General features: G+C 47.3%; 1 protein-coding gene and 1 non-coding gene across 3 annotated transcripts; one reads left to right on the top strand and one right to left on the bottom strand.

Annotated features, from left to right (window-relative positions):
• The first annotated feature begins 21,681 nt into the window (after window positions 1-21,681).
• On the top strand, window positions 21,682-119,096 carry SPNS2 (SPNS lysolipid transporter 2, sphingosine-1-phosphate). 2 transcript variants are annotated; one of them, XR_008327759.1, is made up of 14 exons: window positions 21,682-22,031; window positions 59,049-59,114; window positions 73,657-73,793; window positions 83,630-83,781; window positions 86,518-86,584; window positions 88,786-88,928; window positions 90,456-90,608; window positions 93,487-93,676; window positions 94,695-94,760; window positions 96,356-96,454; window positions 97,414-97,577; window positions 101,093-101,168; window positions 113,188-113,234; window positions 117,317-119,096. XR_008327759.1 is itself a non-coding variant. In XM_053366985.1 (13 exons), exons 1-12 carry the CDS (start codon window positions 21,698-21,700, stop codon window positions 113,228-113,230), a joined length of 1,614 nt encoding a protein of 537 aa, XP_053222960.1. In that variant the 5' UTR covers window positions 21,683-21,697; the 3' UTR covers window positions 113,231-113,234; window positions 117,317-119,096. The 2 variants fall into 2 exon arrangements, 1 of the variants encoding a protein (XP_053222960.1); XM_053366985.1 differs by lacking the exon at window positions 101,093-101,168 and having other exon boundaries at window positions 21,683-22,031.
• Window positions 108,601-108,673, bottom strand: TRNAK-CUU (transfer RNA lysine (anticodon CUU)). The gene has a single exon. It is a non-coding gene; the product is annotated as a tRNA-Lys (tRNA).
• Window positions 119,097-123,997: the final 4,901 nt, after the last annotated feature.

Here is a 123,997-nt window from a genome sequence, read left to right as displayed (position 1 = left end):
TCCTCCTGGTAGACAAATCATTTGTTTATTCCATTTATATGGAGGGCAGACCTAGATGATTAAGGGTCTGGAAGCAAAGCCTTATGAGGGACAGTTGAGGGAGCTGGGTATGTTTAGCCTGGAAAAGAGGAGATGGAGAGGAGATAGGCTAGCCATCTTCAAATATCTTAAGGGCTGTCACGTGGAAGATGGAGAAAGCTTGTTTTCTCCTGCTCCTGAGGATGGGACACAAACTAATGACTTCAAGTTACAGGAAAGGAGATTCCAATTAAACATCAGTAAGAGCTGTTAGACATTGGGACGGACTCCCTTGGAAGGTTGTGGACCTCAGAGGTTTTTAAGCAGAGGTTGGATAGACACCTGTTAGAGATGCCACCTGAGATGGGGGGGGGGGAGGTGGGACCTCTGAAACCTGCCAGTTTGAATTGAGAAGCCGCATTGAGAGATGGTACTCTTGACCCTTTCCCCACTGCCCCCCTTTTTTTGCAATTAAACTCCCACCGCTCTCCCCTGCTCCACTTGGAAAATTAATAATAATAATAATAATTCCATTCTCCTTATGGCCCTTCTATGTATATGGGGAAAGATGCAAAAGTTTGCAATGGCAAGAAAGTAACAGATGAAGCATTTCCTTCCACGTTGCTTTTCTTCACCTGAATCCAGCCTTCGAGGCTGCTTTTCCGTTAAAAATACCCCCAAATCCTTGGGAGACTATTCACAATTCAATAGGCAATTTGTTTTAAAAGGTAAAGGGACCTCTGACCATTAGGTCCAGTCGTGGTCGACTCTGGGGTTGGGGCGCTCATCTTGCTTTATTGGCCGAGGGAGCTGGCGTACAGCTTCCGGGTCATGTGGCCAGCATGACTAAGCCGCTTCTGGCGAACCAGAGCAGAAACGCCATTTACCTTCCTGCCAGAGCAGTACCTATTTATCTACTTGCACTTTGACGTGCTTTCGAACTGCTAGGTTGGCAGGAGCGGGGACCGAGCAACGGGAGCTCACCCCGTCCCGGGGATTCAAATCACAGATCTTCTGATCGGCAAGTCCTAGGCTCTGTGGTTTAACCCACAGCGCCATCCGCGTCCCAATTTGTTTTAATGTGCATCTATTTATTTAAACCAACTTCTTTGGTGACGTGCATGTCTTCTGGCCCTCATATTCAAAATATCCAGTCTCCCTAGGTGAGCAATAATGTTTGCCCCAACTAGACAGAGAACTGAGCTTAGAAGCCTGAACTCTGCTGGGAGTCTCCCGACCAGTCTATATCTCGCCCCCCTTTCAATTGTCAAAATACCCACACCCTAATTTATTTGCTTCCAAAGTTTTCGTGGGTTGCTCTGATCCTGAAAACTGCTACACACTTGATGAGAACACTTTCTTTTCCCTCCCTTTGAAATGCCTTTGCCTTTCAATGTCATGCAGAGAGTTGTTCATTTTGGTGGCGCTCAGGAGTGTTCTTGCGCTCTCTCTCTCTTTTCCCCACAGAGGCATCAAACCTGCTTTTAAAAATTGCTGTAATGTCTTAGCAGGCATAATCAGACCGTGAGGACAAAAGAAACTCGGCGACGCTAATGCTGGAGCAACTTGGCTATTAGGAAACCACCAGGAGTCTGCGATACGGAACAAACCTACGTGGTTTCATTAAGGCGCAGTTCTTGAAAGGAACCCTGAGAGGTTCAGTGCGATGAATTTGGGGGATTATTGTTGCAACCGTCAGGAATGGCATAATCACAGACCAAGTGATTTTTAAAACATTGTGGAGGCTTAAAGGTGTGGGTAGGGAGAGAAATGATGTAAAGGAGGAGTAATGGCCCACCATGGGGTAAGTGAGGCGAATTTGGTAGCTGGTCCCTTTTATAAGCTCACACCAGGATGGGCGCTGCAGCAAAATGTCGTAGCGTGGAGGGCTCAGGGCTCCAGCAGCCAGCCTTGTCCCCATCTGTGATACTCCATTCCACTTCTTTTCCCTCTCCAGCTAAATAGCACTAGGGGGTGGGGAGGGGGAATTCAACAGAACCGCAGGGCAGGGCAGCTCATTTTGAACTGGCAGGGAGCGGTGAGGGAGAAATTGAACTCATTTCACCTTGAAAGGCAAACTTGTCCAATTTGCCCTTTCCAGAACAATCCAGGGATCGAAACACAGCAACCGGCTGACATTTTTTACTTCTCTGAATTTCATAAGGCAGTTCTCCGTTCAAGAAATGCATAGGGGGGAAATGCGCATGTGTTTAAATCCATTCATTCATGAAAATAACAGAAGAATGCGTTCTTTTACGGGAAACGACTTTGCAAAAGTGTGTATATTAGGCAGAATTGTGCACCAAAATGACAAATTTGCAGAGGTGGAGGTGTCATTCTGGTACGCCTCTGAAATGAAGAATGCCTGGGGTAACCAGGAGTGGATTTCAGAGCAGAAGGACGGAGATTTCCATCCAGTTCTAATACCCAAAACAAATTCCTGGGTGTGTGATTTTTGCACCAGGTTGGTGGGGTCTCACAGAGAGCAATACTGACCCTGCACATCTGGAGTTGCCTCACCTCTGTCTTAGGACTCCTCTGTACCAAATTTGGAGGTTTCTAGGTGGTGTGCGAGTCCCCTGGGAGTGTGTGAGGCCTGGGCCCCTTTTTTGTGCATGCTTTGCATTAGCAAGACTGAGTGATGGGGACCCCTTTCCGCACAACAAACGTTATTAATGAACAGCCGGAAAGTGGGTCAACGTAATGCAAAATGGAGCAGATGATCTGGAGAGTTTAATTGCAGAGGTGTCCACAAATAAGACGTGAGGCAAATGCTGATGTTGACTGACTGAGCTTCTGGACCCAGCTGTGTGGTTCTTCCCCTTAGGATGAGGAATAACAAAAGCTGAAAAGATGGACACTAAAAAAGGAGGGGGGGAATTATTATTATTTGCTTCAGATGGGGATACAGTTGTTACATTCCGTAAACTATTGTGCCTGCTCCAGTGCTAAAAATGAAACATGACAGCAAAGACGTACATAAAATGAGATGTCTCTTTTTTTGCCACTACCCAATCTATTATTTAGGGTGTGCATAAATATTTCAGCACAGCCCTATTTGGATCCGGCAAGATGCCTTTCTTTGGACTGTCAGTCTTTGCGATTGCATGCATGTTTTACTCAGAAGAAAGCCCCACTGTGTTCAACAGTGCTTATGGTCAAGGAACTGCATCCAGAATTGCCTTTCCAGGCACTTTAGAGAAGAACACAAAGAGTGTTTTCTGATGCGCTGATTCTAGTATCAGGTGCAGAATGCAGCATGAGGAAAACCATGGCTTGCTTGCTTTAAAAAAGGTAAAGGACCCCTGGACAGTTAAGTCCAGTCAAAGGCAACTATGGGGTTGCGGCGCTCATCTCGTTTTCAGGCTGAGGGAGCTGGTGTTTGTCCACAGACAGCTTTCTGGGTCATGTGGCCAGGATGACTAAACCACTTCTGGCACAATGTGATGAGCCAGAGAGCACGGAAACACTGTTTACTTTCCCACCGCAGCAGTACCTATTTATCTACTTGCACTGGCGTGCTTTCAAACTGCTAGGTTGGCAGAAGTTGGGACAGAGCAACAGGAGCTCACCCCATTGCAGGGATTTGAACCGCCACCCTTCTGATGAGCAAGTCCAAGAGGCTCAGTGGCACTGAGTGGGTGGCGTTGTGGCCTAAACCACTGCTTTAGAAAACAACCATCACTCATGTTCCTAGTCCTTAAGCAAAGAAATGCCTGGAAGTGTGTGGGCAGAAGTCTTACACTTCATACAAACAGGGGTGGACCTTGGTAATATGGCGCCCTGTGCAAGGCTGAAATTTGATGCCCGCCCCCAGCCCTCGTGCTGCCTTCCCAAAGTCGGGTAAGCAAGGCACGGCTCTGGGAAGGAGCCACGAGGCTCTGGCTGGGTCCTATATATCCATCCCAGCCCCTTCCCAAAGCTGGACAAGTACTTACAGTGGTACCTCAGGTTACATACGCTTCAGGTTACAGACTCCGCTAACCCAGAAATAGTGCTTCAGGTTAAGAACTTTGCTTCAGGATGAGAACAGAAATCGTGCTCTGGTGGCGCAGCGGCAGCTGGAGGCCCCATTAGCTAAAGTGGTGCTTCAGATTAAGAACAGTTTCAGGTTAAGAACAGACCTCTGGAACGAATTACGGTAAGTACTTAACCTGAGGTACCACTGTACAGGGAAGGAGAAGGGAGGACTCCAGGACCCTGTCAGAGCCCTCAGGCCTCCTTCCTAAAGTAAGTACTGACTAGGCTTTGGGAAAGAGTAGGAAAGGCGCTCCCTCAGCTGGGAGCCCTGTGTGGGGCAACTGATCACACTGCCCTAAATCTGCCTTTGATACAAATAGGAGCTAATTAGGGTTGCCAGACCTCCAGGTCTGACCTGAATTTTCTAGGTTTGCCCGGCCACCCTCCAGGCGGCAGGTGGAGGGCTTGAATTTCCAAGTGGGCAAGAGTCACAACAACAACAACAACAACAACATTTTAAGAAGACTACACACAGCTTGCAAGTTTCAGCTTTGTAGGAGTTGGCTGCAAATTATAGCATAGAAACTCTGGGTGTGGGGGTCTATCCTCCTCTGCTCCATTCTCCCAATTAACATCCATCTCCAGGGTCCTTCCCTGTGACATCATCAGGGGCCTCTCTTATGACATCACAAGGGTCTGAGATGCTCCTGACTTGGCAACCCTAGAGGCAATGGTGGATCTTTCTGCTATGTGGGATGACTTCTCCTGATCTCCATGACTTTGCTCCTGTAATAAGTCTCACAGAGTCTCTGGTCACCTTTCCCATGTGCCAGTAGGGCTGTCTGCTGCTTCCCCCACCCCCAAGTTTGCTCAAATGTTTGCTCGGTGTTTTATTACCATCGTAATGCTCTGAGATGATATGGGGTGGGTAGGTGGCTTCATAATGGACACAAGGGCTAGCCAATCAACACCATGCAAACCCATCTCAAGGAAGGAAGGTGTGGCTTTGTGCAACCAGCACAAAAGTGTTAACCAGAGGGTGCTTCCAGATAGCCTGTTTATTGAGCGTTCATCCTGATTTGCTTTGCAGGGAGACTAGACAGCATTGGCCATTTATTGAACTTTCATTCTGATTCGTTTGCAGGGATGTTAGATGACGTTGTTTCAAAGCCAGGATTATTCCACCCGTCCCATCACTGTCCTTGTTGCAAAGTGTTTGTTCTTTGGGGGAAATTGACTTTGCTGCACCAGACCTGTTCTCCTTTTTATGTTGTGGACTGCCCTGTGAGAGCCAGCTTGGTGTAGTGGTTAAGAGCAGTAGACTCGTAATCTGGTGAACTGGGTTCACGTCCCTGCTCCTCCACATGCAGCTGCTGGGTGACCTTGGGCTAGTCACACTTCTCTGAAGTCTCTCAGCCCCACTCACCTCACAGAGTGTTTGTTGTGGGGGAGGAAGGGAAAGGAGAATGTTAGCTGCTTTGAGACTCCTTCAGGTAGTGATAAAGCGGGATATCAAATCCAAACTCTTCTTCTTCTTCTTCAGATGAAGGGCAATATACAAATTTAATAAATAGTAATAATAAGTTAATCTATAATGATGTAACCTGAATTTGCTGGTGTGTGATTGACAGAAAATTGCTCCTTTTGCTTGTAGAAATGGTGTTCAAGTTCTGAAAAGGCTGAGTATCTTCTACTCAAAGTTTTGAGAGAAACTGCTTTAATTAGCTGATGAGATATGGCCATCCCCACACAACGTCATCCCACAGATTCCTGTTCTGTTATTTATGCCTGCTTTCCCCCTTTCAGCCAAGTAGACGTTTTTCAATAAGTATCCATTAGCTTAATTAATTTAGTTGCTAAAGGCCCATTGGCAGAAGTGTAAATTGCTTCTCTCTGAGGGAATGTAGCCAGGCCTGTTAGCACGGTACAGATGTTTCCCGCCAGGAAAGGGCCAGGAGTGGCAAAAATACTCTGTTTCATGTCTATCCTTTGGAGTTCGAGCCTGAAAGTCCCTAGAAGAAGGTGCTTATTTACGCTTGAAAATCAAATGATATGGATTCCTTCGAATGTCAGGTTCCGGGATGATCAGATTTAGAGTGGACGGCAGTACCAACCCAAAACAAGTACCGTATGTTTTGCTCTATTAGACTCACTTTTCCCTCCTAAAAAGTAAGGGGAAATGTGTGTGTGTGTTATGGAGCAAATGCAAGCTGCGCAGCTATCACAGAAGCCAGAACAGCAAGAGGGATTGCTGCTTTCACTGTGCAGCAATCCCTCTTGCTGTTCTGGCTTCTGAGTTTCAGAATTCCCCCCCCGCCCTTGTTTTCCTCCTTCAAAAACTATGTGCATCTTGTGGTCTGGTGTGTCTTACAGAGCGAAAAATACGGTAGTTTCTGCGTATTTGGGAGCTTACCAACCCTGGAGAAGTGCGTTAGGCTGCATACACATCATGCATTTAAATCAGCGGTTCTCAACCTGTGGGTCCCCAAATGTTGTTGGACTACAACTCCCACCATCCCTGAGCCTTAGCCTTGCTAGCTAGGGGCGATGGGAGTTGTAGTTCAACAACATCTGGGGACCCACAGGTTGAGAAAGGCTGATTTAAACTAGGCACACATCCCCTAAAGCAGGGGTAGGCAACCCAAGGCCCGGGGGCTGGATGCGGCCCAATAGCCTTCTCAATCCAGCCTGCAGACGGTCCGGAAATCAGCGTGTTTTTACATGAGTAGAATGTGTCCTTTTATTTAAAATGCATCTCTGGGTTATTTGTGGGGCATAGGAATTCATTCATTCCCCCCCCCAAATTATAGTCCGGTCCACCACAAGGTCTGAGGGACGGTGGACTGGCCCATGACTGAAAAAGTTTGCTGACCCCTTCCCTAAAGAATCATGGGAACTGTAGTTTGTTAGGCTTTCTAGGAACTGTAGCACTGTGAGGGGCAAACAGTTCCTAGGATTCTTTGGAGAAGAGGAATGTGCTTTAATTGTACCCCGTGTATGCTCACTTAATTTGCCATTTTTTGAGGCACGGCCACCCATTGCTCCAAAAGTTCAGCTCGGAGCACAAGCTCAGGGAGGGGTTCCAGCCACCTAGGCCCAGAAGCGCTTGTGTGTGAGAGAGCCAGTGTGGTGTAGTGGTTAAGAGTGGTGGACTCATAATCTGGTGAACTGGGTTCGCTTCCCCGCTCCTCCACATGCAGCTGCTGGGTGACCTTGGGCTAGTCACACTTCTCTGAAGTCTCTCAGCCCCACTCACCTTACAGTGTGTTTGTTGTGGGGGAGGAAGGAAAAGGAGAATGTTAGCCGCTTTGAGACTCCTTAGGGATAAAGCGGGATATAAAATCCAAACTACTACTACTACTCTTCTTCTTCTTCTTCTTCTTCTTCTTCTTCTTCTTCTTCTTCTTCATGCACCTCAATGGACCAGCCTCTGCTGTAGTTGTCTGACTATTCTGGTAGCAAGAGCAGTTGGACCATGGAACAGACTCCTATAGGAGGTTGTGCATTCTGCTTCATTGGAGCTTTTTAAGCAGAGGTTGGATGGCCATCTGTCATGGATGATTTGGTTTGAGATTCCTGCATTGCAGGGGGTTGGACTAGATGTCCCTTGGGGTCCCTTCCCACTCCACAATTCTAGGTGGCACAGAAGACAACTCATTGGGGCTGAGGTCCCTTGGGCCCCCCAACAAAGCATTTAAAGGGCCAGCACCCCCTCCAGCTGATAGAATCATAGAATCATAGAGTTGGAAGAGACCACAAGGGCCATCGAGTCCAACCCCCTGCCAAGCAGGAAACACCATCAGAGCACTCCTGACATATGGTTGTCAAGCCTCTGCTTAAAGACCTCCAAAGAAGGAGACTCCACCACACTCCTTGGCAGCAAATTCCACTGTCGAACAGCTCTTACTGTCAGGAAGTTCTTCCTAATGTTTAGGTGGAATCTTCTTTCTTGTAGTTTGGATCCATTGCTCCGTGTCCGCTTCTCTGGAGCAGCAGAAAACAACCTTTCTCCCTCCTCTATGTGACATCCTTTTATATATTTGAACATGGCTATCATATCACCCCTTAACCTCCTCTTCTCCAGGCTAAACATGCCCAGCTCCCTTAGCCGTTCCTCATAAGGCATCGTTTCCAGGCCTTTGACCATTTTGGTTGCCCTCCTCTGGACACGTTCCAGTTTGTCAGTGTCCTTCTTGAACTGTGGTGCCCAGAACTGGACACAATACTCCAGGTGAGGTCTGACCAGAGCAGAATACAGTGGCACTATTACTTCCCTTGATCTAGATGCTATACTCCTATTGATGCAGCCCAGAATTGCATTGGCTTTTTTAGCTGCCGCGTCACACTGTTGGCTCATGTCAAGTTTGTGGTCAACCAAGACTCCTAGATCCTTTTCACATGTAGTGCTCTCAAGCCAGGTGTCACCCATCTTGTATTTGTGCCTCTCATTTTTTTTGCCCAAGTGCAATACTTTACATTTCTCCCTGTTAAAATTCATCCTGTTTGTTTTGGCCCAGTTCTCTAATCTGTCAAGGTCGTTTTGAAGTGTGATCCTGTCCTCTGGGGTGTTAGCCACCCCTCCCAGTTTGGTGTCATCTGCAAATTTGATCAGGATGCCCTGATCAAACTGCCCTGATTAGCATTGCCATTCAAATAGTGTGCATATATATAAAACATTTTATTAATTTTCCAAAAATAACAAAAATAAACCAATAACAATATCAAGATAAAACAAAGCAAAACAAATTCACTTCCTCCTGGTCCCTTCCTTGGTTCCATTGTTTATCAACACACTGCAAGTCCATTGTAAAGTTATAAACCATTGAATTACTTATTGTCCATTGAATTACTTATTGTCCATTCAAAATAAAATTACAAGTAGTCTTAAAACCCTTCTAATGTATTAACCTGAGTACATTGCTTCTGAATATATGCAATAAAGTCCTTCCAATCTTCCTCAAATTCGTTATCGTCTCTTCCTCTTAGTTTCATTGTCAGTTTTGCCATTTCAGCATATTCCATTAATTTAACTTGCCAAAATTCTTTAACTAGGACACCTTCTTCCTTCCAGTGTTGTGCTAATAATGTTCGTGCAGCCATAGTTGCATATATAAATTCTTTAGTGATCTTCCATTCAAATAGTGTATTTTGAGCAGTTATGAGGGGTGGGGCTTACCTGGCCCCCTCCCCTATATTTTATTCAAGTTGGCCCCCTTGGAAGAAGGCCTGAACTGAGAGAAAGTACGCAGCCCATGGTCACACAGTCTGCTGCCAGGGAACCTGTTGTCACTCTCCCTTGCTGCAAATGTTTGAGAAGGGTCTCGACACAACAGTCTGCTGGTTGAATGAAGGCAGACCTTTCTCTGACCCAGTGTGACAACTCTTACGCTTCCACAGGAGAGGGGATCATAGCGTGTGGGTCTGTGTATTGCAGGACAGAGAGGCTCTCAAAGCAAGTGAAATTGCATCGGAGCAATGCTAGCAAGCTGCTTCTCACTCTGCTATGACATTTGGCAAAGGGATGTCAAAACATCACCATGCGTCAGCTGGAGGGCACAGAGACAGGGGACGCTTCAAACCACCAAGGAACTCTGCATGAACTCCTGGAGTATGGGGGACACATAAAAAATTTCACCAAGACCTGCCAGAAAAATATATGGAATACCTAGCAAAACTGGAGTTATACTTCATACAAGGGCGGACTTAATCTTTCATAATGTGTGGTGTCCCCAAATTGTTGTTGTTGTTTAGTCATTTAGTCGTGTCTGACTCTTCATGACCCCATGGACCAGAGCACGCCAGGCACTCCTGTCTTCCACTGCCTCCCACGGTTTGGTCAAACTCATGCTGGTAGCTTCGAGAACACTGTCCAACCGTCTCATCCTCTGTCATCCCCGTCTCCTTGTGCCCTCCATCGTTCCCAACATCAGGGTATTTTCCAGGGAGTCTTCTCTTCTCATGAGGTGGCCAAAGTATTGGAGCCTCAGCTTCAGGACCTGTCCTTCCAGTGAGCACTCAGGGCTGATTTCCTTCAGAATGGATAGGTTTGATCTTCTTGCAGTCCATGGGACTCTCAAGAGTCTCCTCCAGCACCATAATTCAAAAGCATCAATTCTTCGGCAATCAGCCTTCTTTATGGTCCAGTTCTCACTTCCATACATCACTACTGGGAAAACCATAGCTTTAACTATACGGACCTTTGTTGGCAAGGTGATGTCTCTGCTTTTTAGGATGCTGTCTAGTGCCCCCAAATGGATCTTCTCAATTATGGATCTTTTGTGCCCTCTCGGCTCGCCAAGGGAACCGCCCTAAATGCAATGTGCTTGATAACCAAATAATGCTAATATTCTTCACTTGCTGGCAGGCGAATCTCCCTAGGAAGAGCATTCCTCAAATGGGGAGCCACTGCAGAAATTGCCCGTTCTCGTGTTGCCACCATCTGGACCCCGAAGAAGGGTCTCAGATGATGACCGCAGAGTCCAGGGAGGTTCATATGGAGAGAAGCGGTCCTTGGTGTTTTGCAATGTTAGGTTTAAGGAAGGTGGACCAAGATGATCCTAGAGGCCAAAGAGGAAGGCCCTGTAGGTCAGAGGTTCTCCAGCACTGGGGACCTCAGTGACTGGGCGATTGTGACTTGGGCATCAGCGAACTAGGTCCCCTGACACCACAGCATTGAACCCGTGCCAGAAGTCAAACTCAGCCTGCCATGATTGGCAGCAAAGAGGAGGAAGGAGCTCGAAGGATGGAGGGAGCAGCTCTGCGGAGAATCCCACAGCAACAGAAGAGAAGCTGGAAGATCTCCAACCTACGTCATTTGCTAAAGAGAGAGAAAAATCACACATATGGCAGAATTCACACTCCTGCTTTCGGCTGCCTGCCCCTTCTTTAGTTTGTTGGAGAGGGGAGAGGCTCTCCTTTTCCCTGGCTGTGATTTTCGCTCTTTCTTCGTTCTATTTTCACCTCGGTAATAAAGTGCATTAAAAATAACACCTAGCAAATGAGGTCTGCAGTCAGGGACCTAACAGAATGCTGCAGTAATTCATGGGTTTTTTGTGTGTGCCATTCATAAACTCCTCGCCGTGATGCAACACACACACTTGCCACCGCAAATTCCTCTCTCTGAATCACCTGAGACAAAAGCAGGAAATGGAAAAGGCTCCACCTTTTGCATCCAGGAGAATTCAGCGGGGAGAAGGCTGCATCTTGAGGCTCTGTAGGGCGACTGTCCCCTTTCTTGGAGGATAAATCCTGGAGCACCAATTCTTGCATGACTGGGAAACGTTCAGCTGGGGCAGCCTCCCACTGTGGGCCAAAGAAATTCCTTCTGCTGCTATTGCAACTGCAACGTGCACAGCTGTTTACAGATAAATGAAGTTAGGTCCCTGCCCTGAGGATCTTACAGTTAGACATGAGACCCCCCCCCCCAGGGTTGGAGTCAACACATGGCATTCTCAGGCAGCTATGGGTTGTGCCCAATGAAGCTCTACTCAGAGGAGACCCATTGAAATTCACAAACCTAGTCATGCCCATTAAGTCCAATGGGTCTACTCTAAGTAGGACTAGCATTGGATACAACCCTGTACTGAAACTTGCCCTGTTGCCTGCCCTGTGTGGCATCAGCTCTCCAGGGTTTCAGCCAGTTGACAGTGCTACCTGGTGTGGGAATGTTGAGGATAGTAGGAGTGGATATATATTGATGAAATATTATCCTTCCTGACTCACGCTGGTGAGCTAGTAGCAGAGCACATTCCATTCTACATAGCGTGAAGCTAGTTGATAGTTTCGTTAGAATCATTTGAGTTAAACAATCCAGTCTGGCTTGTCCAGATTGGATTGTTCCTGGTAAATCCCCTCTTAAAACAATAGCAACACAACAGTCTTCTTTTAGAAAGCAATGGTAAGGTATACTTACATTCAGTTCACGGTATAATCCTGAAGGCGGGCTTTAGCTTTTAGTTACAGTTACAGAGTTACAGTTACGTCCTCTTGTGAGGGATGAGCCCATGTGCTGCTAGCTGAGATCCAGCACACAGCAAAAGCACCGAGAAGAGATGGGATCAAGAGAGTCAGGAGGAAGGTGGCTGCATGACTGGCCCCTTTATAGGGTCTGCCAGGGTCACGCCCATCTACCTGGTCACACACAAGGGGAGGATGCGCCAGACCAGGTGTGACAGGAAGTCCTCCTGGCTGGAGCAACATTCCCCTGTGAGTCCACTCTGGGCAAACAGGAAATGTAGTACAGGGTTACAGACGCTTCAGGTTACATACGCTTCAGGTTACAGACTCCGCTAACCCAGAAATAGTACCTCGGGTTAAGAACTTTGCTTCAGGCTGAGAACAGAAATTGCACGGCTGTGGCAGTAGCGGGAGGCCCCATTAGCCAAAGTGGTACCTCAGGTTAAGAACAGTTTCAGGTTAAGAATGGACCTCCATAATGAATGAAGTTTTTAACCCAAGGTACAGTGGTACCTCGCAAGACGAATGCCTCACAAGACGGAAAACTCGCAAGAAGAAAGAGTTTTCCGTTTTTCGAGGTGCTTCGCCAGACGAATTTCCCTATGGGCTTCCTTCGCAAGACGAAAGCCCATAGGGAAATCTCCGGGGACAGCGGGGAAGCGCAGCGCGTCTTCCCCACTGTCCTCGGACCTCCTCCGAAGGCTGGTGGTGGGGCGGAGAGACCTCCTCCCCCCGCCAGGCTTCGGAAGGCTCCTCCGAAGGCTAGCGGTGGGGCGGAGAGACCTCCTCCCCCCGCCAGGCTTCGGAAGGCTCCTCCGAAGGCTGGCGGTGGGGCGGAGAGCCCTTCTCCCTGCGCCAGCCTTCGGATGGCTGTTCTGAAGGCTGGCGGTGGACCACCAGCCTTCAGAACAGGTCCGGGGACAGAGGAGAAGCGCAACGCGCCTTCCCCTCTGTTCCCGGACCTGTCCTGAAGACTTGCTGTGGGAGGAGGGTTTTCCTTCCCACCGCCAACATTCAGAATGCTGTTCTGAATGTTGGCGGTGGGGAGGAAAGCCCTTCTCCTCACCGCAAGCCCAGCAAGCTCCGGGAACAGAGGAGAAGCGCAGCGCGCCTTCCCCTCTGTTCCCGGACCTGTCCTGAAGGCTTGTGGTGGGGAGAAAAGCCCTTCTCCGCACTGCCAGCCCGGCAAGCGGTTTCCATAGGAACACATTAATTGATTTTCAATGCATTCCTATGGGAAACCGTGCTTCGCAAGACGAAAAACTCGCAAGAAGAAAAAACTTGCGGAACAAATTAATTTCGTCTTGCGAGGTACCACTGTACCACTGTATTTGACTGCTTTTGTGATTCGAACCACCAACCTTCTGATTGGCAAGTCCTAGGCTCTGATTTAACCCACAGCACCACCCTTGCAGTGGGTGTGGGAGTTATTTTTTCAAAAACACATATTTTTACCATTTTGTCACCGCCCTCAGTGATGACACCTGGGGCAGCCCACACCCACCGCACCCCCCTTCCTACACCACTGTGCGGAAGCCCCTGGCCCTTCACTTGCCTGACCTGCCTCTTCTTCTGAGCCACGCTGTGTTCCACCCTCCAGCTCTGAAGCTCCCCCTGCCTCTGATTCTTGCCTCCTGGATGGAACTGTTCCCCACAAATTGCTGCCCCTCCTCCTGAGTCAGACTCCAGTCCCCCTGCCCCTGGTGCACATTCATCTGTGTCCTGCCAGTTCAGGACATCTACCTCCCTGAATTTATCTATTCCTTTTTAAAAATCATCCAGATTGGTGGCCCTCACTGCCTCCTGTCAGAGTAAGTTCCATAGCTTAGCCATTACCCCTGAAATTTCTATGTTTGCATGTATATGTATTAATTAGTATATTCAACATTACTGTTATATTTGTACATCACCCTATCCCTGTAGGTCTCAAGGCTGTTCATAACACAAAGTTACAATATACAAAGCAAAAACAAATAATCAAAACAATTAACCATACTAAACAATACACTCCTCAACAAAAATCCCCTAAACCAGCTGTTCTCAACCTGTGGGTCCCCAGATGTTGTTGGACTACAACTCCCATCACCCCTGAGCTCTGGCCTTGCTAGCTAGGGGTGATGGGAGTTGTAGTTCCACAACATCTGGGGACCCACAGGTTGAGAAAGGCTGCCCTAAACAATACTCCAGCCTGCAAATACAAATACAAGCATCCAAATTATAACATATTTGTCAACAATTTTAAACAACCCATTCCTCCAAATAAAATAGCACCATCCCAAGTTTAAACCCCATCCCCGTTAAAACAATAATTTTAACACAAGGGGGTGGCCCATGTCCTTGTCCCTCCCCCTTTATTAAGCACACATCCCAAAAAGCCTGTCCAAAATGTCCCAAACTCACACACTGCTCAGACATGCCTTTATTTTCAATCTTTTTCCAAACTGAAAGCAAAAAAACCCCTCCACCCTAATCTAAACCTGGCAGTGACTCTTTTATAAATCTGGGCTCATGTTTCCCACGGCAAAGAGGTTCTTGGTTTTATGAGCTTCTTTCTGAAACGCCGGTTATGGGACTTTGCTGCAAAGCTTTTCCAAACCAAAGGAATTGACTGAGCACTGCCAAGCCGTTAAAACATTTTATTTTTTTGGTGAATTTTATTTTTTTAAAATACAAAACATCAGCCCGCAGGACTTTCAATCAAATAGAGTAGCCTGCCCTTGGAAGCCACAGAGACATTCCGAGGTTTTTCCTCTAACCTCTGGCTGTAGCCTTAGCATTCAGGGCATTTTCTAGCAAGTTGGCCTCCTTAGTTCTCCGGGAAGCGGATGATTCGCTGCAATTTCCAGAGCTTCCTTTCATAAGCTTACCTTCCCCACATCTGAGCACTGTGGGAGTCAACAGAACTGAAGAACATCGTCCGGCGCTGAGTTGAGCAAAGGTCTCTTCACCTCCCTTCGCCCATTTCAGCGAGCTTCTGTAGACCAGCGCTTAGGTCCCATCCGCACAGCACATTTAAAGCGGTATCAAACCACTTTAGAAGTCACGGCCTTCCCCAACATGTAGAAGGGATGTTGCTCTGAGGGAGTAGCAGTCTTGGAGGTAGCATCTGCACCATCCATTTAAAGCACTACGATACTGCTTTAAACAGCCATGACTTCCCACCCACCCCCAAAGTTCTGGGAGCTGTAGTTTGTTACGGGTGCTGAAAGTTGTTAGGAGGTCCCTGTTCCCCTCACAGAGGTACAATTCCATACCCTCCGATTGTTCCTATTTTCCAGGGACACTCCTGGATTTACAGAAGCCGTACTGGTTTCTGATTTGATCCCAGAATGCCCCAATTTTCCTTAGGATGTCCCTATTTTCATCGGAGAAATGTTGGAGGGTATGGAATAGGAAGCTGGAACTCAGTTTCGGCATCTCTCAGGTGGGCTTCATTGGCATTCTAAGAAAATGAGAGAGGTGGTGAGTTCCGGCACCTCTTTTTCTAGAAAAATAGCACTGGCCATGCCCATAATTTTTATTGGATAAATGTTGGAGGATATGGATAGGATGTCCCTATTTTCATTGGATAAATGTTGGAGGGTATGCAACTCCCATAGTTCCCTGGGGAAAGGGCTTGCTGGGAACTGTAGTTCTGTGAGGGGAGCAGGGGGCCTACTAACAACTCTCAGCACTCTCAACTGACTACAGTTCCCAGGATTCTTTGGGGGAAGCCATGACTGTTTAAAGTGGCATGATGGTGCTTAAAATGGATGGGCCTTCCACCATGATGGATTCTGCCTTCAGGACAAGAGGCAGAATGCATCTGAATGCAGTGGGAAAGGACAATCATTCTCATGTTCTGCTTGTGGGCATCCCATAGGGCAGAGGCGGGGAACCAACCTCAGGCTGGGGTCTGAACAGGGCCCTCCCCAGGCCACACAGTCTCCGTCCAGGCCATGTCCCCTGATAGGGATGAGGTCGACTCGTTCTGCAAAATGGTTCATAAAAACTTACCAGTTTGCAAAAATAACCTACTTGGCTTCAATTCTTCAAAGAACTATTTGTAAATCCACTAGTACTTTGTGTCCACTAGTACTTTGTGTGCGACATGGGTGGCGCTGTGGGTTAAACCACAGAGCCTAGGACTTGCGGATCAGAAGGTTGGCGGTTTGAATTCCCCCGACAGGGTGAGCTCCTGTTGCTCGGTCCCTGCTCCTGCCAACCTAGCAGTTCGAAAGCACATCAAAGTGCAAGTAGATAAATAGGTACCGCTCTGGCGGGAAGGTAAATGGCGTTTCCATGCGCTGCTCTGGTTTTCCAGAAGCGGCTTAGTCGTGCTGGCCACATGACCCGGAAGCTGTCTGTGGATAAACACCAGCTCCCTCGGCCAGTAAAGTGAGATGATCACCGCAACCTTAGAGTCGGTCACGACTGGACCTAATGGTCAGGGGTCACTTTACCTTTACCTAGTACTTTGTATGCCTCCCCGGGGTATTCAAATTCATTTTGAGGTGGGTGCAACGTGACATCATCACAACACAACATCTAGTTTAAGTTACTTGCCACAGAAAGATTGGGAAAAGCCATCAATGGCTATACTCTGCTCTCACGGTCTGGTATGCTTCTGAATACCAGTTGCTGGAACCCACAGGAGGGGAGAAGGGTCTTGTGTTCAAGTCCTGATTGCGGGCCTCCCTTAGGCATTTGGCTGGCTACTGTGAGAACAGGATGGTAGACAAGGTGGACTGATCCTACACGCTCGTCTTAAGTTATTTCTGCATGAGATTCCTAAACGGTAGTTTACCAGACCTCCAAGAAATTGGCAGCTGTTTGAAGAGGTGGAACGCTCTGGGTTGTAGTTAAAATACACGCTGTCCCTCTTGGGAAATCTTAAGCCATCAGCATTTTGAAGACCAGCCGCCCTGTTTTCTTTCCAGGCAGAAGCGGGGTGTGTGTGTGTGCGCGCACACTCATGTGCCAAGATGTGGTTCAGAGGAGAGCACAGTCTCTGCTGAGAACTGCAGGGAGACCGCAAAAGTAATTTCACTTGGAACATGGATATCCTGCTGGGGACAGGGATTTTTTCATAGAAACATCAAATCAACCCATGGTGACCAATGATAGCTTGGTGAATTTCAGTATGCTAGTCCAGAAGGAAAGGTTATTTGTTTGCTGGTGGGGTGGCAGTTTTTTACAGATGGCAATTTAGGTCCAGTAAGGAGTGGGGCTGGCTTGAGAGTATCAGTGTGGAAATGGTTAGTAAAAGGTAAAGGTAAAGGTAACCATTAGGTCCAGTCGTGACCGACTCTGGGGTTGCGGCGCTCATCTCGCTTTATTGGCCAAGGGAGCCGGCGTACAGCTTCTGGGTCATGTGGCCAGCATGACTAAGCCGCTTCTGGCGAACCAGAGCAGTGCACGGAAACGCCATTTACCTTCCCGCTGGAGCGGTACCTATTTATCTACTTGCACCTTGATGTGCTTTCAAACCGCTAGGTTGGCAGGAGCAGGGACCGAGCAACGGGAGCTCACCCTATCGTGGGGATTCGAACTGCCTACCTTCTGATCGGCAAGTCCTAGGCTCTGTGGTTTAACCCACAGCGCCACCCGCATCCCTTTGGAAATGGTTAGTACGTACTCGGCCACAATTCCCTGATCTGAGAAATGAGTACAATGATGATAATGCTGTGCATGGACACACAACTCCAGGGAAGTATATTCTGAACCACAAAAACTTCTGTCTTCCAAGTGGGTTCAAGCGGTTTTGCCTTTGCCGTACCACCTTTCCCTAGGAAACCTGCTCCTTAGTGCTAAATTGGAACAAACAGCAATCTGCAGAAAACCCAATGGCTATTTGTCCCGATTCTGGTCTAAACCACAGGTTTTCCCCAAGGAAAGTAGTGGGGCAAACAGAAGAGAAGTTGAGCCCTAAGTGCCAGTCTTCAGAGCAGCCTCCCCCAACCTGGCGCCCTGAATTCCATATATTTAGGACTATAACTCCCATCAGCCCCAGCTAGCAATGAATGTATCTGTTTTAATTTCTCTCGGTACCTTGTTTTTCCCATTTTAAGTACAGTTTGCCTTTATTTTCTCATCAGTTTTTTTTAAAGTCCTCGGTAAATTTCATCCCTATTATAGCGTGCATTTTTAATATGCAATTTTGTCAAATATGGAAATGTGTTTTGTCTAATACATACACACACAGCTCTACAGCTTCCAGCGAATGTTGAGTACACAGCTTTTTAACCTGGCTTTTTACACCTGCGACGTGTGTTTTCAGGACCCACCCTACTCTGGTGACAGAGATCTGCTTTAACTGTTCTTCATACTGAACTATAAATAGCTGGTGAATAAATATAATAATATAAATATTATTCTTGATAATTAATAATATTAATGTTTGCAAGCAACCTCCCCTAATATATTACATTTTTTTGGTATGCTGTTTTCACTAATATATGCATTTTTGGCACACCTCCCCCAAAATATGTATTTTCGTACATCGCATTGCAAGTGGAAAGGATAACTGTGTTTCGGGGCACATCTTGCTTTGGGAATTAGGTTTGTATTAAAATGAGAACCGGACTGAATTTCATCCCTATTCCTAGCCCTTAGCCACAATGACTATGCTGGCTAGGGCTGATGGGAGCCTGAGGATGCTTTAGGGTGGCAGAGAAGCCTCTGTTGCTTTTTTGCTGCGACAAACTAAGTAAGACAGCAGGCCCTCTGAGGTTGTAAATTAGATAATGTGGATGCTGCTCAGGCGACGCTTTGCTCCTTTGATCTCAATTTCTATTTTAACACTCGCCTTGCAGTTACCTCACTTATTGTGTTTCTCTGCGCCCGTTCTTTTGGCTAAAACAAATAAAACTGAAGCGGACTTCGAAATAATAAATCACTATCAATATCACCACCACTTATGTCCCCACTGTGGAAGGACGTGTCGGTCCAGAATTGGCCTCCACAGGCACTTACGAAGTCACTGTTAAGATCATGCTCATGGAAGACAATCTTACTCGGCTACGAGTGATCGCCAGAGACGAAGAAGACATGTTAGAAAGGCGAAAAATCTACAAAATGAAGCATAAGAAGAAGCTGGGTGGTGTTTAGAAAGTGGGGAGGGTAAGGATAACTTCAGCTCTCGATTACAGAAATCTAATAATCCCTGGTCATTGGACAATTAGCCAAACTGGCAGAGGCTGATGGGAGTTGGGAGTCCAACAGCATCTGAAGGGTCACAGGTTCCCCATCCCAGGTATAGACAATACAGTGGTACCTCGGGTTACAGACGCTTCAGGTTACAGACTCCCCAAACCCAGAAATAGTACCTTGGGTTAAGAACTTTGCTTCAGGATGAGAACAGAAATCGTGTGGTGGCAGCACAGCAGCAGCGGGAGGCCCCATTAGCTAAAGTGGTGCTTCAGGTTAAGAACAGTTTCAGGTTAAGAACAGACCTCCAGAATGAATTAAGTTCTTAACCCGAGGTACCACTGTATATACCTGCCAATGGGGTGTATGGGGTGTTAGGGAGGGGTAGTAATTCTGGTGGGGGATACATGGTGCTCCCTCTGGGGTAGTTTGTCCATCTTTGGTCCCCACCGAATACTCAACTCTTACCTGCAGCTCCTGGCAGGTGGTAGTGTGTGACAGCGGCTACACTCTGAAAAACAGCTTCAACTCGCCGGCTGAACCAGGTGAGGGTAGCCAATGGGTCTCAAACCCTCAGGGAGTTAGGGGCTTCCCCTACATGCAAAGACAGTCTCCTATGCATTGAGCAGAGGAGACCAATGGTCAAGAAGGTGGTTTCTGCACATGCCGTAGAGGAAAAGTGGGGCGGATGGGGCTTGTCAACCTGTGAAGGTAGCCCATCTAGGAGAAGGCAAACTCTGATCCTAAACCTCCACTGCCTTGTGGGATATCTTTGGGGGAAGGAAAGGCTGAAGAATAAACCCTATACAAATCTGGAGTGTAGCCCCTAAAACAACTGGATGGCATGTTGTACACCTCCTTCCAGCAACTCCTGCAGCCAAGCTGGTGCCAAATCTGCTTTCCTTTGGACCACAACAGCGAGGCCAAGAGGGGAGTCCAGGACCTCCAGACACACTGCTCAGACTTGTGCTCTGGGGAGGTCAGTTCGGTGCTATAAAAACAGTGGCTTCACTTCACCTCCCAAGGCACCCTCTGTTGTCTCTCGAGACAGGCATGGATGCCAACAACGTGTCAATCATCAGATGGCCACGGATTATAGGAGTTCTATCACAGGCGGGCTCCTGTGTTCCTTGAGACTGTGTGGGGCTCTAAAGGGGGAAGTGCTTGAAATAAACAAACACTAGCGGTGTAGTGACATATTTGCCCCATTGCACATGCCTTTAGTCATGCTATTTGTGATGTGGGAAAACATGATTAAGATTGTGTGTGGATATTATATATAAATATAGATAGATTGTGTGTGTGTGTATAATTGGTTTTACGAAATATGCGATAAATCATTGTTGAAAACGCGAAAGTACAAAAGCATACATTTATTTATATTTTTTTAAGATGCCACAGGGCGGAGTGATTCAGATCCAAACCACAGTGCTGGGGAAGGTTTTTAACCCCGACCCCGGGTCTTTTCTGCTTATGTACAGAAAACATTTCCAGCTTGTGTTCCTCCAGGGCAAGCAGTGGGGGAATGAATAGCCAAAGTGGCTCTGAGGGCTATAATCCATAGCCAATGTCGGACTTTTCGGGGGAGCCAACACCATGGAACCAACTGACGTTTACTTCTAAGTAAACACGAAATAGTTATTGGGGGCCAGCGCTCTTATCCTGCTCAACTTTCTTCAGAAGCAAGTTCCCCTCCTGAATGCTAGGTTGAGTCCCTTCATCAGCCTCTCCAGATAACCCTGTGGCCACATCCCCTACCTGAAACCCCCAAAGCGCCGCTGCCATGTTGCCCCGACAGACCCAAGGCCTGACTCTGCATAAGGCAGCTTCTTTTTTTTTTTAATATGATATTTTATTAGGTTTAACAATAGAAAAGTAGAACAATAAAAACACAGAGAAACACAGAGAAAATATGAAAGGCAACAATACAAACTTTCACAATACATAAAATACAAACATTTAGCAAGAGGGGGAAAAAACAATCGTCACACAAAAAATAAAATAAGAAAAACACAAAGCACTCTTTTCTAAATATTCATCTTCACTTAACTTATTTTCCTGACTTCCTCACGCCTCCCTTTTTTATATCCCTTTTAAACAATTAGTTCAGCAAATTCATATCCTACTACTTTGTCCTTATATATTTTACCTCCCAAATTTATAATTTCAAATTTTTATCTCTTATTACTAGAACCCCTTCATAAGGCAGCTTCAGCCTAGCGCGCCTGAAGAAGAACCAGAGGCTAAAATCCGTCCATTGCCCCCACTGTGCGCCATGGCTGATTTCTAACTGGGTGGAAGCCCGTCGGGGAACGTAGCTGGGCAGTTTTACGCCACCGGACTTGGGTACGCGTCTCCTCGGGAGTAAGTCCCACTGACTTGAGGAAGGGGCAAGTCAGAGGTGGCCCCCGCCACAGAGCGCGAGGGACAGAGCGCGCGCGTATCTGCGATCCTCCGCCCGGCTCCCCTTTGCGCGCCGTCGGGCAGGGGCGGAGGATCGGTGGGCGGAGCCGAGGCGGCGCAGCCAATCCTGGCGGCCGGGCGGGGCCGGTGGAAGATGCGGCGCTGCTGGCGCTGAGCGGCGGCCGGCCGGGCGGCAGGTGCGCGTCTAGTGGCAGCGCGGCCGCGGCGGCTCATGATGTGCCTGGAGAGCGACGGCTCGTCGAGCGGCGGCCCGCCGGGCTGCAGCGGGCGCCTCCGGGTCTCGGCCGCGGCCGGCGCGGGCGACGACGACGACGAGGACGACGGAGGAGGAGGAGGAAGCAGCGGCGACCGCGGCTGCTGCGGGCGGAGCGGCGAGGTGCAGACCCTGTCGGGCGCCGTCCACGCGCCCCAGGGCGGCGCCGACAAGGCAGCGGCGGCGGCCGCGGGCGCCGCGCCTCCCAGCCTGGGCAGAGCGCGCGTGGCGGCCGCCGCCATCCTCAGCGTGGGGAACGTCCTCAACTACCTGGACAGGTACACCGTGGCAGGTGAGGCGGCGCTTCGGGAGATCCCCGGCAGGCGGGCCGAGAAGGGGCTCTCTGCCCCCGAGGGGGGAAAACCCACGCGCTCGCCCTTCTCTACCTTCTCCCTTCATTCATTCATTCATTCATTCATTCTCTCTCTCCATCTGATCTTTTCCTTCGGTCGCTTTCTCTCTCTTTTGACTCCCTCCTCTTCTCCCCTGTTCTCATTTCTTCTTTTCCCATTTATTCGCCTTCTTTCCTTCCCTGTTTCTCCATCCTGCGCTTCCCTCCCCCCACGCCCTCTTTCTTATTTCCCTCCTCGTCTAATTTTTTCTCCTTCCCTTTTTCTTCCGTTTATATCCTTTTCTTCCTCCTGTTCCCCCCATTCATTCGCTTCCTCTTCCCTCTCTCTCTTTCCCCCTTCCTCCCCATCTCCAGCCTTTCTCTTCTTCCTCTGTTCTTCTCCCTTTCCTCTTTCCTATTCGCTTCCTCTCCCCGTCTCTCTTTTCCCCATCCTCTTCTCCATCCGTCCCCAGTGATCTGCTCGCCCTCCTTCTTCCATCTGCGCTTCTCTCTCTCTCTCTCTCTCTCTCTCTCTCTGCCGCATGCTGTTTAGCTGTCCTATTGGAATAAAAGCAGCTCTCTGGTTTGCCATGGGGATGTGCATACAAAAGGCTGAGCAGAGCTGCGTGGCGGGAGGTGAGGGGCGCCCACCGCTAGGCACCTTGGAAAAGCAGGGGTCCTCTCCTGGATTTGGGTATGCTGGAGGCAGCCGGTGCCATTGGCATGGATGGATAGATGGATGGATGTTTTGGTCCGCATCTCTCCGCTGCAAACATGCTTCGCATACCCAGAAGGAATCCATTGTGGTGGTTTGACAGCCTTCGCTGTTTTCGCTGGCTTGGTGCGAGAATTTGAAGCCTTTCTCTTAATTCCAGGCAGGTCAGCTGGAGGTGGTTTCAGAGCTAGGCTTATCTCTCTGTGTGTCATTTAAAAATGATAAAGAATTTAAAACTACTCAGGTCAATAGATGCCCACGCTAGACGACCCACTCTCTCTCCCCACACCCATGTTTACGATGGCTGAATTGCAGCGCTTTGGGTTTTAATAAATAAATAAATCGGGGCCCGTGCAACGTAATTAACTAAACACTCCTTGTGTGGAGGCTTGCGGCATTGTCTTCCGCTCTGTCTTTTAATTGTGCTCCCCAGTAAACGAAGGAAGGTTCTGTTGTCCCTTCCCCTGTTGAATTTTGCGATAAAATAAGTCGTTTGGGGTCCCAGCTCAGAGATGTTTGCTTCCCAGCCCTGATTGGGGTCCCGAAAGTAACTCCTCTGTGTTTGCACATCCCAGATCCCTGACACTGTGTGTGGGGGTGTGTGTGTGTGTGATAGAGAGAGAGAGAGAGAGAGAGAGAGAGAGAGAGAGAGGCTGTGAGGGAAATATGGGATGCCTCTCTGCATTCTGCATGGATGACAGGTACAGCTGTTAGACCTGAGATAAGATGTACTTTGAAAATGAATTGGGTCGGAAGGATAGGTATTTTCCAGTTAGTTTAAAAATATTGCTGTGTGTGTGTGTACTGCCCAAGCAAGTCATTGTGCGTGCTTGTGTGTGTATATTATATCCTGGATTTTCTGGAGCACAAGAAGAGGGCAATCTTGGCTTCTGTTTCAACACTGCTCTTTGCAGCAGCACATGGAGAGATTTGTAGGGGAGCTTTCTTCTTCTGGGTGAGAAAATGGGCTATGATTTCTCCCCCCCCTTTTTTTTTTTTTTGCCTGGAGGGGAAAACATGCTGGAAGGGGAACTGGCAGCCAGCAAAAATGAGCTGCTGTGTGTTTTCCCTTGAAATGCTGAACGCTTTGAAAATGCTGCATTTCCAACAGACACAAGTACTGTCCTCAGCTGTGCAAGGTGCCATGGCTCAGAATTCAATGCCTCTTTCTTGGAACCAGTTCAGCAGGCAGAACTCATGGTCCTCGGGCTTGTTCCATTTTGTAGCATATTTTCCTACCTTGCAAGTCTGTTGTGCCTGGGGTGAAACGGGACAAGGGAAGCTTGAGTTTCCCCCCGTGCATGTAAACAATGGTTGTCTGCCTTTGAATTCTGCCTTTTCTCCAGGGACCTGGAAAACATATTTAATCATCACGACAACCCTCTGAGGTAGCTTAAACTAAGATGTAGTAACTAGCTGTAGGACATTCATGGTTGAGCAGAGGGATATGAATCTGTACTTCCCATATCCAAAGCCAGTGCTGGCTACTATGCTATATTGCCTCTGTAATCATGTTTAGATAGTGCTTATATAAGGCCACAGAGTGTCTTCTGATTGGGAAAGGCACTTTATAATTCCTGCTGGGAACTGCTACACTCTCAAATAGGGATGGAAGGACCTGACACTGCCATTGTTCTCAGTTTCTTATTTCTTTCCCGGTCTTAAATTCAATCCTCCACATTTCTGCAGCAATTAATGCTTAAAAAAAGAACATTCTTCAGCAGTTTGATTTCCCCCCCTAATAAGCACATATTTGTATGTAGATATTGTTGGACTACAATTCCCATTATCCCTGAGCACTGGTCCTGGTAGCTACGGATGATGGGAGTTGTAGTACAACAACACCTAGGGGCCCAAGTTTGAGAAAGGCTGGACTAGGACCTGGGAGACCAGAGTTCAAACGCCTACTCAGCTATGAAGCCCACAGAGCCGCTTTATACTGGGTTGGACTGTTTGTCCCTACAGGCTAGTGCTGTTGGCTCTGACCGGCAGCAGCTCTCCAAAGTCTCTGCTAGGAGAGGTCCTTTCCCTTCACTTCCTGCGCAATCCTCCTTAACTGGAGATGTCAGGGATTGAACCTGCAAAGCATGCACTCTGCTACTGAGCCACGTTCTCTCCATTCTTTATGTGGGCAGGTTCAGAAAGCCCCTTACTGTGTTTGAAATTGGACCCATTTTCTCTACAGAGCTAGCAAGGGGTTCAGATTAGCTACTGCAGTGTGTGGTGGGGGCCGCTGGCTACAGGCAAACTCTCCTGACACAAGTGGTGCTTCCACGGAGTATACACAACAGGGCGAGGCTTTTTTAAAATGTATTTTATTTGCCAATTTCCCAGAAGCACTTTTCCAGCCACGGGGATAAATGAGAGGCGGTGTTTTGGAGACAGTGGGGGCTTTTGTTTGCCATATTTTTTTTGGGGGGGGGGGACAAAGCTGTTGAGGGTTGGTTTTTTAAAAAAATGAAATTCACCAAAATCTACACTTCCGACATGGGCTGCCATTCATTTTCCCGGACATGTCAGCTACAAAAGAGGGCCAAATACCGTCTGTGTCCAGGAAATTCCAGATGTATAGCAACTCTAGTTATGCCGAGAAGGAAGCAGCAGGGCTCTGTGTTTGAGCAATGCATGCAGAAATTCCCAATTTCAATCCCCAACAACTCCAGGTAGGTTTAGGGAAGTGGATCCTGGAAATCCACTGCCTGTCAGTGTTGAGACCGTACTGATGGCCCAGTGGCATGGCTCTGTATAGCTTCCTATGTCCCTGTGACCACCTCAGGGTGTTTGACAAGGCAACGAGAAGCCTGACTGTTGGATCATTGGACCAAATTCTAGGCCCATCTAGGCCCCATTCATACCATAAGGTACCTCTCCAAGCAACCATGGCTTCCCCCAAGGAATTCTGGGAGTTGTGGTTTCTTAAGGGTGCTGAGCGTAGTTTTCTCTCCCATGTAGCTGCAATTCCCAGAGTGGTTTAACAACAATCCCTCTCAGTGCCCATAACAAACCATAGCTCCCTCGATTTTTTGGGGGGAAAGCCACAGCTTTCCAAAGTGGTATCGTAATGCTCAAAACGTGTGGTGCGAAGATGCTCACAGTCTAGCATCTTTTCCTCACAGTGACCCACAAGATGCCTGTGTGGAGCCTGCAAGTCGTATAGACCTGACTTTTGGGTGGCTGAGGGGAAGGCTCCCAATTTTTTGACGGTTGTCTATTTTCCTTAATCTTTCCTAGGGTAAGGCCCTTTCGAGCTGGCTTACGTAAACAGCTGTAAAATGCAATATGACATTTCAGTGAAAATCAAACTGCGGAAAAACAGCTCGCAGGCCGGCAGTGACACGCTATTATTGTGAGAAATGGTGTCAGGGACAGCCAGAGTTGTTGGGGGTGGGGAGGGGAAGAAGAGGGAGGGAACTTCCTCCTGGGCTGGATGGGAAACCAAGCACATTTTGTATTCCTAGCATTTGGTCAAATCAGCTTACGTCGCAGAAAACCACCGCTGTTCACTCTGGGAAGGGGAGAATACAAACGAGATCCTTCTTTGCAACCCCACCCTGGTCCCTCACATCCATTTTGTCAGGGAAGAGACCCCAGGACGAGGCGGTGGCGAGAGACCTTCTTGATAGGGCGCGGAGCGATGGCAGGCCACCATTTTTCAGGAAATCCAGGAAACGCCTGTGTAAACAAAAGCCTGGGCAAATGTCAGCTGGCCTTGTGGAATGGGTGACTTCCTCAGCCCTAACACATTCCTTTGTATGGTCCTTTTTTCTGTTTGGCTTCTGGTTCTGAAGATGGCTATAAGGCTTAAGCCCTCCTTAATGGGCCAAAAAGCTGGCCAGGACGTTAGATGTGGGTTGCGGGTGGCATTACTCATAGCAGCACATTCTGGGTATAGAGAGGCAGGAACTAACTTTACTTAACCCACCTCCAAGTGGAAAAGGGATAAGGGCGATGGTTTCAAACTCACCACCAAGCTGTGCTCCAAACTGAGAAACCGCATCAGATGAGGAACTATTGAAAGTGTCTGTGTGTGTGATTTGGAGAAGAGAACGTTCAAGGGGAGGCATGGAAGCTGTTTACAAATCTATGAAGGAAGGACAAATGGAAGATGGACTAGATGAGCCACTGGCCTGATCCAACAAGGCACTCCTTGTGTGCTCCGTTGCTCCAGAGATCAGCATTAGAAATTGCAGGGTGGGCAGATTTTGGGAACATAGGTAGCTGCTTCATAGGGACATAGGTAGACCGTTGCTCTGTCAAGAACAGTATTGTCTACACTGACTGGAAGCCGCTGTGCAAAAGAGTTCAGGCAGAGACAGTCCCAGTCCTACCTGGATCTGCCAGGGATTGGACATGAGACCTTCTGCTTCCAAAACAGATGCTCTGCCACTGAGATGCGGCTCCCAAATTTCTAAATTAATGGTCTGTTTGACCGTGGAACATACTGCACTGGGAGGTGGTGGGGTCTCCATCGCTGGAGATATTTAAGCAGAAAGTAGATGGACATCTCTCAGGGATGCTGGCAGATACAGAATTCCTTCATTGAGCCTTGGCTTGGGCTAGGTGACATTCAAGGTTTCTTGCAACTCTAAATTTCTATTACAGTATTATTACTACTACTATTACTGTTATTATTATTCCAAAGTTTATTGGGGTTCCTCAGTAACACCCGTAATTGTGGATAAGATTGTGGATAAGCCTGTACAGTGGTACCTCTGGATGTGAACGGGATCTGTTCCCGAGGCCCGTCCACATCCTGAAGGGAACGCAACCAGCGTCTGCGCGTACGTGGGTTGCGATCCGCCACTTCCGTGCATGTGCATGATGTCATTTTGAGCATCTACGCATGCGCGAGCGGCAAAACCTGAAAGTAACGCTCCATTACTTCCGGGTCACCGCAGAGCACAATCCGAAAACACTCAACCTGAAGCATAGTCAACCTGAGGTATGACTGTAGTGGTTAGAGTGTTGACCTAGGGCCTGGGAGACCAGGGTTCAAATCCCCACTTGATCATGAAGCCCATTGGGTGACCTTGGGCCAGTTGTGAACTCTCAGCTTAACCTACCTCACAAGGTTGTTGTGAGCATAAAACAGAGAGAGGGAGAGCCATGTACCCCACCTTGACCTCCCTGGAGAAAAATATGTGATATAAAGGGGATAAATGAAGCTGACATGTGCCTTGCTTGCCACTCCTGCTTCCCCTCTCTAATGTGCTGTTACCTTAGTATTCAAGATATGTTTGCATTGGGACAGATGTGCCCAGAACTCCGTGTGACTTGAGTGGGTGCCTTAAAAATAATAATCCACAGGTCACTGAAATATGCAGGATTTTTCATTGTGGACGTGCTTTTCAAAAGTCATGGGGTGTGGCTGAAATGGCATGTGAAAAATGAGGACTAGAGCCTTGAAGCTAGTGCGGCAGAGCAGCAGTGTAATTGAAATGTAGCCTGCGTACGAATTCTGGGTTGCTAACTCTGCAAATGGAAAGGCAGCAGCCCAAGGTAATGAAAAGATTAGCTGAGGTTAATTACTCTGCCTGTGCTATATTTGTGCAAATGTGTTTCCCGCCCCCTTCCCCCCCACCCTGTCCGGCTCTAATTTGGAATCGGTGATTCAGCAATCTGGGTGCACATCCAGCCCCAGACAGGTGCCAGCAATGTATGTGTGTGTTTGTGTGCGAATCAGGTCATCAGGTGAAAAATCCGGTTTGTGTCTCAGGGCAGGTGGCAATTAGCACTACCTGCTCTTTAATGCAGCCAAAGCATCGTGTGCTCATTAAAGAACGCAGCAGCTTTGGAAATTTGGCCCCGGCCCAGTTGCAAGGGAGGAGCTGGACCCAGAGGGATATCCGCAAGGTGACAGATTTCGGTGTGTGTGTGTGTCAGAGGATAAGGTGCAGTTTCTGCCTTGGTCACATCCTTATGCTTGGCTGCTAAGTCATAAGCCAAACCTTAGGTGCTCATTTCCTGATACCTGGTTAGCAATATGTGGCTTCTCTGTTGACTTCCGGCTCTGCAGTGAGTAAGCTGTTAAGCTCTCGGTTGGTTTTCTTTGAAAAAACAAACAAAACAAAACTCTTCTGAAGGGGTGGGCAAATAAATGCATAAATATTTGTGGTCATCTCCACCTTCGAGTATAGCTTGCAAGTTTTTGTTTAGAATCTCAGGAATTCATTCTTAGATCCAGCACAGACCAGCGGTTAAGGTGTTTCACTAGGCCGGGGAGACCCAGGTTCAAATTCTCATTCGGTGGAGGAATGTAGGACCATCATGTTCTCAGTCCAGCCTGCCTCACAGGGTTGTTGTGAGGGTATAGCTGTAGGTTGTGGTGCAGAGAACCAGCTATAAAAAATAATGAGTTTTGTTGCCTGGCATTTTGTCGTCACTGACTCATTCACTTGCTGATGGGAAAAATCAGCTGTAAGACTTCCCCAACAGACAGCTGAAATTTGGTGTGTGTGTGCATTTGCTCAAGAGACTAGCTTACTCAGGTGACTCCCATTGTCTCTGGCCATGTTGGCTTAATGTCTAATGAAGCAGCCCCACGTTCATAGAATCACAGAACTGCAGAGTTCTAAGGGACCCTGCGGATCATCTGATCCAACCCCCTGCAGTTGCAGGAATATGCAGCTGTCCTATATGGGGATCGAATCTGCAACCTTGATATTATCAGCACCACACTCTAACCGAGTTATCCAGTAGTGATTCGCTGCTTTGCAAATTGGCACTGTGTGACCCTCCAGAGTTTATGATGGCAGGCTTTCAAAGTGTCTGAGAGGGTCCAGAACAGACTGTCCGTTGGCCAGGGTGGGTTGTCAACTGACCAGGATGAAACCTGTGCAGCTGGCTCCTCTGCCTTTAAGCAGCAAGTTCAACTTGCAGATAACCACGACAGAAGTTTCTGCAGCCTTCATCTGCCACCAAAGGCTTGCGTGGAAGATGTTAGCTACCCTCCATCCGCCTGGAGTTAGGAGTTGGCTTTCTCTTATTCTGCCTGCACACATGGCTTTTCCTGGAGAAGAAGAAAATTGTGTGCCTCTTGTCACTAAGGAAGGGAAGTGGTTGAGGATATGAGAGCGAGCTCTGTCATCGGAGGCAATTGCAGTGCCACGGTGAGAATTGTCGGAGCGGCATTCCAGAGACACCTGTTGGCACGGTGTCCGCCCCTCCTTCAAGATGACGTTTCCGCAAAAGTCACGTGGATTCTAGATTCGGAGGCTTTGGAATGTTGTTTTGCCTTTGCCTCTGACTCATCCTTCGCATCTCCTTTTAGTAACTCTTTGCCTTCTTTCTGATCTTCGCTTCCTCTTTCCTGATCCCTCTTTATGGTTTCTGTAACCGCAGGAGAGTTTCCTTCCAATATCTTGCAGAGGGGCCTCCTGATCGCAACACACCTCCATACTCGGAGGAAGGGTCACTGCCCGAATAAAGCAATTCTGTAAAGGCAGGGCTGTAGCTCAATTGCAGTGCATCTTCCTTTGGATGCAAAAATCCCCAGATTCAATCTTTTGCATCTCCAGGTAGGGCTGGGAGTGGAATTCTGGACAGCTGCTGCCAGTTGGTGTAGACACTATTGAGCTAGATGGACCCACCGGTCTGGCTTGGTTAAGGTAACTTTGTATGTTCTACTCTGCCTGATGTATAGGCTCACAAGGGTGCCAACTTGAATAAAATATGGGGTGTGTGTGTCAGGTGAGCTCTGCCCTGCATAATCGATCACATGCACACCATCTGAATGGCAATGCCCATCAACTTTGTGTGGGCCTGCCCCCCTTAAATATTTTATTTAGGGGGTTGAAGGGACCTCGGCCCCTAGAAGTTAGCTTCTATGGTTCACGCCAGTGTTAGGAACTCAGACATATAAACTAGGTGCCAAAAAGCTAGGTTGCCACAACCAAATGTCTGTTTTGGCCAGGGGGTTGGGCTGGATGACCCTTGGGGTCCCTTCCAATGCTATAATCCTACGATTCAATTATCTCAGCTTACATTCCTTGACTGCAGCTTGCTCTTATAACAGTTCACTTGTTCCAGTATGGAAGAAGGAGAAACACACACACACACACACACAGTGGAAATGGAAATGGCATTGACTATGGACAAAGGCAGAAGTTTTTAAACTGCAATCGCCAACCTAGTGCCCAGGAACCTTCACACAGTCGCAATGGGATCCGGGCCAGTAGCAAAACATGCCTGGAGAGTTCCTGACACTGGTTCACACGATCCCCACTGGATCAGACTTAAGGCTCATTTAGTCTCATACTGGCCAGACAGAAGCCTATGAAAGCCTGAATGTGGGCTGTGAGCTCAGTTACCCCTCTGCCACTCAGAGGCAGATTTAGGAGAGCACAACTGGTTCACCCACACTGGGTGCTACCAGGGGCGCCACAACAATGATGAACAGTGGAAGGTGCTGAATATTGGCGCTGCACAGGCCCTGCTGGAATTTGAAAGCCCAAAGTCCACTGTTCCGAGCACAATTCAAAGTGTTGGTGTTGACTTTTAAAGCCCTAAACGGCCTCGGCACAGTATACCTGAAGGAGCGTCTCCACCCCCATCATTCTGCCCAGACTCTGAGGTCCAGTGCAGGGGCCTTCTGGCAGTTCCCTCACTGCGAGAAGCAAAGCTACAGGGAACCAGGCAGAGGGCCTTCTCAGTAGTGGCACCCGCCCTGTGGAACACCCTCCCATCAGATGTCAAAGAGATAAACATCTACCTGACACTTCGAAAACATCTGAAGGCTCAGGGAAGTTGTGTGACATTTTGATGTATTTTTAATCTTTGTTGGAAGCCGCCCAGAGTGGCTGGGGATACCCAGCCAGATGGGCGGGGTACAAATAATAAATTATTATTATTATTATTATTATTCCCACTCATGTCCCTCAGCAACTGGTCGGAGGCCTCCTGTCTCTGAGGCTGCAGTTGATATAGCAATCCTGATTAGCGACCACTGATATCTTCCTCCAATTTGTCTTAATTCCCTTTTCAAGCCGTTAGTGGCCGTCACTTGCGGCTTCAAATCCCCCAAGTTAACTATGAGCTGTTGCGTAAAGAAGTTTGTTGTTTTGTCTGTGCTGTATCTTCCAATATTGAGGCTTCATGGAATGACCCCATTGGGTTCTAAGCTTATGAGAAAGGAGATAAGCCCCTTGCAGTTAAGGACAGAGAGTCAACTGTGTTTTACCCTAAGTAGACCCATTGAAATGAACGGACCTCACTCAGTCATTAATCAGAATCTGTAGAACTTGGTGGGATACTACCCACTTTATTCTGCCTTCTAAAGACAGAATTGTCACTTGCAAGGCAAGAGGATCTATTTTTAGGCAGAATGCTTTCCCTTCCTCTCTTTAGAGTCTGGTTTACCACTGCAAAATTTGCTTCCATGCGCCTTTTTTATTTTTATTTTTTATCCATGCTTCGTAAATGAGGTCAAGAGAAGCTGCACCAGAACGGAGGTTGCAGCAGAGGACATTGCAAGACCTCAGCTGCCTCCATGAGTCGGGGTCAGTCAGATACATATCGCTAAACCTGAGATGTACACACCCAACACTGCTCTGTTCTCAGGCCTTTTCTCCCTCTGTAACTTCGCTTCCAGAGGCTTGCTTGCAAAGCCAGCCTGTGTAACTTTTTCCTCTGGCTCCAGAGTTTGACGAGGTGAAGCATGCAAATATGTTTTGCTCTTGACATTCTTTTTTTTAAAAAATGCGATCCCAACGGATGCAGATTTTTTAAAAAATAATTAGCCTGCTTTTCCAGTCTACATCCTTCAAGCTATGATGGCAAAGTCGGCGTGTGTGTTTGTGTGTGAACTGGGGACTTGGAAGCCTAAATTGTGAATACGGTTGAAAGAGTAGACATTGATTCATGTCTTGGGGCTGTATTAGGTACTGCATGGGAGATTTACTTCAAGTTTCCCCCTGTTGCTGGGTTGTTTTAATCATTTCTTTCATTTGAGGGGGTGTCTGTGTGCTTGTGAAGGGGAGGGTTCAGATTTGATTAAAGCAACAACACAGAGAAGGGGGTGTCTCAACGCATCCCCCAGAGGTCATCCTTCTGATCAAATCACCATTTTTCTCAGCGGCAGGAGGGAATATACTAGATCTGTGAATCTTTCTCTATACTGAAAGAAAAGCCACAGCAAAAGGGGAGTGGAGTGGTAGATTTTACTGGCCAGTAGAGAAAGGGTTGGGAGGGACGCAGGTGGCGCTGTGGGTTAAACCACAGAGTCTAGGACTTGCCGATCAGAAGGTCGGCGGTTCGAATCCCCGTGACGGGGTGAGCTCCCGTTGCTTGGTCCCTGCTCCTGCCAACCTAGCAGTTCGAAAGCATGTCAAAGTGCAAGTAGATAAATAGGTACCGCTCCGGCAGGAAGGTAAACGGCGTTTCCGTGCGTTGCTCTGGTTCTTCAGAAGCGGCTTAATCATGCTGGCCACATGACCTGGAAGCTGTAATCCGGCTCCCTCGGCCAGTAAAGCGAGATGAGCACCGTAACCCCAGAGTCAGCCACGACTGTACCTAATGGTCAGGAGTCCCTTTACCTTTACCTAGAGAAAGGGTTAAGTGCACACATGCAAACAGAGGCAGGGCCAGATTCTCTCAGCCTAATGTACCATACAGGGCTGGCATATGCAATCCATTTATATGAAAAGGTCCTTTAAATCCCATGCTTAAAGCACCCCTTCTGCAAGAATCCTGGGAACTATAGTTTACCCCTCACAAAGCTACGATTCTCGCAAATTGCAGTTTCTAGGATTCTTTTGGCGAGGAGCATAGGAGGAGAAGTCTGTGCTTTAAATGTATGGCATGTTCACAGCCTTATTCTCTTGAGCTTTTGGTGCATAATAACATGATCTTTTAATCATTTCTCCCCCTGGCTATTTTTCTGCCGGTGGTTCTGCGGCCGTCTGTGTGCTTAGTTTTAATTTATTGTGGATTTCATTTGACTTTAAAACAAGAAAGGAATTGTAAGTCACCTTGGAAAGGCAGAGTGTAAGAGTTTTAAATGAGTGCAATATGGCTGGGATTAGAGATTTGCATGAATTTGAACTGCACATAATTTATTTCACCGCAGTTGCTCAGGATTCCTGCTCCGTCTCTGTCTCTACCTCCAGTGGGCAGGCATTATTATGTGACCAGCAAGTAAACACAGCCCACGTTGGGCTGTTTTGGGGTTGCCGCCTCCTGGCCAGGGTTTTTAATAAAAACACTTTGGGGCGTACTACTCCAAACTCTATGGTTGCTCCGAGCCTGCTGTTATGAAGATAGCGCTGGCTTTTATTTGTCTACAAAATGGTTGGCACTCGCACTCTGTACTTTGGAAATAGAAGGAACGTTGCCAAAGAGAATACAATTTGTGCTTGGGGACTACTTGTTCAAACACTCTTTCAAAATCCCACTTAGTTGATGCTATTGTTGCTGTGTTGCGTTATGCAGAGATGGATGGCACTGGGAATAGGTTGTCAACGGACCAAACTTCCTTGGAAGGCTGTGGAATTTCCTTCCTGCCTTTCGGGTTTTTGGGATGCTTCGGAAATGGGAAATCTTGCTGCTTCTGGACAGGAGATTGGAGGTGAGGATAGAGAAGAAATTCAACTCAGTGCTCATTTAAAGGCAAACCTACCTGAATCACACTTTCCGAAGCAAGACGGGAGCTGAAATACTACCATCCTCTAAAATGTGCCCTCATCTTAATCTTGTAGTGCCACATGACATGCATAAAAATTACAGATATTAGTGAAAATAACATCAACATGCATTATTTTGGAGGAAAACGCTTTGCAGAAATGTTTATATTAGACAGAATTGCATGCAAAGGTACATAAGGTAAAGGTAAAGGGACCCCTTACCATTAGGTCCAGTCGTGACCGACTCTGGGGTTGCGGCGCTCATCTCACTTTATTGCCCAAGTACAGCATCCGGGTCATGTGGCCAGAATGACTAAGCCACTTCTGGCGAACCAGAGCAGCGCACGGAAATGCCGTTTACCTTCCTGCCGGAGCGGTATCTATTTATCTACTTGCACTTTGACGTGCTTTCGAACTGCTAGGTTGGCAGGAGCAGGGACCGAGCATCGGGAGCTCACCCCGTCGCAGGGATTTGAACCGCCAACCTTCTGATCGACAAGTCCTAGGCTCTGTGGTTTAACCCACAGCGCCGCCTGCGTCCCTGCAAAGGTACATAATTTGCACTAAAATGCTGATGAATTTTCATGTACCCCCCTTTTTTTAATGGTTCTCGAACTCATGTTCTTAAGGGTGCTGAGAGTTGTTAGGAGAACCCCTGTTCCCTTTGCAGAGTTCCCTGGGAAGATTATTACACCACTCTGAGAATTGTAGTTTTGGGAAGGGACTAGCACCCCTGGCAAACTACAGTTCCTAGGATTCTTTGGCGGGGGAACCATGACGGTTCAAAGCGATATAATATAGGGTTGCCATATTTCAAAAAGTAAAAGCCAGGGCAATAATGCCCCAAACGCCAAAAGTACATTTTTCCCAACTGACGCCTAAGATCCAGGACTAGGCACCGTCTTTTGGAATTTCCCCATGGACATTAATTCTGCCTATATATATATATATATATATATATATATATATATATGCAGGTACTGCAGATGACAAGTTGGAGTCTGCCACTTTTAATATTAGAAAAAGGAGAATGTTTGCTTCTTCAGACTGAGTTGGACAGGCATGTGCACAGAGAGAGAGAGAGAAATGTTTCCTGTAAGACGGCTTCTATGGAGACATATGGATGCATCTTTTGAAACAGGAACGCCTCTGCACATCCCACGCAGGAACTGTTGCTTTTAAGTTGCATCCAGTTAACTGCTTCATCCTTGGAGAAAAAAGATGGGAAATAAATACAATAAAGACATAAATAACGTAAGATGTTTTCTCAGAAATTAGTAGGGATGGACAAATTAGAATTGGTCCGATCTGGACATTTGCAAAATTCCTCCTCTGTCCCTAAAAAAAAAAAAAAAGTCTCAATCAAACAGAGTTAGTTCTGGGTTGGTCTTAAATTTAAGGGGGGAAATCCAAAATCCATATTCGGATGCTCCCTTTTAATAGGGAAACTAAAACGTCACAAAATAGTGTGCAAGCATTCACGTTCTTTAGAACATTTCACAGGCAAGCTCAGATCTGGGGGCCAAATCTATCCCTTAAAGCAGGCATGGCCAAACTTGGCTCTCCAGCTGTTTTGGGACTACAACTCCCATCATCCCTAGCTAACAGGACCAGTGGTCAGGGATGATGGGAATTGTAGTCCGAAAACAGCTGGTGGGCCAAGTCTGGCCATGCCTGCCTTAAACCATCTCTGTCTGGCCCTCTGAACTCTCCTCAGGCCAGAATGTGTGAGCGTCTGTAGAAACTATTCTGTTGTACAGAGGTGAAATTTGCTACAGGACACGCGGTTCGATGGGTTCATTTGAAAAGCCATCAGTATGAAAAAGTGACAATTCCCCTCACACAGCTACAATGGCCAGAGTGGTTTAGCAAGCAATCCATCTTCCCAGAGAGCTCTGGGAACTGTAGCTCTGTGAGGAGAATGGGTTGGTGGTGGTCTCCTAACACCTCCCTTTATCCTTAACAAACTACAATTCCCAGGATGCTTTGGGGCGGGGAGCCATTACTGTTTAAAGTAGTCTGATCCTGTAGTTGGGGCCTCAGACCCTGTGGTGGTTTTGCCACAGAGTGTCTGCTACTTTTGCCAAATCGTGCATTGGTTTGCTGGATCGCCCGGCTTCCTTTCGGTGACAAAGTCCTGTTCACTTATGCGGATCTTAGTATGTAATGTATTACTATTAAACGTCCTGAAATTCTGCCTCAGAATGCCTGTTTTATTTCTTCACACGCCCCAGAGGCTTGGGGTCAGGCATGCGCACCGTAGCCTTCCAGCTATGCACAGAGGTTACCTGAGGGAAAGAGCAGAGCGGGAAGTGAAAGGCTCCTGCAATCTGGGCCTCAATGAACGAGTTTGCAAAACAGGCATTTTGCAGACGATTGGGTCCTCTTATGTGTCTGTTTTTAAACTTGATGTCAGCCATGAAGTCTCCAGTTTTAGGAACATAACAACAACAACAACAACAACAACAACAACAACAACAACAACAACAACAACACAATAATAATAATATTTTATTTATATCCCGCCCTCCCCAACCGAAGCCGGGCTCAGAGTGGCTAAAAGCAATAAAAGTAACACAGCATTCTAAAATCAGTATTCTAAAATCAGTTCAAAATCAAATGACAACCACTGGACCAGAGTTCTACGAGGATCACCAAAGGAGGGGGGAAGAAGAAGAAGAAGAAGAAGAAGAGGAGGAGGAGGAGGAGGAGGAGTCCTGCCAGATCAGCTCGGTGGCATACCTAGTCCAGCATCCCGTTCTCACAGTGACCAGCCAGATGCCTCTTCTAAAAAGCCTGCAAGCATGTGTAGAGCGCAACAACACCCTCTCACCTCATGTGGTTTCCAGAAGCTGGCATTCAGAAGCATTACTGCCTCTGACCGTGGAGGCAGAGCGTAGCCATCATGGAGCCTTCTCCTCCGTGAATTTGCCCAGCTCTCTTTAAATAAAGCCATCCAAGGTGGAGGCCGTTGATGCCTCTTGTGGCAATGAGTTCCAGAGTTCAGCTCTTCTGCACTTTATTTCTTTTTCTGCCCAGAATCTTCCAACGTCCTCCTTCATTGGGTGTACCTGAGTTCCAGTATTACGAGAGAGGGAGGAAAAGCATTTCTCTGCCCACTTTTATCCACACCACGTAGAATGGAGTCTCGTTTTGATTGGCGCATCTGGTGTAGTGGTTAGAGCAGGGATGTGAGGACTCTCGGGCTGCGTGTCTCCCTCCAGGCCTCTCTCGCTGGCCTGTGACACTCTCCCCAGGCCTCAAACTTTGTCTCCCCTGTTCCCTTTTTCAAGGACGCATGCTGAGCTGGTGGGTGCACTTGAATTTTGATAATCCCCCTTGCTTACCTGGATGAAGAGATATCATGGGAGGGGGGCATTTGGGGGGGCATAGCCGGAATAGAGCCACATCCATTGCACTGCCAGCCACTGGCTTTCTCCTAGGCTGAATAAAATGTTGCCACCTCCACACCATGCATTGAAAGCACATCTAATGTTAAATGGGGGAGCCTGCGAGCCTCTGCAGTGACATGAATTTTCATGCACTTTCCCAAGACTCAAGCCCTCGTTCTTCTCTGCAGCTGAAACGGCTGGCTGACTTTCCCGGGTAATCTTTCCCATAAGCATCTGCTGACGTTTACATCCTGCAGATGTAACATTCATATTATTATTATTATTATTATTATTATTATTATTATTATTATTATTTTCTCTTCCACCAAAGGCTGAACAAGCAGGATTGCCTGCAGATTTGCAGCCTTTGGAAACTCTGGTTCTCCCTGCAATGGAGTGGTAGACAAGTAATATATAGATATAGATATATAGATATATAGATATATAGATATATAGATATAGATATAGATAGCCTCAAGAGATTAGCTTTCTTTTCATGTCCAAATGCGATGCAGCGGGGTCATTGTTCACCTGGTTGCCCCATCCACATATAAAACACAGGAGGACGAATTCCTTTATTGTTTACCCATGGCTCTTGCAACAGATTCTTGCCGTGTGAAGTTCTCCTGTACAGTGCGCCTGCTAGCCATGCCATCTCCATTCAATCTCCCGTCCCCCGGCTTTCTTTATTAAAATACATATTTATTTTATTGATTTTAACAGCTGAACAATCAACAAGAGAGCATGGGCAGAACAATACAATTCTGTAGGGCTTCCCATTTCCTCCCCAAAGTAAACAATCCTTCCCCGCTGAGCATGCTCAGCCTTCGGCGGGCTGTTTCAGTGTGAGTATTTGGGGAGGGGGATGTATTTGTGTCCAATCCCAGATACATCAAAATACTGGATTTCTCAATTGATTTCTCTTGGCCCCTTTGTTCAGCCTGTGAGCTAGTCTTGGCCTGCCGTGGTATCCAACTTGGCTCATGGGACCATGCCCCCCCCAAACCCCCACTCCTACCAGCTGGCATCACTGGGCAGGAGGACAGGGTTTAATCCTGCATTGACTACACTGCCTTGTTCCTGCCTCCTGCACACTTGAAGGAGAAGCACAGGTGATTTGAGGGAAGTTCCTGTGTGTCTGACAGAAGCACAGAAGACTTCCTTGAAGTGCTTGGCTGCAAAGCACCATATGAAACTGCCCCCCCCACCCTAGTTAAAGGAGGGGGTTAGGTTGCTTCAAAACGTGCTTTGCAGAGCTGTCAAAGGCATTTTGACAAGTGGGCAGACCTGCCCATCAGTCGAATTCAGTCTGTGATGCGAATTGTGATAAAATTCTGACCCATGGAACCAAAAAAATTCCCTGCCCCTGCCATATAATATTTTGAGAATCCAGTCCATGTTTTAATGCCTTCCAGTTCATCAGAGTTTGGAGCAGATCTAGTCCAAGTTTTAAAGGTAGGAGCTCAAGGTACTAGACCCTAAGACTGTTGCAGATGAGGGACAGAGAGAGAGAGAGAGAAAGTGTGTTTGTGGGCTTTTCTCTTGCTTAATAGATGTTATAGTTTATTCTTGAATAATGTACTTTGGTCACCATCCTTAAGCTCTGTTTAACTCGCTTGGACTTCTTTTGAGGTAGATGTGTATCAGAGTGACCTGTAAATGTGGTCTCAGCGGAAGATTTCTATGTTTATTGGAACACTTGTAAATATTTTGAGACATGTCATTTGGGTCACATGAGCTTTGCTTAGAAATAGTTTAGATTCTAAGAGAACGGAGGCGTCGAAGTCTGCTGGCATATTAATTTAAGCAGACCCAAGCGTTATCAATTCAACACACACACTTTCCTTTCCCTGACACTAGGTTATTAGGAGGATAAAACGTGTGTGTAGGGAAGAACCATATATTTTGGGGGAAGATCTAAATATAATGAAAAATATTATGATATTTATATAATATGATTTTTAGCAGAACAGTTGTGTGGATGCAGCCATTGCCGATGGCTACAGGAGGGTTGAGTTGCATGCACTCTTACTCACCTGTAGTATGGGCCCTTAATAAACTACACTCTTACCTCTGGGGTCAGTGTTATGTTGGTTAGACAGAGTAAAAAAACTCTAACCAAAAGCTTTTAAGATGGAGTCTCGCTCTTCAAGATTTTGATTTTGACATAGTTCATATAAAAAGGACGTGTTAACAAGTTGCTGGCTGTTTATCTAGAATCTATGTGGATTATGAGGATTAAAATCAATTTTAAATGGTGTATTTTAGTCTTGCAGTATGCATTATGGATATTTTTTCATGTATATTTCCCATTTTGTAATTTATTTACTCTGTTATCGTTGGCTGTAGAATGGTTTTAATAAATATATACAAACTTGGAAGTCAAACGCCTTGCAAGTTGAACGTTTTGGCTCCCGAATGCCACAAACCTGGAAGTGAGTGTTCCGGATTGCAAACATTCTTTGCAACCTGAACGTCCGACGCAGCTTCCGATTGGCTGCAGGAGCTTCCTGCAGCCAATGAGAAGCTGCGCCTTGGTTTCTGAACGTTTTGGAAGTTGAACGGACTTTCGGAATGGATTCCACTTGACTTCCAAGGTACGGCTGTCCATTGTATGTATGTGGTCCAGGTCCATTTGAAGATGAAGCGTCAGTCTGAACTATGAAAGGCTTCTTTGGATCAGGTGCCAGTAACATTTGACACTGCAGTAAAGCTTTTTTTAAGGCATTAAAAGCATTTTGACAGATATCATTCCATGCGCTCAGGTGTAAAGGCTTGCCATGGTTCTAGAGCCCTGGTTTCGTGAGAGAAGGCAGGACAGTGCTGTTAGTTCACTGTTCTGACGTCAGTAAAGTCATCCTCACCCCTCAGAATAGCCCCAGCCATCTCATTAGAAAGCGGCTTCTGATTACACCGGCGCAGCTGAAATCCTGGAAATAGAATCTGTTTGCCTCGTGGCTCCCTCGTGTTAGCTGTCAAAAGAGGCGGGAGCAGGCCTGTGTGACTTTTGCCTTTGGCTCATGCCAAAAAACCCGCTTCTATTTTTGAAAGAAGGACCAGAGGGGTAAAGGAGGGGGAGGGCAACAGCTCGGAAAGAATGCTTTTTTTTATTTTAGGCTGGTTTTTTCTCTCTCTCAAAGGGAGTCATGGTAGGTTATAAGAGTATGCTGTAATTACACCCATTCTTTACGATGACATCCGCGGCGTATTAATGTATATAATTTAGAAGATATAATTTAGATTCTACTGCAGTGTTGTAACAGTTTTAACGGGAGGATGCAGGGCAGGACATGCTGTGACTAAGCAATGGTCTTGCTTTTCAAAGCTGGCTCCAGGGTGTTGTGATTTTTTTTGGGGGGGGGGGGACACACGCAAAGCAGCCCTGATGAGTCCCCTCTTAATGTGGAAGATCTGGGACTTGCAAAAAGAGAGTTCTCCAAAGCTGCATCCGAACATCTTGCTTTCTCTGTGCAAAGGGGAAATGGCAGCGCTGTTAGGCCCCTCTGCTGGTGGGGGCAAATGCCCCCCTCTGGGAAACACCCTATTGCTTTTTGAAAAAAAGTGATGCTCCAGAGATGGAAAAGTGGGGCGGTTTTCAGATGCTCCCCACACAATGCCTTGATACTGAACATTACACTCAAACAACTGGGCTTTTTTCCTACTGTGTTCTATCTTTTAAACACATTTTCCCCCCCTCCTGTGTAGTGTAGAGTCTGCACTGTGAATAGAGAAGTTGCTTGTAGGAATCTTCCCTCTCCCAAAGAGCAGCCCGTTGGTCTCACGGGAGCCGTTCCTCCTTTGCCTTGACTCTCCTGCCTCTTACCCTCCAACGTACCACAGAGGAAAATCGGGATGAGAGTGTTTTGGGACTGCACTGTTGCAGGAGCCAAAAGGGGGCATCCTGGGATCACAGAAGCCCAAGATGGCTTCTGTCGTTCCAGTATGTCCCACTTAAAGCAGGAAAACAGAGTAGTATGCTATCTGCAGAAAGGACACAGTAATATTGGCCTGCCTTACGAGTGGTCATAAAGAACACAGGGAAAATATGCAAGAGGGATAAGCAATCTGGATCCAGCAGGTAGACATGTCCCCTCAGAGACGTTGCCGGGGCCCACAGTCTCCCACCTCCTCAATTTAGACTTGAGACTAGGGCCTCATCCTCACATTTGAAGCAGTATCATATAACTGTAAAATTCATGGCTTCTGGCAAAGAATCCTGGGAGCTGTGGCTTGTTAAGGATGCTGAGAGTTGTTGGGGAGACCCTTATTCCCCTCACAAAGCTGCAATTCCCTGAAAGAGGGATCAAACATTAAACCACTCCGAAAATTGTAGCTCTGTGGGGGTAATAAAGGTCTCCTCACAACTCTCGGCTTCCTTAACAAACCACAGCTCCCAGGATTCTTCGCCGGAAGCCATCATGGTTTAAAGTGGTATGATGCTGCTTTAAATTTATAGTGCAGACGAAGTCTAGCGTTTTGTTGTAGCGTTTGGTTACAGCTAGGGTATAGTCCCCAAGGCAGTTTTCTGACTTGCAGGTGCATACCCTCCAACACCTTGAAGCCAAAATCCGGGATGCCGTCTTCCTGGACACCGTGATCTCACGTGATTTTGCACTATAGTTCCCAACAAAGTGATTTTTTTCCAGGCACAGCATCCAAAAACATGAGTTCATGGCCCGTTTTTTTCAAAGGAAACTTTTGTGAGATCACAGCAACCAAAATGGCCGCTGATCTCTCGCAGTAAAAAATGGGATGGACACCTCTGACATTGACAAAGCACTTTTGAACATTGACCTAATCTGTTACGGGTTGGAGTGGGGCTTTCCAAACTGGCAGACTTACCCGCTTTTTTTTTTTTTTGGAAAGTTTCCCCAGATAAGAATTCTGACATACTGACTGCCATTGTTCGAGACAAACCTACATTGAACACCACTAGGCTAGCCTTCCTTCATCTGATTCCATGGGGCTGTAGCTCATCCGTGACCAATGAGCTTGCTGGCTAGGGCTGGTGGTGTTGTGGTGCTAAACACATGGGGGAATTTTAACAACCCGGTCCAAAGGACATGGAACCCAGTGGAACTATGTGGACATTTCCTTTGAAGACGATGTGTAGCTTAGCAACTGTGCAGTCCAGCGCACAGGGAAGGTTTTAGCGAGAAATTTCAGAGAAGTAACTTTTTAAACCAATGAAATCTTGTTGCTCTCAAGGTGGAAAAAAACTACAGAAAATTATCCAGCTTCCCCTTCCCACCCCGCCGCCCGCCCTCTCTGGTGTGTCATGGGATCTCCTTTTAAGAAGTGAGGCTAGCATCTTGCAAATGGGTGCGCGGAACAGCCCTCTGTTTTTGTACTGCAAATTACCGAATCCAATTGCCAAGCTGCTGTTTGCCCGGTGCCCCCTGTAATTTAGCTGTGGCTCTGTTGCTCGAAGTTTTCGGCCTGTTGACAATTAAGTGGATGAGCTCGCCGCAAGATTATGACTTGGGCTTGCCTCTCGCTGGTGGTGTGTGTTTTTGTAAGATAGTAGCTCTCAAGTTGCTCTGACTTAAATAGCCTTCAGGCCCCGACGAGGGTGCCTGTTGCATAAATGCACCTTCCCACGCAGGAAGTTGTGCTCTGAAATCCTTGAAAGCGTTGCTTTTAGGGGAAAAGAGCTCCTCCTAAAATCTAGGGAGGTCCAGGGGATGGTATAAGCTCTGTGGAGACTAGGCACGGTGCTCTGTCTTGCCATTCTGCACGGTGCTTCACAAAATATTTGGTGCCCATATGCATAACTTAGCATTGTAAAATCATTTTTTTCTTTCCTTAAACTTTATTATTCATGTAAAAATTTACAAATGCTTTCAGAAGAAAAACTCATGACACATCCCTTTTCTTTTTTTACAAATACAACTTTAATTTTTTAAAAACCCCTATATTTAAGCAAGCTTCTCCTGAACGCCAGGAAGACTTCCTATTAGGATGAGGGAATATAGAAAGCTGCTTTATATCAACTCAGATCATGTGCCCAAATTTAATATTGTTTACAGTGAACTGGCTGGCAGCAACTCTCCAGAGTTTCGAAGGACTTTCTCAGCCCTACCTGAAGCTGCAGGAATTGGACCTGAGACCTTCTGAACACACATGTTCTACTGTCACAGGTGGGGATCCTTTGGCCCTCTGTATGTTGCTAGAGTATAACGTCCATCATCCTTCACTATTGGCCACAGGTTCCCCATCCTGACTCTACCATCATGGGAACAAATTCCACAAAACGATGTGTTTAAAACATACACTTTTCTGCAGTCTACGCTGACTCTTCTGCACATCAGTTTCATACCTGCCAACTGTCCTGCTTTGAGCAGGACATCCTTGATTTACAAAAGCCACCCTGGCTTCTGTTAGAAATCCCGGGTGTCTCGCTTCCTCTGCTGCCGCTGCAGTGAGGCCAAGACCTCCACCGCGATGGTGAAGGCTCCTGCTCTGTGAGGCCGCCACTGAAGCCACTGACATACTTCAGGAAGCTGGTGCTAGCTTCTGGAAGTACATCTGCAGCCATGGCAGGCCTCGGAGGAAGCCTTACAGTGGACAAGGCCTTGCCTCAGCAGCGGAGGCTTCAACCTCACAGCAGCCTTGGTCTTGCGGCAGCAGAGATCAGATGTGGTGTGGCCGAAAGAGCACAGAGACAGGCAGGCAGTGGCTGAAAGAGTTTGGAGATCGCATGGGTGGGAAGGAGAAAGAGATCAGAGATCAGGTGGGCTGGATGGCAGGATGTGTGTATGTCCTACTTTGCTCTCCTGAAATGTTGGATGGTGTGCAATTTGATGGATGGATGACTCTAGGGCCTAGTCTTACAGAAAAGGTCAAAAAGTATCTGTACATTTTCTCTGCACAATGCATAAGTTTATAAACTTCTGTCACCGGTGTGGGGAACCTTTGGCCCTCAAGATGTCGCTGAACCACAACTCCCATTGGCCATCCCTACTGGGGCGGGTGGGAGCTGCAGCTCAGCAATATCTAGAAGGCCAAAGATTCCCTATACCTGCTCTTATCTTATCCCCTCTTGGTCTCCCCCCATAATGTGTGCCATGTCAACAGCAACTAGGCCTCAGCAGGCCTGGCCATTTCCCATAACCCTTTGCAGGGTGCAAGACTTCTGCGACACACAGGAGTCCTGCAACAGACAAGGTCTTTTTTGGGGTGGTGGGAATTCCCCAAAGCAAGGAGACTTTTCGACACCGCTGATCTTTCCGACTGGCAGACACGAGGAGGGCTCTAGCTGCTTGGAGAGAAGCCTCTCTCTCCTCTCTCCCACGAGCACGTTGGGCTAATTTTGTGCTGCCCAAGAAGTGAGAGCTAATTACGGGGAAGGGTGGTTGCTATCTGCCCCAATTTCATGGAAACTTGAACAACTCATCAACAAACAAAACACTCTCCCTTTTCCCGGCTTCATCTCCATTCCCGACCTCAGAAAGAATGATGCTTAAATAGAGCCCTGTCTAATTCTCTCTCTGCGTGTTTCCCCCCCTTTCTTCATTGTGGCCTTAATTTGTTTTCTCCCTGGTAGTTCGAATTCTTTGCAGATTACAGGTTTGCCTGTGGAACGGCAGTTCCCGCAACGCTGTAATTTGGCCCTCGTTCCGACCGGCGGCCGTCTCTGGCGCCTTGCTCGCTTCCAACCAGCTCCAGAGCGTGCGCTTTGATGAATGCCAAAACGGAGGGTCAAGAAATTGAGGTGTGTTCATTCCTGGGGGGGTGGGGAGAGGCTTGACACGTGCAACAGCAACAATATCCTTCCTTAGCATGCCCTCTTCCGAAATTTTAGGCTGTAAACAAACCTCCTGGGGCAGAGGCCTATCCTTCCTTGCCTATATTGCAGGCCACTAATGTGCATTGACAGTGCTACATAAATAATAATTTGCACTGTTGTATCATTCCTGCTAACAGTCGGCTCAGGTGGTGAGTGGTGGACAAGGCTGGAGCCAAAATAGGCAATCGGAAGCAAAATGGGTGGTTGTTGTTGTGTTCAAATTGAAGTGCAACACATTACAGACTACCGAGGGCTTCATCAGCTCTGTATGCTTAAAACTGTGTCAAACCACTTTAAACAGGCATGGCTTTCCCCCCAGAATTGTGGGAGCTGTAGTTTGTTAAGGGTGCTGTTAGGAAACCAGTATTCTCTTTCAGAGCTTCAATTCCCAGACCCAATATTCCCCTCAGGGAGGGAATTGATTCTTAAACTGTTCTCAGAACTGTAGCTGGGGAACAGGGGCTCTCCTAACAACTTCCAGCAGCCCCTTTAACAAACCACATTTCCCAGTATACACACACACACACACACACACACACACACATATTTGGGGGAGGGGGAGGTGCAGATAGGGCCTAACATCTCCAGCCTTCAGTGCCCAGAAAATGGTGCAGTTCTGCTGTTGAAGCTAAGCAGGTCTGCTGGTGGCCCAGTTACCCCTTGAGAATCGCAAGCCAGCGGATTTTTGAGTGTGTGTGTGAGAGAAGTGAAAGTTGCCAGTAAGTAAATGGAGTGCGGGGCAGTTGTTTCCTGTGGCGAGTTCCTCACTACAGGTCTTTGACCCCCCTCCCAAGACTCAGATCTTCCTGGTCCACATGCATCTTCCCCTCCTTACACACTCTGGCCACATCCGCACCTGACATTTAAAGCAGTATCATACCACTTTGAACGGCCAAGCTTTCTATGGGATGTGTTGCTAGTGTGTGAAAACAGTCGAGATGCGGGGATCCCCAGGCATGCACCTCCAGATGGTGGAGACGTCAGGCGCCATCCTTGCACCTGGGCCTCTTCCCTGGGTTGCAAGTGGCCGATTGCCAGGTGCAAAATGCACCTGGCAAATTTCGAATGCTGGTTCTCACAGTGGCCAACCACAAGTCTGTGGGAAACCCGCAAGCAGGACCTGAGTGCAATAGGACTCGTGGCCATTGGCGAGAGTAGCTGCTGACTTTAACCCTAGCATTCACCTCTTCGGAAAGACACCTACGCTGGTGTTTTAGCAACGTGCACATTTATTTATTGGTTAGAGTACGATTAAATTCAATTAACGATGAAATTAAAATTCTGTTTGAGTTCTTAATTAAATTAGTCAACCAATTTAAACCACCAGCCCTCCAGCAGATTAACATTTTAAATGAGTATGCATAGGGCAGAAACTTCAGAAAGAGTAAACCTCAAGTGGGTGTTCACCTCTGAGAATGATCTCCTTGGCCCCCAGTCTTCTAGATCCACAAGCTCAGTTTCAGATCCTTGGAATGGCTGGCTGGTTTGGATCCCAAGTCGCAGCGTCCGCCATACTGCCAATCCCGGCCATTTGTTTGGTCCTTTCTGCAACAGGAAATGTCAACAGCCCATATGGCTCAGGCCAATGGCCCATCTAGTCCAGCATCCTGTTCTCACAGTGGCCAATCAGATGCCCATGGGAAGCCTGTAAGGGGGACCTGAGTGCAACATCACTCTCCTCATTTGTGATTCAGAAGCATATTGACAGTGGAGCTACCATTGATAGTCTGCTCCGTGAATTTAATCAATCCTTTTTTAAGGCCATCCAAGTTGCTGGCCATCATTGCCTCTTGTGGGAGTGAGTACCATCTTTTAGCTATGTGCTGTGTGAAGAAATTCTTGCTTCCCAAACCTTCCAGCATTCAGATCCAATGGATGTCCACAAATTATATGTTGCCAGAGAACTGGTTTCGTAACCACTGGGAGAAATTAGGGCTGCAATCGAATGCACACTTAGCTTGGAGCAGGTAAAAGGTAAAAAAGGTAAAGGACCCCTGGACGGTTAAGTCCAATCAAAGGCTACTGTGGGGTTGCAGTGCTCATCTCGCTTTCAAGGTCACGGAAGCCGGTGTGTCCACAGACAGCTTTCTGGGTCATGTGGCCATTATATCTAAACCGCTTCTGGAGCAACGGAACACTGTGACAAAAACCAGAGCATACAGAAATGCTGTTTACCTTACCACCGCAGCAGTACCTATTTATCTACTTGCACTGGTGTGCTTTGGAACTGCTAGGTTGGCAGGAGCTGGGGCAGAGCAACGGGAGCTCACCCTGTCGCGGGGATTCGAACTGCTGACCTGATCGGCAAGCCCAAGACGCTCAGTGGTTTAGATCACAGTGGTTTAGATCACCTGCATCCCTTAGCTTGGAGTAAGGATGGGGGAAGGTGGGAATTGGTTCACTTTAACGTGAACCTGCCTAATTAGTGTTTCCCAAATAAATACACAAACGGAAAATGCAGCTAGCCTTTAACAATCATATTCCTCTGAATTTTGCAATCCATCAAAAAAAAAAAGTACAAAAAATTCGCACCTTGAGGCACAAAAATTCTCAAGCACTCAGACTTTCTCCTTTTAAACCTTCAGGAAGGACATCAATTTCCACATAATATTCTCCCCAAACGCCATGCTCCTTGCTTTGTTTCCTGTGAGTAAGGATGGATCTGCCAGTTTTGTTTTTCCTCTTCTCTCATTTTTCCAATTTTAAATTTAGATCTCCACATTTGTGCAGCCATTTGCAGTCCATTGTTTTGGGGTTGTTGTTTTTAAGTGTCATGAAAATTCACAGCATTTTAGCGCAAATTTCTCTCAGTGAACACATTTTTGTCTAATGTAGTGGGTTAGTTTTTTTGCAAGTGGTTTCCCCTCATATAGAGGCGGCTTTGTGTGCTATTTTTAATAAAGTCTTTGCTTTTATGCGCAGTTTCCCTTAATATTTTCAAACGTTGTTTGGCTGGCGAGTGGTTTTGCAGAATTCGGATAAATGCAAGTTCCCATGGGTTGCTATGTTTCAGTTCGCAGATTGTTTCGGTAGGCCGGCCTTTAAAAAGGGAAACTGAATTGAATTTCTCTGCCATCCCTTGCCTGTGCGGTTTCTTGCCCTCCTCTCGACCCGTCAGGAACTTCTGCTTCCCAGGCAATCCACCGATGAGAACAGGGTTGGCTTTGTGTGGTTTCTTTTAATTAGCAAGATCAAAGGCTTGATTAGGGTGTAGCTTCGCTGCCAGATGTTTGCACGATCCAGGTTAGCATTCCACACTCTTGTGGGCGAGATGTCTCTAGATAGAGCCACACACGTTTCCCCGACTGCAATGGGATCATTCCACAAGGGTTGACGCAAACCCAAGATTGCGTCAGGCTTCCTGGGGGAAAGTTTCGATCGGAATTCATCTCTCGCTCCTGATGAAGTTGTTCGCACATCGCATTCAATGCCGGGACGAGCCGTCTCTACACGTGTACACATGTTGGTGTGAAAGAGGGCACGCTTGTTCACTTGTACAACCCGGTTGTGGTACTTACAGATACATAGATCACGTGTGGGTTGAACAGTACGTGTGAACTGCTGAACTGTTGTGCGGCTCAATGATTTGTGAACAGCTCATGCCCTCGCTGAATTATGTACTGTGTGAACATCACTTGAATGGTGGTGCAGTAGGTCTCTCAGACCCCCCCATGTTTTAAAAGGATATGTGAGGGGTCCTAAGGTCATTCTAGCCAGCCCAACCCCTCACCATCCATGTACTCAGGGTCCCGATCCCCCCTTCACGCCTTTGAAACAGTACATATGTTAGAGTATGGACCAAAATTTATCAAAAGAATGGGATTGCGTTAAAGAATATATGAAAAAAACGTTGTGGAGTAAGTATATCGGTATGTAATGAATGAAGCTTTGCAGGGTTAAAGAAACTGGAAAACGGTGCAAAAGGTATAAAGATAGAGGTAATGTACATTAGACACAACAATTCAGAAAGATTACAAATTTTGAGGTCTCAAAACAGAGGAAGGAAGTCAATATATGTATATGTACCTAAAGTTTATTAGGGACGTGGGTGGCGCTGTGGGTTAAACTACTGAGCCTAGGACTTGCCAATTATGATGGCATGGTTTTCTTTGTAGGTGTGTTTTTCTTTCTTTTTTTGGTTTCTGTTTGTTTTGCTTTGTTTTGTTTGTTTGGGATTGTATGTTTGTAATTTTTGTTGTACTTTTGCATTGAAAATAACAACTTTTTTTTAAAGAATTAGCATGGTTCAGAGAAACTACCCCCCCTCCCCCAAAAAGTGGTATAGCAGTGCTTTAAAGATATGGTGCCAATGGGGCCTTAGCGATAGGGGAGGGGATCCAAAGACTATTGATCTCCTTGGCAGGCTGTCCCCGAAATCCAATGCTGGCATAGCTCCATTGCATCAGAGACGACTGCAGCTGAGTGTTGTGTACCTGACAGCATGCGAAAGGACCGCAGTTCGATCCTTCGGATTTCCAGATAGCTCTAGGAGAGACCGCTCTGTCTGAAACTCTGGAGAATCTCTGCCAGTAGTGAGCTGGATGACCCAACAGTCTGAACTTGGTATAAAGCCTCTTCCGACAATCTTTCACTTCTGGAATTGTTTCCAGAAGTTCTCCTATAGTGAAAGTATTATTTGAGATGAGTGAACCCATATTACAATAAGGAGGCAGAATGAGCTGATCCCTTTTTCTTTGCCCTGCACATTGTATTACCGGGAAGCACTTCATTTATTCAAGGCATTTACATACCACTTACTCACTCGCATTTCTCAGCGGTGACACTTGCAACAGCAAGACACTGTATTACACACCTTCACCCTTGGGGCGTTTTCCCCAAGTAGAAAAATGTTTTGCTTGGAGAACTCTAAAAATAGGAGACCCCACGCCCCTCTTGCCACAAACCCACAGGAGAAGCCAGACCTCGAGGGAATGTGAAGTAAATGCATTTGTGGCACACGAAAATTGGATTGCATTAAAAGGCTCTTTGGGTTTTCCGTGCAGGACACTTGCCCTATCCTGTCATCGGTTCCTGAGAAATCGTGGCTCAGCCACCTCCACGGCGAAAGGAATTTTTAACTTTATTTTCCGGAGCTGTTTTCTCCTCTATCTCTCTTCCCCCGAGCTAATTGCATGGCCTTCTCCCCCTCTGATGTTTATAATTACCTGTTGCGCGTTCTGGAGGTGAGCCAGAACCCCTTGAGGGAGGAAGGAATAGTGCAGAGATTTTTCTTCCCACAGGGATGATAACAAAGGGAAGGAGAAGCTGATTGGGCGAAAAGGGATAGTTTTGGGAAGGGCGGCCAACATGGCGCCCAGCGAAACTCTTGCTCTCCTTCTGAGACTGGGAAGGTTTCCAGAAGAGGTATCCCTTGCAAAGCATCTGAGAGTTCGGATGTGTAGCTAACTCTGCTGAACGATCCTGGGGGCGCGTGGTGTTTTCTGGGAGTCACTGGGGCATAGCAGATCAGGGTGCTGGGGTTGTATGTTGGAGAGCCGGGTTCAAATCAAGATTGTATTCTCCTGCTCTGGAGGGGAGCACCCAAACCAAATGGCTTCAATCTCTTTTATATATAAATATACATTTTTATTATTTTTTTAGCATATCAGTTCCAACAGTCATACAACGTAACTTCTCATCTTATACAATGTTTTAGACTTCCGTCAACACCTCTGATAATTTTCCGTTTTTATCACTTATTCTGCATTTCTTAGTTTCTATATTGCATTTAATTGTCCTTAACTAATAATTCTTTTCATATCCTTTCTTGTAATATTTCAGAAAATCCACCTTACAATACTTCTTGCAGTCCTACTAGCGTAATCTGTTCATCACAATTACTTTTCAAATAGTTCATATATTTACTCCAGTCCTCTTAGAATCTCTGATTCCGCAGGTTTTGAATCCTTCCTGTTAATTTTTCTAGTTCTCCAATGGCTTCAATCTCAGATTCCTGCACTGCAGGGGTTGGACTAGATGACCCCTGGGGTCCCTTCCAAATCTACAATTTTTGATTCTAAGTCTTTTCTTTTCCCTGAGCCTGCTACTAACTAGTGGCTATGACCTCCCTCCCCTGTCGGAGGCAGTATGCTTCTTCACATTGCTGGAAACAGCAGGAGGGGAGAGTGCTGTCGCATTGGGTCATCTGGTTGATCATTGTTAGAACAGGACGCTGGACTAGATGGTGTGATCTGGGAGGCTCTTCTTGTTGTTCTGATGATCTCTTCTCCTTTTTGAGTGGATTGCATTGTCTTGGTTGAGAGCCAGTGTGGTGTAGTGGTTAAGAGCGATAGACTCGTAATCTGGTGAACCGAATTCGCGTCTCTGCTCCTCCACATGCAGCTTCTGGGTGACCTTGGGCCAGTCACACTTCTTTGAAGCCTCTCAGCCTCACTCACCTCACAGAGTGTTTGTTGTGGGGGAGGAAGGGAAAGGAGAATGTTAGCAGCTTTGAGACTCCTTCGGGTAGTGATAAAGTGGGATATCAAATCCAAACCCTTCTTCTTGGTTATGTAGCTAGTGGGTGCTCAGTCCTGAACTGCAGAACTAGAATACTGAGTCTGGAGATGGAAGTTCCCTTTCACCATCTCAGCTGATGGCTATACAGAAACCCCGTCCCTCTCAATGAATTCTAGGTTCGCCTTGAAAATGAACGTAAGTCGTAGCCATTGCTGTCTATGGTGACTCTGGATTCCAGTAATTTGACCTATTCTCAGAAGAACCATATAAACTGTTAGTTACGTTTTGTGCTTGGCTGCTTTTGAACGATAAGGAATGTTGCCCTAACTTCTTAAAAACAGAGAGCTTGCTTTCTGCTAATCAGCAGCCTTCCAGGTTGTGCCACTCATGGGCTGGGTTGGGCAGATCTGCCTGCTTCTGATACGTGTCACTGTTAATTATCTCACAAACGCCATGATGTTTGTATTAACATCATCACGGCTTTGTTAATTGGCCGCTGTGAGGGCTTTGCATATAGCCTGTCTTTTATGAAATTGTCACAGTCTGTAATTCCCGCATCTTATACTCCTCTTAACCTCACACCTCCCCATTTCTTACCATATAATAAAACTGTAAGGCTGTCGTCACGCTGCATGGCCAACAGGCGGCCATGCCAACTCCAGTGGGGTGACAGACCAGCAGGCAGGCAGGCAGGTGAGCAAGTAAGGAGCATTTGGGAGGTGCAGTTGGCCCAGGCAAGCAGTTTAATGGCAGGGAGAGGACGCTTCAGAGAGCAGTTTGCCAAACTGCGCTCTGAAGTGCCTCCCACTGGAGGAGGGGCTTGCGGCAAGTTGTGAGGGGAAGAGAGACCTGTGGTGGGGAGGTTAAGTTTGGGCAACCTGTGAGGGGATAGGCGAGAGAGTGGGTGAGGTGGAAAGGGAGGAGGGAAAGCAGAATGGCAAAGCAGTAGGTGGAACTGGCGAATGGAACGAGCAGGAGCAGCAGTCCCTAGTTCATATACACATAGGTCCCAGGATGATCTGACAGCAGCATAGGACCACTCCCTTGCTGATGCTCAGCCGGCCTGATCCTGGTCAATGCCTGAAGGGGAGACTTGCATTAGATTCCAGGAAAGAAGCAAAGTGGGATATAAATAGTAATAAATAAACAAATAGATGATTTGTGCCAGCTTAAATAGACTGGCATAAAAAAAACCCTCCCTAAATCAGTTCTGGACCAAAAACTTCCATCAGCCCCAGGCGACTGGCTTCTGCCATGATACATAAATCTGTTAATCTTTAAGGAACAGGAATTCCTTTTATTGCATCTTGTTGCAACGGAAAAGCACGGCCCTCACCCATCACTTAGTTCCATCTCCACATTTGTCTCTGAACCTGCGAAACATTTGGAGGCATGAGAAACCCAGTGGAGAGGTCCTAGGTTCCGATCGAATAATAATAATAGCAATAGTTTTATTATTTGTACCCAGTCCATCTGGCTGGGTTGCCCCGGCCACTCTGAGCGGCTTCCGACAGATGTAAAAACCTAATAAAACAGCAAACGTTAAAAAGTTCCCAACACAGGGCTGCCTTCAGGTGTCTTCTAAAAGTTGCGCAGTTTTTTTATCTCCTTGACATCTGGTGGGAGGGTGTTCCACAGGGCGGGCGCCACTACTGAGAAGGCCCTCTGCCTGGTTCCCTGTAACTGTGCATTAGTCCGATAAGTGCCAATCGGCTTGTTTTGTCTGGGGCAGGACCTGCAACTATCACCTTCTGACAGCATCTCTGTCTGTGGGTAATTGCGTCTCTCTCTCGCTCTCTCCTAAGCCTTTTTGCAGAGGGGGCTTCAAGGCCTCTGTCGGGCACTGGTGAACCTGGTGCATGCAGCCTGCAGCCCCAGCCGTCGCTAAATGGAAACCAGCTAATTATACACGAAGCATTATATCCCCATCATCGTTTTCCTGTATTATGGGTTCTCTCTTGCTCTGTCTCCGTCTCTCTCGGTCAAGGCTCTGGTACATTGGCTGGCTGCATCTTCCTTTTGTCTCGTTTGGCATTGTTCAATGCTACTGCGGCTTAAATCACCCAGGTGCTATGCTGATGGCTCAGGTGGGTGGCTTGCTTAATGCAGAGCCGGAGCCACAAATCCTGGGAGGTGTTTTTGTGCAGCAAGCACTAGAGGTGTGCATAATGATACAGGCCCACGAAGGTGGTGATTAGGCAGCTTGAGCGTGTCGTAAGTTTCTCTCTCTCCTGCGTGGCGATTGCCAAATCCCCGCCATTTCTCATGGAAGGGTGTTGGCTGCTCACTCCTGTCACTCTGCCGCTTCTCCGGAGACACGTTGATGAATGTTCTGATTAGCACAAACTTTTGTCTGCCACTGGCGACTACTTCGCTTATCCACGGCTGCATCAGGTGCTCCTTCTTTCTTTCGCTCCAGCATGGAGACAGGGGATGTGCCGTTTCCAGCTGCTTAAAAGCACCTTCCATCCCTTTCGCTGCTAGTCTTGGTGACTCTGCTCTCAGGGCCACAGCCCATCCTCTGGTGCTGCCGTGGTAAAAAATTGCCCGAGTAAAATAGTTGGGTTGTATGCAACTTAGTCCTACTCAGAGCACACCTGCCGAAATGAATGCCCTGTTTAATTTCAGCGGGCCTGCTCTGAATAGGCATAGCTGTCAATTTACAGATTTGAAAATAAGGGACCAGCAGCCAAAATAAGGGATTTTAGTCAACCAGTTAAAAGGGACCAGATAATTTTGGAGAGCAGCGCCGGTTTTTAGCCCTTCGTTTCCAGAGGTTGCTGCTCAAGACACCAGCCAATGAAACACTGCAATTAAATAACTACAAGCAGCAACCACTTTTCGCGCAAAACAAAGTCCAAGCTACAAAGATGCTGCTGCAGTTCTGTATCTTTTCTCTCGTGCTCCATCTGCAGCTCTCAATTCCATCAGGTGGGGCGGGAGGAAGGGGGGGGGGGAGATAGCGCCCGAAGTAAACCTGCAGATCAGACCATCTATGCTAGTCTACCACTACAGATCTATGGGAGAAGCGCTTGCAGTCCTTCCCTTGTAGCCCTTGGAACACCTGCCCGCGCCTCCGCCTCCTCCTCTTCCTCCTCTCTCGGAACTGCTTTCTCTGTGGTTGCCCTCGCTCTCCTCTCAAGGCTCCTCATCAATTCATCGACCATGCCAGGCTGTCCATCTCATTCGGGTTCTTCGGCGGCATAGCGCAGTACGGCCTAGCGGGAGCGGCAGTGATGGGCAGAGGGGAGGCCCCAGGCAGAGACGCTCAGTTTGGCGGCTGCGAGGAGGATGGTGGCGGAAGGGCCCGAGGCTCCCACCAGTCCCAGCGGGGAGGGGTTCCCGGGGGCCGAGGCTGGTGAGAGGAGGCCGGAGGGGGGCGGGCCGGGCAGCCAAGCAACACAGTTGGAGCCTCCCTTCTCCCTGGCCAGCAAGGAGGGAGGGAGAGGAGCTGCTTCCTTTGAAACCAAGGAAATTTAAGGGACATCATCAATAAGGGACAGCAGCGGGACATGGCACTGGGATAAGGGACTGTCCCTCCAAATAAGGGACGCTTGACAGCTATGTGAATAGGATACAGCCCATGGAGTTGGAGGGACCTCAGAGGTCTTCTAGTCTCACCCCTGTGCAATGCAGGATGCAACCACAGCATCCTTAACAGATGTCAATCCAGCCTCTGTTAAATGTCTCCAGTGAAAGAGAGCCCACTGTAAAGCTGCTCTCACTGTTGAGAAGTGTCTCTTAATGCTTAGCCAAAATTGATTTCTCTCTCATTTCCAATCACTGATTACAGTCCTCTGGTACGATGGAGAACAAGTCTCTTCATCTCCCTCACGGCAGCCCTTCAGATATTCAAAGGCTGCTAGCATGTCTTTCCTTAACCTGTTGTTCTCCAGAATCACCTGGCAGGAGCGGGTGTCAGGAAAGGGTCAGCAGTAATCAAGTGAAGTTAACTCCTTAGTAGAAGAAATTAGGGCTGCTGAGTAGTGCCAGGCCTAATGAGCACAGCAACTCCTCCCGGTAGATCTTGCCCCTATGAGATAGTTGTGAGGACTGACGGTCCCCATCTTCCCACAGCTGCCTAAACCTCCTCTTCTCCCGGTTCCTTCCCAAGCAATCTGAGACTCTGCCGGTGCATCCGTCTCTACTCCTCCCTCTTCATACCTCTTCTGGTTCTGGGAGACCAGCAGGGAGGGGAGCTTGTCATAGCAGGAGGAGGAGATACTCTGGCTTCTTCACCAGCCTGATTCCTCTCTGCCTCTTGGTCTCCCTCCTCTCCTGCTTCCACTGCTGCTTCTGAACTGCTCTCTGCCATAGACTCTCCCCACTCACTAAACCCTGTTTCCTCTTCATCTTCCAGCACTTCTTCCTAGGCTTCTCCCTCTCATTGCCGTCCCACCACCAATCCCGGGGCTCCGGGCCTTCTTCCCTTGGGGGTTCCCCAGCTGGTTCCTCCCACCAATACTCTGCGTCCAGCCAGTCCATGACAGCAGCCCTTCAGATATTTGAAGACTGCTACCATGTCTCTCCTTAACCTGTCGTTCTCCAGGCCCAGCACATCGTTCCCAGGCTAGAACTACATCTCTGAAATGTCCATAGACCCTAGTAGAGCAGCTGCTTGGGATGCAGAAGGCTGTTGGTTCAATGCCCAGTGATCTCTCACTGGGCCAGTGTGGTGTAGTGGTTAAGAGTGGTGGACTCGTAATCTGGTGAACCGGGTTTGATTCCCCGCTCCTCCACATGCAGCTGCTGGGTGACCTTGGGCCAGTCACACTTCTCTGAAGTCTCTCAGCCTCACTCACCTCACAGGGTGTTTGTTGTGGGGGAGGAAGGGAAAGGAGAATGTTAGCCGCTTTGAGACTCCTTTGGGTAGTGATAAAGCGGGATATCAAATCCAAACTCTTCTTCTTCTCTCCAGGCAGGGCTGGGAGAGAGACTTCTGCCTGAAACCCCACAAAGTCGCTGCCTGTCAGTGTTGACAATATTGAACTAGATGGGACCAAAGGCTGGATGTGGGATAAAGCAGTTTTCTAAGTACCTAATTGTTCCTTGTGGGGACTCGGTTTACAGATCCCTCACCACCCTGGGATATGTGGCAGTTTGTCAGTGCACCTCCTTGAAAAAAGGACTTGCGGGCATTTAAGGGGTGAGAGAGAGTTTGGAGGAGACGAAGGGAGAAAGGGGCCTGTTGAAATGCAATCGAGGAAACCTGGCAATTGCAGCAACTCCCCCCAAAGGAGGTTTCAGGGCAGAAAGTCATGCATGGAAGAAAGGAGGCTCTCCTTCCCTCGGGTGCCCCTTACATCATCAATGTGGTCTCCCCGGCTGCCTCTCCAATTTAATTCTTCCGAAACTGTAGAAAAACACTCTCAGGGCCCAGTGGACGTCCCACATGGGCTTGTGTGTGAAATAGGAAATTGGCTCCAATTAGCACGGCAGATCTTGGCTGACCCGGGAGATTACTTTCCCGAGTATTCACGCTGGAATTGGGACAATGTGGTGCGGATCCCTCCCGTGGTAGCAAAGGCTGATTTAAGCATTGCATGGAGGAGTAAGGTTTTTCTTCTTCTTCTTCTTTCTCTTCTTTATTTTTAAAAAAGCATGCCTAAAGCCAGACTTTGCCAACCTGGTGCTCTCCAGGTGTTTGGGGCTACAACTCCCGTCAACAGCAATAAAGAATCAGCATAATATCCTGCTCTCCTGCTAAAAGTTTGCAGAGCGGCATAACCAACGGCACAACGATAAAACCATTTAATAGCAAAAGTGCAACTAAAGCTCGTTTTCTAAAAGCAGTAGCAAAGAACACTTTTTCGGGGGGGGGGGACACGACCCGAAATCTGAGAGCACTAAGAATAAAAAAGATGTTGAAGCTGGCAGCTAAGCCTAGGTGTTACTAGGCACTTCTGATAAAAGAGCCTTGGATTTCTTGTGAAATAAGTTCCTCCTTTTTGCCCTTTCGGAACTTGTCAATCAACTTTGTTGGGCCCCGACTGATTAATCAACTGACACTTATGTTGGTTAATCTGATTAATGTAATTGCAAATGTGCTGCATTTAAGCTAGACCTTGTATACTTTGTGGCCGTTTGTCCTTTGGTAGGTGTCTTGCCTCTTTGCTAGGCTGGAAATGGTTTACATTCCCTCCCATTTTATCCACACAACAACCCTTTGAGGTAGGTTAGTCTGAGAGGCAGTGACTGGTCCAAGACCACCCAGTGAGCTTCATGGGCAAGTGGGGGGGTATTTGAACCCTGGTCTCCCAGGTCCTAGTCTGGCACTCTAACCATTACACCACACTGTCTCTCCTACTAACTAGCTGGAATGGAAATACTGTATTTTCTGGCGTATAAGACTACTTTTTAACCCAGGAAAATCTTCTCAAAAGTCGGAGGTCGTCTCCCCACCAAAGGATAAAACGACAGCAAATTAAATCAGAGGATACCAATCTCTCTAAATGAAGCAGAAATACGCTTGAAAATTGGCCCCAGAAGCCCCCGGCCACTGGGAAGTGGAGCAGATTTCTGAGCCGGACTGGAGACTGGTTTTTTAAATTTTTATTTGGTGTGCGTTGGAAGAGGGGTAGTCTTATACGGCGAGTATATCCCAAACTCTATATTTTACCTGGGAAAGTTGGGGGGTCGTCTTATAAGCCCAGTCGTCTTATACGCCGGAAAATATGGTATTTATTCCTGATCTTCCAGCAAAGTGAATGAAGAGGTCCTGCAGTTCCAACTCCCTCAATCTTATATCTAGTCTGAGGAAATGACTGTTTAGCTGCAGCTTACTGTGTTGATTTATAATTTTACTTTTAAAAAACAACAGTGCTAACGTTTGAAAATGGGAAGCTGGTATTTGATGATGCCACCCCCTTCTAAAAAAATAATAATCAGGCCTGTCTTTAGTAAATGGGGACAGCAGGTTCTCTTGAACATGCCTTGAGGATTGCTGCTTTTCACAGGTATTCAGAATCCAACTTCATTCATCCGATGTTATTCTCTGCCCTGCAGGTGTTTTGCTAGACATTCAGCAACATTTCGGAGTCAAGGACAGCGGAGCCGGCTTGCTGCAGACAGGTAAGAGAACTGTTGAGCGTGTTTTCCCTCCTCTTCTGTGCGGCTTCTTAATCCAAGGTCGCAGTGCCCTTGCGAGTGAGCGCTGGCTTGGTTTTAAATCGCAGCTGGCTGGCAAACGCCTGTTTTTACATCCTTCGCCCTGCTTTGACTCAGCTCAGCTGCAGCTTGGCCTTCAGCGTCCATGCAAAGCAGAGCAAGGCAGGTGATGGGTGTGAGGAATGACACAGATGCTTGTAGCATCTTTTTTTTCCCATTGCCAAAGAGCATCTCGGTATCCCAGGTAAAACAGACAACGTCTCCTGTTTTGTGTAGCTTTGGGGAGCTGAACTGAGCCTAAGGCAGTGCTGAGCCTTAGGAAACAGATGACAGTCATAATAATCGCCATCACTTCACAGTGGTACCTCGAGTTACATACGCTTCAGGTTACAGACGCTTCAGGTTGCAGACTCCGCTAACCCAGAAATAGTACCTTGGGTTAAGAACTTTGCTTCAGGATGAGAACAGAAATTGTGCTCTGGCGGCGCAGCAGCAGAAGGAGGCCCCATTAGCTAAAGTGGTGCTTCAGGTTAAGAACAGTTTCAGATTAAGAACGGACCTCCGGAACGAATTAAGTATTTAACCCGAGGTACCACTGTATTAAGGGACACTGGTGGCACTGTGGGTTAAAACACAGAGTCTAGGACTTGCCGATCAGAAGGTCGGCGGTTCGAATCCCCGCGACGGGGTGAGCTCCCGTTGTTCGGTCCCTGCTCCTGCCAACCTAGCAGTTCCAAAGCACGTCAAAGTGCAAGTAGATAAATAGGTACCGCTCCGGCGGGAAGGTAAACGGCGTTTCCGTGTGCTGCTTTGGTTCACCAGAAGCGGCTTAGTCATGCTGGCCACATGACCCGGAAGCTGTACCCGGAAGCTCCCTTGGCCAATAAAGGGAGATGAGTGCCACAACCCCAGAGTCGGTCACGACTGGACCTAATGGTCAGGGGTCCCTTTACCCTTTACTTTACCACTTTATTACCATAAGCAGATCATCCTGATGGCTTTTCACTGGTGGTTTCCCGTTGGTGGGAATGCTCTCCCCAGGGAGAGCACCGTCGTTACATATCTTCAGGTGCCAGGCAAAAACATTCCTTTTTTAACCAGGTCTTTGGCTTTTAACTATCTGTGGCGTATTAGAATGTGTGGGATGCTTTAAGGCATTTCCCCCCTAGTTTTAATGTATGTGGGTGTTGTGGTTTTTTTTTGTAAGCCGCTTTGAGTTGCCACAGAAAAAAGAGTGGCTAATAAATTTAATAAATGAATGATTCAATCTTGGGTTCTCCAACACTGTAGGACTGCAACCCCAATAATCCCCAACCAGTTTATAAAATTAGGGGGTGGGTGCTTTGATAGGGTTTCGGCGCATTTAGCCCATCACAGGAGGGTTCTAAGACGGGTCACGAAACAAGACAGTTTTGATGCTGTACATCAAATGGTTGCAGCATTTGGGAATTTTGAATTTAGAGAAAAGGCAAGAGATGACACAGTAGAAGCTTACAAAATTATGCATGACGTGAAGAAAGTAGACTGAAAAACCTTCTCTCTAACACGAGAACTTGTAGACTTCCAATGAAGCTGAATGTTGGAAGGTTCAGGAGAGATAAAAAAAGTCCTTCACACAGTGCCTAGTTAAACTATGGAACTCAAGTCCACATGAGGCAGTGATAGCCAGCAACTTGGAGGGCTTCTAAAGAGGGTTGGGCCAATTCATGGAGGATCAGCCTGTCAATGGCTACTAACCATTACTGGAAGGAGAAGGAGTTCAAAATACCAAGGCCAAGCCCTGAGATTCTAGCTCAACCATTGCCAACTGCATGCCCTCCAGATGTGCCCCACTGGATGGAGCTGGTGGGAGTTGTAGTCCAACATCTGGAGGGGTGCTGGCTGCTCCAGCTCAGGTAGAATCTCTGCCCCATTTTGTTTTTTCTTCTGCAGCTTAGAGAGTTCGGTTCCAGTTGAGTGGTTAGCCTGTCCTCCCCTAAACACTTGCAAAACGCAGGCCCTATTCTCGTGCGTCCCTAAGTCCACGCAAGGGATTTTCGCAGGTGGGTTGGATGACCCACCTGCCAGTCACGGCACATCGTGATGGCACCACGTGATCGACCGGTCTGTTGTCCCGCCCACCTTCCAAAGTAGATCTGGAGCCAAACGGGTTCTCCACCCCGGCTGCAGAGCTGTCTGAATCTTCTGCCAGCCAATCCTGGCTCGTAAAACACGTGGCCAGATGGTGCTCTTTTGTAAAGGCGGCGTTTGGTGAAGCTGCTGCACGCGGCACATATTGCAGACAGACGGCCTTGGCTTTTTCCAAGCCCGGCTAGAAAGAAGCCGCATCACTTGGTTGCATCCAACGCAGCGTAGGCGTGTGTGCATCAGGGACCTTATTAATTCATTCCGCTCCTTGCTGTACGGTGGATATTATTCATATAAAACCTAGAACCCGACTGTATTTCTGTCCTCCCTCTGCTCTCCCACCCCAGAGTACCAAAATTAGTAGTTTGTTCCTGTAGAGCCAGGAAGATGGTATTTACAGTTGGTTCAGGTGTCGCACCAAACCATGGTTTTCACTAAATGAAGTCTGGATCCCAAACCACAATGTGGTAAAAATGTGCATGTGAATCACCGATTTGCGCATCCTCACCCCATATCCTGAGTATCCTCAGCAGGGTGGAGCAATGTCCCCAAACCAGAGCTTCTTGGTTTGGATGTAACACTAAACCTTGGTTTGCACCAATTTGTGGCTTTTGGTATATTTACTGTCTGAGCAAAAGCAACCGTTAGACTTAGTGGCAGAAACTTGGATAGGCTAAAGTTGGCCACTGTGGGAACAGGATGCTAGACTACATGGGCCATTGGCTTCATCCAGCAGGCTCATCTTATGTTCTTATGTTGTTGGTGGTGACCCTGAAGAGAGAAGTTTGCATAAAGCCCAAGAGCCAAATACAGAAACACAAAGCCCAGCGATGAGCAAGGACTGTAAACCAAGGCTGGTTAATTTAGCATTCCTTGAGCGACTTCCCTCTGCAAGTACACTCCCCCCCTTCTTGAATTCCAATATAATTTGACAAATGTCTCTCTGACTCTTAAAGAATGAGGATCGGCAGAGGCTACTGCCAGCCTCATTTTGCTGTGCGTCTTCAGATGTTTTCAGGGATTTGAATTAACCTTGGCACAGGAAAGAAGTAAAAGGCAGGCATGGCTTTCAGCTCTGCGTCTGCATTTTAACCGATACGCACACCTTCCCTGCGTGGAGCGGAGAATGGTGACATTTCAGCTCTTGCCTACTTTGCTCTGCCGGTGCATGTTCAAATGTGCATTTGGGGGGGAAAGGTCTGGATTTTTACACGAGAGCGACATCAAAGCAACAATGCTTTCCCAAGCCACTGGTGTGGTTTTTTGATCTGGTTTTAGGAAGCTGGTGGTGTGACTTGCTTCCCCTTTCCATTGGAATAACCCATGGTTCAATTTCTCTGGCTTGCCTAGAAGCCACAGGGCAGACGGGATACCATTTTACCTTTGTGCTGAGAAACCACAGCCCATCTCCCATGCCTTTTCAGGGTTAGGGAGCACCGCTGCCCAACCAGGTTGACTGTTGGCCCCTTTCTTTGTCAGCAGCGCTGGCTCTACTATTAGGCAGAGTAAGGCACTTGCCTCGGGCGGCAGATGCAAAGAGTGGTGGCAGTACTGGATCTACATTTGGGGGGGGCTGAAGCTTGAACTGTTATGGGGGCCCCTTCACAAACAACAATGAGGTCTGGGTAACCACTGTTATCATCTTCAGTGGGGTTGCTCCACAACAGATGGCTGCATTTTTTTAACGACTGCATTTCAGATTTTGATTAAAATTGCTGTCCTGCATTACCACACATGCCAAAGTCAATAAAGTGAGTGAAAATTTCCCATGCCTTATAGTTTTTGAGCTCCTGCCAACCTAGCAGTTCGAAAGCATGTCAAGGTGCAAGTAGATAAATAGGTACCGCTCCGGCGGGAAGGTAAACAGTGTTTCCGCGCGCTGCTCTGGTTCTCCAGAAGCGGCTTAGTCATGCTGGCCACATGACCCGGAAGCTGTACGCCAGCTCCCTTGACCAATAAAGGGAGATGAGCGCCGCAACCCCAGAGTCGGTCACGACTGGACCTAATGGTCAGGGGTCCCTTTACCTTTACCTATAGTTTTAGAGTTATGCAGGGGGATGGAAATTAGGGAAATGTTCTATACAAGCATGATGCATCACAGAATGATGAAATCGGGTCTACTAGACCCATTTTTTCTAAAGCAGTGTGGACTAAAGTTGCTTCTGGGGGCCCTGAAGCTTAAGCTTTATTAGTTTCATAGTTGATCCACCCTTGGGTGGTGGCCCTGGAGGAGAGATCTGTGTGCTGCCAGTGGTGGCCGGTGCTTATTGCGACTGATAAGTCAGAAGGAAGGGAGGCCAACTGGGGGTGAAGCCAGAGGCAAATGATAGGCAGGGGCAGCTAGGCCTTGTTTTGTCTCCATCCTTCTCCATGTGGGCAACACTAAGGCTGGAGAGGAGAAGAAAGAAGGTGTCAACAGTCAGTGCCACCCCCTTGCTGTGCTTGTTAAGCAAGGAGGCAGGCAGGTGAGGACTAGCGAAGGATTAGGCTGAGCTTGGTGCCCCAGTTTTCCTAATGGACTGGCACCCACTTGGCCTTCTCTGTGGCCCCATCAGCAGTGCTGAACTAAAATTTAATTATCAGTTGCCTTCAAGTGTGTGTGGGGGGGTGTGTGTCAGTTTATTCTTTGCCTCAGACCACGAAGTGTCTCAGGCTGTTCCTGATTGTGATGCCCTATTAAAGGCAGAATAGTTCTCAGCAAGGCACCCCATGGTTGGAGCAAATGGAAAGGGATTGGGTGCTCTCTGAGCGTTAGTGGACTCCAGTTCCCATCATCCCTGACCCTTGGCCATACCGGCCGGAGCTGACGAGAGCTGGAGCCCCAGAACGGCTAGAAGGCGACAAATTTCTCTGCCCCGTAGATTTCTAAATATGCGCTACTAGGGGTTGACTGAATCCTCTCTATAAAAGGATAGAAAGGAGCAAATCAAACATAGCATAAACAAGACAAAACCTAAAAACAAAACCAAGCAAGGGAAAGAATGGTATATAAACAGTTCAAGGTAATTGCTCGCCTCCTCTGCAAATTTGTCTTCATTCTCCATTTCCATCTATAGTTCTGTTTTCAGCTGCGGTCAAGGCTGGGGCTTAGAAATGTGAGCATGATTATGGCTTCTAAAAATTTGAAGTTGAAGGTTTTGGGCCTTTGAATAGCTGTTCCTGCGGAGTTTTGCAACGAAGGAAGAGGTGTGTTGGGATGGGAGAAGCTCAAACTAGGGGCAAGGGCGACAGGGACCACAGGGGCCAAACGTGTGACATCATTTGATGGTTTCATGCCCCTGGGCTATTTTGCCACTACAGTGCCACCTCTCCGTGTGGCCAGAAAAGGCACTGCAGCTTTCAGGCCCAGCAGCTCAGGTGACCTGAGGAGCCAATAAGATCCCTCCTGGCCCTATATAACTGCAGCCTCTAGCCCAGTTCTGCAGTTCAAGCTGATGGCTTCAGGCTTCCGGGACCCGCTCAACTGCCTCCTTGCCAGAAGCGTCATCTTCACAAGTTGTTTGAGGGGGCCCAATGCGACAGCCTGACGTCACGCGTGTGACATCACAAGGAGCCAGGGGGTGGAGCCAAATGCCACCTGAACATTGAGAGGGTACAGCCCCCTCAAAAAAAACATTTGGGTCCCCAAAACTGCCTCGGCTCCAGAAGTTGGTGTGTATGCTCCTTGCCATGAGCGAGAGACATGGAAGCCCATATTACTGTTAAATGGGGGGGGGGATCTTAACATTGGGTGGGTGTGTCCAACAGAAGCCCTTCACATGTGATTCTCAGCTGCCTTATCTGTCCTATACAGGCCGGTGTTTCTGGCTAAAGATATTAATTTGCATGCTTCTTTCTTGTTCCTTAAAGGTAATTAGCAGACTTTGTTCTTCTCCTTTTATTTTTTTAAAAGACCTTGGGAACCCCGGGTTGCTGAATGCAGAAATTTTTGTTGTTGCCGCATGAACTTTCATGGGGGGGGGGGAATAGAAGAATCAGCAAACAGCATAATCTCATGTGTGGCACAACACGACCTAAACGTTGTGGCATGCAGCCAATTCTCCCTACTTAACTTGACTGGAAAACTGGGGCATCTCTCCTTCTGGTGCCAGACTTGGGTGGGGAGAGCCGGTCAAAATGGAGCCAAATGGAAACCGCTGAGAAATAAAAGAGGGGGGCATTGGCATGCTCTGAATAACCCAGGGCAGTGAGAATTAGACAAATTAATGGAGGATAGTGACTACCAGCTGTTTTTGGACTACAAAACCCATCGTCCCCAGCTAGTAGGACCAGTGATCAGGGGTGACGGGATCTGTAGACCAAAAACAGCTGGAGACCCAAGTTTGGGAAACCGTGCCCCAAGCAGAGAGTCTCTTCCCAGCCTAGCTAACGCTGATCCCTTTTAAATTGGAAGTGCTTGGGGTGGAAGCGGAGAGCAGGGTAGCATGATGGTTAGAGTGTTGGGCCAGGACGTGGGTTCAAATCCCTGCTCAGCTGTGAAGCTCACTTGGTAGCCTTGGGCCACTCACAGACTGTGTACACACAACATTTTGTCCTAGAATCAGTGGAGACCGAGTATTTGTTTTTTCTACGTACACCACGCACAAACTAGATCGGTTGCATATCTTCTGACCCCGAAAAGCTCTTCTTGAGAAACTGGTTTCATTCTGAAAACAAAAGTTTATTGTAGATTGATTTTTGCATTATCCTGCCCTGCAAGCAGGACCTGGGCATAAGGCCTCTCCCCTCCTGAGTTTTCAAGCAACTGATATTCAGAAACATTGCTGCCTCTGACAGGGAATGCAAATTTTGCCCGATTTCCACATTTTTGAAGGACTCTCCCCTAGCACAGTGCATTTCACAAGTTATTTCCGCAAATACATCCATTTTCATTTGGCTAGGGAACTGCAGCCCTAACCTCTGAGAAACGCACACTTCGAACGATGGTTGTGTCTCGTTATTTTTCCAGGAAGGGTGAATTTTAAGCAAGTAAATCCATACTGAACCAAATTTCTCCTGCGTCTCTGGTTGTGAGGGGGATATCTTGAAATCCAAAGCCCATTTGAGGGCTTTCGGTTTCCCTCGGTTAATCTCCTTATTCTGACATTGCGGAGGAACTTTCAAAACACCACAGCACGTTTAATGATATTAATCTCCTACAGCACCCAGGTTTTGTATTTGAAAATAAATCAAATTTGTGCGTCCTGCTTATCCCCTGTGTTGGTTTTATTTTATTTTATTTCTTCAAATCAAGAAAATCAGCAGCACCTCACATTTCCTGTCAGAGAGCCAAGTTGTCGGTTGAATGGCTTCTCCCGAGTCGGAATAACTGAGCAGGACACTCATGGGTAGCAGTGCGTGAAGGAAGCTATGGAGCCGGAGAGGATGAACTGCTTTTTCCCTCTTCACATAATTGAGAGAGAGAGAGAGATAGAGCGAAGAATCCAACCACATACCAAAAAAGAACTGGGACATATTTGAGAGAAACAACGGCCCACCTGTATCGGGGTGGGTCAGGCAACTGAAGGCAGAAATAGATACTGAACTGCCCATCCTGTCTCGTTAATTCAGCCTTTCCTCTGATTTTGGTTTTTTTTTTAGCATAATTATAGCAAAACAAATGCATTTTTCCTGTGTGTGTGTGTTGTAGTTCCAAAATATCACCCCAAATCCGCCTCCCTTAGGAAGGAACTTAAATGGAAAGGGCGTATGTTCTGTTCCTTTTTTCGCCTCTTGTTTCCCCCACTCCCACCAAAAACAACATTTTAATGAATTTATAGATTCGTAGAATGAAACACGGGGTGCGATGCAGAAGCGCTATCTGCCATAAATGCTCAGCATCCATGCCATGCAGAAACTGACATTAGTTTTCGTTCAGCGGCATTACGGAAAGCTAATTTCTGTTCTTTCGCTGAAAAAGCATGTTTATCTCCTTTTTTTAAAAAAAAAATCTTTTCTTTTTAAAAAAATATTTTTAATTTTATTAGTTTTCAAAGAAACGGGATAGAAGCTCGTATGCTCTGTTTCTTCGTGTTTACTTTCCCCTTTCAGCCGGCAGTTTAGCATTTGCCAGAACGCCCTCAGTGGTGTCTGCGGACTGGGACTTGGTAGCTTAACCAGCGCCATTTTAAATGGCTCTGGTGTGGCTCGCCTCTGAAAGCGGTCCTTTTCTGCTCCTCCTTCCTGGTCTACAAAATGGCTGCCCAAACCAAGACCACCCCTCACGCCATGCCTTTAAAGTGCTGTGATGCTGCTTTGAACAGTCAAGGGTACCCCCACCCCCCAACACACAATCCTGTGAAACGTAGTTTGTTTAAGGTGCTGAGATTTGTCAGGAGAGCTCTTTTCCCCTCCCAGAACTTAGAAGTCTCAAAGTCCCCCATGAAGAGGGATTGATTGTTGAACCATTCTGGAAACTGTAGCTCCCTTTGTGGGCTGGAGGTTCCCCATATGCTCGTGGTGTATCCTCCGTAAACAGCTATGTCTTCCCAGTTAGCAACTTCAATGGAGGCAGGCCTCTGGGGGCTGCTGGGGGAGGGGTCTGTACCCTCGCAGGACCCCCCCTGTGGTGCCTCCCCCAAGCATCCTTTAAGATCAGACACCAAACCCTCCACTCCATCAGGCTCCAGGTGGCCAACATCTTGGTTTTCCATGACACCATGGAAGATGGTTCAACTTCTAGCAGTGTTTCTCAACCTGTGGGTCCCCAGATGTTGTTGGACTACAACTCCCATCATTCCTAGTCACTATGACCAGTGGTCAGGGATGATGGGAGTTGTAATCCAACAACATTTGGGGACCCACAGATTGAGAACCACTGTTCTTGGGCATTGTGGAAATGGCCACTGTCTGGAGCTGCCGGTGCCATCGTTGAAAGACCTCCAGAAACCACATGGGGTTCCACCAGATCCCACTTTGCCGAGGTCCCTTTCAACCCAGCCTTGTGGGAGCACCAGGTCCAAGGCCTGCCCGCCCCTTCAGATGGGCTTTCTTACCTACTTCTGTCTCCTGCGTCCTGCATCTATTCCTTCCTCTACATCAGAGGGTTCTTCAGATGTTGTCGGGCAGGTCTGCAACCCCAGCATCCCCTGAACCAACATGGCCAATGGCCAGGAGTTGTCCTTCAACCACACCTGCGTTGCTAGAGGTTCCCCATCCCTGGGTTTTGGCCCAGTGTCTGCCTGTCAACTATCCTTGGTATGCGCTCACCTGCATTCAGTTGTTCTGGAGGGTAAGCTAGGTGGACAAAGACCTGTCGCCGGAGCTCGGAAGCCCCATCCATCAGATGCAAACACGTCACAGGAATTGATTTGTGCCTAACAAGACTCCCTGGCAAGCAATCTGTCTGATAGGCTAAGAGTCGTTTTCTGAATTTGTTTACAAGTCAATCAGTGTTTGGATGTCTCACGTAATTCGAGGCTCCTGTAAATGTATAGCTGTGACAGGCTTGGCCTCGTTATTGTGCCATCTGGGCTCTGTCATCTCTTTGTTCTTGGCAATGAATTTATTCCTTTGTCCGCCTCTATGCATCTCTTCCCCTCTCCGGTCATGTTGCACATCAGCATCAGTCTTCTAATTGTTGGCTTTTAAATGTAACTTGCTAATACAAGGAGGGAAAATGGAAAATATTAGCAAGGCGCATTGCACAACGCAGGGTGACATCTGCTTTTAGCCAACAAATTATTTGTAATGGGAGAAAATGTATGCAGAACTGAATGCTGCTCAGATCTCACATTTCCTGATGGGTTGCTGTTTCCTGATGAGCAAGTTAGTTTGCTGTTCATTTTTATTCGAATTATTAACAGCTTCTCCAACATCTTAGAGTAATAATTAAGTGTGTGCATGGAAGATTGTTTCCTGTCGTGCGTTTAATAACACTCCCAACTTCCATCGCAAAAAAAATCCAAGACAGTGATTTTGTAAGGCTGTGACACTAATGGTTGCAATCCTACACTCACTTACTTTGGGAGTAAGTCAAAGTCTGTGCAGATCAGTGAGACTTATTTCTTAGTGTGTGTCTATAGGATTCCACTATAGGTTTACCAGTTCATCTCATTGATTATCAGCACAGTCCTATGTGTGCTTACTTGGAAGTCATTTTCACTGTGTTTGATAGGACTGTAAGCATGTTTGAGATTTCATTTCCAAATTATTATTTTTATTATTTTTCCAAATTATTACAAATCAAACCAAATTAATTTAATTTAATACAATTTCTTAAAATCAGCTTTCCCGCTCCTGTTCCAAACATGACCACTATCATTTTCTCTCATAGCCTCATCATGTCTTATTTAGAGTCCAGCTGACATCCTTCACTTGCTGTTTAACCACTCTTCTAGCTGGCTGCTTTTTCTACCTTACAAGCAGCACCTCTGTTACATCTTATAAATAAATAATCCGTTTCACGTGTGTAATCCTTCATATACATTGTTGTTCCAGACCGGGTATATTGGAACATTGTTCAGTTCTTTGCAGTGTTTATCTGGAATGGTACAAGGTCAAATTCCATTCCTTCCACTGTTTACAGAGTAGTGTAGGAGCTGCAGCCACAAATAACTCACAGAATGCATATCCAAACTCCGCCATTAAAATTCCACTCTGGAGTTCTTCCTCAGCACACAGTTAAAAGCAAGATCTTTCCCTCAAATTCAGCCTTTTTACCACATCTGTTCAGCAGCAGTTCATTCTCTCCCCCCCCCCTGCATTTCTCCAACAGCAGTCCAGGAATAATTTTAAATAAAGTCCATTCATCCTCGGTCGAGGGGGGATGGCATATAGTAAAACCTTGTTAAATTCCTTGTCGAGCTTACTTTGAAAAGGGGGGGGGGCTTTTGATTTAACAAACAGAGTAACATACAGTGGTACCTCGGGTTACATACGCTTCAGATTACAGATTCCGCTAACCCAGAAATAGTGCTTCAGGTTAAGAACTTTGCTTCAGGATAAGAGCAGAAATCATGCTCCGGCGGCGCGGCAGCAGCGGGAGGCCCCATTAGCTAAAGTGGTGCTTCAGGTTAAGAACAGTTTCAGGTTAAAGACAGACCTCCAGAATGAATTAAGTACTTAACCCGAGGTACCACTGTAGCAGTGGCTACACGACTCTTTCATTATGCAGGGAGGACAATGAAAAAAAGAGACCATTTGGAAACCACAAGAAAGCAAAAAACACCTTGTTCTCCCCCTTCCTTTCCTGGCTATTGTCAGGATTCTTAAGCTTCAAAGAAAACATTCAAACACCTTCAAAGAGCCAAGCCCAGTCCTTTCGGCAGCTGACTGATTGCAGCCCATTAGCATATGTAGGTCCAGGAGTGCCTCTTGATTAATGCCAATTGTCCAAATTATGGAGGAACCAGCCATAAATCATGCCGGAGGCAGAGGCTGTTCCATGGCAGGGACACACTCCCAGGTCGCACCCGCTCTGCCTTTCAACTTGGCAGACACAGGCTTGAGCGGCACATCAGGATGCAGTGAGCTCCCCAGACCCCACTGGGGAGCGTTGCCAGGATTTGTGCCCCATAAATCCTGGCTTTCCTCTGCCTGAACCTCCTCGCAATCCACGGAGGAGCTGCAGGGAGCGACCGCCATTGACTCGTGACATGACCGGAAACCCATGTTTGAGATTTCAATCTAGTTCACATTCTGATGGACTAAAGAACCTCTGGTAAATTGTGGAGCACATCTAACTTACTTTTAACACAAGTATGTGGAACAAATTGCAAATAACAATTAGGGATCGGGGAGGAATTTAATTCGGTTTGCGTTTTAAAACGAGTCATGTCACGTTTGCACTTTCTGAAACAGCATGAGAACCAAAACACAGCTGTCCTTTGACATTCACGCTTATCCAAATTTTGCATGCAGTTCTCCAACCAGCGCTTATAAAAATGCATTCATTAGGTAAAAGTGTGCCTAAAATTGAATAAATCGATTAAAAAGTATACAAAGATGCATGCCATTTGGAGAAGTAGCTGGCAAGAAAATGTTAGTTACATTAGTTAAAACTGCATAGAAAAACGTGTCTATTGGGAGAAATTCGCCATAAAATGTGGAATAATTTTCGTGAGGATTTTTCAAGAGAAGTTGTTGGTGGGTTTTGTGTTTTTTTTACAAATTGCTGCAGGAATGTGGGGAATTGGGGAAACTTGAAAGTGACGGGTCCCTCCCTCCCTAGTGGCAACTTAGCAATGCCTATGTAGCACAGCCTAGTGGTTAGAGCATCTTCTTTGCAAGCAGGCGGTCCCAGTTCCAGCCTCTGATGTCTCTAGATAGGGCTCGAAATGCCTGTTGCCTGAAACTCTGGAGACCTGTGGTCTGACTTTGTAGGAGGCAGCTTCCTATATCCCATGGGAACAGGTTTTCTAATATAATTGAGGCTGCTCTGCATAAGTGAGCAAAATGGGCTCCTCCTTCCTTTGCAGGCGGTTGGATTTTCTCATATGCAAGGTAATGCAGATTTAATCAGGGCCATGAAATTAATTGCCTAAGATGTCATTAATTGGGTGACGACTCTTATTAATTTGGTTGCAAGCTTATGTCGGTTATCTGGGATAGCCACTCTCCCTTCCTGCAGTTTCCAGCAACTGGTATTCAGAAGTATATTGCCTCTGACAGTGGAGGCAGAACATCGCCAGCAGGGTTAGCAGCCTAACTCAGGGTTAGCAGCAGACTTGAGGTTTGTAGATATACCCCACCCCCCAAAAAAACCAGTACAGCAGCTGTACAAGCAACACTGACTGGGGTGGAGTGGGGGAGCTGGTGGGGGGGAGGGAACGGAATGGAGCACTGTGTAGCTGGGCACTGCTGACTGGCTGGCTGAAACCCTGAGCAGGAACACTCCATACTGCAACACCCAGCTTAATTAACTTGCTCTTTTGGATGCCCTTTGTAGGAGGGGTTGGACAGCAAGGGAAATCTGTTCTCATTCAGTACCAGTGGGGTAACTGGAAGCATGTAGTTGGGCATTTTGGGGAACAAGATGCTGGGCTAGAGGGGCATTTTGGGGAACAAGATGCTGGGCTAGAGGGAACCTTGATCTGAACCAGCCCAGCTTCCATTATGTATTTATGGAGTTGGCTAAAGAAGAAACGCCCAAGAGCAGGATTCTATGCTGTTGGTTACTAGATCTTGCAGGGAATTTTCCAGTGTGTGCTAGCAGGAGATACTCAACTCTGAAAAAGGTATCTCAGGTAGGGATGTTGTATACTTCTGATGAGAACAGAAACGGAGGCAGGGGGATTTGCAGATGCTATCCTATTCTTTTCATGTCTGCAACAGAGATCAATCTAGTAAATACAATTGGTATTTCCTGTTATTGCTTTCAGTTTGCAAACGGCCTGGATAGCTCAGTCGGTTAGAGGGTGGTGCTGATGATGCCAAGGTTGCAAGTTTGATCCACATATGGGACATCTGTATATTCCTGCATTGCAGAGCCTTGGGGTAGATGATCCTCAGGGTCCTTCCAACTCTATGATTCTGTGATACACGATTATGTTTCCCCTCCCCCATTTGCATTGAGTTTCCTTTGCATCGAAAGGAATGGAGTGGGATAATGTCCAAACAACGCAACATGTGTAACCCATTACGCAACTTGCATAATTGACTTTGAGACTAATCATGTGGTTTGTGTGTTTTTTAATTTTTATTTCAAAACCAAAAAAAATTACAAACATCAAATTCAAAATCCATATTCATTTTCGAACATAAGCCTATTACATAGATTACCAAAATTAAAATATATCTAATTGCTCTTGGCTTCCCTTTGCTATATGTAAATACAATGCAATTAACAAATTATATTATGATATTATAGATTCCCATATACCCCCCACTCCCCTTCACCCATGTGTGATCTCAATATTTTACTTCTTCCATCTTGTTGTGTTATTACAATTTAATACTTATTCAATTGATTCTATTATTTAATCATGTGGTTTTTGACGGAAGAAGAACTGCAGCAGAACAGAAACAAAGCTACAACATGCAATGAATATTGGCTAGGTCGGGAAACGATGTCTTCTGACACCCCTTGTCATTGAGCAAATTATCTCACCCCTATAAAATAAAGCAGATCTTTTGGCAACTGTTGGTGCTGTCATAGTTTTATTCCTCTTTATCCAAATCCTCCATTGCAAAAAGCTTTCTGGAGTTGCTTTTAAAGCTCTCAGCCCAGTCATTGGTCTACACCTCCTGCCAGCTCTAATGGGAGTTGTGGTCCCCAAAATACGGAGGGCATCAGGTCGGCAAAGGATGCTGTAGGTGAGGAATTGCATGCCAGGCAATTCACCCATGAGTAGGAGAGATGACTGGTGTTTGGTTTTGGGGCAGCATAAGTTAGCACCTGCTCAAGTATGGGAAATGCTTCTTCTTCAAACCATCTCTTTGCTTCTCTCTCCTCCTACAGTTTTCATCTGCAGCTTCATGGTAGCAGCCCCAATATTCGGCTACCTGGGTGACCGTTTCAACAGGAAAATTATTCTCAGCTGCGGCATTTTCTTCTGGTCGGCCATCACCTTTTCCAGCTCCTTCATCACTGAGCAGGTAAAATCATGTGCAAAGGAAGCAGTGGTTGCTCTGCAGCCGATTCTGGGCTGTGTTGATCAACTAAGTATCGCAGCTTTGCTTCTAAGCTTCCACGTGGAAGCTTTGCTAGCTTAAAAAGAGAGAGGCAAAAGTCTATTTATTAATCGTATGCAGTGACATAGACAAATACCAGCAGAAACTTTTGTCAACTGAATTGGACAGACCTTCCCCTCCCTAGCGTGTGACAAAACCCCACTGCACAGGGAAGATTTGCCCCGAAACAACCTCGCCGTTGCCTCTTTGTCGCCTCTGTTTTGCCCTTTGAGCTCCAAGCTCGTCAGATGCAATTTGGGGTTTGGCGTGCCGGGCGCTGCTCTTGCCTAATTTTGGGAGGCTAAATATAGCATCCTCCAGCAACCTCCCAAGTCACACACCTGTTTCTGGACCCAGGAGTAGGAAGGGGTTGTTTGTGCCGGAGACATTGCTGCTTTCCGTTGCCAGCTCTGTGACGCCACAGTCCTCCGCAGCTGGGAACAGAAATGCTCCTGTTTTGCAACCTGCTGTTGAAGAGGGCTAATTAATGTATTCCTGGCGAGATCAATCAAAGTCGTGCTGGGCCATTTCCCTCCAAAAGGAGGGAGCCAGCCAACCATCCCACACTCCACTCGTCTTCTTGGTCCATCTGCATTCCTGGGATCACCCTCATCCTGTCACACCCAGATGGTGAGCAGCCACCCACGTGATCCCACGGGGTGTGCCGTTTCTAATAATTGAATGCTGGTTGTCACCTCGCAGGGAGGGGGCAGATGTTGCAGGCCGGCTGGCCGCGCTGGTCCATTTCCCAGGACTGTTTACATCTCCAAAAGGGATTCCTGCCTCTGCCACGGGCTTTGCCTTGTGACCTCATCCCCCTTCCTCCTCTCGCCCTCTCAGTTTTCCTTTCAGTAAAATGGGTCAGGTATCTGCTTTGACAAGTCTTGTTTGGTTGCTAGCACCCGGTGTAAAGTGTTGTAAACAAAATCTGCCCTTTTCCCTTATGGGGTATCCAAGAGCCCATATAGAGTCCTTACGTAGGTTCCCTATTGGTAGGAGAAAATAACAGAGGCCAACTAGAGAATATTGAGAAGCAAAGCAGCTAGTAAGCCTGATCTTTATTGATCTATTGCAACAGGGTCCTCACTCACCACACGCAGGAGGGAGGAGGAACCCAGAACAATGGCTTGCAAGGCCTTATATAGACATTTTAAATTCCCTGCCCTGGAGCTCTAAGACCACCCCCCCAGATACATCATACTACATCAAAGAAAAGGCGGTCTACAGCAGAAATCTGAGTGACTTGTTTATCTCATCTGACAGGTTACCTGTTTAATGGTCACTTGATTGGATTGCCTGGGGAGCCTAGCCAGTCTTCTGTAATGATAAATACTTAGTTCCAGAGCCAAGTCACAGGCTCACACCCTATTCATATCTTAAATGTGCCCTTAAGACAGGATTTGTGAAGGAAAAAGACAATGGGAAGGTTTCCCGCTTTCACCTTGCAGAGAAATAATTGAGGTCAATTTGTTCAGGACTTTTTTCTGTGGGGTTTTCAGACATGTGGTTTTTATATTTATGTATGTGTTTGCTTGGTACATTTATGAACATTTATTACATATCTAAGACCTTAAAATTCTTATCACAAAAGGGCAACCTTCCTCTCAGTTTGCTGGCCAGGCAGTTCATTTTGACCTTGTCCACTTCACTTATGACAGTCCCCGGCCTTGTGGCCGGCAGGGCCTCACAGCCGCGGTCACTTCCAGGGGTGGCTGGGTGTGCCTCGGAGACAAAGGACCCCACCTTTCCCCTCACACTTTCCACTTAGTGGTTGGCCATCATGCGGTAACTTCTCCTTTTTTCCTTTTTGAACCTCACGTCAGAAAGTGGTGTTTTGCCACATGTTGTAGGTTACCGCAAGCGTGCTATCTTGAGGTGAAACGTGTCTGTGCCTGCCTCAACAACAAAACAAAACAAAACCCCACCCCCCAAACCCTTCATTTCAAGTTTAGATACCTTGGGGATAAAAATACACATTTAATTATGTCAGTGGGTGCATGTCTGGGCTCCTCAGCTGCCGACTGCGGTGTGACAAAAAGGCGAGTATTTCTAAAAGCCTTTGGAGCCGCCATCATACTTTGCTTGGCTAGTCACCTCAGAGTCACAAGGAGTGGGGTTTTTTTAATTGATGGGAAGCCAAATGGAATATCAACCCTGCAGGGTGTGTTTACACTAGAGTTTTAAACTGGTTTAGGATGCACAAGTGGGATCTGCAACAAAACGTTGCAGTGTGGCCTGGGGTGGGTGGGTGTGGCCTAGGGGAGTCCCATGGGCCAGATTGAGAGGACTTGGAAGCCTGCATGCAAAGCTCCCCATTGCTGTTCTAGCAGGTGTCCTATCATACAGAAATAGCCTGATAGAATCATAGAATCTAGAGCTGGAAGAGACCCCAAGGGTCATCTAGTCCAACCCCTTGCAAAGTAGGAATCTGGTGGAAAGAATATAGAAACATAAGGTTTATTATTCCTGGCAAACAAGGCTATTCTGAGTGCCAGCTCACATGTGGCTGTCATGGAGCCACAATAAGAAGGTCTAACACTCATTGGAGAAGCAGCAGGAAGGAAGTAAAGCCTGAGAGAGAAAACCAACCTGCAGGTAGTTAAGAAGGAATCAGCAAGGGAAGAAAAGGTTGCCTTTCTGCCTGCTGCTTCAGGTAGCTTATTGCAGGCCTTGTCGTTTTACTTCCAACATATCAGGGAGAGCTTGTTACCAGTTCTGTCATGATCGAATGATAAAGCTCTCCATTTCCTGCACAGTTGAAGAGTGGGGCATGCTTTTTGGTGTTCCAGTGCTCATGACAAATACCGTTGTCCAAACAAATTCCCCCCCTCCAGTTACCAGCTGCTACATGTTGCTTAACTTTAGCAGCCGAAGGCTCTCCTTCTCTGCCAGCTCTAGACCTCGTCCATTTCTCCTGCCTCCCACCAATTTCCAAAAGACAAGAGGACATTTCGTTCCTCATCGTGTTTCCTTGTGTACCTTTTAACCGACCTAATGGCACTCCTACAATCGACACCTCAAAACGTAGCTGGCAAGGCCCAGTATGTAAACTCTGGCATCTGGGAGTTGGTCAGTGCCTCAAAGCCGCCCACTTTCTCATTGTCTCCCTTCTCTGTTGCCCCTAACGAAGGCTGGTCCATTAGGGAGAATGGGGCACTGCCCCACCAGCCACAGCCAGCCACTACCTTCCTGCCTCCTTCCTTACAACCAGTTCAGGGGCTGGTTCTGCCCATCAGCTTCCTCTTCCTCAAGACTGCCCTTGGAGAACTCATCAGGGAAGAATCCCGGGAATTAGTTTGTCAAGGGTGCTGAGAGCTGCTAGGAGACCCCTGTTCCTCTCACAGAGCTACAGTTTCCTCCAGAAACTGCTTTAACAACAATCAATCGCTCTTCCCAAGGAACTCCATGGAATTGTCCAATTGTCTTGTTTTGCAGCCATCGGTGCCCACAACTGCGTTTATTATTTTATTTCTATTATTCTGTGTTTTTCTCCTCTGCCACGGCAACGGTCATCGGGAAGCATTGAATCCATTAATGGGAAAGCAATTAACAGGATATCTGACAGGGTCAGTTTGCAGCATCCTGTTCCTGTGTTGGCATGTTAAAATACAGACTTTGTTCTCCATCTCTCTCTCCCTTTCTCTCTCCCTTTTTATAACTTTGGCAGCTAGCAAAGGGCTTCCCGTATTTGGGAGGTGAGGTGCAGTGTGAGAATGGATAGCCGGCTTGGAAATTCCCGGAATAAGCTTAGTTATCGTGCCCTTTGGTGTCTCTTCACTGCCAGTTCATTCTCACAATGTGGATGGCCCAAGTGGTACCTGCAACAGATTGTTGCAGAGTGGAGGACTCCTGTTGAGGATGACAGCCAGCCAGCTGACCACTAAGCTGCAGAAGTACTTACGCCAGGAAGAAAAATAACATTGACCAGAGTGGCTGGGGCAATCCAGTCAGATGGGTGGGATACAAATTACTGCTACTACTACTACCACCTTCAAGGCAGACAGTGAGCTTTTTGGCTATCCATGAGTGTGATTTCGGGCCTCCCACATCCCCCAAACCCAAAGGGTACAACTGTCACTCCTTTTGTCCCATGAAACCAGGTGTTCATTTTTATTTTTAACCTGCGTTATTTTTATCCCACCGCTCCTACTTTCAAGGCAAGTTGCAAATCAATACAAGGGGAGTTTAGCATTCCGATTTGAAGGTGAAACCGGTGATCTATTATGCAGAGGGAGCAATAAAAAGCACAGCTAATTATACGGCAGGAACACATGCAGCCCGAAAGGGAAACCCATAATCAGCTGGCGCTTCGTCCAGGACACCTGCCAGGATAAGGTGGGCCTGACACCCTCCTGGAAGTTAATTTGGAAAGTAGGCAGCCACCCAATTCAAAGAAATATTCAGCGATTAATCATGCAACGTCCATTTAAATCTGCATCTTAAAAAATTGTGGGGGAGGTAGGAAGAAAAATGCCTCAATAAAGCAGGACTGGGGAGCCTGTGGGGGGAACGCTAGAGGTATATAAAATTATGCACGCGGTAGAGGAAGGTTTTATCTCCCTTCCCCACAACACTACAACTCAGGGATGTGCAGTGAAGATTTAGGACACACTTACTCAGGGACGTTGGTGGCACTGTGGGTTAAACCACAGAGCATAGGACTTGCCGATCAGAAGGTCGGCAGTTTGAATTCCCGCAACAGGGTGAGCTCCCGTTGCTCGGTCCCTGCTCCTGCCAACCTAGCAGTTCAAAAGCACGTCAAAGTGCAAGTAGATAAATAGGTACCGCTCTGGCAGGAAGGTAAACGGCATTTCCGTGCACTGCTCTGGTTCGCCAGAAGCGGCTTAGTCATGCTGGCCACATGACCCGGAAGCTGTACGCCGGCTCCCTTGGCCAATAAAGCGAGATGAGCGCCGCAACCCCAGAGTCGGCCACGACTGGACTTAATGGTCAGGGGTCCCTTTACCTTTACCTTTACTTACTCAGGCAACATAAACTATGGAACTGGCTCCCACAGGAGGCAGTGTTGACCACCGGTTTGGAGGTCTGTGAAAAAGGATGAAACAAATTTATGATGGAGAGGGCTATCGATGGCTACTGGGCATGGTGTGTTGCCTCCCCTGTCAGAGGCATCAATGCTTCTGAATATCAGTTGCTGGAAAACTCAGGAGGGGAGAGGCCTCTCGTGCTCAAGAACTGCTTGCAGGTGGAGAAACGAAGGATGAATCTGCAAAGTTTTGTTTTCAGAATGAAACCAGTTTCCTAAAAAAACAACAACACTTTTCTGGGTCAGAAGATATATGCAACAGATCTAGATTGTGCATGGAGTACGTAGAAAAAAAACAACTCCTCCATCTCCACTGATTCTAGAATAAAACGTTACGTGTACACAGCCTTTGAGTGGACCAACACAAGTGAGCTTCACGACTGAGCAGGGATTTGAACCCTTGTCTCCCGGGTCCTAATCCTGTACCACAGTGGTTCGGCTGCAGTGCTGCATACACCACGGCTTCAAGTGCCACCTTTTGACTCTGGTGTCTCCACCACCACCACCAGATGTCCACCATCAATAGTCGACCCCCATCGACTTTCCAGGACGAACGTTTCCCTTCCCCTTGGTTTAATCTAATACAAAAATTCAGGAATTGGACCCGCAACTTTCCCCCCCTCCTTCATGGCAATGACATGTTCTGTGTGCTGAGCTATGGGCTTCTCCTCTACAAGGCCTTAGGATATTTTGGTCCCAGCTGTGTGTTTCTAAAAAACAACAACACACCACAAGAATTTCAGTTCCACGTAAACGTTTCTCAGGATCTGGATATGTGGAAGCCTAGCCCAGAGGCCTCGCAGCTCTCTCCGGGATTTCCCGCAGCCTCCGATCGCATCACATGCATTTTCTAATGCTTTCTGACCCCGGGATTTAAGGATCATGTGCTTTTTGAGATGGCGAGGCAGTTTGCCCCTGGGCTTTAGACATACTTCAGCAGATTATCGCTTTATCACTGGCTGCGGAGCTCTTGGAGAACAGTAGCGTAATTCTCCTTTTCTTAAGCAATTTAGGAGGAGAGCAAGAGGAGCGGGGACACATTTAGGCTTATTAAAGTATGGATTACTTGCATGGCTGGCCGTCCTTGGATGCAGGAATGGGGTGTTGGTGAGGAATGATAGCGTGGGGAGGGGGGTTCTCGAACCTTTGCAAAAAATACTATTTCGATTTTAATGCATTTAAAGAGATTGCAGAAGAATACCGGGGAGGAGTACATTGCCGGGCTGAGCCAAATTTTGACGGGCAAAGAGTTTAGGTGTGCTGGGGGTGTTTTCTGCAAACTCCTCAAAGCTGCTGTCTTTTTCTTCACAGCCTGTTCGCAGTTTTCCTCTTTTCGTACAGTGTTTTAAGACAGTTTTTTCCTTTTGCTGGCTTGCGATGAAGCCAATCAGGGTTTATATTATTAGTATTAGTATTACTGGTAGTGGTAATAGCAACAATAATTTAACCACTTTCCAAAAATGTGTCTTGGAGTGATATACATACTGCAATGAAAACAGCCTAAAGCAGTTAAAGGGAAAATGGAAAATAACAGCAGCTTAGTTTATTATTATTATTATTCATAGCCAAGAGGGGATTCGAACCCTGGTCTCCTTGGTCCTAGTCCAACACTCTAACCACTAGGCCACACTGGCTCCCTACAGCAGCTTAGTTTAGAAGCAATACAAGGTCGACACCTATGGCAGAGACTTGGTCATCCAACTGGGAAAGGGGGTCACAATAAAAATATAAATCGCCTTTGGAAAGTGCAAATACTGTTGTATCTCGACAGCTGCACAGAACAGGGGAATCTGCACTGAAAGCCCTGCTCCGAGTTACTCCAACTATGTAGCTAACATCATAGCATCACTGCACCAACCAGATTTCAGGAAGTGATGTCATCGCAAAGCCTTGACATGTGAACTGTACTTCCTGCCCTCACTCTGAATGGTTGGGTGTTTTTGTGCCCCTTTTCTAGCCCCCTCCCTGTTATTTCATGGAGTGGAGTGGGGTATTTCACAATGGGGACGCCATTGTTCCATGAAATTCTTGCACACACCCATTGCACCACAGCCCTGGTTTAAAATACCGTTGCAGACTTAAAAAAGATCAAAAGTTGTCTTGTTTATTTGTCCTGTCTCGAATTATTCCCAAAAAACACACGAAAGGAATGCCAGGCAGTCGCCGTTTCATTATCATACAGCAAGTAAGGCTAATGACTCAGCAGCCATTTGACATTTCTTTTGTATGGGTGTAATATATCTGTTTACTCAAAAGGACAATGTCCCAGACTTTAACCATCCATTCTGAGTTGGCTGGCAGTGTGTGTGTATATATATATATACATATATTTCTGTCCTCCATTTTCCTGTAGTTGTTATTCTGCTGGCTCCCAAAGGAAGGCCATTCCTTCTACTTCCGACATTTAGACAGCGAGTGCCCATTGTTATCATCCTCACGCAAAAGAGGGAGGTTTTGGAAGGCTTGAGGGAGTGTCCCAGTTTGCAGAAGTGTGCACACACACAAAAATTAGAGGGCAGAAACTCTCAGAGTGAGGGAAACCCTGGGAACAGGCCGATGAGGACTGGGCATCCTTGAAGTCTCTGTGTCTACGTGCCAAGCTGGTTGTGAAGGCTGGTCTGCACCTCAGCTCTCCATGGCTTTGTCCATTCAAGGCTAGGGAAGTGGGAGAAAGTCAGTTCTGCTTGTGTTTAAATTCGTGCTTTCTGGAACACTGCGTGGACCTCAATGCAGCCAGCTTTCGAAATTAGCATTTCTCCGAATTTTGCAGTCCAGTTCTCTAGCTATGAAATTTGCACAAGCGGGTGTATGGGTGGGTGTTCAACGTCTCCCTTCCCTACTTGTTTCTAAATCTAAATAGTCCTTCAAAGGTGTTGCTAATTGAAATATACTTGGAGTCGAGAGTGGATTTCATGCTCTTTATTCAACTCATAGTGGTGAGGAGGAATGGAAGTCCCCTCAAAGTATCTGCTTTATATACATTATTTACACAATGGGCTGCATGTGATTGGCTAATTCCGGAATTCTCCTGTAGGCCAATCAGGTTGTGGATTCACTTCCATCTGGAGTAGATTGGGTGGCTCCTGCAGACCAATCATACTGCTGCATTGTTCTAGGACCAATCAGACTGCTGCATTTTGGATCCTATTGTTCTAGGACCAATCAGACTGCTGCATTTTGGATCCTATTCAACTCAATACATAACACTAATCCCACAGAAAAAGTTACAAGAAAGGAGGTGTCAATTTAATATCAGGAACAACTTTCTGAGAGTAAGAGATGTTTGACAGTGGGGAGGTTGTGGACTCTCCTTTCTTGGAGATTTTAAAGCAGAGGTTGGAGGGCCATCTGTCATGGATGCTTTAGCTGAGATTCCTGCATTGCAGAAAGTTGGACTAGGTAACCCTCGGGGTCCCTTCCAATTCTACAATTCTATGATTCTTCTCCTCAAGTAAAAATCCTCAAATATATGTGTGTGTGTGTGTGCACATGCTTGTGCATTTGCGTTAGCAGAAACACCCCTTGTCTGTTCCCGCTGCAAATGTTTTGCCGGCTAATTTGTTCAGCGTGTGCTCTGTGAGAATGGCCGCTTCCTTGAAAGGCCTCTTGGCTCCCCTCTTGACTGGGCATCAGCAGATTCCCCACGGTATTCCGGAGCGGTTTAGTGTTGGACGATGGACACTCATTAAATGGCCCTGAGTCATGCGCCTGCCCTTTAGGGCTCAGCCCACACACATCTGTCTCTGATATGACAAGGGCAGCAGGAAACATTTAATTGGACCTGTAATTATAGGGCACGCGGCTGCATAACAGTTCCCAAAAAAGGGTACCAAGGTGGAGCTGCCAAGCGCACAAAAGGCAAATTGAGGTTGGCTGGTTTGCAGCGCGGTGCATAGCCAATGTGCCGGGACAGCAGATTTCCACCTGCTTTTAGACCGGGTTGCAGGACGGGCAAGGCATTTGCACAGAGGAACGTAGGAACTTAGCACCTTCTGCATGCAAAACCACTGAGCTACTGCCCTTCCCTTAGAGGCAAAGTAAGATACTAGTCCTCATGGTTCAAATTAAAGAAGTGATTCAAACAGGGAGCTGCCTCTTTATACCAAATCAGACCACTGGTGCATCTAACTCAGTATTGTCGACACTGACTGGCAGCAGCAGATTAAGTGTTATGTGCAGAGCAGGCCAGAGGGAACTGAGGGAGGCTGAGGCTTGGGGGTGTTCCATTTATCTATTACATTCCAGCCCCAGCTTTACTCCAGAGAGAGCATAGGTGCTTCCCTCCCTGCCATGCTGTTTTCAGAACCACCCTGTGAGGTAGGTTAGACTGAGAAACAGTGGCCGGCCCAGCAAGCTTCATGGCCGAGTGGGGGATTCGAATCCTGGTCGCCCAGGTGCTACTCCTAGTCTAACACTCTAAACTGGGATTTCCCAAACTTGGGTCTCTCTCCAGCTGTTTTTGGACTACAATTCCCCTCATCCCTGACCACTAGCTAGGGATGATGAGAGTTGTAGTCCAAAAGCAACTGGTGGCCCATGTTTGGGAAACCCTGCTCTAACTGCTACACCACACTATTCCACAGTAGAGTTTGAACTGGAGAGGGAGTTCCTTCTGATCTGTGGCTCAGGCATTTTAGGGGAGTTTGGGACTGCTGCGTGAATCATGATGACAACAGACTGACACTTTCTCCCCTTTTCCTTCTCTTACCCTCAGTATTTCTGGCTGTTTGTCCTCTCGCGGGGTTTGGTCGGCATTGGCGAAGCCAGCTACTCCACCATTGCGCCCACCATCATCGGAGATCTCTTCACCAAAAACACCCGGACCCTCATGCTCTCCGTTTTCTACTTCGCAATCCCTTTGGGCAGGTATGGAACTCCACGGACCTCTTGACTCCTTGTTTCTACACGTATCGTGTTTCGTTTCTTTGCTTTCTTACTCTGAACACAGAAAATGCCTTGAGCCCTGGGCCATGTCTGCACCTTACATTTGAAACACTAACAACCTTCAGTCTCCTTAACAAACTAGAGTTCCCACAAAATTCTTGGGGTGTGTGTCTTTAAAGTGGGTTTGTAGTGCTTTAAATGGATGGTGTGGAAGCGGCCTTGGTTTTTTTGCTCTGGCCCAGCCCACTGTTACCTTCAGCCCCACCCACCACTCATCCTGGCCCCCCCACCGGGGCAATGTAGCCCCGACAGAATGTCCCTGAGGTACAGAATAACTGAGGGCCCAGTTTGGAAACCTCGGCTACGGTGCCAAGCTTGGGGCTAATGGCTTCCTTCCCTGCTTCGAGCCGCCCTTATCAGCCTGGTGCATTCTGGGGATTCCTCTCTCCTCACAATGCCTCCTTGCCCCAGCTTGGCATGGTGACAGACGGGTTGGGCGCTCCGCATTCCAGCTGGCAGGGCCGTTTCCTGCGGGGAATCTCAGCGCCGCATGTTTACTTCCATCGGCGCGGGGGAAACCTTTCCCGTAATCAGTCGGGTGACAAAACATCTGTGGCGGGCTGGTGAACAAGCTATCCTGAACTCACCGTTTGCAGGCCAGTTTGGAGACAAAGGGTTGAAAGCATTCCTTTTAGCTCTTCAGGAAAAAATGCGTCCCCAGGCCCGCCTGAGAACGCTGGGGGCAGCTTTTTCCTGAATAACAGCAGGAAGCGAGGCTGTGAGTTTGGCCCGTGACGCTGGCTTTAAAATAGCAAGCTTGATATTGTTTGGGTGGTGTGGTGAGGGTGAGATCAAATGGGGTCCATTTATCTGAGAGGGGTCAGCAAGATTCTTCCTGGAAGTCCCAAAGCTACTTGTAAAGGCAACAGCCAGCCCCAGTTGTTTGCTCCTCAGCAACTGGTACTTAGAGATGGTCAGGATCTGTCTGTGAACCAAACCAAACTACTCTAGATTCTCTTAAAGAATCCTGGGAGTTTCATTTTGGTGAGGGGGATTTCAGTAGGCCTTCTCTCAGCACTATGGATTTCCAAGGGTCCCTATAGAGAAGGTAGCAGCTCTTAAACTAGACCAAACGCCTTGAGGACTTTAGTTACAGATAGATAGCCGTGTTGGTCTGCCATAGTCAAAACAAAAAAAATTTTCCCTTCCAGTAGCACCTTAAAGACCAACTAAGTTAGTTCTTGGTATGAGCTTTCGTGTGCATGCACACTTCTTCAGATACACAGGCCAAACCTTACGCCAAAGAATAAACGGACATAAATCGGACATCAAGAATCACAAGACAGAGAAACCAGTAGGAGAACACTTCAATCTCCCAGGACATTCTATACAAGATCTCAAAGTAGCTGTTTTACTACAAAGGAATTTCAGAAATAGACTGGAAAGAGAAGCTGCTGAATTGCAACTCATTACCAAACTTAAAACCATGGAGAGACCTGGTCTGAACAAAGACATTGGATTCTTATCTCATTATACATGACAAAGCCATTTTTCACCTTCTCACCCCTTGCTTTTTCCTGTAAGACCTATTGCAGTCGTTAAGAGTCGTCAACAGGCTCATCACAGCTATCTGCCAATCACCCATTCCCACCACCCTTCTGAGTAATACCCCTCCCCACCTTCTCACTATATAGAAGGATCTGGCAACTTCTGTTTCAGTGTATCTGAAGAAGTGTGCATGCACACGAAAGCTCATACCAAGAACTAACTTAGTTGGTCTTTAAGGTGCTACTGGAAGGAAAAAAAATTTTTGTTTTGACTTGAGGACTTTGTAACCTTAAGGGCTGAAGACCTGGAGAGCTCTCCAATGCTGATCCTACTCAGAGTGGACCTACTGAAAACTATGGAAATGACTAATTTGGGTCAGATTATTTCAAGGTGTCTAGACTGAGTAAAGCTCAATTGCATCACACTTTTTCAAATGAGATGGCCAGGATGCTGAATTCCGCACGCTTATACCAGTAGTCCCCCGCTGCCTTGAGGAACATCTTTGGGAGAAGAAAAGACTAAGGAGTAAACCCTACACAAATCCAAAGTGGAGTCCCTAAGATGGTTGGATGGCGCCTGCTATACCTTCTTCCGGCAACTTTGGCCAAGCTGGTGCCAAACGTATTGCTCTGCTTTCCTTTGGACCACATCAGCGAGGCCAAGAGGGAACCCTGTCATTGGGCAGCCCAGGACCTTCATACACAGTGCCCAGGATTTCGCCCTGGGGGTGTCACTTTGGTGCTACAAATGCAGCAGTTGACTTCAACCTCAGAGGCACACTCCGTTGTTTCTCTAGAAAGATGGATGCTGACAAAAAATACCAGTAGCTTTGTTTGTGTAGTTCCTGAGACTGGTTGCAGGATGCACAAACAGCACTAGATGTTCTCCTGGACTGTGGGACTCCCTTCCCCTGGAAATTCACGAGTGCCTTTCAGCCATGATCTAGTGAAGCTTTCTTTAAAAGAAGCTTTGGGTGGCCACAGTGCAGCTGTTGGATTGGTACAGGTGAAGTTTTAAAGTACCATGTTTTCAATCCATTTGGTTAGCCGTTCTACGCATGTTGGATTCTGCACTTCAGGTGCCGCTGGGAGATCAAGTGGGCTAGGAACTTGAACGAATGAATAAACTAAATCCCCTATTTTTCCTCTTGTCTTTTGCTTTGTTCCCCAGCGGTTTAGGGTACATCACTGGATCAAGCGTCAAGCAAGTAGCTGGTGACTGGCACTGGGCCCTTCGGGTGAGCAAGCAGCCTGTTTTTTGGTGTTTGTTTCAAAAATCTGCTCCGCTCTGCCCCTAACTGAGGTGCCGTTTACAGATCACGTTGCCCACACATTGAAAAGAATACATGTGGGACTTCTATGGGTGAGTCATGCTCACCCCCAGTGACCACACCATCCGCATGCTGGAAGAAGATCTACACCATGTCTAGCCAGCTTGGTTCTCTCCAGATGTTATTGGATTACAATTCCCATCAGTCCCAGGGATGATGGGAGTTGTAGTCCACAGCATCTGGGGGGTACTGCACTGGCTGTCCCTGCACGCTGGCTATCACATAGAGCTATGCGAGGGAGAGCATAGAGAAGCTCTACCTGCAAACATTGGTGCACGCGTAGAGCCTCTTCTGACGTGGTTTCAGCAGATTACAAGGCACTATTACTATGAAGACCCTCGTGAGAGGGCAAGCTGGGCATCCCATCAGCCAGGGGCACTGCAGCAGCTGGTTTCCTGCATCAGGAGTGGGGGACAGGATGACTATCAAGACCCCTTCCAACACTTGCCCAAGATAATAGTAATAAACAAGAATCAGGCACCCTTTCGGTTGGCTAAATATTAGAATGCTCCCCTCATGCCAGTGTCATGGGAAACATTACAGGCTAAATAGCTTCCTGGACCACTGTTTTGCTAGAAGTGGAGGAAAAATCTGCTGAAGAATTTAGGATGCTTCTGGCTTGAGGTAGATTATTGTCAGGACAGGAAAACGAAAGGTCGCAGCAGCATTCCGTTCCTTCTGCTGCTCTTTAGTCAAAGTGTCCCTTGGCTGCCATGAAACTCAGCCAGGGATGTTTTCTTGTTTTGTGGGAGGGATAATTGTTTCCCTTTTGCATTCATTTTCCTGCATGAAGGTTTCTCCATTTCCTTCTATACACTTTGGGGGACCTTGGAAAATGTGCAGGGAACACTTTAAGCATGCAGTGGACACAGCAGACACAAAGAGCGCTTGACCAGAAAAAAAGAAAAGAAATAGCCAACAGGAAACAGGGCAGCAAAACTGTTTCCTAACCTTTGACTCCGCTTGGCCTCTTGCCAGTGGAGGGGCGACTTTTCCCATGGATGGAATTTTAGGAAGGTGAAAACTATGGGATGGGAGGTGTGGCTTTTGTAGATAATGATGTGGGGTGCTAAAATCAGGTCTCCTGGCCTGTTGATGGGGCCAGGTTATCGCCAGCGCATAACTCAGGTGCTCAAAGCTCTACACCAGTTGCCTATATTGCTACTTGGTGTGGATCAAGGCTTTTGTTCTAGCTTACAAGGCCCTGAACAACTTTGATCCAGAATACCCCAAGAAACCACCTAATTCTTTATATCCCAGCCTAATCGCTGAACTCTTTCAGGGAGCCCCTCTGTAATGGTTCTAGGGGTTGCTCGTGCGTAAACCGGCGCCACACCTGGCTGGGTTGCCTGAGTGAACCTTTTCTGTCCGGACAGCCACTCGCCCGTGGCTGTCTCAGTCGCTGGCAGAATCCGTCAGTGGGCGTTTCTTGAACTTCTTCCAGCAAAGAAGCTCTTTGACGCCTAGTCTCCTCCTACTCTCCCTGTGCGGAAGCCTTCTGCGCAAGGAGGGTGTGGGCAGCGGAGGACCCTCACTCTCCCCGCTGGTCCCCGGCAAGGAGTCATGGGACTGCCTCGCTGATTCCCCCATCTGCCCCCCTTCTCCACTGGTGCTACGCTGATTCCCTTCCCCAGAAGATGGGCTGCCTCTCCCCATCCCGGGACGCTCTCTGGAATCCCTCTGGAGCCTGCTCTCTCCCTCCGGCCCTGATGGCAGTTCCCTGACACCCTCTTAGTGGTCCCCAGTGGCTCGAACACACAGCTCGTACTAAGGGAGTTGTGCTTTTAGTATTGCACACCCAATTTTGTGCAGCTCCCTTCCTGTCGAGGTCAGAGAGTCTCCCATCCCTCCCTGTGAACATCCAGTGTCCGCTGAATCTTTTATTCCAGCAAGCATATTGAACTCAATTGCAATTGTATCATTTTTTTCTGATCTTTTTTTAACATTTCCATTGTATTGAGTTTCTTGTGCACCACTCAGAGATGATTGCAATTAAGCTGGGTGTTCATTTTGCCCCAGTCATCCGCCCTTTTTAAAAAAAACAGGCCGTGTGCTCTAGATGTTTCTGATTCCTGGTTCCTCACACCGCACACCTCTTTCTCCTCCAGGTCTCCCCGCTTTTAGGTATGATCACTGGCACACTCATCTTAATATTTGTTCCAGCTGCTAAGAGGGGCAACGCTGAGCAGCTGGGGGCGCAGCTGAAGGCTCGGACCTCGTGGCTGAGGGACATGAAGGCCTTGATAAGGAAGTAAGAGAACTATGCAGCCGGTTTCCATCCTGTATCAGTTTTGCACCCCCTAATTCAAAGTTTCTTTGCTGATTTTTTGCTGATGTAAGAGAGGGCTATTGATGGCTACTAGTCATGGCTACTAGCATGGGACATGGGTGGCACTGTGGTCTAAACCACTGAGCCTCTTGCGCTTGCCAATTGGAAGGTCGGCAATTCGAATCCCCATGATGGACTGAGTTCCCGCTGCTCTGTCCCAGCTTCTGCCAACATAGCAGTTGAAAGCACGCCAGTGCAAGTAGATAATTAGGCACCACAGCGGCAGGAAGGTAAACGGCATTTCTGTGTGCTCTGACTTCCATCACGGTGTTCCGTTGCTCCAGAAGTGGTTTAGTCATGCTGGCCACATGACCCGGAAGCTGTCTTTGGACAAATGCCGGCTCCCTTGGCCTGAAAGCGAGATGAGCGCCACAACCCCATAGTTGCCTTTGACTGGACTTAACCGTCCAGGGGTCCTTTACCTTTTTTTACCTTACTAGCCACGATGGCTAGTAGCAATGCTTCTGAATGCTAAGTGCTGGAAGCCACAGGAGCAGGAAAGATTGCTTGTGCGTGTAACCTGCTTGCTGGTTTCCCACAGTGGCATCCGTTTGGCCACTGTGAGGAGAGGATGCTGGACTCGATGGGCCATTGGCCTGATCCTCCGGCTGGCTCTTCTAATGTTCTTATGTCAGTATGTCATTCATTCATATATATATATATATATATATATATATATATATGAGCCAATTTTCATTTAAATCGCACTCATTGTATACATATTTACAGATATACAGTGGTACCTTGGGTTACATACGCTTCAGGTTACATACGCTTCAGGTTACAGACTCCGCTAACCCAGAAATAGTGCTTCAGGTTAAGAACTTTGCTTCAGGATGAGAACAGAAATCGTGCTCTGGCGGCGCGGCAGCAGCAGGAGGCCTCATTAGCTAAAGTGGTGCTTCAGGTTAAGAACAGTTTCAGGTTAAGAATGGACCTCTGGAATGAATTAAGTACTTAACCTGAGGTACCACTGTACAGTGGAGTGGTATCTCGGGTTACAGATGCTTCATGTTACAGACTCCGCTAACCCAGAAATAGTACCTCGGGTTAAGAACTTTGCTTCAGGATGAGAACAGAAATTGTGCTCCAGTGGCGTGGCGGCGGCAGGAAGCCCCATTAGCTAAAGTAGTGCTTCAGGTTAAGAACAGTTTCAGGTTAAGAACAGACCTCCGGAACGAATTAAGTACTTAACCCGAGGTACCACTGTATTCTTCTCAAAGTGTGTAATGAAGATGCACAGTGCATTTCTTTCCCCCGTCATGCTCTTTGGAATGGCTTTATCGTCTTATATTGGTTTGTCCATTCTGATGTTCTGTCCGTACTATTACAAAATTAAAACCAAAACTTTCGAGGATCGTTTATGGGGAAGCAGCGAGAGCTTCCTCTTCATGGGATATGAAGCCTCCCCTTCTTGGCTCACCCCCCCAAACCCCTTTATCCCTTCAGCCGCAGCTACGTCTTTTCCTCTCTGGCTACCTCGGCTGTCTCCTTCGCCACGGGGGCCCTGGGCATGTGGATCCCCCTCTACCTCCACCGGGCACAAGTGGTCCAGAAAACCGCAGAGACCTGCACATCTCAGCCCTGCGGGACCAAGGACAGGTGAGCTCCTGCTTTGCTTTTACGTCTAGCAGGGATGGCACAAGGGGCAGCTAGACTGGTGACTGGGAGCGGCCGCCGGGACCACATAACACCGGTTCTGAGAGATCTGCATTGGCTCCCAGTACGTTTCCGAGCACGATTCAAAGTGTTGGTGCTGACCTTTAAAGCCCTAAACGGCCTCGGTCCTGTATACCTGAAGGAGCGTCTCCACCCCCATCGTTCAGCCCGGACACTGAGATCCAGCGCCGAGGGCCTTCTGGCGGTTCCCTCATTGCGAGAAGTGAGGCTACAGGGAACCAGACAGAGGGCCTTCTCGGTAGTGGCGCCCGCCCTGTGGAACGCCCTCCCATCAGATGTCAAAGAGATAAATAATTACCTGACATTCAGAAGACATCTTAAGGCAGCCCTGTTCAGGGAAGTTTTTAATATGTAACGCTGTACTGTTTTTAACACTGATTGGGAGCCGCCCAGAGTGGCTGGGGAAACTCAGCCAGATGGGCGGGGTATAAATAATAAATTATTATTATTATTATTATTATTATTATTATTATTATTATTATTATTATTCGGCATGGGGTGGGGCTAGATGTCCCCCACCCCCAGTGTCCCAGCTCTAAGATTCTCTTAAGTGCCAGTGATAGCACCCTCCTTGGATCATAAGGCATTTCTGGGGAGTCAGTTCATGAATTCTTTTTTAATTTATTTTTTTTAATTTTTAATTTTTATTTTATTAAAATAATTCAACATTAATACATACATATTACGAATTTACAAACATACATTTCATACAATCTTTAAAAATATTCATACATACCCACACTCAATCCCACACATACTTCCTTTTCCCACCACCATCCCTCACCCCACCCTGTGCTTGACTTCCAGTCTACTCACTTGCAATTTCTTTCCACTTCTATTACTTTCTTTCACACGCTTTTAAACCAACTTTTTACTTCTTTTTCTGTGACACACTGTATTTCAGTATTTATAACGGAGCTTGTTTATTCTAATAGGAGTTCTGATTTTCAATATGATTTCATAGAATCATAGAATCATAGAGTTGGAAGAGACCACAAGGGCCATCGAGTCCAACCCCCTGCCAAGCAGGAAACACCATCAGAGCACTCCTGACATATGGTTGTCAAGCCTCTGCTTAAAGACCTCCAAAGAAGGAGACTCCACGACACTCCTTGGCAGCAAATTCCACTGTCGAACAGCTCTTACTGTCAGGAAGTTCTTCCTAATGTTTAGGTGGAATCTTCTTTCTTGTAGTTTGGATCCATTGCTCCGTGTCCGCTTCTCTGGAGCAGCAGAAAACAACCTTTCTCCCTCCTCTATGTGACATCCTTTTATATATTTGAACATGGCTATCATATCACCCCTTAGCCTCCTCTTCTCCAGGCTAAACATGCCCAGCTCCCTTAGCCGTTCCTCATAAGGCATCATTTCCAGGCCTTTGACCGTTTTGGTTGCCCTCCTCTGGACACGTTCCAGTTTGTCAGTGTCCTTCTTGAACTGTGGTGCCCAGAACTGGACACAGTACTCCAGGTGAGGTCTGACCAGAGCAGAATACAGTGGCACTATTACTTCCCTTGATCTAGATGCTATACTCCTATTGATGCAGTCCAGAATTGCATTGGCTTTTTTAGCTGCCGCGTCACACTGTTGGCTCATGTCCAGTTTGTGGTCAACCAAGACTCCTAGATCCTTTTCACATGTAGTGCTCTCAAGCCATTTCATATTGATATTCCAATCCTGCATTCAGCTGCAGGTTTGCCATGACCAATATAGTGGCCCCTATACCGAAGGTGCCATACATGGCTCTCCCCCTCCCCAGGTCATTCTCACAACAACCCAGTGAGGTAGGTTAGGCTGAGAGGCAGTGACTGGCCTCCAATGTCACCCATTGAGCTTCGTGCCCGAGTGGGGGATTCGAACCCTGGTCTCCCAGGTCCGACACTTTAAATGCTGAACCACACTGGCTCTTTACTAACAGCTCATCACTTTGTATAAAAGTCCTTTTCAGTTTTTCAGAGCCCTTTTACTGGCTTTGGACGGGTTTGCTGTCATGCCAACCCACTGAGAGAGGGGGATTCCTGTTTAATGTTGGAGGAACTCAAACTTGAGGAATCAGGGATTCGTCCAAGGTTAGGCAATGAGTGGAAAGTAGAGATAGATAATGGGGGAAATTATAATTTTCTTACAGACCATCGTAAACAGTTAAAATCGTTCGTAAGATTGGAATATCACTTGTAGTTTAATAGTGAATTTTGGACGCAATGGAGAGGTAAAAGATTTGGATTATCATAAAAGATGCAGGAGGAAATGATTAACAATACGACCCACAACGGGGAGGAGGGAAGTCCAAGAGATTTCTTGTTTTTTATGTTGTATGTTGAATATGTGACTGTAAAATTTTAATTCGAGAAACCAAATAAATAAATTTTATAAAAGGATTTCCTGGGCCTGACATACTGTATGTGTCTTGCCCCACTGCACCACCAAAAAGGAAGAAAAGAAAACAGTAGAGATAGACTGCTCTGAGAGACAGAGTACATAAGTGAACCAGGTTAATTTTAAAATGCAGTTACAGATTGCCCCACTTCAGAAAATGTGCTTCCCCCCCTCCCCGAGTTTCAGTCACCTGAGAACCTCAGATTCCCATGGAAAACGTCCAGACTGCCCTCTGAGCCAGCGTCTTAATTTTATGAATTCCCTGCTTTGGGTTTTCGCCCATAAATGTCCATTTAGCACATCTTACTCATGCCTTTTGCTTTGCTAATCCCAGCCTCCACCTGCCTCTCACCTTCCTGTGTATAAAAATATGCCCGTATCAGTGAGAGAGGCCTCTATTTTTGGAATTCTTCCTTGCCCTTAGCTTGATCTTCGGAGCTATCACTTGCTTCACTGGATTTCTGGGCGTGATCACCGGGGCCGGCGCAACCAAGTGGTGCCGTTTGAAGACGCAGCGAGCGGATCCCCTCGTCTGCGCCGTCGGAATGTTGGGTTCAGCCATCTTTACTTGCCTGATCTTCGTTGCGGCAAAGAGCAGCATTGTGGGAGCCTATGTATGTATGAAGCAGCTTGGGGTAGCGTTCGGGGGGTGGGGAAGAGACTGACTTTCCTGATTGCAATTGCACGCAGGTCATAGAATCATAGAATTGTAGATTTGGAAGGGACACCAAGGGTCATCTAGTCCAACCCCCTGCAATGCAGGAATCTCAGCTAGAGCATCCATGGCAGATGGCCACCCAACCTCTGCTTTAAAACTTCCAAGGAAGGAAAGTCCACAAGCTCCCAAGGTCCCGCTACCCAAACACTCTTTATACGAAAATTCACTTATTCAAGCACGAGGAATTAGTACCCAAACCTTGCTATGCACACCAGAGCATAGCTGTCAACGTTTCCCTTTTTAAAAGGGAAATTCCCTTATTCCGAATAGGATTCCTCGCAAGAAAAGGGAAAAGTTGACAGCTGTGCACCAGAGATTAACATATCTGGACCCGCATGTGGTGTTGTAAACAAGTAAATAGTCTTAAACAAACCTTACTTTTTGTGTTTTTGTGTTTTGCTGGTCCATGGCATCATTTTGCCAGAAACCATGGGGGGAGATCAGACAAATAAGAGAACATTTTCCCCCTTCAAGGGTTTTCCTGGGTTTTTCCTGTCATTTGGGGATCAAAATTCTGTGGTCAGGAACGCATTAGAAATGTTCCCATAGAGATCAATGGAAATCGTTTACTCACTATGCAAACACTCACAGTGAATACATAAATACTATCAATAAAATAAATATTCTCTGTCTGCTGTTTAGCTCCCTTTATCTCTCTCCTTGCAGTATACAGATTCTCCCACCTCCAGTTAACTGCCCACAACCATAATTAATGAGAATTTGACTAGTATCTGTCTAAGAACATTTCCAATCTCCCTCCCAAACAAAAGGAAACAAGCAGCCCAATTTCACAGTGCAATAAAGTAAATTGCTGTGCATTTGGTTGCGTCAGGAGCGAGTACTACCGTTTTACAAAATCTGCTTAAAATGTGGTTAAAACTAAACAATTGGTGCTGTCTGTGTTTCATCAACAGGTCTGCATTTTTATCGGTGAGACACTCTTGTTTTCAAACTGGGCCATCACTGCTGACATACTCATGGTAAGCTGGCATGGGCAGTGCTCTTAACTGTGTTGGTGAAGGCCACATGCAGTCCATAATGCTGCAATTGCACTGGAGCAGAATTTAGCATCCTGTTGCCATTATGGGGGAATCTTAAGAAGGATGGGGTGAGGAACCTCTGGGCTGGGTGCCCAATGTGGCCCTCCAGGCATCTCTGCCTGGCCCTCGGAGCCAGCTTAGTGGTGCTCTGTGTGATGCCCCGAATAACTCTGCTCGTTTTTTTGTGGTGTGAAGAGGACATTGGTGGCAACGCCAGCCCTTTCCTCAGGCCTCTATTTTAGGAGGTGAGGCCTTGCCAGGGCAACCCTTGTGGTTTTTCCTCTGACTTCCTGAGCTGTGTGTGCCGCTTGGAGCAACCAGGGTGATCCCACACTCTGCTTCCTGGCTTAGCCAACCTGCCACCATCTTTGGCAGGGATATCCGAGCCAGCTCCTGTGGTGCACTTTTGGTTCACTCAGGCCTGTAATTGACTTATTTTCCAAACGTGGGCAGGAACTAATGTTTGGCTGGGGTTTTTTTCTTTTCTAAGTGCTCTTTAAAAGGGCACCCACCATCCTTTGCTACAAGTATGGGGAAACTCTGGCCCTCCAGATGGGAATTATGGATTGATAACTTCCAGAGGGCCCCACAGATTTCCCCAGTGGCTACAGAGCAGGGATGTGGCACCTCTGACCCTTCAGATGTTGTTAGACACTAACTTTAGTAAGTCATTACTGAGGGAGGGCCAATATCCCATTCAGTCAATATTGAGGGAGGGCCCAATATCCCAGTCAGTCAATACTGAGGGAGGCCCAATATCCCAGTCAGTCAATACTGAGGGAGGGCCAATATCCCAGTCAGTCAATACTGAGGGAGGGCCAATATCCCAGTCAGTCAATACTGAGGGAGGGCCAATATCCCAGTCAGTCAATACTGAGGGAGGGCCAATATCCCAGTCAGTCAATACTGAGGGAGGGCCAATACCCCAGTCAGTCAATACTCTGGGAGAGCTGCAGGTTTCCTACCTTGGGTGTTCACTGAGGGACCCAATGTCCCACCACCAATCTCTTGGGAATTCCCCAGCTGGTTCCTCCCACCATTCCTTCTCCATCCAGCCAGTCCATGGCAAGTACTGTATAGGTTTGCCACACAACTGTGGGGTTCTCTCTCCTGCAGTCAGGGGGAAGCCATGGTTGTTTTGATACATCTTTAAATGTATAGGCCTCTAATTGCAGTAGGTCTACTCTTAGACTGGTACAAGTACAACCAAGACCAGGCCAGCTCTGCCGCCATTTTCTTTTCTGTAACCACATGGTCCCCAAATGCATGCTTGTGCTAAATGGCACATCCCAGTGTGGGCTAGTCATTTGACTGACTGGTTGTTGAAATGCTTTACCCATAGAGTGTTGGACAAGGACCAAGGAGACCAGGGTTCAAATCCCCACTTGACCATGAAGCTTACTGGGTCACCCTGAGCCTGTCAGTGGTGAGGGAGAATACGCAGAGTGGGAGTCCGTAAATGCCACGTTGAGCTAATTGGAGGAAAGAAGGGATATAAATGCAACGATAATAAATAATATATTTCTCCCTGCCAGTACGTGGTTATTCCTACACGCCGGGCAACTGCAGTAGCTTTGCAAAGCTTCACCTCACACCTTCTGGGAGACGCTGGGAGCCCTTACCTGATTGGATTTGTAAGTGCATTTTTGGGGTGTCTGGGTCAGGGATGTGTTGGGAGGCTTGACTCTCATTTGCAAGGCAATCATGTCTCCCCATCAAAGGAAGGAAAGTGCATATCCTCCAACATTTCTCTGATGAAAATAGGGATGTCCTATTCAATTACTACTACTACTAATTATTGTTGTTGTTGTTGTTGTTGTTGTTGTTGTTGTTATCATCATCATCATCATTAATTTATTTATACCTCACCCATCTGACTGGATTGGCCCAGCCACTCTGGGCAGCTTCCAACCTATATAAAAACATAATAAAACATTAAACTTTTTTTTTTTTTTTTTTAAAAGGCCCTATACAGGGCTGCCTTCAGATGTCTTCTAAACTTATCTCCTTGGCTCGGGGATCACATAACTCCATACCCTCCAACATTTCCCCGATGAAAATAGGGGTGTCCTAAGGCAAAGCGGGACATTCCAGGATAAAATAAGAAACCAGAATGGCTTCTGTTAATCTGCAACTGTCCCTGGAAAATCGGGGCACTTGGAGGATCTGAAAGTACCAAGGACTGGAGCGGGGAAGAGGAGGCAAAATCATTTCTCTGGTCTTCTTCTTCACTGGGGAAACCAGGGCTTGCACCTGGGACCCTCTTCAATCACACATGTGCTGTACCACCAAGCTGTGGGTGACACTCCCTGCTTTTATCCATGACTAATCTAGCCTGGCTATACCTGCCCTCCATGCAGGGGTTTTTGCAGACCAGCAGGAGGGAAGCATAACAATTGGAAACCCTGGCTGACAGTGAGGAAAGGAGCTGGTTTATCGTAGCAACCATCGTATTTCTTTCCCTCTTGACATCTCTTGAGAGTCCCACACATCTTTGCAAGTGAGCAAGCGCTGTCATACTGAATAAACTGCACCCGCAAAGATGCTAACTTCTCTCCCCCTCTCCCCGACCCCAATTCTGCTTCCTCTCCAGATCTCTGACCTGATTCGCCAGAGCACAAAGGAATCGCCGCTCTGGGAATTCCTCAGCTTAGGCTACGCACTTATGCTCTGCCCTTTCGTCGTCGTCCTGGGGGGGATGTTTTTCCTAGCCACAGCCCTCTTCTTCCTGAGCGATCGAGCCAAAGCAGAGCAACAGTGAGTACCCCCCATTTGCACATGATATTGTATATGCCAGCTTTGGGTTGGTGCCCCCTACAGCAGGTGGGGAAAAAAAGCATGTCTGCACTACGCAGTCAGATGAGATTCAGGCCCATTTGACCGTCGCCGTTCCTGACCAAGGAACCCAGTTACACGAAAAGGGAGAGCGATCTCGAACAAAGCAAGATCGGTGCCTTCATGAAGCTATATTTCCCAGGGCTGTTTGGGGGGGCTAGCTGGTGCCAGTTCCAAGTTTTGGGGGGCACCTGGGCGTGTTGACCTCCTCAGGCTCTCTCCCTCTGTGAGTGAGCTCCTTTCCATAGGAACATAATTTACTAAGACCTGAACAACTCGGGTGCAAGGTACCTCAGGAAACTGCCTGTACTCTTATATCCCGGGTTGAACATCTGCAGGAGCACCGTGGGTCATGGTGAGGCTCATTTGATGACAGCAAGAGCTTTTCCTGTCACTGGCTCAGTATTGTCAAGAGAGATTCAGCAGGCCCCTTCTGTCCCAAAACTTTTCTCTTCCATCAGGCTGGCTTATGCAGATCATTAAGAATAATGCATCTTTCCAAAATAGTTAGCAGGTTTCAAATTTGTATATGGTTTTTTATTGTATGGTTCTGTGCATGGTTGTTGTAAGCCACTTTGTTGTTTTTTATCACTAGCGGTATATGAATTTTGCTTGTATTTATATAAATAAGAAGTTGTCTTAGACCAAGTCAGACCACTGGTCCATCCAACTCAGTGTTGCCTGCTCTGGCTGGCAGCAGCTCTCAGGTGTGTCTCTCTCCCAGCCCTCCCTGAAGATGCTGGGGGGTCTTTTTCATGCAAAGTATTTGCTCCATCACTGCGCTACAGCCCGTCCCCTGGCCCAAGGGACTCTGGAGTTTGGCAGTGGCCCCCTGTCCCTCTGTCAGTTCCTGGGCCTCATCCAATGCCCATTGCTGCCTGCCTCTGATGGAGCAAGTCCTGGTAGCCAAATGGACTTCTGACTAGTTTATATTCGTAGCATAAGCATGGCACAGTTTATTGGCCCTCTGCCTGGAAGATCCCCGTCCTGGCACTTGTCAAACTGGCACAAGCTCCCTTCCCTTGGAATGACTTTCCAGCTTCCTGGGCCCGAGACTTTTCCGCAAAGCTCTAAATCACCATCTTGTAAAAGCAGCTTTGACGAACTGCACAAGAAGCTCTTCGCTGTAAAGACGCCCCATTATTCTGAGACCGGGAAATCTGATTTGAAGAAGGGAATGCTGGAACTCCCAGCTCTTCTGGCAGACCACAGCATCTCAGTCATATTTTATACCTGGCGACTGCAAGAGAGCATAATGAGGCAGCAACTGGGGTCATAATTGAAGGGAAGGGAAAGAAGGCCTATAGGCAGTCCTTGACTGATTTAGCAATCGTCGTAATGTTAGAAATAAGGAGGGGGTGGGAGAAAAGAGCGAAGCAGAGCTCAGTATTATCTGAAAACTGCACCCCTTTGCTGTGGAATCCCTGCCCCCTAATGCGACACTTTAAAGACTGGGCTGGGGTTATTCATTTTCAACTCTGGACGTGCTCAGAAGCTTGGCTCAAGTTAAACCTTCAGGCCACATGCGATCTACAGTGGCCCCAATCCAGCAAGTGTTACAACCTTCCAGAATATCAGAAGCTGCTCTCAATATAGGATAGGAGAGCTGCTGTTTCTCCCACCGCCACCTTTTAATTTTAATTAAGTTAAAAGCTCATGTAGTGTGTCGGGGGGCAGGGGGAGGGGGGGAATGTTGTCACAGCCAGAAACTGGATTGGAGGCAGTTTAATTAATTTAAAAGGGCCTGCTTGAACGGACACGTACGTTTGACTGTGCTGTGGGGTGGGCAGGTCAATGCAAGAGAGCCTCAGCCATGTTTGCCTCTCTAAGGAGGAGGGCAGGTTCCTTCTGCTCCCCACTTCTCTGTGAGACAGTGTGGCAGAACATGAATGAGAGACCCCGATTCAAATCTCACCCACCCACTTGGCCATAAAGCTCACTGGATGACCTTGGACCTGTCACTTACGTGCCAGCCTGGCCTACCTCACAGGTTTGTTGTGAGGTTGAAGTGGGACGGGGGAGAACCTCGTGCGCCACCCTGAGCTGCACAGAGGAAAGGCAGGATATAAATTAGGAGTTCCATTTAGACCCAGAAAACAGCAGGCTAGAGCCTTTGCCAAGGAGTATGGGAAATGTTCAGAAGGATCATACCAGCCATTTTAGCTCGGCTCTAATATACAGGGACGCGGGTGGCACTGTGGGTTAAACCACAGAGCCTAGGACTTGCCGATCAGAAGGTCGGCAGTTCGAATCCCTGCAACGGGGTGAGCTCCCATTGCTCGGTCCCTGCTCCTGCCAACCTAGCAGTTCGAAAGCACGTCAAAGTGCAAATAGATAATAGGTACCGCTCTGGCGGGAAGGTAAACGGCGTTTCTGTGAGCTACTCTGGTTCGCCAGAAGCAACTTAGTCATACTGGCCACATGACCCAGAAGCTGCACGCCGGCTCCCTCGGCCAGTAAAGCGAGATGAGCACTGCAACCCCAGAGTCGTCCATGACTGGACCTAATGGTCAGGGGTCCCTTTACCTTTACCTAATATACAGTAAGCCGACAACTTACGTGGGGGGTTACGTTCTGGGGATCACGCTTCATGCCAAAACCATAGTCAAAACACATTGGGTGCAATGGCAGGTGGGATTGCCAAAGTCATTTTTCTTCTTCTTTTAATTACTCCCCCACCCACCCCCCGGCCATACCTATAAGGCTGAATGTGCAAGCTGCAGGTTTACTGTATGAAATATAAGCCAGCATGGTGTAGCAGTTAGAGAATTGGACTTGGAAGCCGGGAGACCAAGGCTCAAATCCTTGTTGAGTCGTGAAGCTCAGTGGGCGACCTTGGGCCAGTCACAGTCTCTCAGCCTGACCTACCTCGCAGGGTTGTTGCTGTTGTGGGGAAGAAAAACTGCACCACCTTGAGCTTGGAGGAAAGGTGGGATAGTGATGCAATTAAAAACACCAAATACTCTCTCTCTCTCTCTGTGTGTGTGTGTGTGTGTGTGTGTGTGAGAGAGAGAGAGAGAGAGAGAGAGTGAGTCTGACTAGATATTGTTTACAATATGAAATAATACTTGAGTGCCCTGTCACTCCTCTCCTCAAAAGATACCGTATTTTTTGCTCTATAAGACTCACTTTTTCCCTCCTAAAAAGTAAGGGGAAATGTGTGTGCGTCTTACGGAGCGAATGCAGGCTTCGCAGCTATCCCAGAAGCCAGAACAGCAAGAGGGATTGCTGCTTTCACTGCACAGCGATCCCTCTTGCTGTTCTGGCTTCTGAGATTCAGAATATTTTTTTTATTGTTTTCCTCCTCCAAAAACTAGGTGCGTCTTGTGGTCTGATGCGTTTTATAGAGCGAAAAATACGGTAATTATCTCTGCTGAGCCTTTGGGGGGGCTTGTTAAAAGTGAAACCCAACCAACCTGGAGCTGCGTGTTTTTCAGCACGGATCTGGACCGCCTCGCCATGGGCACCTCCAGTAACTCGGAAGACACAGCCACATGACCGCTACAACTTGGGGTTAGTTGGTGTGTGTTTTTGTCTTCTTTCTTTAAAGGAAAAAAAGAAAGCTTCTACTCACTGGCCAGGAGATGGAAAGGGGAAGAAAACCCACCATATATGTAAATATTTTCAGCGCCAAAGGAAAACACACAGAAATCTGAACTTCTTTTCTGCTGGGAAATTTGTTTTTTATTTTTTGGACCAGGCTGCTTCTTGCGGGCGGCTGTTTCCAAAACATGTGGTTCCGTAGGCATGTTTGTGGATCTGCTCTTACGTTATGCGATACGTTTTTGGGCAGATTTTGATAGCCGTGTATTTATTTTTAATGCATTATGAATTTAGACCTATAATCCACCCCAATCCTTTTGTGGCTCGGGGTGGCTGGCATGGCATCCGTTCTCATCATGTAGCCTCTTCCTTCGTCCAGAGCTGACATTAAAACTTTACATTAAGGTGATTTTAAATAAATAAATACATTAACATTTACGGAATCATCTGCTTGGGGAGGAGGCTCGGTTCTGTGAGCTATGCAATTCGTTCAACTTGAGCGAATTTGCATTATTTATTCCAGTTTTACTAATGTGGGGTCCTGAAGCACCCCTCCACCCCACTGAAAACCTTATTCACCCCACTCCTCAGCTTTCTAAAAATTTCAGCAGGCATCACATGCCTGCTGGAAAACCATGAGGACTATCAGCTTTGCCAACTGTTTTTGAGAGGGAATCTGAGGTTCTTAGGAAGCTGCATTCTCGATTCAAAAGCGCATTCAATGTTTTTTGAGGCATCGCCTAGGGCTTGCCGATCGTCAGGTCGGCGGTTCGAATCCCCGCGGCGGGGTGCGCTCCCGCTGCTCGGTCCCAGCGCCTGCCAACCTAGCAGTTCAAAAGCACCTCCGGGTGCAAGTAGATAAATAGGGACCGCTTACTAGCGGGAAGGTAAACGGCGTTTCCGTGTGCTGTGCTGGCTCGCCAGATGCAGCTTGTCACGCTGGCCACGTGACCCGGAAGTGTCTTCGGACAGCGCTGGCTCCCGGCCTCTAGAGTGAGATGAGCGCACAACCCTAGAGTCTGGCAAGACTGGCCCGTACGGGCAGGGGTACCTTTACCTTTACTTACCACGCTTGGTGGGATATCTGTCCACTTTTCCTTGGAAACCTTCGTAGCAGATAATTCCACAGGCTTCCCTGGGTTGTTGTGTGTGTGTCCCCCCAACCCACCCTGGTTTTCTTTCCCTTTTGGGGAGATTTTTAAAATATCTACATATATGATGGGTTTCCTCTTTGCCAGCAGAAATGCAGATCAGCCTTTACCTTAGCTGCTTGCTCGGAAGGAATGCAGCATTGCCAACCTCCTGCGATTTGAAACAATAAACAAAAACAGCATGGAGCAAACGATTGCAAGAACCTGGCTATGAAACCGTGACATTAAGTCAATTACAGAGCACAGGGAGAACTGGCAAAGCTGCTACACTGCGGAAGAGGAAGGAGGCGAGAACCTTCTGAAAGCATGTGCTTTGTCGTTCGTTAGACCTGGGATAGGAAACGTGTGGCTCTTGGGACGTTGGCGGACTACAGCTCCCATCATCCCTGGCTATTGGGTATGCTGGCTGGGGCTGATGGGTGTCGGAGTCCATCAGTGTCTTGCGGGCCCCCGTTTCCCCATCTCTGCTTGAGATCAAACGCTCTGGAAGGCTTTGCAATAGCACTGCATGAATTTCTGTGTCACGACACTCGTGCACTCCCTGCAGCTGAGCACCGCACTGGCACTATTGCATTTAGGATCCCAACTCTTTTAATTCTAACGAGCCTGTTTTTTTCCTACAACGCAACTCCGCTGAAGAAACCTTATTTTGACGGAATTAGATGATGCTCAGCCTGCATAGATTTGCGCCTGAGAAAGCCGAAAGTTATGAAGGAAGAAAGCTCGCTAGCTTTTGTTTGCGGGCGACATGAGCACCTGTTGCACAATCTCGGAAGAGACATTTCCTCCCTGTGGGGCGGGAAAGGAGGAATACTTCTTTTGTGGTTGGGGTCAGGGATAAGGGGCGGCCAGATCTGTGTGTCTCCAGTCCGCTTCAGATTCGCAGGTGTTGAATCATAACTCTGCTTTGTCCTGTTTTGCATTGTTCTATAAAAGCTTCAAGAAAGTTTAGGCGTTTTACCCTTAGCAATGATGACAACAATAAATATGCTACAGGGTCTCCTGGTTAGAGAGTGAGCTTTCTATACAAGCAACATTTCCACAAGTCCTCTTGCCTATATAAATTTCCTGAGTGGGGGTTGTTGGACGATGCTAGAGATCTGCAGGGCTTTAAGTATTGCACAAGTTTACTAATTAACCTAATAACAACAATTAATAATAAAAAATTTAGATGTACAGCACACTAAGGTTCCAGGGTTTCAGGGATGCAATGTGAGATGTCAAGTAGCTTTGGTTACCTTGTGTGGGTTATGGAGCCCATCATCTCAAGCGCCAAAGACCAGGGAAAAGAGGTGTTATCTTCAGCATAAAATGAAAACTGTATAGTGAAGATGTCCTTTTGTATGCAATTTGCATACTTGTGGGGACTTTACCCTAAAAAATGCATTTTTGTATATGTTCTGGGATCTCTTGCCTGAGAGCAAAGGCATTGTTGGTGGATGGTCCAGGGGTCACAATCCCAGGGTCCCTTACTGGAGGTCCCCAGTCTTCTACCCTTCCCAACCCACTTTTAATACCATAAGAAGAGCCTGCAGGATCAGGCCAATGGCCCATCTTGTCCATCATTCTGTTCTCACAGTGGCCAACTAGATGCATGTGGGAAACTGGCAAGCAGGAGCACAAGAGCAGTCCTCTCCCCTCCTGTAGTTTCCAGAAGAGGCAGAACATAGTGATCATGGCTACTAGCCATTGACAGGCTGATCCTCCATGAATTGGCCCAACCCTCTTTTGAAGCCCTCCAAGTTGGTGGCTATCACTGCCTCATGTGGACATGAGTTCCACAGTTTAACTAGGCACTGTGTGAAGAAGGACTTTCTTTTATCCCTCCTGAACCTTCCAACATTCAGTTTCATTGGAGGTCTACGAGTTCTGGTGTTAGGAGACAAAGAGAAGAAGGTTTTTCAGTCTACTTTCTTCACGTCATGCATGATTTTATAAGTTTCTACTGTGTCATCTCTTGCCTTTTTGCTAAACTCAAAATTCCCAAATGCTGCAACCTTTCTTTGAAAGGGAATCACTCCATCTCCTTGATCTTTCCGGTTGCCCTTTTCAGAACCTTCTCCAGCTTTACAATACTTCTTTTGAACTGCTTTTAAGCTTCCAAATAAAAACCCTTTACTTATAAGGCAGCTGCAAAAATTGCAGTGCTGGTGGGACCTCAGCCCAGCCTGGCCTTGTTAATTTCCCAGAGTCATCAAGACATGCCGATAAGAATATGCACATTTTAATGCAGGTATTTGTCATCAGACTGCGCCGTGAGTCCTTTAGCAATGTCTCTCCTGGAAAGAGCAAGATGATAATCTCTTTATGAGATTTAAGGAGTGCAGCATGTGTTAGGAAGTTGTGTGGGAGGGCGGGTGGGGAGACTTGTGACCAGCTTCCAATGGTTCCTTGAAGAGTCCTTTTTTGCGGGCGCCTGAATCAGAGAACTGTAACCCTAAAATGTAACTCACAGAGGTCACTGCCAAATGCCTTTCTGGCTGCCTCTGCAGTCAGGAATTGGCGTTTGCCAAGGATTTCTTGACGTCACTGCTGGTTACAGGGTCCAGAAAGGGGGTGTTTTGTGTTTACCACTTCGCCTTGAAGGAGCTCAAATATCAAACTGAAATTATGCAAGCAGATAAAATCTCTGGCATTTCTCCTTTGCCTGACCAGTCTGCATGCTTGATTCTGAACTCAGAAGTTTTGATTCCCCCCCCCCCACAACCTAAGAACCTCCTTTTTGCCAGTTTCTTGTAGACATCTGGCTTGCCTCTGTGAAAACAAGATGTTGGGTTAGATGAGCTCATCCAGCAGGATCTTCTTATGTCCCTGTGATCACATTCTCCATCCCCTTCCTGGCAACGGGCAGATATGTGATAGATTCGTTCCTTGATCTCAGCCAGGTAGATCCTCAGTGCTATCTAGTCCAGGCTGAGTCTTCTGAGGAGTGTTCCGGCTGATTTTGTTTCTGAAAACCAGAGGCATCCAAACTCTGCCCTCTGCGCTTTCTCTCTAGAGAGACGCTCTGGTACCAACCTGTCTATTTTTATTTTCTGTCTCCCTTCTGACATCCTTCCTCTTTCCATTCTGACTGTGCTAGGAGGTATTATTCAGCAGGCAATCTCCCTGCATTAGGGGTGCATTAGGGGTGGAAGGATCCGTCCATTGTGCTTCTCTCTCTTTTTCATTTTTCCAATAATTAGTTCAGTCCACCACATTTCTGCAGCAATTTGTGATACTTAAAAAAAAAATTCTCATAAAAAACCGTAGCATTTTGTGCGATTCTCCTAATAAGCACATTTTTGTGTATAGTTTGGACTAATGTACTGTACATATTTTTGCAAGTGCAAAATAGCATTTTTGTAAGTTATTTTTCGATATTGTTTTCACCAATACTTTCATTTTTATGCACACTTTCCGCTAATATGTGCATTTTTTATACGTTGCCTGGTTGGAGAACTGCGTCACCAAAAAGATGCTGACGCAGATTCCTCTTGTTACCAGCACTTGCTATAATTATTTTGACTTACATGCTTCTTTCCAGTCTCTCTTTTTCTCAGAACAATGGTCAGGTCCTTCTTTGCACCATTTGATTGACTTACAAACTGGGACTCTGGCCTCCCAGCCAGTCACAGAGAAGGTGCCGGAGGGGCTGCAATTTTTCTGTTTACAAAGAACCTCCTTTTATGCTTGCCGTTGTCAATTTGAGCTCTCTTATAAGATGCATCTCCTTCACACGTCTAAAAGCAGATATTTTACCGCACCCGTAAATCTGATAAGAATTGTCTCCAGATACCATTCTTTTTCGTGTATAAGACAAAGTTTCCCCCTGTTAAAATAATGTTTAAAAAATTGGGGTCATCTTATACATGGGCAGTTCAGAGTGGGAACGGGTGATTGGTTGCTGCCGCAAGTAGGAGGTTGTTTGCGGCGACTGTTCTGGTGATTGGTGGCTGCGGCGAGGGCTGCTGTCGATTGGCTGTTGTTGCGTCGATTGGGCGGGTGATTGGCGGCTGCTGGCGGCGAGGGGGCTGACTATTGTTGGCTTCTGCGACGTGTGCTACTGGCAGCATTAGCCAGGCAATCCCCCCTCCCACCAAAAAAAGCTCAATAACTCCGGGCAATATCCCCCAATTTTCTTAATTTTGAGTCCCCAAAAATAGGGGTCGTCTTATACACGGGGGCATGTTATACACGGAAAAGTACGGTAAGCAAAAAAGAGAGAGAAGTGTAGCCAGTCGCAGCGGATACCTTCCAGAAAGCCCCCTCTGTGTCTAAAATCCTACCTGGAAATCAGAATCATTTGTCGATATGTGTATTCCCCAATTGGATTCAGAGCAAGACCCTGATTTATCCCACCAATGGCAAGTCTGGAGAAAGGCTGGATGTAAGTGGTTGGCGGACCTATTCGTTGATCATAGGTTCCAGCACATAAGCTTTAGATTAAACCCATTTATCATAAGCGAGGCCGGGACACAAGGGGTCAAAGGTCTCAGGCTTCGCTAACAAATTAATCTGGGTATCGCGTTCTGAGCGCATGCTGGCCTGCACAGGTTGGGGCTTGAAGGCTGCTTGTTTCAAAATCCTAGGGTTAAGATGGAGTGTCCCTTAAGACCTCTTGACTGCCCTATAATCACAGTTATAAGAAGAGTGCTTGACAAGTGGATGAAAAGATAGATGCTCTCCCTGTCTTTCTCTTTCTCTCTCTCACACACTTCCAATTATAGAGAGGTTAAGGTGTTACTTGCATTTGCCTGCCCCCTCATAATGTAAGTTCCCTAAACATTATACAGCTGCTGCTGCTACTGCTGCTTCATCTTTGGTGATCACTTGTAGCTGAGTAAGATTGTCTTCCATAAACACGGTTTTAACAATGAGTCCGTAAGTGACTGTGGAGGCCAATTCTGGATCCACACGTCCTTCCACAGTGGGGATATTGGTTTCTGGGTGGGAGTTGATCACGGTGTGGATTTGCCAAGCGTGCCTTCCTCTTAGCACGTATCTCCCTTGAGTCCTGAGTTCGAGAGTCTTCAAAGCCCATGACACCTTTGGTAAAGGCTGTTCTCCGATTGGAGCTCTCGCAAGCGTTTCCCAATTGTCAGTGTTTATACTACATTTTTTTAGATTTGCCTTGAGACAGTCTTTAAACTTCTTTTGTTGGCCATCAGCATTATGCTTTCCATTTTTAAGTTCGGAATAGAGTAGTTGCTTTGGAAGGCGATAAGCAGGCATCCACACAACATGACCAGTCCAATGAAGCTGATGTTGAAGAATCATTGCTTCAACACTGGTGATCTTTGCTTCTTCCAGTACACTGGTATTAGTTGTTATATAGCAGTTAGGTTTAAAGCAGAAATAAAAGTGCAACACAGAAGAATGTAGACAAATTCAGTATAAAAATCACACATAAAGCAGAAAGTTTGAAATCTTTGTTAAGCAGCCTGATCAACTAAAAATCTTCCAGCTGCCATTAAAACAAGGACAAGTGGTATTGAAACGGTCTTTTAAGTTTCGAAGTGGTATTTGAAAAGTCCTGAAGTGTTGGGGTTTTTTAAGTATTGATGTATGTAAATGAAGCATGGAGCTGGCTTGTAGCTCTGTGGAACATACCTGGGGCAAATGCTTAAAATGTCCAGCTATGATCAGAGCCGTTTAAAGTTGCTTTGAGATGTTCTATGCCAGCGACCCCCAACCATTTGTGGGTTATGTACTGTATGCAACACTCATTTTCACAGAAATCAGGAGACGAGGGTCCATTTCAATCTCAGACAACAGGCTGATTTGCCCCAGTTCCCGAGTTCATTTCATTTAATCTGGTGTCACCCAGGAAAGTAAACTGCTGAATATTTGCAATGTACCAAAATGTGGCACGACAGCTTCAAAAGCAGTTGCAAGCGTGCGCACACACAATCTTGACATTTCCCCCCTCTCAGTGTGTTTGCGAATATTCCTGTGTGACAGAAATATTGGCAGGCTTTTAGCAGCTTTTACAAGTGTGGAGGAGCGATGACGAGTGCATCCTTTAAAAATGATTAGGGCAGATGATTTGGAGGTGGGAGATCTTTGTTTTGCAACAAAGTTAGGCTGTGCAAGGTGAGAAGGGCTTATCACAGGACTGGGGTAGCCATTGATGGTTTCGGGGCTAGTTTTCTTTGAGGTGTGCCTCGCATTGTGCCACTACAGGTCAGAAGGGGTTCATGGTATGGACTGCTCCTCCATGCAAAATGGCAACTCTCTGCTTGTTGAAAGCTATTATGCAGGAATTTCTTCACCCAATGTGGGATTCGAACCCACAGCCCTGAGATTAAGAGTCTCATGCTCTACCGACTGAGCTATCTAGCCTTGGACCATGACTCCCATCAGCCCTGACTTTAGCCCTGCTGACTTAGGCTGATGGGAGTTGGAGTAGAACAACTTTCTTGCAGGCACCTGGTATATAGGTTGCCCGTATGCAAATTCGCCGTTATAAGGAGGAGAATGGCAAGCTTTCAGCTTCAGTCCTAATTGCTGAAAGTGTAGGGCAGCATTGTCTTTTGGAGTTTTATCTCTGTCTCGACGCTTGGTTGCTTAATGAAGAGCCCTTGACGCTTTGTTGCCTGGGGAAGAGAGAAGGGAACGCTATTGATTTTGTTCTCTTTTTTAATGCTGGCTTTTATCCTCCCGAGTTTTCCTCTGGAAGGAAAAGGAGCTAGATGACAGACCTGAATCCCTCTCCCCTTCAAATTGTTGAAGCAAAACAGGCCAGGAAGGTAAAAACCTTGAGAGAAGCATTGGAGATAGCAGTGGCAGAAAGAGACGAATCCGGGCTGAGTAGCTGGCCACATCTGGATGATGTGATGAACTGTTGTTTAGTGTAGCACTCAAACACAACCAGTTATTTGGAATGAGCCAAGGCAAGTCTTGGACTCATGTGCTCCCTTTGACTCCTCCAGCATGGCTATGAGTCGGGAAGCTCTCACTTCTGTTTTTGATTGACTCCAGTTTAGTGTTGCATCTGAATGCTAAACTGCGGTTAATCTTAACTGTGCACAAGCCAATTTAATAACCTATGCTTTGTAAGTTGACTTTGAAATAAAGGACTCCTTCAAAAATAAAACTCCATAAAGTCAAGGGTCCGGCCACACCATTCTGTCTATCCCTTCGTAACAGATGACTGCTGGTAAGGCCCTCTTATCCTCCATCAATATGTCCAATCCCCTGGCTGGCCTTCAACACACGAGTCTCCCAGATCTGTTCAGGAACAGCATCCTCTCTCATTCTTGCACTAACATTTTCAAGTGGCCTAATCGGTTGTGACTTTTCCTTTGAGCAAACCGGCCTTTGGTTCCTAAAGCACAGCCAGCTCCCTTAAAGGCTTGGAGTCACTGTCATTGCTTATCAAGCAATATGTAACTAGATGGAATATTTTTAGCTCACTCAGCCCAGGCCTTTTCCCAAACCTACTCAATGGTCAAATTTCACTTTTCTTAGGCTGTAACGTTTAGCAGATTCATTGGGGAGATGAGGGGTAGCCTTCCAATGATGCTGGACTCCAAAGCCCATCATCCCTGACCATTAGCCTTGCTGCTGTGGCTGATGGGAATTGGAGTCCAAAAACTTGTGGCGTGCCACAGATTCCCCAACCCTAAATTAATCCTGTTTTTTAAAAAACAACGCATTTAAAAAACGCATGCACATAAGTGTGCGTTTTAAAATGCATGTATGAGTGGAAGTAATGCACAAAATGCATTATGTTGCAGGAAAATGCATGACAAAAATTCCTATATTTGGCAGAATTAAGTACAAAAATGTGCATGGGAGAAATTTGCACTAAAATGCTGGTGAATTTTCCTGAGGACTTTTAAAAATGGCAAAGAGGTGTGGAAGCATGGAGAAGCAAAACTGCAGTTGACAGGTTTACGCATTCCATCCCTGGGCCAGGGCTCACCTGAAGTTCCTACAATGAACGTGATGCTGCTTTTGGCTTTCTTCCCAGTGCCGTAGAAAGTAAGACAACGCCAGGAGGTGACACGTGGAAGGGTCAAAATGCAGGCTGGTGACATATGGGGAAATTGCAGCGTCCCGCTGAAACCAGCGGTTTACCAGTAGAAGGGGCATAGAAGTGCGAAGACGCCCTGAGGGTTCTCCAGGAAAGCTTTCAGGGCATCAAATTAGATCCCTTTTCCACATAACTTTAGAAATAATTGAAGGACTCATTTTGGAGCAGGTAGGCGAGAATAAAATAGCAGCTGTTGCAAACCCTCCTTGATTGTAGAAGTTTGCAAAGGTTGTGGAATGAGTTTTAGTCCGTCCTGGACTAAACACTGCAGATTCCTGCAAGCAGCAAGCTCTATTATAGTGAGTGAGAAGGTGGAGCAGGCAACAGGACAGGGATGTTTTCCAAAAGCAAAACAAAACAAAAAAACCCTGCAGAAGGTTACAGCGGACAAAGAGCTTTTCCGAATTCCAAGATCTCATTTTTCTCTACTTTTCTGCTACTTTTTTTTTAAAAAAAGAAAACAATGGCAGCTTATTTCCTTTCAGAAAATAGCAGAAAAGGATGTCGCTGCCTCCTCCTCTTTAAGGAACAAAAAGATCTGCAATCTCAAGAAAAATAGATTTGTTTGGGAGGGCTATTTATAAAGGAGATCTGTCCCCAGTAGGTTGGAACAGGTTTGTTTTGAGTTATTTACTGCACTTATTTGTTGCTTTTTAAATTGAACTCAAAGCGACTTGAATAAGGCATCCCACATGGAGCTATAGTAGGGCTCTCAGGTAACTGGTCAGAGCTGCTTTCAATGAAGTTCTAATTCTATAATGGGAAAGAACTTTTTTAAAAAAAACTTGGGGATGGCACACTACTGGTGGGTGTGGCAACAGGTGTGAGACTTTGAACAGGAGGCTGTGCTCATTAGGACCACAAAAAAAGGCAGAGCACATCTCTGCATCCTTCATCCAGGCAACTGAGAAGCGCCCTCGCGGTCCAAGGTGACATTTGACCATGCAGAAGCACTTGACAAGAGTTCCCAAGGGCTGGTCAGAGGGGTCTGGGGGCCATATTTTGCGTCTGAGCCTGAGGTTCCCTATAAGGCAGAGATATGGCCCGAGACACTACAGCCCTGTTCCAACCCAGAAAGCCTGAACCATTGGTGGGTAAGCAAGCAGTCTTGGGGTGACAAGAGCAACAGGCAATATTTCCAAGCTTAGGAATATGATGATTATTATTATTTGGAGCGTGTTCATCAGGTTCACCTCGAGTACAAGGCAGGCCTTATGGCCCTCAAATTGTTTCTTTACAGCCAGGCAGGGGAATCTGTGATCCTCCAGATATTCGTGGACTTCCAACTCCTGTTGTTCTAAGTCAGCCTGACTTACGGTCCAGGAGGATGGGAGTCACAGTCTGGCAGCACTAGAGGGCCACAGGCTCCCCAGCCCTTCTCATAATGGAGGCAGCGACCTCAGTCTGTGTCCAGGGAAAGCATTCATGGGGGCCCCACAGCTCACAAAGCCCCCTCTCCAAGCAGTGCTGCTTCCCTCCCTTAGAGCACCTGTCAGGGAACTGCCATCAGCTCAGAGGTGAGAGGTGGGAGGGCAGTTGTGTTATAGGGAACCTCCGAAGATCTTGCAGTTCCTCCTCTGGCGAGGAGGAAAGCCCCACCTCCAGGGACCAGGAGATGCTAGGGAGAGCCTGAACACGGAGCCTGAGCAAAGCGGAGGGGGGGAAAGCCCCCCTTTGCCAGCGCCCACTCTGCGCAGTAGGTTTCGGCGCAGAGAAGGGAGGAGAAGGATGGGGGGGTCACACGGTTGTTATGCTGGTGGAGGTACAAGGACCGGCCACTCCCAGATTCTGCTAGCGACTGAGCCAGACATGAACTTGCGACGCTCTTCACCGTAAATATTTTGGACTAATAAGAAAGCTGGAAAAGACAGGTTGGAGTCCTGCCTCTTTGCTCTCGAGCAACCACACCAACACCTGACAGCACCCAAGCCCTTGAGGGGCAATGCCAGCAAGAATTGTGCTTTGTGCGCCCAGGTTCAAGCAGCCCAGCCAAAGGAGGCCTGTCTCAAGGACAGCATTGCTTTAGACCGGGCGCCAAATGTGTGGTGGTCTTCTTTTTAAAAATTTGAAGTTTGGGGTTGTTGTTGTTTTAGCTTTTTCTAACTTTAATACAAAGCCATCTTGTTTTTTCACTTTATTGAGCGGCTGGTTTGGTTTTCTGTTTTCTATTCCTGTACGCTGGCCTGTCGTCTGATTTTTCTCTTCTGTTCTCTATTTTAGAAAAGTGTTATAGCCGTTTTATTAAACGTGCACTCAACCCTGCCTCTAATATCTTGTGCCAGTAATCCGAGACCCTTGCTTGGCACGCTGTGCTTGTTATCCTTTCTCACAAATAGATAATGGGGAGTGAGGAAAGGACAGGAAATAGGCAGATGTTGTATTGCCAGAGGGGATGGATGGATGACAGGCAGGGAGTCGTCTAAAGATGGCTTGTCAACATGCACTGTACAAAAACAACCATCTCCCCCAGCTAAAGAAGGGGTGACATCGCTTGCAGAAACCTTTGGGGAGTTTATGCTGCTGGGTCTTTGACTGTTCCCAGTGTGGGAGCAGCGCGACTCTTGCACGGCCACCGTGGGAGGGATGCCCAGCGCACCTGGGCAATGCCGTTTCCGCTTGCCTGTTTACCTTTTCTCTTCCACAAATGGCTCGCCTGTCCAAAAATGACAAGTGAGCCAGCAGGATGGGCTTCAGCATTGTCTGGTTGAGCATCCAGTGACGGCTGCTCTCGATGTCAGGGTCTGTGTCTGTAAAGTTTCTGTGTTTTTTTTTATTTTTGGAACTTCCTGATACCTTTCCTCCCCCTCTTGCTTTGCAGAGTAAATCAACTCATGATGCCTCCAGCCTCTGTGAAAGTCTAAGGCGGTGAGTAAACCAAAAGAGATGTGTGCATCTTCTGTGTGTGTGTGCAGGTTGGAAGGTGGTTGCTGGGCCTTTGGGCTGATGTGTTAAAGGGGAGCTAAATGTGTTGAAGGGGAGCATCTTCAAATACCTGAAGGGCTGTCACATGGAAGAGAGAGCAAGCTTGCTTTCCGCTGCTTCAGAGGGTAGGACCTGAGCCAATGGATCCAAAATGCAAGAGAGGAGATTCTGATAAAACCTTAGGAGTGTGCTGGCTGTTTGCCTTAATAAACATTGATTGACAAAACCTTAGAAAGAAGAACTTTCATATCTATCTCTATCTCTATCTATCTATCTATAAAAAAGGTAAAGGACCCCTGACAGTTAAGTCCAGTCATGAATGACTCTGGGGTTGCGGCGCTCATCTCGCTTTACTGGCCAAGGGAGCCGACGTTTGTCTGCAGACAGTTTTTCCGGGTCACGTGGCCAGCATGACTGAGCCGCTTCTGGCGAACCAGAACAGCGCACGTAAACACCGTTTACCTTCCCGCTGGAGCAGTACCTATTTATCTACTTGCACTTTGACATGCTTTCGAACTGCTAGGTTGGCAGGAGCAGGGACCGAGCAACGGGAGCTCACCCCGTCGCAGGGATTTGAACCGCCGACCTTCTAATCGGCAGGTCCTAGGCTCTGTGGTTTAGACCACAGCGCCACCCGCGTCCCCATCTATATCTATATTTTCATTTTTTTCTGATAACAATTTTCATATGCTTACATATCAAATCCAAATTTGCATTGATTGACTCCCCCCCCCACCAATTTCCATTCCCCCCTTTATTTTCCATGCATCTAATTATATTTCCACTTAATTTCAAATTATTTTTCACATCATAATTCCACCTTCAGTTCATAAATGCTACAACAATCCTGCTAATGCTTCCACATTTTTACAGTGCTCTTTAAAATAATCTATTAAAAAATTCCCCGTTCATTATTACACTTTTTCTTCATCTTGGTGCCTGATCTTACCCAGAAAGTTTTGCCATTTCAGCAAAGTCTATCATCTTAGTCCTCCATTCTTCTTTCATTGGTACGTTCTCTTTTTTCCACTTCTGGGCAGAAAGAAGAACTTTCTGACAGTAAGAACTGTTTGACAGTGGAAAACACCACCTTCAAAGGTGGTGGACTTGCCTTCACTGGAGGTTTTTAAACAGACGTTGGGTGGCCATCTTGATTCTCTAGCTGTGATTCCTGTATTACGGGGGGTTGGACTAGATGACCCTTGGGGTCCCTTCCAACCCTACAGTTCTATGATTCTGTGATTGTCTGCAGAGAGAGGCCTATGCCCGCAGCCTGGCTAGACACCCCCATTTACTCTGCAGCCAGTGCACTCCTGCTCCTGGTTTATGAAGCTGTGTGTGCACGACATTAGCCACAATCCAGATGTCTTGTAGGGTATTTTGTTTTGTTTTTTTTGAGAAATGTTGCATTTGGGGGCATTTACCCTAAAAACAGAGGGATGTGGGTGGTGCTGTGGGTTAAACCACAGAGCCTAGGGCTTGCTGATCAGAAGGTCGGCGGTTCAAATCCCCATGACGGGGTGAGCTCCCGTTGCTCAGTCCCTGCTCCTGCCAACCTAGCAGTTCGAAAGCATGTCAAAGTGCAAGTAGATAAATAGATAAATAGGTACCGCTTCGGCGGGAAGGTAAACGGCATTTCCATGTGCTGCTCTGGTTTGCCAGAAGCGGCTTAGTCATTCTGGCCACATGACCCGGAAGCTGTACGCCGGCTCCCTCGGCCAATAAAACGAGATGAGCACCGCAACCCCAGAGTTGGCCACAACTGGACCTAATGGTCAGGGGTTGATCAGGGGTTGGTCAGCTTTGATCTGATTTGAAAACATAAGCCATATATGAAGATATCCACTCTGCCTCTCAGCTGACTGAGGGCGGCTCAGAAACACATCCGACCGTAGAAATGTGTACAATGACATGCAAACGTGATTTGAAGGGCAGTTGGGGATGGGTGTGTGTGTGTATCTCGCAGTGTTTTAAGCCATTAATGTGCACATCGCCTAAGGCAGCCTTTCTCAACCTGTGGGTCCCCAGATGTTGTTGGACTACAACTCCCATCACCCCTAGCTAGCAAGGCCAGAGCTCAGGGATGATGGGAGTTGTAGTCCAACAACATCTGGGGACCCACAACTTGAGAACCTCTAGCCTAAGGCTTCCTTGCGGCCAAGGAGCCTGTGAAACCACAAGGCGGAAGCGTTTGTGTCCTTAAAGCTTTATAGGGCATTGAAAAATTTGGATGAGTGTGAATTTTGAAGGCTTGGCTCCTTTGAGTCATGCATATTCCTTTCAGAATGAAGAAATGGGAAATGTTTGTCTTTAAAGGCATGCTGAATTGAGTTGCTCCTCTATCCATACATTGGAAATGCAGTGGGTTTGAGTAGGCGGACTTCAAGGCTCCCCTCAGTGACTCTTAAATTGAACAGAGCATTCCTAGAAGGAAGCAGCAAAAGGCTGCACAGGGCATCCACTGGAGTCATAAAAGGAATCCGTCCATCCCAGTCAGAGCCTTTGCACAATCCTATTAAGTAGCTCTTACAGTTGCGATTAAATTTAATCATATGAACACCAAGGGATTCATTTGACAGTCCTTTTAGTCTTTTTTAATCACTTTAGGTACATTATTAGGCAAACAGGCTTTTCAAGTGTATTAGTAGCTCAGCAGCACCTCCATTTTTAATGCAGAAAATGCCACTTCAGAGGGAGAAGTTAGGCTCTAGAAGTGGAAACGGACATTTTTACTTTTCCCCAGCCTGCCATTTTCCTGCTCCAAATCCCCACCTCCAAGTTCACAATGGCTTTTCCCACTCTGGGGTTCCAAAACTGGGTGAGCCCCTTGCTTCCTTTTGCTGATCCCAGTCCCAAAATGTGGCTTTACCTGTATTGCTTAAATAATAGTTTCATTGCATATATTTGCATGCCGCAAACCATTGCATATTTGGGCATGTAACAAACCATTGCATATGTTTGCATGTAAAAAGCCGCTGGGGAAAAAACTTGTCTGGTCTTACAGCACATACGTGGGAGCATCACATGACCTATAGCTGTGGGGAGATGTAGGCCCTTCACTAAAGCTAAGCTGATCTGGGACTAGTCCGTTCCTGGATGGAAGGCCACCTGGGAATGCCAGTGTTTGCCAGCTTGAGCTCTCTCACAGCACAGACAGGATGTGACTGTTGTAAAATAAATCGAGAGAGTCACAATTTAATTACAGGTTGTCACTCATTGCTAGAAGAAAATGCCATGTTCACTCTTTAATTTTGCAAGAACAGACTAGATCAGCAGAACTTAATACTTTGGCATTGTAGTGTGTTTAATAAGGACCTGATCGGAACAGATCCATGTCCTAAAAAATTGCTTTGTATCTGAAGCAGCTACAAAGGAAAATTAAGCCTAAGACTTATCACCGCTTATTTAAGACTTATCATCGCTTATCATGTGCCATCATGAGGAACAGGAGAATAAAACTCTGTTTAGGTAACTTGCAAGTCTTGGGTTGGCTGAGTTGATAAAACTGCCCAATTTTAAAATCCTACATCGAAACCAGGAATGAAGTCAGGCCCATACCATCCTCACATATTTCTGTCTTTACAAATACATTGGCACCTAAAGTTACAGACGCTTCAGGTTACAGACTCCGCTAACCCAGAAATAGTACCTCAGGTTAAGAACTTTGCTTCAGGATGAGAACAGAAATTGCGGTGTGGCGGCAGCGGGAGGCCCCATTAGCTAAAGTGGTACCTCAGGTTAAGAACAGTTTCAGGTTAAGAACGGACCTCCAGAACAAATTAAGTTCTTAACCCGAGGTACCACTGTAAGCAAATTGCCTAATGCAGCAGAATTCCATAGAAAACAACTGAACCTGTCTTCCCTCCCTTACTTCTGGCCCAGTTCTGCAGCCTGTTGGATTATGGCCACACATATTCCCGTTAGCGGTCTGAGCTAATACACATCCAACTGTCTCCCTTGCTCTGAAAGCTTGTGTGTCTCCTTTCTTCCACGCTAACAACTTGTCTTTGTTCCCTTCCGCACAGCTGACGTCCCGGATGATGAAGGAAAGCTTTTGTGAGCTCCGGCAGCCGCCGAACCCCAAAACGAGCACCTGCAGGAGACGCCCTCCCCCCTCCAATCCACCCTTCCCGGAACATGGAGCCGCGGGAAATTCATCCCGGGGAACCAATTACGCAGCGACATGGTGTTACTTCAGCCAGAGGAGAGGGGGAGTCCGTTGGAGCACATCTCAACAGACGTGGAGTCCTATGCTTTTGCGGTCTTGCGTAAAGAAGAGCTCCCGTCTTCCCTGCTCCAGAGGGAAGGGACCTTCCTGGCTGGCATCTTTCCCAAAAAGAAGTCACTTGAAGGACCGGTGTACAGCTTTGCTTTCGGCTCCATGAAGATGGGTCAACGGCGAAGACTCCCTGCCCCATTGAACACACTGCTGCTCTTGCCATCCATCTCTTGTCTCCATCCAGAGGCGTCATCCTAGTTGGAGAAGCAGAGCCTCAGCTTTGGGTTGTGAAAGCCAAGATCCGTTTTGTATTATTGAATCATGGCATAGGACACTTCCTGCAGGAGGTCAAAAAGATTGGGCCGGATGGGCACATTCACATATATACATATATATATTTAATTTAAAGGTGTTCTTTGCACTAGCAGGAAGCTGCTGGAGCTACCTCAAGGCCACTGCAGGGTTTGGTCTTGGCCAGGAATTTGGTGTTTCAACTTTCTGCTGGGGAATCCAAGCGTAATTTCAAGCCCTTTGAGGGGTGGGGAGAAGCAATAGAGAAAGAGGCGGTGTGGGCAGCTTTAGCCGAGAACGTTACCTACCTACTGATGGTCCTCCGGGTCAGAAATGAAGCTGCCCAGAGTGTCCGTTTCTTTAAATGCAAGTGAATGTGAGATAGTTGCTGCTTTTGGGTCAAGGTTAGGTTGGAGAAGAACTGCTGTTTCCTGCTGGAGTCAAATGCTATGGGAGTAGGTTGATGTTGGGGAACTCTTTGAGTAGGGCAGGCTGCGGTGGAGCCACAGTGATCCCACCCAGATCCCGAAATCTCCAGTCTCTGCTGTTCCAAGAAATCTGTGTGTTCAGAAAGAACCTGATTGGCTCCCAGTAGCGCCTGTCAACTCACTCAGATAAGCAGAAAGAACGTGATTTCTACTGTGTTGGGTTTAACATCAGCCATCTCTTGTCAGTGAACATGCACATATAGTCAGGAATATTGCCTCCCACCTCTAGCAAGGGCCAGGAGGGTAGTGACTCCTGTGGGGGTTCGAGGCTCTGCTGAAAGGTTGTAGCACCTTGGAAGACGAAAGGCCTGCCAAGTAAAGGGACCCCTGACCATTAGGTCCAGTTGCGGACGACTCTGGGGTTGCGGCGCTCATCTCGCTTTATTGGCCGAGGGAGCTGGCGTTTGTCCGCAGACAGCTTCCGGGTCATGTGGCCAGCATGACTAAACTGCTTCTGGCGAACCAGAGCAGTGCACGGAAATGCCGTTTACCTTCCCGCTGGAGTGGTACCTATTTATCTACTTGCACTTCGTGCTTTCGAACTGCTAGGTGGGCAGGAGCTGGGACTGAGCAACGGGAGCTCACCCCATCACGGGGATTCGAACCGCCGACCTTCTGAGTGGCAAGCCCTAGGCTCTGTGGTTTAACCCACAGCGCCACCCACGTCCCTAAGTTGCATGGTACACGGTGCCAATTCTCCACGACAGATCCCTGATAGAAGTGTCAGTCCCTTCAACTTCCTGTTGTTGGCGCGACCAGCTTTCTGCAGCCGAGTGGGGTGGTGGAGACAAGCAAGCTAACTCCACACACACAGTCAGGTGTGTTGGAGGGCAAACTTCTGAAGAAGGGAGCCTCTTCTGTGCATGAACCCCCAAGGATAAGGACTCCAGGGGGCTCAACAGGAATAGCGGCAGGGGGTGGGTTTGTGTAGGACATTTGTTCCCCCTTCACCCGTTTACTTGACTCGGATGTAGAAAGCCTGGAGCAGGCTACAGGCACATAGGAAGCTGCTCTCCAGAAGAGGCCTAAAAAATACAAAGCGAAGAGACAGTGGAGCTAAGTTTACTGTTTATTATACACACCCACTTTTGCATTGGAAAGCTATGAGCCAACTCTGGGATTAGGCTGAATTTATTTGCCAGAGAGAATGGTGCAGTGGCAGGGAGAACATAGCTGTCAGGGCCTGGAGGGGAAGATATCGCCATGGTCTGAATTTCAGCCGCAGAAGAACATTAAGAAAAAGGTGCGCTCTCAGAGCATAAATCAGGTTGAAGCATCACCACGCAAGATGGGAAAGTAATCTTGACCTCCACCCTCGTCAACTCCCCACATCTCCTCAAATGTTCCACCTTTCACCCTGCCTCTCACTGCCGGGCTTTTGTCATTTGCTCCGTCCTTTCCCCCCTGTCTTTCTTTCCTTGTAAAGAGACACTTAAAAACAATCGCTTTGGCAAATGGTGAAAGGGATGGAAATGTGACGTACGTTTTCTTGTTATACAAGGCAGGACTCGAACCAGTTTTCTGATTTTCTTTCAGAAGCAAAACAAAAACAAATAAGACGAAAAATGGCTATTTTATATTTTAAAGAGCAATGAAGTTGATTATGGATCTCAGAGTATAAGAAGAAGAATTAAATATAAATATATGCATTATGTAAATTAAGAAATAAAGCTATTTAAACACTTTGTGCCAGCTTTCATCTCTCGCTCGGCTGCCTGTCGGGAGACGCGGGTTCCAGGTGAGACAGTGGCTTTGAAAGAAACCGCGGGTGTTTCTTCTCCAACAGTGCTTACAGCCATGCCCGTGCAGAGATCTGAAGAGACTTGCTGTAAACAAGTAGGGCCGGCCCACGCAGGAGGCAAAGCAGGGCAACTGCCTCGGGCGGCGGGATTCACAGGGGCAGCAGAGCCTCTAAGGAACGTGTCTCCTGCTGCTGCCGCGATGGCAGCAACACGTGATGTGCTCCTTGGAAGCTGGGTCTGCCTCCTCCTTGGCAGCACCCCCCCCCATGCCACCTCTACAGCAGTGTCTTGGCAAATAGGAGGCGCTACTGTTCTCTGACCACTAGGAAGGAATTGGGGGGGGGGCTGCCATCTGGGTTCTCCTGGCCTCTGCTGGTGCGATTCAGGGTGGGCCCCTTACCCCCCACTGCAATGGCCCTTAAATCTCAGTAATGATGGCACCGAGCAACCCTCCCAGGGGAGGAGCCACCGCAGAAAAAGCCAGTTCTCATGTTGCCACCGTCCGGACCCCTCATGGAGGCGGCACATGGATAAGGGCCTCAGATGATGACCGCAGGGTCTGGGATGATGATAATAATAATTTTTTATTTATACCCCGCCCTTCCCGGTTCAGAAAACCTGGTTCAGGGTGGCTAACAACGAATTTAAAACCCTTGACGCAACAAAAATGAGCATAAAATACAGTATAAAACGTGAATAACAATAAATTCAGAATTCAAAAATCAATTTAGGGGGAAATCAATAGAGAGAGGGGGCTGTTGATATGATCCAGTTCAACTCTTGTTGAGATTTGTGTTGCCATAGCTGGGCTCGGATCATCGGTTAGCGTTGTCACCCTGACTGTTTTTGTCAGCTACAGAGAGATTAGCCTTAGGGCTAAATGACTTGTTACAGTGCAGATGGTTCTACTTGCGTTCAGGCAGATTCTAGTAGAAGCCGCCTGCAAACGGGGAGTCAGTGACTGACTGGGGTGTGTGGGTGTACATGTGTGTTTATCAGGGCAAAGATGTTAGGAGGCTGAACCTTGCATGCACACTCCTCTCCCCCCCGCCCCAATTCAAGCAATGCATCTTCAGACAAATGCACATGTGCCCAGGCATGGCAGAATTCCCTGAAGTTTCCAGGCATGGACAATTCATCCTCTCAAATCAATTCGGCTGCCTGACACACAGTCTCTGCAGGAACAACCCCCATACCGACTGCCAGTTGCGAGAGGCTGCGACCACCCCCCTTCCATTTGCAGAACCAATTTGCAGAATTTATAACAAGGCACAGCTCAGAGGCGAGCTTCGGGGGAGGGGGTGAGCCAGGTCACATCCGAGGGCTTTTAATGGGGGCATAGCCTTTTAATAATGCGCTTAGGCTGGCTTTTGACATCTCTCGTGAACGACAGGGAACGCCCACTGCAGGAACCTTGACAGCGGTTTCCACAACCACCCACCCACCCCATCTCAGAAATGGTGCTGAACAGGACTGCGAAGAGAGCAAATGAAAAAGGCATTCTGTGGTGCATTTCCCCTCACATAACCAACACATTCCTCTACGGGCGATCTGTTGAGGACCACATAGCATCATAAGAGCTGGAAGGGACCCTGCGGGTCATCTAGTCCAACCCCCTGGCATACAGGAATATGTTTGCCCAATGGGGGGTTCAAACCCACAACCCTGAGTTTAAGAGGCTCATGCTCTACTGACTGAGCTGTGTGTTGGATTATTTGAAGTACATTGCTAGCAAAGCCTCAATCTAACTCAACAGGCCCAGGTTGGTTCCCCATCCCTCCAACTTTAGGATATATTTTGCTACCACCCCAACTCCCAACCTGCCTGGCAGCGACTGGAAGCAATGTGGGGGCATTTCGCCTTGCTGGACAGCAAAGCCCAGGCCTTCAGCATCTCCAATAACCTCCTCTTTCTCTGGCCAGATACACGGCATTCATTTAAAGCACAGCGAAATCACTTTGGACTGCCATGGATTTCCCCAAAGAATTATGGAAGCCGCATGTTGTTAAGGGTGCTGCAATTTCCCGAGCGGCTTATCAACCTGTCCATCCCTCTTTGCAGGGAACGCCTGGGATTGTAGCTGTGTGAGGGGAATGGACAGTGCTGTTTTGATTAAAGAAGTAAGCAAGGCGCGGCTCCTCATGGAGGGCAGCGCCGTGGGTGCCAGCACAAAATGGCTGCCGCGGGCAGTTGTCATAATCTTGTTGCTGAGCGACAAGGTGCAAACCAGCCAACCAGAAGCATCTCTGAGGTGGACTTCGGTCAGCATCCGAAGTCAGGTCCAGTCCTAGGGTCGGGTGAACAGCAATCCATGAGCTCAGACGGTCCAGGAATCCAATGATCATGGGGTCAGGGGTCAAGGGTCAAGACGAGCAAGAAGCCAGGACCTGCAAACGTTGTTTCCAGCATTTGATGGATGCTGGAAGCTCGGCTTAAGAAGGCTGAAGCCAGCTGGTTCTTACCAGCACCTTCTATTGAGTCCTTGAAGGCTGATCAGCTGCAGGTGGAGTCACTCCATTCTTCTCCCCCCTCCAGGCTGCTGTTCAACAGGTGAAGCCAACTCCTGACCCATGACAACAGCAGAAACAAAACAAGGTGCCAGTACTCCGTACCAGGGAACACTAAAAAAAAAAAAAAAAATCTGGGAATCGGGACTCCTAAAATCAATCAGCACCTTTAACACAGTCCCCAGGGGTGTTTGCGGAAGGCCGCAACAAAGCGGTGTCACTTTAATTTTAATAAGTATTAAATTTGTAATACTTTGACGACAATTGGTTAAAGATTATGGAAAACCAAGAAAAAATAATTGGCAAAAAAAAGTGGCATCATAGTGCTTTAAGTGTGTGGTACGGATGTAGCCACAGAATGTGGGCTGGCAGCTGAGGAGCAGTGAATATAAACTGTATGGGGGAGCGTGCAATGGAGTATCCTGAAAAAGAGCGTGGCTGGCTGCTGCAACCCTGGATGAGAGCTCCTCACTGCAACATTGTGGTGCACAGAATACTACAGAATCTGTCACACCCATCTGTTAGTACTGCTTCTCTTCAGACAGCAAAAAGCAGGTGGTTTAAGTCCCCATTTTCAAAGTACCCAGAACTCCGTAGGATGGAAATCTCCCTGGGGGAACTAGTGAAGGAGGCTGTTGCCCGTGGCGCCAGCCATTTTCACCCACCCATTTCCCCTCAGATGCCTAATCCTCTTCATATGTCAAAAGGCCTCTTCCCAGGCCACGAGGGACATGCAGATGGGAGCGTTGCCATGGTACCCTTGTCCTCAAGGGGTCTGGAACCTCGAATCGCCCGGCTGCTTGGCGAGGTGGTCCTTTTCACACCACGCAGAGATCCGCTTCTCCTCAGCGGAAAACTTTTTAGCGGCTCTTATGAATGTTCTCCAACGGGACGTGCCGCCTCTTCTCCTCAGGCACAAAAGATGAGCAGCTGTTTCCTTCAAGACATATGCAGAGGGTGGGCTGTTGTAGCTGCATCATTAAAGAATAATTAAAACAGCGAGACTGAATAGAGGGACGTGGGGGACGCACATGGCCCTGATGTCTTCCTACGCTCCTCTCCACATCCAATCCTATTCTACGGCATCCGCAGAGAAGCAAGACGTGACAGGCCGAAGGATGAGCGGATCCGAGGAGGAATATCAAGCTTTATGCGTTATAAAAACACTGGGGAGCTGTGCTTGTGTCTTCTGCCTGCTCTGTTTCTGTGTAAATTACAAACATGCACTGCAGATAGAAATCTAGCATATAAGTGAGGCGTGTCCCTAGGAACCCTCTTTCCTACTAGTTTTCTACATGCAGGGGCTTGAGTTTTCATACAGAGAAGTCCATCACTGAGCTGCCTTAAAGTGGTGTGGACCAGGCACTGGTTTGCCTCACCGTCTGCTCTTTTAAGAAAACTGGACCAATGTATTGACCCAACGAAAATTAGACTTTAAAGGTAAAGGTAAAGGGACCCC

The sequence above is a fragment of the Podarcis raffonei genome, chromosome 15, assembly GCF_027172205.1.
Source record: "Podarcis raffonei isolate rPodRaf1 chromosome 15, rPodRaf1.pri, whole genome shotgun sequence".
NCBI lineage: Eukaryota > Metazoa > Chordata > Lepidosauria > Squamata > Lacertidae > Podarcis > Podarcis raffonei.
The sequence above is the reverse complement of the archived record's forward strand: the minus strand, read 5'-3'. Positions and strand labels throughout refer to the sequence as shown.

Coding starts and splice junctions, on each gene's coding strand:
- SPNS2 (XM_053366985.1), top strand. CDS start 21,698: ATGATGTGCCTGGAGAGCGACGGCTCGTCGAGCGGCGGCCCGCCGGGC. Junction 93,677..94,694: donor GCAGCATTGTGGGAGCCTAT/GTATGTATGAAG, acceptor TTTCATCAACAG/GTCTGCATTTTTATCGGTGA. Junction 97,578..113,187: donor CGAGCCAAAGCAGAGCAACA/GTGAGTACCCCC, acceptor CTTGCTTTGCAG/AGTAAATCAACTCATGATGC.